At 35.1% G+C, this 135144-nt stretch overlaps 2 protein-coding genes across 2 annotated transcripts; both read left to right on the top strand.

Moving 5' to 3' along the window:
- Positions 1-1617: 1617 nt before the first annotated feature.
- Positions 1618-10015, top strand: LOC132563053 (serine-rich adhesin for platelets-like; the record flags this gene model as incomplete). Its single annotated transcript, XM_060227812.1, has 3 exons — positions 1618-4266; positions 4565-4609; positions 8298-10015. Coding segments are annotated over 3 exons (2727 nt in total), but the record flags the coding sequence as incomplete, so codon positions are not given.
- A 5574-nt stretch (positions 10016-15589) lies between these two features.
- LOC132563054 (serine/threonine-protein kinase BRSK2-like) lies at positions 15590-108815 on the top strand. Its single transcript, XM_060227814.1, has 20 exons — positions 15590-16018; positions 65622-65716; positions 81510-81595; positions 83913-84053; positions 85913-86029; positions 89682-89715; positions 93980-94048; positions 94454-94600; positions 95752-95786; positions 97826-97877; positions 100178-100290; positions 100947-101047; positions 101895-101946; positions 102696-102764; positions 103396-103646; positions 106116-106164; positions 106617-106740; positions 107266-107446; positions 107764-107942; positions 108630-108815. The coding sequence occupies exons 1-20, from the start codon at positions 15916-15918 to the stop codon at positions 108744-108746; spliced, it is 2115 nt and encodes a 704-aa protein (XP_060083797.1). The 5' UTR covers positions 15590-15915; the 3' UTR covers positions 108747-108815.
- The last annotated feature ends 26329 nt before the right edge of the window (positions 108816-135144 follow it).

Here is a 135144-nt window from a genome sequence, read left to right as displayed (position 1 = left end):
CAAACATGCAGTTCCACTGAATCTAATGCTAGGAAATGTTTCATAGAAAAATCACAACACCTTTCTTCATGTCACTTCTTGTGCTTCACATTTTTAGGTCATCTGACCCGAAGGGTCCGATGACCTATAGTCATCATGCTTCGTCCGTCGTCGTCCGCCGTCCGTAAACTTTTCATTCAAACGACTTCTTCTCAATAATTGGAAGGCCCAGGCAACTAATATTTGGCCTGTAGCTTGCTTTGATGAAGCCCTACCAAGTTTGTTAAAAAGAATGACCTTGACCTTCATTCAAGGTCACTGGGGTCAAATGTCTTAAAATCTTCAAACGACTTCTTCTCAATAACTGGAGGGCCCAGGCAACTAATATTTAGCCTGTAGCTTGCTTTGATGAAACCCTACCAAGTTTGTTCAAATGAATGACCTTGACCTTCATTCAAGGTCACAGGGGTCAAATGTCTTTAAATCTTCAAAGGACTTCTTCTCAGTAATCAAAAGGCCCAGGCAACTAAAATAAGGCCTGTAGCATGCTGGGATGAAGGACTACCAAGTTTGTTCAAATGAATGACCTTGACCCACTTTAAAGGTCACAGGGGTCAAATATGTTAAAATCTTTAAACAACTTCTTCTCAATAACCAAAAGGCTCAGATTGCTGATATTGTGCCTGTGGCATGCTGGGATGAAGGGCTATCAAGTTTGTTTAAATGAATGACCTTGAACAACTTTCAAGGTCACAGGGGTCAAATATGTCAAAATCTTTAAATAACTTCTTCTCAAATACTAGAAGGCCTAGGGGGCTAATACTTGGCCCATAGCATGCTGGCATGGAGCCCTACAAAGTTTGTTCAAATGAATGACCTTGGCCCACTTTCAAGGTCACAGGGGTCAAATATGTTAAAATATACAAAGGACTTCATCTCAATAAGCAAAAGTCTATGAGTGCCGATATTGGGTCTGTAGCATGCTGGGAGGAAAGGCTACCAAGTTTATTTAAATGAATGACCTTGAACAACTTTCAAGGTCGCAGGGGTCAAATATGTCAAAATCTTTAAATAACTTCTTCTCAAATACTAGAAGGCCTAGGGGGCTAATACTTGGCCCATAGCATGCTGGCATGGAGCCCTACAAAGTTGTTCAAATGAATGACCTTGGCCCACTTTCAAGGTCACAGGGGTCAAATATGTTAAAATATACAAAGGACTTCATCTCAATAAGCAAAAGTCTATGAGTGCCGATATTGGGTCTGTAGCATGCTGGGAGGAAAGGCTACCAAGTTTATTCAAATGAATGACCTCAACCCACTTGATATACGGTCAGAAACATTCTGATAAGAGATTTGAGATATTGTGTGTAAATGAGAAAGTCTTCCAACAAATCCAGGATAAATTCTTCAGATCTGCTTAAAATCATTTTACTGATGATATGATATCTGTGAAGGAAACAGAGGAATAGGTAGGCCAATGTGGGAGTAACTGAAACAATATTGGACCAGAAAAATTATTCAATGTTGATTTGACCCAGTGAATATTGGGTCTGTAACAGCTATCACTTTTCAAAGATTAAATTGGATCAAGATTGATATTTTGAAATCAGTTAAATCTATTTTCTCTCATTTTCAGTATAACTCCGATGAAGATTCTGACAGAAGTCAGAGCCCAAAACCATACAGAGATAAGATTGTTCGCCTCGATCCTCCAACACCAACAAAATCATCGCGTTTAATTCCGGAGTTATCCCCTAATATAGACGAGATAGGTTGGAGTGGAGAACAGAAAACAATACGACAGATCAACAAAGTAGGGAACCCTGAGTGGAATATCGATGGCAATGTGGTATCGTTTAATGGCAAGAAATTATTGTACAACTTTAGCAAGCAAAACAGGCAGACTTCTGCTACATCACTTTCACTGTTGGATGCTAAGAAATATTCACCATACTCAAATAAACACGAGACATCATCGAGTTCATCCACAGAAAAAATGGAATTGAAAGATACCGCTTTTCATCAAGGACAGAAGTTTGTATTTCAAGTGAAAAGAAAGCCGGGAAAGCCAAATGTATCAGGGACTTCTCTTTTAAATGACAATTCGTTGTTGTCCCCCAAAAGGCCTTTATCACCCAAAGGACCTGGTGTCTCTAATAGTCAAATGAAGCAGCTAGGGCCTGCAGGGATGGGACAGGTTAGGCAGTTAAATGTAGGTCCTGTGGGAGTGTCCAAGGTGAGACAAATGTCCCAAGCTGGTCAGCCACAGATGATTGCCAAGCATGGACAAAGTGGTGGCACAGTGAAGATAGGTACCACGCCCACATCAACAGGAAGTCCCAGGCTTCCGATGGCAGTTAACAGTGTGTCACCAACAGGACAACGAATCATCAAAATAGTGGCCGCCCCTGGGCAACAGCCCCTTCAACCTGGTCAAGTGATCAACTTGGCTGAACTTGGCCTTGTAGGTGGGGCTAATAAGGCTATTAAGATTAGTGGAAATGTATTACAAGTCAAAGGACAGAGTACAGGCTTCCCCTTGTCAGGCAAAACTCGTATTATATACCAGGGCAGTACAAGTGCATCTAAGATTGCAGCTGTGTCCAGCACAGCAACTTCAGTAACACCAACAGAATCTCAAACACTCCTAGCTGGCAGTATTAGTGCTACTGGGACAGAACAACAGAAACAAGCTATCATTACTCTGGGGCCATCCTCAGGTTTGTCTCCCTTGTCACCAAATACTTCGGTACAAGTAGATGGAAAGTCTGCACAAGAGGGCATCATTAAAAGATCTGTGGAATCAAGTGTCTTGCAGGCTGCACAAGAAAAATCTTTTGTGGGGTCAAATAATATGCAGGCTCCATTGGAAAATAGTAAAAGCCTGTCTGGAAGTTTGACACCTGAGAGTAAAAATATCGCGAGTGACTCTCCTGTCAAGACAGTATTACCAGTCAAGACAAATGTACCCAATACGTCGTCTGTGATAACCAGTGGTGATCGTTCTCCAGGATCTGACCGCTCAAATTCAAGTGATGAAGATATACCAGAACTGTTTCCCATGAATCCTCCACAGCAACCTCCAAAGAAACGTAAAGTCTCTGATGGCTCCAGCACTTCTCTCTCACCGTCCAAAGTGTTCATTCAAGGAGTCAGCTCCAGTCCCCCTAGTGTTAAAAGTCACAGTCCACCGAAATCACCAGTAGCTAGTCATTCCCCAAAATCACAAGTGGCTAGCCATTCCCTAAACTCACCAATGGTAAGCCATTCTGCAAAATTACCATTGGCAGGTTTGTCAAAAATGAATAGTCCTCCAAAGTTAACACCCCAATCATTACTTGGTCCTCCTAAACTGACTTGTCCACCAAGGATACGTAGCCCTCCAAAATCTTCAGGGCCACCAAAGCTGACCCCAGTCATACCACTGGATAGCAGCAATGGTACACATTCAGAATGGAAGCAAAATACTAACAGTAAATTCCCACCATATACACCACATCAAACCAACGGTCCTAGTGAGAGTCGAAAAAGTGTTTTTGATGCATTTGATATGGATGATTCGCCCATGCAAGACACTGGCTCCGAACATTCTGCAAAGCAGGAAACAAATTCTGGAAATGTTACAAAGCTTATATGTGATTCTGATGATAAAACAGAAGACAGTGTTACTATGGATGACATGTTAAATGATACCGAGCTATCTAGAACTTCTTCCCTCGCTGTACATAATTCTGACAGTGTTTCCCATTCTACGGAGAATCGATTACAGGAACATGAATTAGAATCTAAAGTGGACACTGGTAAAAAATCACCAGATAAAGGCAATCTCTTTGATAATTTTGCGACGTTTCTGCACACACCGCCTACGATACCATCACAACCAACATCCCAGCCAACGGATCACAATTTATTCAACAGTCAGAGCACATCATTGTCTACATCTCACTCATCTTCATCACAGTCCTCATCTTCATTATCATCATTGTCATCACCTTTTGCAACCTCGCAGACTTCATCATCTCATTACTCAGGTAGATCAATATTTGACAGTATTAGTCCTGTTAGCAATGCCTCACACCAGAACAACACTCACCCTGTAAACATCAGCCAATCAGAAGTGATAGGAGGTCAGAAGCAGAGTCTTACACAGAATATGATGGATAAAGTCTCAGCGTTTGCTGCTAACCTCCACACAGGGTCTCTTGCCAGTCGTCTAGGAAACCTCTCCCCATCTAAGTCATTGCCAATGGCGACAAGTTTACACCAGTCATCACCAGTTACACAGGTGAGATTAGAACCATGGATGTAATTGTTAATTGGAATGTGTCTGTGGAAAAAAAACACATATGGTTGGAAAATACAGGCAGATAGGTATATAATTTTATAAAAAAAACATTGTGATTGTTTTTGGATTTCTTCTGATTTTACTGAGGGTAAATTTTTGTGACATTACACGTTTCCTATCAATTGATAGTTTGTACAAAAGTCATTATCTTTTTTTATCTCTTTGGTACAGGTGAATGATTAACTTTGACGGAGAAGATTGTTGTATTAATTTGATAACTTTGTCATGATTGTTACAGGGAACAGTTAACAGAGAACACATATCCAGTCCAGTTGTCCAACAGGTATATTTGTTTCTGTAGCTGTATCTATTGTTGTAACCCTAATAATTTATTATTAATTAGCATGCAGTATGTTAGAGTCACTGGAGCATGTTTTAGTGGAGCAGCTTTGGGTAGAGTCACTGCATTTATTTCATGTATCTAGCTTTTTTTCGTTTAAAGTTACAAGTTTTATTTAACCAGCCCAAAAAATAACTAAATAATGATAAATTACTACCACAAGAAAATCATAATCTATCCTTGGCGAACAATGGTTGACCAAGCACAGGACCTTGGAGTACCTGACCTTGAGGTTTAAAACGGATTCATCAAGTGCATTTTCAATTTCAACTTTTCTAGGAAATTGATTGTCAAAATTTGATCATATATAGTAAAATTCAAGAGTGGTATTATAATCTATATTTGTAGAAAGATGCAAACTGCTGGCTTATCTCTCAATGGCCACAGTATGGCCCAAATTGACACCTCTCTTTTGAAAGCAATTTTCAATTCTGCTTTGTATGCCAAATGTAAATTTGATTACATTTGTATCATTTATTCAAAGAAATGGTGCAATTGTCTTTAAAAAAATCTTCATTAACTTTGCAGACAACATTGAAAACTTGCGAGTGGATACTTAAACAAAAGAATCCATAATTCTCCTGTGACTCAGTTAGGGAAATCTGGACAAAGAATGACAAAACTTTTTATTTTGATTGATTTTAAGATTTGATATTTCATTGATCATATTTTGTAACTTAGAAATGAATGTCTCAAGAAATTAGCGTCTTGACTTGGAGAAAAGGCAAATTGAAATAAACTCAACAGCATTTGAAAAATTGTTAAATTTTAAAAAAGAAAAAAGAATTAAAAAATACTGGGTCACAGCTATTTTCACTTTTTCTACTTAATGTACACTTTAAACCCTCATAAACACTTGCATGATTTTTCATTTTAAGTTGTTGTAATTCTTACTAAGAGCAATGTAACAAGAGTCATTGATTTGTTCTGATTTCACACTGTCGAAATAACATGTGTCAGTGATGGTGGCTTTTATAAAAAAAATTATTACTGAAATAGATGACACAGTCGTCAGAGTAATATGAATTGTTATTATTTTGACTTTAGTGAAGTTTTCAGTAATCACTACAATAATATGTCATATTTAAATTCATCTTACCATCCATTTTACAGGACTTCAAAAAGTTTTTTTTATAATTTGGAGTGTTGGAAGACAAAAATAAATGAAAAAGTTGAAAATTGAAACAATAACTACAAATGCCTGAAAATGGATGTTTATTTTGCCAATTCTGTAATTAGTCAACTGTCCAGGTGAAAAATTTATACCATGACAAAGGTGTTAATCTAAACTGAACCAACTTTAAAATGTAATTGTACAAATATGTACTGCAATTTGATAAGTAATAAAAAAAATGAAATAAAAACCAATGTTTTTTGGACTAACTTACCTGCTGTTATAGGCCTGTTGATGGGATAATTGGTTCCATCACAACATGTCATGAACATGTTTGGAATTAAATTGTAGTTGTGAAATCAGAAATCATGCTGCTTATTAGATTAGATAGTGTATCTGCTTGATGTAGTCTTTATGTACTATATATTATTTACATTACAGTACCGCATAATGGGTGATCACCCCAGGGGCCCACATCCCAGCCCACAAGGCAGGGTGTACCATCCCCAACAGGGTGCGTTCTCACCCATGCCCCCGGGGTACTATCAACGACCAACGGTTATCATGTCCACTGAGCCGCGGCAGTTCTATAGCTATGGGCAGTATGGCTTACAGTATTACACCATAGTAGGTCATACAGACTGTTCTTGTTATCAATCATGTCTCTGTCTCATAAATAAGTCATCAGGTGCACAAGTTTTGTAGGTACTGGTTACCTCTCTTTAAGGAACTCTCTACCCTTATTATCTCCATTTACTCCAGGCTTTGGGTATGAGAACATGGAGTGAAGAATGATTATTCACTCTGTATAACCTCTGATCTGACAGAGTAAAGTTTTTTAAAGTATTTCTCTTAAAGTATTTTGTTAGATCATTAGTGGCTTCCAGCAGGAAAAGTGTAATAAAAAATAAATCTGTGTGATTTAAGTTTGCAATCTCAATAAAAAAAATGGTCGTATATTGCCATCTGTGTTCACGTCAATGTGATATCAGCTTTACAGATTTACCTGTATTAAAAATTATGGAAGGAGGTTAAATTCAAGTTAATACCAATAAGACGAATGGAACATGGTCTGAAGTTTTTTAAAGTAGGTAGGATATCAAAATATAGGTTACAGTAAGAAAATCTTCAAACCTCTCCAGAGATTCAATATATATCAAACTGCAGTATGAAATAAATATCTTCTCTGAGTTTTCTGCTCAGTTCTGGCAGGTTCTGAGAATGATTTTGCAGAAATAAAAGAAATATTGTATGGGAATCTGGATCTTGAGTGGCAGAACAGTCAAATAAAAAATATCTGTTTTCTTTTTGGATGTGGAATTCACATTTGGACAGCAGAAAGCCTTGGTTAAATATGTATGGGTAAAAGAATACATCTTCAATATGACAGACAGAAACATGATTGGTACTGACAAGATTGTTAGGATTTGCAATTATGTGTCGTTTTAAAATTTAAATTGTTAAAAAAATGAACACATGTATGTTATTTGATATTGTTTCTATAGCTAAATTAATGATAAATTTTGTGGAAATGATGTAAGAAATTGTGAAAATTGGTTGAATATTGTTTTCATTCTCACAAAATGACATTAAATGCTTAACTTAAACTGGATGGAAGTGAAACCTTTTCATATCTTCTGCTAACTTAGTGTCTGCATGCTTCACTTGGGTTTCACTTTTGCAGTGTGTGTCTTTTTGCATGGACTTATCTCTTCAATAATCATTAATTTTTATTTGATATGAATGAATGTTCAGCATGGACAATTTTCAAATGTCTTTTAAATGTACTGTAGTATGTTTTCATGTTTCCAGTACATAGGAAGTGTAAAAGTCTTGCGAAACATTTCAATACAGACTAAGAACCACTGTTGTTGACACTATTGTATGCAGTCTTCATGAATGGGAAAATAAACTACACTTAAAACAACTGAGTTTGGTTTTGTAACAATACATACAGCATCAGTTTGAATAATAAATTGTATAAATAACCTTACATATATGTCTGTAATCATCAGCACACTGTAACAAGACGGTAACAATGATTTTAATGTTATATTTCGATCACTATATATTATTGATACTCTCTGATATGTCAATTCTACTCTCCTTCCTTTCATTTCTTCCTTCAGAAAAAAAGCATATTAAATCATTTCTAGTGGTGTTTTGTGATGAAATTCTAAATGTGATGCATTATTAAATTGATCCTGAATTGAAGCAGTATTGAATCGGTTATATGAATTATATCTGTTCTCGTTTGTTCTTGTCTTTTCAGCAGACTGCTAATCATTCTCGCTGGACTGTTTGACATGTTTTATATCTGTTTCTTGTGTTGCCTGTATTTTTGTATCAGACTCATTTTGAATGACAATATTTTCAGTGTTTTCTGAACAAGAGAGAGCACCAGGTGATAAGTTCATCAGACCCAAATCTGTTAAAAATCGGCTTGAAGAATCACTAATAATGATTTTAGACTACATGTATAATGAAACATTTACATATAAATACTTACTCTTTTAGGATCCTGACCAAGCAGGCCAAGAGGATACCTGATGACATGAAAATGTAGCCAATCAGGAGGACAGTAATGAATCATTGAACAAAATCAACAGACCAATCAGAATTATCAACACACCATTAACCAATCAGAATTATCAAAACATTATTAACCAATCAAAAAGCTGCTAAATTGATCTTTACTTTTGCAACAGACCAATCAGAATTATCAACACACTATTAACCAATCAGAATTATCTAAACATTATTAATCAATCAAAAACCTGCTAAATTGATCTTTACTTTTGCAATGGATATTTTATTGAAATCATAATCTTTCATAATATGAATGAGCTTTATTTTAGAAAAATCTGAAGTTGTGGGAATATCCATCCTTGATAGTTAATGTTGTTGGAAACCAGGAAAGGAGCTTTTTCTGTTCTCCTAATGATTCATGGAAGCATGTTTTTGATGATATATGAAACAGTGAGACAAAGGGGAAATTAGACTGAAGTGGCAAAAGCTTAAGTGATTTTGTTTTTCTTGTAAAACATTTTTGAAGGACCAGAAAAAGAGAAATTTTATGGTGAAATTGTGAATCAAATCAGAGAGGTTTTTATGTTTGTAGACTTGAATATTCTAATTGATGTATACCAGAATTGTAGACCAAAGGCTGATCTTTTGACAACACAAGGTATAATCCTTTACCTTCAAAGTATTTGTCAATGATGAAATGTATGTCCTTTGTTGTATTATTATCAGTCTTATATTTTATTTTTTAGAGACAGTAAATTATTTTAAGGATGTATGCTACCTTACACACAATGTATTTCTTGTACAAGAGTTGTTTCCCTTAGCACTAATTTTTCATGTCAGATTTAACAGAGTTTTGGCAGAAATCTTCATTTTGTTATTGTTATGAACTATATAAAGTCATGTTTCTTTCCAATGAACCTTAACCTAACAGGTCAATAATAATTAGTAACTCTTATAGCAGGTACAAATTACAGGAAAGTAGCATACATCCTTAAAGAAAGATATTGATTGTTCATTGATGTCTTGCCATGACTTGAACAATATGATTAAAGCTTCATTTGCTGTGTTTTTTTATTAACTTTGACTTATGTTAGGAACATTTTTCAAGAAAATGTGATATTAAGAGAGAACCAACCTGATAATGAGCAGACGTGTTGTCCGTAAGATTTTACATTCATGACGGGAGACAAACTATTATTTCTGTTTGTGTTCTATTATTAAGAATTCATATTAAGAAGGAAACAACTTTATTGTATTTAAGTTTATCTGTTGTAGTAAGTTCAAAATTTGGATGAAAAAAGACTGAGTCACTTTAAAATTTTAGATAGTTGTCTAGTTGGAGATATGCCATGTCATTGGTCAAAATAGATTGCAAATTATATAATTTTTTCTATCAGGAGCAGAAAGTTTATTGAGAAGTAGGTGAATGATGTGGCAATTGTCTCAATTGATTCTCTGCTGTGTTAAAAGAAGTATGCACCATTTCATAGATGTTGTGATACAAGGAAGAAATTATGTTGGATTTTGTTGTAATAGTATAGGCCTGTATGATAAGAATTTGTAGGTTTAATTAATAAACATGTTTCTGAATTATTTATTATTTTTCATTTTATTACTGAATACTGTTTTAATCAGTACATACTAAATATTTAAGATGAACAATGAGTGTGTATTAAGAGTGAATTTTTGTCAATTTTTTAAGTTAATTGATGTTAAAATATATGTAAAACACTTCAAGAATCTGAAGATGTACTCTTAAAAATATTTAAGAACAAATATTTTGCATCAAATTTAACAAAATATTTTCAACATTAACTACACTTGAAATCGATTTTTAGTACAGAATTGATAATACTCATGTTGTGCAAATCCACACCATAGTGGTTCAGTATAGCATTAGATTATTACAGTATGGTAAAACTTAACTGACACCTTTTAGAGCCGATGGTCAGATAAGGCAGGCTATTGGAATACACAGGACTTTTGTTGTTTCTCACAATACATACATGTTTGAATAACACTTGTTAAATAGAACTTCACTGTTTTGTTTATATTTAAGGCTTAATTTTCACAAATGTTCAATATTTTTCCGAGTAATAGCTAATTTTTTTGAGTTGACAAACATTATATGAGTAAATGTCAGTGAGGAAGAGCTTTTATGTTATAACTGAAAAATAGTAGACCACCCCATTTTCTAACATGAAGAAAAAGTCAGAGAATCATGATGTTGTAATTTTACACAAGATGTTTGCTGTAATGTCACAGGACACTCGATCTCATTCATACAGATAGTATAGATAGTGATCAATGTGGCTTCTGTCGTGACAGTGTCTCTGGAGACCTGCCCCAAGTTCCTCCAAGCTTGGTTAGAGTTAATCAGTGGTTAAAAGAAACTTTCAGAATGAATTAAACAAAAACGGGAACATTCTCTATCATTTATCTGCCGTAGATTAGTTGAAACAAGACAGCTTGATGTCTTTTGAGTGTCAAATTTGCTTTGAAAGTCCTTTTTTTCAGTAGCAACAATCAAATTTTTCAATGACTGCTGTTTAACTCTAACCAAGGCTTTCAGCAACTAGGGCCTGTAGTACAAATAGTATTTACAGTTAAGGAAATCCTGTTTCCTTGGGTTGATAACACAAAATGACATCCCCTGTACGGCACGGTGATATATGTAGTGATGAACATAATTATTACCTACTACATGTACAAAATTTTTAAAATAAACCTAATATAACACAGGAAATATTGTAATTTAGAATTGTTTTCTGTATAAAATGAAATCATTAGTTATTGTGTTACTTTTCATATGGGATAAAAGAATGAATTGCTCCACAGCTTGTGTTGGATTTAACGTTTTTGTATGCATGTTCTGTGGTAAAATGGTATTCTGTTGATAGAAGTAAAATGAAATAAATTTATAACATTTCTATTGTGACTGTAGAAGAATTTGACCTGTTTACAAGAACACGGAAGCTCCCTTTTTCTTCACTGCAAATTTGCTCATTTGACGTAGTTATTCTAAATAATTCTTGGTAGTTAACTTCGAGTGAAGATGTCCAGTTATTTGGTTGTGTTGGATTGCCGATGGACAAAGGGACATAACTCATCATATGCACAAAAGTTCTACAATTTGTTATTGTTTGCACATTATCATGAATCATTATATGCTTTGTTGAGATAATTTTTCTCATCAATTGTACATTTGAATGAATTGTTTGTACAAATAAATATATATGTGACAGAATTCTAATTTCTAGTTGTTTTTGTTTTTCTTATTTGTGAAGAAAGCTTGAACGAGTTTCCTCCTATTTTCAGATAAGATAAAAATCTCCAAGTTACAGTATAAAGATGTATAAAAAGTGGATTATTTACAGAATTTTGTACATTTTTCTTTTCTTTTTAGTATCATTAGAAATAAAATATTACACCAAGAAAATCCTAGAGCTAAAAAAAAATTCTAAAAATAATACGCTCTCAAATTTCTAGATACAGAAATATACCTGTGTGGGTTAGATTTTTTCTGGATATGAAGGGACTGGTAAACACTACAAGAAAATGGTATGTTTGGTGTATTATCATTGATGTGAATCCTAAAGGAAATTGTAACAACTGGGAAAGTTGCTTAAGATGACTAGACTGCACAACAGGAGAGGGATAACACTCTACAAACACCCAAAAGCAGACTGGTTACATTGTTGCTTTTCCAGAACTTGCTACTGTAAGCATAAATCCTAATATGGAATCAACTTTGCTTGTTAGTATTTTGAGGAGAAAAATCCTATTATGCTAACATTTCATTCTTATAACTTTGTGTATCAGCAATGAACAGGCATTGTTATTGTGAGGCAGGATCTCTTTGGAATTTGTGGCTTTCTCACTGAACAAAGCAAGAGAGACCCATTTAATGCCCTCTAGAGCAATAAGAGTAAAGTGGCTTGCTTATGGACATACTCAGCACGGACCAATACTGAGAAATACAGTCACAGGTTGGACCAATCCTGAGAAATACACAGCCACAGGTTGGACCAATCCTGAGAAATACACAGCCACAGGTTGGACCAATCCTGAGAAATACACAGCCACAGGTTGGGAACATAGAATCACATACCTTGGATTGTCAGCTGACCTTACCTAGTCCAACACTCTGGGACCCCTTCATGATAACAAGCACATCACTGTTAAAACACATGTGTGGGGAACAGAGGGACCAATCACCTAACAATGGTTACAAATAATTACACTACATCATGTCTTTGGGCCTACTCTGTCAAAACTGACATACTCCAGAATAAGTGTATTCGACCAAAAAGGGTTATTAGAATCAAAGTTCAGCATCTCATTCTGGGCAGGCTATGGGAACACAAATCATAAGAAAATTTCAATTGTATTTATATTTTTTATTACAAGCCATGATACATTAGTTAATACAGTTTAAATTTACCACTGCCTTGTCTTCAGAATCTAGAATCGTTATGGTTCCTTACAATGTCCAGAGTTTTAGCGTATATAACTACATTTCTAACTTCCTGTAACATGGAAGTCACAAGGTTATATACAAATTAGCACCTCCCTTTACTATATTAAGTTGGGTCTACGTGTGACCAGATATATCACATAGACATCGTGGCAGGAACTGGAGACATACACTGTCAGTCTCATGTTTGTCAGTTATATCTAAATATATATATATAGATTGTGTGGATCATTTGTACTAATTTTCAATCTGGTCATAGGAACTCTACCCTTTCAAGTTCAGATTTATATTAATACATACTTTTCAACAACATTGCTTGAAATTATCTTAACTTACTGAAAATGTATTATGTATGTAAGTAGGAGGAATCAGGTTATCTCAAAAAAAATTGCAGCACTTTCTTCATTTAAAAACAATTTAAACACAGATAGAAATTCATTTGAAATTAAATGTTCTACTTAAGTGGATGCATAAATATTCCAAACTTTTGATTTGTTAATTACGATTGCAATGTATCTTGAAATTTGGTTTAGGATAACGAATTAAATTTAAAAAGTCATTATAATTTGTTTTTGAAGAAGATAACACTAATTGATTAAATTGAAGTATTTGGAGATAATAAGTTAGATCTGTTTATATTTGGAGGGGGAAAAGTACATTTCTATCACGGAGCAAATTGAATAATCTCCGTCTCCTTCTTAACCGGCAAAAATCAATAAAAAATCTCTCGTTCTAAAAGGGCACTATTGTATTGTATGTCGGTACACCATACCGAAATGTATTAAGCGCAGCTAAAATTGAGGTAATGGTAGATTAAAAATCTACCCTAAATTTTAATTTCAACTCGTGAAGGTACACATTTCTTTCTAGAATAACTGACTAGGCTGGACGTCATGTAACATACATGTGTCCTAGATTCACTGAGATATCCAATTAATTCTCTAAGACAAATAAAACGATTTTACTGAGATATCCAATTAATTCTCTAAGACGAATAAACTGAGATATCCAATTAATTCTCTGAGACGAATAAACTGATATATCCAATTAATTCTCTAATGAGATTCGTATTTCTGACAAGGATCTCACTAACTTTTGATACATAAACTTCATGCATTATGATATTAATCACACCAACATGATATGTTCTGCTACATTCTCTTGTATTTCTGTTCATCATAATTTGTCAATTTTCAGTAAGCGATTCTTTATTTTTCGTGTCGTATATTCTGTGGTGATTTTAGAAATAATTATTCCAGAATTAATTAGTAAATAAGACACCTACATCGACACCTCCTTCACTATATACCTGTTGGACCGAACGCTGGTGAAGGTAGGACTTGTCTGCTGACTGTTGTATTGTGATTTTGTCTCTGTCCGCCTTATCTTTCATTTTGTGATGTTTCTTTTTTCTTTCACAATATTTTATTGTCATGGTGGTATTGACAGTAGGAATTGTGATGTTTCCCTGGTATATTACTCGGATTGACGTTCAGTAGCTCCTAGATGATTACTTGGTTTCTTCAGAAGCGATCATATTTACATCAAAACTGATTCCAACTCAACATTGAGTAAGTTTAATGTCCCAGGGACGTACATTTTAAACGTTGGTGTTAAATAGATAAATATCTAAGTCATTGAGAGAGACAACAGAGATAGCACTTTTGTCCCCAGCGAAACACTATTTTCAACGACGAAAACAAGGCGAAATGTATCTGATGACGAAACAGTTACGTCGTGTTTTCTTCTGCTTGCACGATCGATCTGTTATATATGATGCAACAAAATTGCTAGTCCAGGAAAATACCAACAAAATGGCTCATAACAGTCATGATGTTATAGTGGGGGTCATTGCCAAGCTGTCGAGGGACATCATCTCATAAGGCCTTAATACATGCAAAGTCAAAGCTGAGATTTTTTTAAAATGATATAACAGTATAGCTATTCGGATGGAGGAGAGTGGAAATGACAATCGATCGGTATAAGTGAACTAATATCATATGTTATTTCACTTTGTTTTAATTTTAAATTTAGTAGGGAAGTATCAGGAGGTGAAATAAGAAATGTGATTTTAGTTAGGTTGTTACTCATAACAAAGTATATCTCCAACACGTTAATCAAAAGCCTTGCCGACGTTCTCCGTCACGTTTTCTATTCGGTGTTAATGCAGTTGGACATGTCATCGACAATCTTACATATCTGATTGCAAATGAGGAATTAAGGTGAAATAAACATTTCAGAAGTAATTGGAGGTCGGACACGTACCATTTCCTAAAACCAGCGCTGGTAAGTAGTAAGAGTTCGGGGTTTCGGATTTCACCGTTCGTACGGACTTCAAAAGAATTAATTAAATTTGAATATTAATTAAAGTAACATTACATATTGAGTATAAGTTTCTTTAAAGTAATTTCATTTCATGTAGAGCATTATATTTATTGATAATATTCCGCGCGGTTGTACATTTCAGACTTTCAAACATAATAACTTCTTTATACAACCATCTGTGTATTTATTGCTGCGGATAAGTGTACAACAATGTACATTCATTTTTGACGCAATGTTCAATCGGATAACTCATTAATTGATACCAATTAACGTAACCAATTACTACAATTTCTTTTTTACTCGTTATAACAATAAAAATGGAACAATGTTGGCCTCTAACTGATAAATAGTACCTATTATACGATGTTGTGTATTGAGTTGTGTATTGGCGAGTTGCTTCCCTTGTCTCCATCGCTGAAGCACAACAGATGGCGTTGATGTATGCTGGATGCTGAGTGATTCATTTCGTCGGTAACATGCAAACAAACAGGGACAGCGGATTTGCGGACCTGTGTAAATTCTACTAATTGAAAGCTCTACTTTTGGAAATCGTTTATACTTTGGATTTGGCATTATCTCTAAAAGATGATAATGTTTTGAGTACCTGCGTAAGAGGAGGAGAAAACGGCGGTCCGCAATATGATGTTATGTACGCTATCTGCATAGTGCTCATGCATAGCTAGCCGGTTATCGATTTCTATGTTAATGACGACAATTCCTTTTGGAAAATTTATGTGTTGTTTTTGGATTGATGTTGGGTTGTGCTAGGAGTGTGGCCTGACTGCCGAGCCCACACCCACCATCATGTCCCGACCCCAGGGCCGAAGCCTGCATGGGTCGCATCACAAGGAAGAGCAGTATGTTGGGCCATATAAACTTGAGAAAACGCTGGGCAAGGGACAGACAGGTTAGCCATATTATTCAGAACCTTTGTCTTTTTACTCAACAGTTATCTTAGTTAATTTGTAATTAAGATTAAAAAAAAATTTTGGCAATTGATGATGACATTTTTTTTCCTGTGAGAATAATCCAAAGTGAAAGTTGTTGTGATGGGAAAAAAAACCAACATTGCATTATGAAATGTCACTAGTCTTTTATGCATTAATGACATAACACACAGATACCAGTCTCAAGGCAATCACCTTGTCTCTATGTATTAAATCTTTGACATAATACGAATTCACAGATACCAGTCTCAAGACAGTCACCTTGTCTCTATGTATTAAATCTTTGACAGATTATGAATACAAATGTATGTATGAAAAAATAAATTTAGCAATAGTGAAAGCATTTTTTTTTTCAATTTGAGTCATATCAATTTTTTTGCAAAAGTTTTCCTTTTTTCAGAAACAGATGATATTTTGTGTGAAGTAATTTGTATTGTTCTTAATTTATAATTGTACTACCATACAGTACTACATCTTCTACTGGTACAGTATACTGGAGTGAGTGCATGCTTCGTGATCAATTATTCATTTTTCCTGAAAGATAAACACAGTAGTATTGTATTGTGTTGACATGCTAGCTGTATTCTAATTATCAGAACAGAGGTAAAGTATTATCCAGGCTAGCGTATATATATTACCCTGCTTGTTAATGACGTTATATAATACATATTTTGATATAACTAAACTTATGGATTAAGGTTAATTTTCAATCCTACTACAACTTGACTGAGCAAGTTGACACATCCTAAAGTGGCCAACAAGTCTTTAGGGGTCAACAGGTTCATCCTACTGGAGGCAAAAAGGTTTATATTACATGTAATGTCATGCCAACAGGTTCATATTGAATACAAGTGTCTATCTGACTGAGAGTTTGAAGGTATTCTGTCTTTAACTGGAGATTATCAAGATTGTTGCAGTATGCGGAGGTCATCCTGTTCAACATGAAAATTGTGGCCAACAAGTATATAGACTTGGTCCAGTTCATGAATATTGTGGTCAACATATATGCAGAGGTCATTTTTTCTTGAATTTTAAGGTCAACAATTATACAAAAGTTGTCCTGTTCATCATGAATGTTAAGGTCAACAAGTATACAGAGGTCATCCTGTTCATCATGAATATTGTGGTCAACAAGTTTACAGACTTGGTCCATTTCATGAATATTGAGGTCAACAAATATACAGAGGTCATCGTGGTCACGAATATTGTGGTCACTTGTGGTCAAGAATTAAAAAGTGGTCAATTTGTTCATGAATACTGTAGTCAGAAACTATACAGAGGTCAACCTGTTTATGAATTTGTGGTCAACAAGCTCAGACATTAGGGCCAACATGATTATCTTGATATTTGGTTTCATTCTGATATTTGGTTGATGATCAGTCTTACTATTTTTGAATTAGGAAGGGCAGGTCCATCCTGGTAATTGGGTTGACAGTTTCATGTAAATATTGAAGTAGTCAGGTTCATCCTCATGTTGGAGTTGTCAAGTTCATCTTAATGTTGGGGTTGTCGGGTCCATCCTAATATTGGGGTTGTCGGGTCCATCCTAAAATTGGGTTTGTCGGGTCCATCCTAATATTGGGTGTGTCAGGTTCATCCTAATATTGGGTTTTTCAGGTCCATCGTAATATTGGATTTGTCAGGTCCATCCTAATATTGGGTTGGTCAGGTCCATCTTAATATTGGGTTGGTCAGGTCCATCCTAATGTTGAGGTTGTCAGGTCCATCTTAATATTGGGGTTGTCAGATCCATCCTAATATTGGGTTGGTCAGGTCCATCCTAATATTGGGGTTGTCAGGTCCATCCTCATATTGGGGTTGTCAGGTTCATCCTAATATTGGGGTTGTCAGGTCCATCGTGATATTGGGGTTGTCAGGTTCATTGGTATGTCATTGTATGCTACATATACCTGATATATGTGACAGGGTTTAAAGGTGGACTGGTCCTGCTGTTGAAAGTGAGTTAACAGCTGGAAACCAGTTGAACTTACCTCATAACATGGACATACTTGAACCTCAATTTTCCAACACAAATTGTTTTTTATAATTGAATAAGGAGAAAAATAATTGTTCTCCAAATCATTTAATAAGATTTAAATAGCTATAAATTTTCATGTAGAAATTCAATTTATACATTTGTAAGCCAATTTGTTTACTTAATGATTTTAAATACATGTACCTTAAACTTATTTAGTATCAACATTTTGTGATGGTCTGAAATTTAAAGAAAACTGTTTTGAGATCCATTCCAAAGTTTTTTTTTCTGTATCAAAGTAAAATGAGTTGATTTTGAAAGAAAGTGATACAAGGATTTGTGTTTTAAAATTTGAAATGTACATCTACAGGGTGCAGAATTCCTACTGGCCTGGACTATCAAGATTTTTATGTTGGGTCTTTAAATAGTGAAGATTTCCAATATTTTCTTTGGAATTATGTTACATATATATTGTACATGAGGGATCTTTAAAGATACTATATGAAGATCTGTACAGTACACATGTGCTTCACAAAATCAGAAATAATTGTATTTATTATTGTCAAGTACACTGCTTCAGCATACAAGTTTGTTAACAGCATGAATTTATTCCTGAGATATAAAAAGGAATTGATTGAATTTCAAATATATATGTCAGCTGTATCATGGTTTAGTATAGTTTTTGGCTGCTTTACATCCCATTATCAGCCAGGGTCATTTAAGAACATGCCAGGCATTGGTGGTGAAGGAAAACTGGAGTAAAAACACCAAACTGTGGCCAGGACTAGGCATCTTGCCCATAGAGGCCTTGAATTCATGACCCAGAGATAGAGTAGCTGACATGGATGGTCAAACACTTTGACCGCTTGGGGGCCCCAATATCATGGATTCAGACTGTTAAAAAGGACTTTGTATAGTTTTAACCTTTCAAATTCGGAAATCCTTTTATTAAACTCTCAATCATTGCTCCAACAGTGGATAGCAATATGAGGACATTGCAACAAATCGTCATGGTCACCTAGATACTTTATCACTTACGCAAACAACAAGAGAATTGTTGAATGAGATTAGTATCTACTGAGATTGTCCGCAAGAATAAACTAAAAAAAACAACACATTATATACTAGTTCGGAACACAATAAATACAAGATTCAAGAAAGGAAGAGTTCCACATGGCTTTGTCATAATTTAGATCAAATTGATGACAGCATAAATAAAAAATAATTTAGATATTTTAGAGTGCCATGTCCTGGACTCCACCATTTTGATTCAGCAGCAATGTTTATTTGTTTCATTCGACCAGCCGTTTGATCACTTCATAATGTTCATTAACAGGATTGAGATTCAAGACCTTTTTCTGCTAAAGAAATAGAAATGTGAAAGTCATTTTTTTTATTTTATTGACCATTGAATATAGAATATTGTAGTCATTTAATTAGTTAATTGATGTAACCAACCAATACTTGACAAAGTAGATTAATCGTAACATCACTACCTCAGAGCATTACTTGGGGCTTCAAAACTCAATATATTTTCACTTTCTGGCACCAAAATAAATAGACTGTGATCCCAGAAATATCTCATTTCAAAGTCAAATAACTTTTCTACTTTTTCTGTTTTAAATGAAATTTAAAATATTGGCACTCAACCTGAGTCAACAGAATGTTGGTTAATACCAGTTATGTCAAAAAAATCCCAGAGTTGTTGATTTTTCAGCTGGAGATCATGTTTACAGGTGGAAAGTTCTTATTTATTGTAATACTACCATATTTTCCCAGTTATGAGCAGCACTTTTTTCCTTGTGAGTTGTGAGTCAGGCATGCAGCTTATATATGGGTGCGGCTTTATGTGGATGAAAAAAAAAATCAGTATGATGATGAAATAACAGTACAGGAAGCGTACCAGTACACCACTACAAGACGGTACTGAAGGTTTTTTCGAGTACCTGCCTGTCACGTGTTTGTGACTGAAACAGATCGACTAGAACCATCATTTGCATTCATATACAGGATTATTTGGAGATGAAATAAAGATAACATTCTCGCGGATTTGATTAATCATACATTTCAATATGAATCACAATAATATCTTCTGGACTTTCACAGTTACTTCAAAGCCATAGCAGAAGTTTACTATAGCCTTTTGTATCCTGGGATGGATAGGTCAAATTCTATAACAACTGCCATGCTTGTTTACGATATAAATAGTTTCGTGTAACTTACAAGAAGAAATAATATGGACTATAAAAATTTTGTTAGCATGCTAGAGACTTCACTAATATTTGACTCTATAGACTGTAAGCTGTACGTAATGTCAGGCCCTGTATCTGTGCGTAGACAACCTGTGAAGGTACCCAAACCAAATGAGATATTTGCTATTTTGTGTTTTTTGAAATACGTCGATAAAGTACAATTTTGTGCTTTTTGAAATACGTCAATAAAGTAAAGGATTATCTGTGTATGATTCATTCACAAACTTTATTAAATGTTTCAATGACAATCTTGATAAATTTCCATGCATTGTCTGTTACATCAATGAACTTTGGTCAACATAACAGTTACCACTTTGAAAGAAAGGGTGCGGCTTATATTCCAGTACGGCTAATATTTGGATCAAATTGAAAAAAAAGCAGTAGCAATCGGCACTCTGGCTTATTTTGTGTGTAACCATCTCTATCAGTGGCCCTTCACCTGTGGATCATGAGTTTGATGTCTACATGGAGCAGTCGTCAGGTACTGGCTATGGGTTTGTGGTTTTTCTTGCGGAGATTCAACTTTTCTTAACCCTTTAAACCTAGCATGTCCTTAACTGACCCTGGGTTGATGGGATGTAAAGCAACAATAAGCAGAAAGCCAACAAATACAATAATTTGAGTGTCCTGTAATAAGCCCACTCCCTACTTACTATCAGAGATAATGAACGCTTGACCTATTTAATCATAAAACATCTGTATCTATAGTGGAATTGAACCCTGTATAGCCAGAAGTGTGTGTAAACCATCACCATTTTACTATAGTATTGATTGTTAAATCATACAGATCAATTCTTGAAAGTCCATATCAACCTTGAAAACTTTTGTAACCTTACCCAAAAGTTAATGTAGATTTATTTAATTGTATGAAATTGTTACGAACTTTTTTGAGGATTATTTTGCATTAATTTTATCATATGATATAGCAACTGTGTATTGCCTATCACCCAGCAGGTAAGTCCCATTGTACCTAATGTCAGAGTTTAGATATATATAGTGGGTTGTATAATCCATTAGTAATCTCGAGAAAATGAAATTTTACGATAAAAGTCTATTTATGTAAAGTTTTAATCTGTTAAAAATCTGTAAAGATGAAAAATGAAGCTGTGACAGTGGAATATACTTCACCCATTACTTTCTATCTGTGCCTGGCAATCAGATTTTTATCCTGTCAAACAGTTCATACTTCACGTATATACATCTGGTTGATGCAGAGAGGATCATGGAAATCGTAAGAGACTGATGAAGATGCAACAGTTGCTGATGTAGGGCAATGTGATGTTGCAGCTGAAAAACTGCGTCTGTGATTCATATATCTGTGAATCGTACCTTAGCCTCCTACTGAGATCACTTTCACTGCACCACATGTAGGTATCATCTGCTCTGGTGTCAGAAACCTAAGTATGTAGGCTATTAGGCCATCCAAGTCAAGTGCAATCAGAAAAACTACATCAAAAGTTTCAACATATTTTTTTCATTATTTTTTTTTCATTTAATTTTACAAATGATTTCATTGCCAATCCAAGTATGTAGAATTAACACCAAGACTTGGTAGAGCACCTGCGGGAAAGTTAGCAGTAATGATTTTATCATATATATAATGATCAGCCCATACGTGGTTATATACCTACCTATCTCTATTGCTATCTACTGGAATTAAAACAAATGCTATCTCACTGTCTCTAAATAAGCCCAGTCCCTGACTAAGGGTCAAAATTTGCATGTTAGCACCTTGGGCTTATTACACTGGCAAATAAGATAATGAATACAAAGAGTTCCAGTTCTATTGTGATTATTCAGTAGTTCAAGGATCCACGGATAAGACAGAAAACTATTGGTCATAGCATCAATTCGAAAAGTTACTATTGTGATAGATCTGGACCAAAAGCTTAAAAGGTCATAAGGTCACATGAGTGAAGATGAAAGCACATTTGGGACGGCTCTAAAGAAATGAAGCTACCCTTCTTTTATTTATAATGAATTGACAATGATTATTAATTCTTTCTAATAATTAAGGAGAATGTGAGTTTGGAGGGTTTCAGCAAAAGAAAACATAAAATGGAACAAAGAGTCGATTCACAATGTTTATTACAACAAGATTGTGACCTGTACAGAACATATAAAGGTGTGGTTTAATATTTGTAGATTGGCTGTCGAACTGCAAGCGACGTAGAACATTAATTCTCCAAGGGATTTTTCATTTCACAAGAGAAATACATAGCAGAACATCATAGACTTGCAATGAATATTGACAAATGCATTGTGTTAAAATATTTAACAGACGATATCCGATATTTCACGTTGCATTAATTGTGGAGCTTTTTGTCAGGCAGTCCTGCTAGTGTATGTTGATATATGGAATGTTTTTTATTTTGTGCTTATATTTGACCTCTTTGACAGTTTGTATGGCGAGCTGTTCAAATTGCGTTTTGTCCTTGGTCCTGATCGTTTCAAATTTTATGTGGTGGTGCTATTTCTATTTTATGATTGATTGAGAAAAAGAAAGTGCAGTCTTATTATCAGTCAGTTGGTTATCATTCCAAAAGTACTGGTTGAAATGCTACTCGCATTTCTTTTAAATTTTTCATTTAATCCCTGTGGTTCAATTATTGGACTTAATTGAAAACAGATTGTGTAAATCTTGCATGTGATCATTCTTCATTTAGGCAGTTCAGTAAAGATGAGACCTTTAGTTTAGACACTAAAGCAAACCTGAAACAAATGGTTGTTGGGTGGCCATCTTGGAATTTATGAAGATTCTTATCATCATTTCCTCTTAAAGAATAAGATAAAACTTTATGAAATTTGGTATGTAAGTTTGCCTTGTTGGATGACATTACCAGATAATTTCTTTATCTGTCAATATACAACATGTAAACAATGTAAGAGCTAAGAACAGTAAAGAAAACAAGAGAAAAGGAGAGAAAAGATCAAACAACAGAAGTGATCTGATAAAGATCTCATGTTGGAAGCCTTGGGCACCAAGATCCCTCTGGGATCTCTTATATATATTTCTGAACAATTTTGGGGTGGTGTCAGATGTTTAGTGTGATGGTAGATGTAAATGCCAGGCTAGATCAATACTTTCCCATTTATTGTAAGTGCAGAAAGCATGAAATTGTACACAGCTACTGGCATGCACTTCCATCATCCCGCCCGGTAGAAAACTGATAGATACATGCATACAGAGGACATTGTACACCAAGCGATTCCCTCTCTGTTACTGGTCCCATTGGAGATAACTTATCCTGTGGGAAAAATGTTGCCAGCCTAATACATGGAAAGGACACGATGGCATTCACATTATAAAGTCAATGTGAATAGACAATTTTTACAGGAGACAATTTTTACAGGAGACAATTTTTTGTACAAGAGAGAATACGGAAACCATCTGATGAATGGTTTGGTACTTAAAGGTCAATTGTAAGTAACTTCCTGGTATGGATGACTTCTGAAAGCTAGGAAATAAATTGAATTATGAAAATTTGATTTTTTTTTTAGTGAATTTCTTCAGAGAAATGAGCAAACTAGCAAATGCTGCAAACAATTGAATTCTGCAGGGAAATTAAATTTTTCATTTTAACTTAGAAATAAATTCCAAAGAATAAAATGAGAGTTTAAGTGACTTATAAAAAGTCTTTACATGGTATACAAGCACATTATAGCTTGGGAATCAACTCCTGGATAATGTTTGGAGCAGTCCTTAAGAGTGTTGATGCTACAAAATACAGAGCAATATCTCTTCCTAGAATTACAAAACACCTATGGGCTAGTGAAAGGTTGTTGAGACGGTTATATGTGCAGGAAATCCCCAGGAGTTTTGTTTGTGGATATAACTTGCCATGAATTTGTTGATGAACGCTGGGATAAAGATTGACTCTGTGATGTGTTACCATGTATTACATAAAACTGCAGCCAGAAGCCTGGTCAGGGAGAATCTTACTGAATATTATATGAATAATATTGATGTTTGCTATAAACTGAGATTAGAGAAACTTACTCAATGGGAATCTTAGGATGAGTATAATGTTTTAAGGGTCTCTTGTGACCATGTTGTAAGTCTAACGCATGTGTCATCATGTATGTGAGTATTTCAGACATGTTTAGATAGATGTGGGGTTGTGGATCAGTGAATGGATGTATTAATGTCTCCGACATTTGTAGGTTGTTGAGGGGTTGTATTACAGATTTTGACCTTTGTGGATTGGTGAGTGGTTGTATTACAGATTTTGACCTTTGTGGATTGGTGAGTGGTTGTATTACAGATTTTGACCTTTGTGGATTGGTGAGTGGTTGTATTACAGATTTTGACCTTTGTGGATTGGTGAGTGGTTGTATTACAGATTTTGACCTTTGTGGATTGGTGAGTGGTTGTATTACAGATTTTGACCTTTGTGGATTGGTGAGTGGTTGTATTACAGATTTTGACCTTTGTAGATTGGTGAGTGGTTGTATTACAGATTTTGACCTTTGTGGATTGGTGAGTGGTTGTATTACAGATTTTGACCTTTGTAGATTGGTGAGTGGTTGTATTACAGATTTTGACCTTTGTGGATTGGTGAGTGGTTGTATTACAGATTTTGACCTTTGTAGATTGGTGAGTGGTTGTATTACAGATTTTGACCTTTGTGGATTGGTGAGTGGTTGTACCTTTGAGGATTGGTGACTGATTGTGCATTAGAGGATTGGTGAGTGGTTGTACCTTTATGGATTGGCAAGTGGTTATACCTTTGTGGATTGGCGAGTGGTTGTGCATTGTGGATTGGAGAGTGGTTGTACATTTGTGGATTAGAGAGTGGTTGTACAATGTGGATTGGTGAGTGGTTGTACAATGTGGATTGGAGAGTGGTTGTACAATGTGGATTGGTGAGTGGTTGTACATTTGAGGATTGGAGAGTGGTTGTACAATGTGGATTGATGAGTGGTTGTACGTTGTGGACTGGAGAGTGGTTGTACAATGTGGATTGGTGAGTGGTTGTACATTTGAGGATTGGAGAGTGGTTGAGCTGATGTTCCAGACATATGTATAAAGTTACATGCTTTAAAGACAATTTTGAATATAAACTATACATAAATCACCTTTTCTTTAAAATGTCAATTTCTTTAAAAACTTGGTGAAGCTTCCAAGAACGATTATCTCAAGGTCGGTACATATTCCTTTGATGTATTATGGGTGTTTTGTGTATGGAATTCCACTCAGCATGCTGTACGTGTGTGGATTCTGCTTTCAAATCATCAGCATGAATTTCTCATAAGGATTTTAAATTTTTTTAGTTTAGAAATATTTCAAGAACAGCCATTGTAATGTATTCGCTACGCAAATTATTCTGAAAGAGAATTGAAGAAAAAAATTACAAATTTGGAATTGGCTATGCTGCCATCATAATAAAGCCTGAGGGATTTGGAAACATCAGGGCTTCATTTACCCGACAAACTCGTCAAAATTTTATCTTTTGTGGTTTTAAAAGCCAACTAATACAAACTAAACAGCATGGTGTGGAGGAGTAATTCTGAACATTGAAAGGCAGAGATCAATACTGATTATTATCATTTCAAAATCAATAAATATTATATCCAGGCAGAAATTCCATTTGGATAGAAACATGTTGGTTGATCTGTAATAGACATTACAGAAAAGCATAAATCAATATTATAGACAGATATTGAACACTGTTTTATACCAGTGTCTTACTGGTCACATGATCCATCTAAATCCTTTTACTTGTGTCGCTGACAAACCTTTTTGAGGGAAAATTATGAAAACATCTCATAAGTGTTAATTTCATTTTACACTGTAAGAAAATACAGACAGAAGTGAGGATGTTTTTTATTTTTTGCGTGAATGATAATTTCATACCAGCTGGTATTTAAGCAATTTGTAAAATTCAAGGTTTGTGAGTTTGATCTGAAAGGTGAACCGTTTTTCTGCCTCATAACTCGATAACATTCTTATTTTTGTTCCGTGAATAATAATGTGATTGCTTATGTTTTTGTGAAAATTTTTATTTGAATGAAGAAAACACAACATGATTGTTGTTTACAAATCATGGTTTCTATAGTATCCACTGATCAAATAACCTTGACCTCACGACAGATAAATCAGTGTTTATGTTCACAATTAGGTAGTGTGTGAAATTAATTCCCAACCGTAGTTTATTTTAATTAAGGATGTCAAGGTTGGAAGTTATTTTAGCCAAAGACAAAATGGAAATGTTTTTAGCCTTAGTTAATTATCTTCTCCTTGTTTTTGTTTTTTCTTTTTTGTCTTAAATTATAAAGATTCCAAACTCTGATTTGAAAATTGGTTGAAGATAGTTATGGAAATTCCTTTTAGGTGCTGGAATTGGGAGAGAATTTAATAGAAATTATTTGTCTGTAATGCTTTAGTTAGCAACAGGATAATCGATAGCGTGAGAAGAATAATGATACACAAATACTTTTTTAATTGGGTGATCTTTTATAGAAAGCATTGAGATTAGATTCTTAAATTTAGTAATAGCTCAGATTTTTTTGTGTTTTTTATTGTTGGTGTAATTTTCATTTTACCATGGTTTAACAGCAGTTTTGAATTTAGCAATGTCCAGTGTTTTTATTTATTTCTCATTTGATCATTATCAACAAGCTCAAGTTTTCATACCTAGTAAAATTTTCATATTTGCATCAGCAGTAATTTGTTTACATTTTCCACTAACTATGTTCAACAGGCTATAAGACGGAAATGTAAAGCAAATAAATCTTTTTTTTTTGTAAAATTTTTACATACTCATAAAGCCTAGCATCAGAAAAACACTTGAGAAATTATTTTGAAGTAAATTAACGCCTTTATATAAATTATATATTAGGGTATAGAGAAAACACTTTCAATATAACATGATATTAACCAGAATGATATTAAACAGGGTTTTATATCACAGAAAGTGACACTAAGAGTAATATATTGTACAATTCTAGCATAGAGATTTTGGATTTTTTCTTAGAATTTCCTTTTCAACAAAATAGAAAGATTACTGTTGATATGATTTCAATGTATCTGGCCAAATATTTAGCTGTAGCAATATAACAATCTTAGGAATATGATCGGTATACCTTTCCTTACTTATCATGATAATAAGAGGAATGCTTCAGGCGATGTGGAATGATAAATGCGACACATTCAATTACAATATGGCAACTTAATATGATAAATTACTTGATTAAGTCAACTAAATTACCTTAATTTTGATGTAATTATCACTAATTAAGAGATGGAAGGAATACGCCATCATATGTCACATGTACATTATTTAGTTATATCGAAAGTATCCTTGATAAAATTTGCATATACATGTATATTTACATGAAGTTACGTGGCAAACAATGTTACTGCAGTTGTGATAAAAATTCAAATTGAATCAATACCCCTATGCCCGGTGCTGGAATTTATCCGAGGAGTTTCTTGAACAAATTACACGTTACACAAATTACAAATTACACAAATACCAAGAGGAATCAGAAATAAACAACACCGCATATTTATAAATGGAAAGTTTTCAGGATCACTGAAGAATTCACTGGCTACGTTGTCTGTTGTCCGAGGAAAGTCTGAGATGCTGTCACTGACCAGATCAATATGTTCCTTACATTGCGTGCAGATGACCTAACAATGAAGGCTCATTTAGTGTGATGCTAGACATTTTAACACATTTATCAGTGTATTTGCTTCATCCTTACAGGAAGATATGTAGGGAAGTAATGGGGGTGGAAGGGGGGGGGGGTACATATTGTGTTTACCACTTGTTTTCCATGTTGCCTTTGCAGTTAAAATTTTTGATTTCAAATATTCTGCATTATTCTTAAGTGAAATTTTGTGTCCCATCTTCCTAATACAAAGTGATATCAAACATAAAACCAAGGAAAAGCCTTTAATATTTTTACCTGAATTACAAGTTTTTAAGATAAAAAAATAGTGATCATCCTACTTCTACTTTGTTAACATTCAGCTGAAATTATTTATAAAGCATTGAATTAGTTTGCTTTGTATACTATGTGCTTGGTATTGACCTTGTGAAATAGACACCAGATTAGAGGAAGTGATCAGAATATATTTACATATTTTGGTGTAGAAGTCAAAGAGATTAAAAGGAAATATATCAGCACAGTCTGCATTTTTTTTTTCTAGTGTGGTACAGGATACATAAACATCACCAATAACGGGGAAATTATGGATATATTCTGGTGGAGATATAGAGTTTTAATTCGTAGATAACCTTATTATGATATGTCCTAAGATTCATGGAGAAATTGATACCAGTAGGACAGACACGTACAATTATATAAGGCTGGATCATGTATACTGAACACTGCAACTACCGACAAAGTACGACAAAAACTCTCGGAGGACTTTCAAATCAATATCACTTTGGGCTACGTATGAAGGTTACGTTGCTGAAGGGATGCTGTGCTTACTTACCGACAAGGAAGCCTCTCATTTCCATTCTGGTCGCATCAATGGATGGGATCAGTCTTACGGGGGTTTTCAACACAAAAGCATTCTAGTGCTTTTGTCAATAAATGGCCGAGCCTATTTTGTTTTAGCTCAGTCTCGTGCATGTATCCTCACACAACCAAATCAATGAGATAATTTTATTGCGACTGCTCGACTGTTATGCCTGAAGAATAAAATGCCTGTCCTAGGTCTTATTTCAATGTGAGAGTTTTCTGTCCCTAGTTTTTACCCCTTGACAAGAAACATGTTATTCAATTCAACAATTACTTTTAATGATTTAACTCCATGACCTATTTCTCCTTTCCATGGACGTTTACGGCTGTTCATGCCAGGAGTTCATTGGTGCCATGAATTCTATAGTGACGTTCATGGATTTTCTCACATTTTCCTGGTGGATCATTCATGCTGCTTGTATCAATGCATGGGGAGTAGATTTTCATGTGTAAGATGCTTGCATGTGTATGCTATAATACAACTCAAAAATCAACATCAGATAGTAACCATGGAAACTTGTCTCTAGGTTTTCAGTTGAAATTGATTGTATTGGATCCCAATGTTGAATTGGATATGCCTGTGATCGGAGTCCATTGAGGTACTAGCTCACAGCGACCGATTGCATGAGGTATTGAAATCTTGTTAAAACAGCAGAGGAAGGTAAAAGGTTGTAATTGTGTTTGCTATGGAGTTTACTTTAGATATTACTGGTCTAAAACAACATAGATCTATTGACTAATGATCTGCAGGATAAAGAGTCAAGTTTGCCCTGACAACCCTATGTAAACAAAGTAGACTTGCTTGGACATTTATCTAGACCTGTTCACTGTAATCAATAGGGATGTAGAATTTTTTTTTTGTATAATACCACTTCCTCCCTATATAAACGGAGAAGATTTTTCCTTCACTGGCTAATATGTTAAACTTCTTTATTGCTGTGAGAGACAAAGATGGGTCTTTTGTGTATACTGAGCCTATACATTGTGAACAGAATATGAGTCCTCTTTGAAACAACATACTCATATATATGTTAATTCTGAAACTGTTCGGGAGGCTAAAACAGAAACTGAACATTATCCATCTCCACATAATAGTTAAAAAGGTTGATGTAGCTAAACATTGTGTTGAATATTCAGTTTCTCTGTTTGGCTCAGGTGGTAGAGACATGGATTATAATGCCACAGACTTCGGTTCATGCAGTTCTTGTGAGGATGCTTGGCAGGATTGTGTTTTTCTTTCACAGAGTAAAATATTGTATACTTTAGTAAGCATTACATGAATAAAATCCACTAAACTTTTTCAGTTATGATTCTTGTCTGAATTTTAGTGAAGGATGTGGGATCATTGAGGGATTTTACAAATATAGACCACATCTCCTAAACCCTTTAGGGGAGAGAGAGAATATGCTTGTCTGGTCCTTTTGGGGTAGGATTAAATCAGCTGATTTGCAAATTTGGCTCTTGTCAGACCATGGAAGATTAAGGGGTAGAATTCAAGATAATTAGCAAAAGTACAGTGTCAATCTTGTCAAAAGAAGAAGGTAATGCAGTGAAGTTGACAAATGTGGATTTTGACTAACCCTTTTTGGGGTAGAAGGGAATCAAAGAAAGTCTTATAATCGTGGGTTATCTGATAGGATAATGCAAAGAGTCCTGTTATATAGCTTCGTAGATTTTCTGGAGATAAAATTAGGATTAGTTCATTTTAAAATTTTCCATCAGTGATGAAAAAAAATCATCAAAAGAGATATTTTGTATTTGAAACCATATCTGAACCATAAGATAAAATAACAAGTCAGCATAAAGAAACTGAAACTCTTCTTTGTAGGAGATACAAAACAGAGTGCATGACTCTCTATACCTTAAGCAGTTTTAACAGCTCCCATATACACATTTTCAACATGAAACATTTTCAATGTGTCGTTCAGTATAAACCAATATCACTAGTTCAAACATGCCATGTTTGAAATGTGATATATCATGTACGATTATTTTCATACATAAAGTAGATTGGACCTATAAATAGCATATATACATGGTTATAAGTCTATTTGTATTGTTTTCTTTCAAAGTTGATAGAGAATAGCTTGTCAGCAATATGATCAAAGACTTACATGATAGGCTCTCATACCGAGCATTAGAATCTGAATGTGTTCGTCATGCGCTGATTGATGTTGCGTGCTTTACACTGATTTCAGGGAACTCCAGATGTGTTTCTGTATATCTTTAGACAACCAGTGGCAAGGTTAACAGTTTTGATTTGTCGTCCAGACATGCAATCGATATCCAATTTTATATATTTGACCTTAATCTGTCTTCTTTTGACTGTTTCATGCAAAAGTGAGTATGTGGAGTAAGTATGTTCAACAAGATTCACTCCTCATATCTGTTCTGTAGAAAGCCCAGGAAGCCAATACTGCAGACACAAAGCAAGTTACAAAGTAAAGGGATGGGCTTATTACAGGAACCAACCTGTCTTGGTGTATACTGGGTGGTTATCTTTACTGATGATAGATATGATAAATCATGTTGAATTTTAAGGCTTAGTCATTGAATTAATACACTAAAGGAATTTTTATAAATGAATGGTCTGTAGACACAAATAGTAACAGCATTGACCTTGGCTAATTACGCCTGCTTACGTATTTTGTTTTAGTTGGAGGTATTGATTTTAAAGAACCGTGATTGTCTGATGAGTATTCCAGATTTGTTTCTGTGTTGATTATTCTAGCTATTAATTCAGACAATACATAATCACATTAGATACTCACATACAGGGATCTATGTCCATGGTAACGTCTTGTAGAACAATGTGACAAATGATTAAGATCTGATACTTCATTGTCCTGTAATAAGCCCATCCTATGACTTTGAGTCAGAAGTGATGTGTTGGCCCCCTGAGGTCCTGTAATAAGTCCACCCTATGACTTTAAGTCAGAAGTGATGTGTTGGCCCCCTGAGGTCTTGTAATAAGCCCACCCTCCTGACTTTGGGTAAGAAGTGATGTGTTGGCCCCCTGAGGTCTTGTAATAAACCCATCCTATGACTTTGAGTCAGAAGTGATGTGTTGGCCCCCTGAGGTCTTGTAATAAGCCCACCCTCCTGACTTTGGGTAAGAAGTGATGTGTTGGCCCCCTGAGGTCTTGTAATAAGCCCATCCTATGACTTTGAGTCAGAAGTGATGTGTTGGCCCCCTGAGGTCCTGTAATAAGTCCACCCTATGACTTTGAGTCAGAAGTGATGTGTTGGCCCCCTGAGGTCCTGTAATAAGCATATATTCCTGTTTGACTATAATACATTATATACATATGGTGACGATTCTATTATTCAATGTCATTTATACTGGGAAACATTTTAGTTATCAACACTGTGATTGGAAAATAGGTCAGTTGACAAGACTTTGGTTGGAGGATAGTTTAGTTATCAAGACTGTGATTGGAGGATAGTTTAGTTATCAAGACTGTGATTGGAGGATACCGGGCACTTTAGTTATCAAGACTGTGATTGGAGGATACCGGGCACTTCAGTTACCAAGACTCTGAATGAAGGACAGTTTAGTAACATGTACCAAGGCTGTGATTAAATGCCATTTCTTGAAGACTGTGAATAGAGGACATTCTAATAGTCAAGACTCTGATTTTTTTCTTATCAAGACTATAGTGGAAAAATCAGGTATTACGATCCTGATTGGAGAACATTGCATTTATTCAGATCCTAATTGGAAGATGTAATGTTATCAGTATTTTGATTGGAAGATTCTTTTCTGTCATTGAGTCTGATTGGAGAATACTTTAAAGTACATAGATTCTGGGAGAAAGATAATTGATTAATGGTGAAACTGACTGTCTGATATCTATACTAAAGTAATGGGAATTGATTGGTTAGCTATCCGACTGACCTTTAGGTGTGGGCATTGTTTGTAATGAAGGTGATGAGTTGCATGTAATTGTTGGAAAGATAACAAGCTCATCAACAGGTGAGGTCTGTCAGACTTAGGTACAACAGCTGGAAGATAATTCAGTTAGCTGGTTACCATCAGTAAAGCTTGTGGATCATGTTTATCACTCAGTCTATACACAGTAACCACTGTAGTGCAAGAGTACTGTTGTAGGTACAATATCTATAAAACAATTACTGTATTACCGTATTTGTTCTGTAGAAACACCACAAATACCAAGTCGGTTAATTAGTAGACAAATACAAAAGTAATGTTTGACATATTAAGTAGTTCTTGTCAGGTCTTTACTGTAATTATCCAGCAATAAGTCCATGTCTGTTATCAAACCTGCTCGTATCTATAATTGCTTGGTAGAATTTCAAACAAATGTTACTTCATTGTCTTGTTTTATTTCCCCCTCCCCACCTCTCCCTCTTAATTTTGAGCTACAGGTGGACAAGGTAAATTTAAGTTGTGAATATCACTTTCTTTAGAGTTCTTATATTACTCGTTTTTATGAAGCGTAGTCTACTGGGTTTTTGGTGGTGAAATACGGTAAATAATCTACCTTTCCCATAGGAATTAACGTAACTGATGAGCTGAGATACAGGTGAAAACTCAGTAGGTAATAAGAAATATAACGAGGAAAGGTCGTTGTCTGTGGCATCTCACTGACAATGTAAGGACATTGCATACAACAAACAATTAGTATATTACTGCTAGCTAGCATACAAATACAATTACTGCCAGGATAAAATGGTTTTATGTAAGTAAGCAAGTCGTGGTTACACTAGTCATTGATTTATTGCCAAGGCATGGTACTCTCCTGTCTGTCATTTCTGCTGATATTGGCACTGTATATAGATTTTGAATCTATTCCTATAAAAACAAGATATTGTAATTTATCATATTTATAGTAAATTTAGGTAGCAGGTGTTGTATGTCATATTCCATTATGAACGTGACATTGGTATGTGCACAGAGTGAAGTTAGTGTAACAGACCATTTAATTTTGAAGTATCTTCTTGACAATAATGTCATGCTTTAAATGAATATGTCATTATATCATATAGAATTCAGAGAATCTGAGCCTTCCATAAGTGCTACCATAGAGAAATGTCCATTGTATATATTCTGTAAAATTGATTACACCTTTATAAAAGGTTTCCCAAACCTTCAACACACATTTCTAATCCTTAATTACGCTTGGAGTTTTCATAAACACACATAATTAACTTCAAAGTATTAACCTAAACCATCGATTTCAAGTACTGTATTGACAAAAGAAACATAGGGCACCTGATCAATATAGTAACTTTAAGGTAGATGATGTTCTAGTTTAGGATGCAGTAAATATCAGAATATTATATTTATTTGACAAGAAGTTAATGATCCAGTAACAACCCATACCGTTCAGTAAAATTATCAATCAATGCTTTTTTATCGTCAAATAATAAGCTTAGGCCTTCATATTAGGTATTTTTGAAGGACTCTATTTTCATGGTTTTTTTTTTTTTTTTTTCAAATAACTATTCTGTGGATGCTTGATTTCAAGGATATATATAGAACAATTAATCTGGTTATACTAATTTTAACAGTTCATGGACATATGAATTTGCAGACTAAGAGTACCAAAGAAATGAACATCACTGCCATATTCCTATATTTTTCAGGAAATTTGTCGCTGATAAATGTAGAGATTGCAAATATTTCTTTAATACTGCTTTTAGCTTCTTTATTAAGCAGGTTAGAGAATTCTTAAGTCTTTAACAGCATCAGCAGCCACCAGAAAATGATTCAGTGCATCACTTTATCACCTGTATGGACACCTTGCAAGGCAGTGCAACAGGATATTGGCCTTTTAGGTGCCCATTCAGATGATGGTGATGAGCTATGCAGAAGAAATGTTAGTATAAATGCCTTTGAATGAAATGATTTTAATTTGTAAAACTCTTATAGTTTGCCTCAAAACTAGCAAAAAACTCCTATATTTGTTGAAAAATATTCCTATATTCCTCCTATATTTTGAAGAAGACTTGGTCGACAACCTGTATATACAATCTGGTGTAACATTTCATAAGACTATTTAATGATTTGGTATTTTTTAAAGCTCTGTGAATTGGTAACAAAAGCTTCTTGGTGATTGACTTTTAGGATAAACTTTTCACCTAGATTTTTGTTTCATTTAGCAGGAAATGATGGCTTGGGATTGACATTTAACAAGTGGTAAATGTAACATGAAAATAATGAAGGTTTATGTTTGTTTGGCATGTACATTGTTAAGTTTGTGTTGGAGGAGAAGATCCCAATCTGTTGACTAAATACTGGAGTGTAACCGTGGATCAGTCTAGATCTACTATCTCTGTACTGTTGGTGCACAAGTTAATCTTGGAAAACATCACCAACCACAGCCCAGTACATGCAGATTACCAATCCAGCTAAATGTAAGAGGAGTTTTTTCTCCTGTAAATGAAAAGTGTTTTTTTTTCCAGCTGTCATGACGGTTTCGTTGTTTCTAGCATAATGAAAAACTGTCGGTCAATTAGTTATCGCACTGTAAGTCTAGCAGGAAATGTATTTAATTCACCTTCAGTAGGTAATTATACCGTTTCAATATTGGCTATGTTTCTTTTGTAAGATTGTGATGCATTTTGATCAGGTAAAAAAATCAGCATTTTAAATGAAACACTTTGAGGCTCAGATTGAAATTGTCTTTAATGATATTACCCGTCAACAGAGGAGCCTAGCTCAAATCTTAATACCAGAACTGTAAGTGATCGATGAAATAACATTGTTTCAAATTATGTCATCCTTTCATTAATTATCACAAAAAATACACATGTTCTAAAGTTCTCATTAGTGTTTTAGGGATTAAGGTGAGGTGTATGTTTCAGCATCTGGTGAAAGCTACGTCACACAAGTAGGTTTTTTTCTCAGGCCTCTATATCCAGAGGAAAAACATATATATAGGCTGTGTGTGAACACTTCATTGATCTGCTGGAGGAGCAGATTGGCTTAAAATACCAAGTGGTGCAGTCAATATCTTGGATACAGGATTAATTTGGATAGTACAACAATACAACAGGGGGAGAAAATAAGAGGGAAAAAAAGGTAAATGTGATGTTCTTTGTTCCCAGGAGAAGGGAGGCGGACTGTTGGGGAAGAATCGTAACAGCTATTTGAGATATATGCATTTTCCTCAATTTGTCCATCTAAGGGCTTTCTTTCTTATTAGATTTTCTGTAAGAACTTGATGTGTATCCATGGCAACAGGCAGTCCTCCCTGACAACACCTACTAGGTTAGTCCTGTCAGCCTCATTTTCAGCATTTTGCTGTTCCAGATGTTTGATCAGGGTTAGTCCATTATAGAAATAAGGGGTTTGAGATGTTCAAATTATCTTCTCAGGCAGGAACTTGGATTGACCAATATATATATAATCATATTGGCTTATGTTGTAAATGGAGCCTGATATTTATAATGGATCATTGACTGAATGATGGACTGTCCAGAATACAATCTACACCACACGCAGCTTAAACATTCATTCTGGGTATTTTTCATCGCTTTAACAGAGCCTTCATTGGGAATCGTACCTCAAAGACTTCTGTCTGTGTTTATATCCCGGACTGTTGTTCAGAATTTAAAACAGAAATGAAAGCTTTTTTTATATCACAATGAAAGAAGTACTAAATATGAAAATACTTAAATCATAAAAATTAAGTGTTAGTTTCTGCATCTTTCCAGATTAAAAAAAAACAACTTCTTACACCAAAATTCTCCTGGCCTCTGATTTCACTCCCTTAACCTGTCCTGGCCTCTGATTTCACTCCCTTAACCTGTCCTGGCCTCTGATTTCACTCCCTTAACCTGTCCTGGCCTCTGATTTCACTCCCTTAACCTGTCCTGGCCTCTGATTTCACTCCCTTAACCTGTCCTGGCCTCTGATTTCACTCCCTCCTGTCCTGGCCTCTGATTTCACTCCCTTAACCTGTCCTGGCCTCTGATTTCACTCCCTTAACCTGTCCTGGCCTCTGATTTCACTCCCTTAACCTGTCCTGGCCTCTGATTTCACTCCCTTAACCAGTCCTGGCCTCTGATTTCACTCCCTTAACCAGTCCTGGCCTCTGATTTCACTCCCTTAACCTGTCCTGGCCTCTGATTTCACTCCCTTAACCTGTCCTGGCCTCTGATTTCACTCCCTTAACCTGTCCTGGCCTCTGATTTCACTCCCTTAACCTGTCCTGGCCTCTGATTTCACTCCCTTAACCTGTCTGATTTCACTCCCTTAACCTGTCCTGGCCTCTGATTTCACTCCCTTAACCAGTCCTGGCCTCTGATTTCACTCCCTTAACCAGTCCTGGCCTCTGATTTCACCTGGCCTCCTAACCAGTCCTGGCCTCTGATTTCACTCCCTTAACCTGTCCTGGCCTCTGTCCTGTCCTATGATTTCACTCTCCTAACCAGTCCTGTCCTTGATTTCACCCCTCCTTTAACCACCAGTCCTGTCCTGTCCTATGATTTCACCCTCCTAACCAGTCCTGTCCTATGATTTCACCCTCCTAACCAGTCCTGTCCTATGATTTCATCTTCCTAACCAGTCCTGTCCTATGATTTCACCCTCCTAACCAGTCCTGTCCTATGATATCACCCTCCTAACCAGTCCTGTCCTATGATTTCATCTTCCTAACCAGTCCTGTCCTATGATTTCACCACACTAACCAGTCCTGTCCTATGATTTCACCCTCCTAACCAGTCCTGTCATATGATTTCAATCCTTTAACCAGTCCTGTCCTATGATTTCACCCTCCTAACCAGTCCTGTCCTGTGATTTCACCCTCCTAACCTGTTCTGCCCTATGATATCACCCTTCTAACCAGTCCTGTCCTATGTTTTCACCCACCTAACCAGTCTTGTCCTATTATTTTACTCTTCTAACCAGTCCTGTCCTATGATATCACCCTCCTAACCAGTCCTGTCTAACTAACCAGTCCTGTCCTATGATATCACCCTCCTAACCAGTCCTGTCCTATGATTTCACCCCCCTAACCAGTCCTGTCCTATGATATCACCCTCCTAACCAGTCCTGTCCTATGATATCACCCTCCTAACCAGTCCTGGTCTATGATTTCACCCTCCTAACCAGTCCTGTCCTATGATATCACCCTCCTAACCAGTCCTGTCCTATGATATCACCCTCCTAACCAGTCCTGGTCTATGATTTCACCCTCCTAACCAGTCCTGGTCTATGATTTCACCCTCCTAACCAGTCCTGTCCTATGATTTCACCCTCCTAACCAGTCCTGTCCTATGATATCACCCTCCTAACCAGTGCTGGTCTATGATTTCACCCTCCTAACCTGTTCTGGCCTATGATATCACCCTCCTAACCAGTCCTGTCCTATGATATCACCCTCCTAACCAGTCCTGTCCTATGATTTCACCCTCCTAACCAGTCCTGTCCTATGATTTCACCCTCCTAACCAGTCCTGTCCTATGATTTCACCCTCCTAACCAGTGCTGGTCTATGATTTCACCCTCCTAACCAGTCCTGTCCTATGATTTCACCGCCCTAACCAGTCCTGTCCTATGATATCACCCTCCTAACCAGTCCTGTCCTATGATATCATCCTCCTAACCAGTCCTGTCCTATGATATCACCCTCCTAACCAGTGCTGGTCTATGATATCACCCTCCTAACCAGTCCTGTCCTATGATTTCACCCTCCTAACCAGTCCTGTCCTATGATATCACCCTCCTAACCAGTCCTGGTCTATGATTTCACCCTTCTAACCAGTCCTGGTCTATGATTTCACCCTCCTAACCAGTCCTGTCCTATGATATCACCCTCCTAACCAGTCCTGGTCTATGATTTCACCCTCATAACCTGTTGTGGCCTACATCTGTGTGGAATGTAGATATTGTTGGTGCCTTGGAGAGAAGATATTATGGTACTATCTATTGTATCTATCTTTCCTTAACATGATTACTTTTCCAAACACACAGGTAACCCTGACAGTTGGAGAGGAAGTTAACGAAGGGGAACAAGTTATTTTTGTTATCTACGCCTCTTTCATCTGAACATTTACACGATTCAACTTTCTGTTGTTGGGATGATGATGTTTTTTTATCTCAACATCTTGATTTTTGCACAGTCATCGTAGAAGATGGTTAAGCCATACAGATTCCTCGAGAAATATTAGTTTTTGCTCATTTCAAATATTGGAAAAAATGTTTTTTACCATTAAAGCAGTTGTATTTTTGCTAGTTTTCTTCACCAGTAAAATAAACATCCCAGTGTTTACAGTGAAATGTGTTTGTTAAATCGTTGATAGCTTTGTTGCTCTGAACATAGAGCTAGGGTTATTTTGAGATGGAGTCGCTTTCCAAGGTGGCTACTTCAATGAACCCCATGTGGGAGATTTGTTGCATATATGCTATCCTAATCAGTTTAGATAATTTGGTATAGTTAATTGTTGCTGTACATCCTGTAAACAGCCTGGGTCATTGAAGGACATGCCAGGTTTGGGTGGTGGAGGAAAGTCGAAGTTCCTGAAGAAATACCACTGACCTGTGGTCAGTACCTAGCAACTGCTCTATGTAGGCCTCGAACCAACAACCCAGAGGTAAAGTGTCTTACGCAAGACATTACTAAGAAAACATGCATTGGTCCAAGATCATGACTTTCTGAAGAACACCAACGACCTTGTGTAGCTATTGAACCTTGACCTTACACCTCACTTCAGGTTGCTGCTTCTGTTGTGTCAGTTAATACTCTATTTTTTTCAAAACATTTTCTTCAGGCTGGTGATGTCAGTAGAGAGGAGATTGTAGTGTTCAAGTCTATACAGAATCTACCAACTTTTTTAGGCTAAACGTACTCCGTACGAATAGCCTATTGCTACGGCCTTTCAGACAAAATCTACCGATCCTTGCCATCTCATTGGCTGAAATATCAAAAAGAGTTAGAGCCCTCTGGCGGCAATTTTCTGCGTAAATAATGCTGCGATCTTTCAAATCGCTATTTTAAAAGCATCCACAATTAGTTTATTTTTTAAAATAACAATACGATTACTATATTTTGTTTGTACAATCCTATGTACACTAAGGTGAAAAAAAATATGATAAGATGGTAAACAGGTTGTAGACAAAATGTATACGACATGGAAACAAAGCACAGTAATCCTTTCGTCTGTGTTTTGTTTAACAATTGGTCTACCTAAAATACATGGGATTATAGCACAGCCAAAAGAGTTGGTCATTTTAGTACCATTTCATAAACTCCAGATGTTAGTCCTAATACAAAGGTCATGATGAAGGTGACAGTGTTGTCATGGAAACATCACACTTAAATCTTCTACTGGTTGTGTTATAAAAAGAAGGTGACAGTGTTGTCATGGAAATATCACACTTAGATAATGTTGTGTTATAAGAACATCTTTTCTGATATTCTTTATAATCACATATACCACTAAACATACCTATCAGAGATCCGACTTTGGTTTATGAATTAAACATCTAGTGATTGAATCCTCATGACAGCTGCCTAGCTGTAGAAACAAGTCAAAGACATTTAGATCACATTAAGATGATACCTGTTCTTGTATTCTGAAAAGTATTTATTTCCACATGAAATGCACTGAAAGTATGACTGTCATGATGTATATAACCAAGTGTAAACATAGGATCACTTTACCCTAGAACTGGTGGTAGGAGATGATGTCTGTTGGCACCTTGGTTTTCCCTTGTAGGTTTTCCTCCAACATCTCAAACAACATTAGTTTCCTTAGCTGTGTAATAATAAAAACTCTGCAGAGCTTATATTGATTGTTGAACTTGTGAATGCCATTAAATAATGTTTCATTTTCATTTCTTTTTTAATTTCATATTCATTTCCATATAAATTTCAGTTGTAACTAAATTTTGCTGAAATTTAATGTGTCAAAACTGGTAAAATAATTTGTTAATAAAATTATATACTTATACTTAAGTTGAGGAATTTAAATTTGCCTCATATTTTGTATTGTAAAAATATGTTCTCTTATTTTACAGATGTAAGGTATTGCTGAAACATGTGTACATATACTTAAGTGAAGCTGACAATAACTATCTTCTCTTGACAGGATAAGAATTAATCAACTGTTGCATTTTCTCTAGGCAAAGGCAAATGTTAAACTGGTAAAAAATATGTTGATAAAGTTGAATTTTGATGAAAAGTGTCTTTAACCTACAACTCTTACCTTAGGGGAGCTCTTGTTTTCTACCAAATGGAAGATTCTCAAAGGTGTATCAATTTTACAGGAACTTTTTATTTGATAGTTATCAGGCAAATCAGATTGTTGGGAGTGAAACGAAAGCAAGACAGTGAGAACATCTGATATCTGGGGCTAAGTTTCGGAGGAAAATGTGATAGAGAAGAAAGTTCAGAAAAATCAAAATTATTACACTGATGTTCCAAATGTAGCTACCATGAAAGAGAAAATGGTATCTTTATGTGCTGTTTTTTTTGTTTTTTTTGTTTTGTTTTTTTTTTCATAGGTCAGTAGATTTGATGATGTGCAATTTCATTCATTATCAAAGGAACTTTCTTCAAAGAAATTGTAGTAAGGGGGTTGAGATATGGAGATTCGATTTTAAAAGTCACCTGTTCCCTTGAAAGATTTTGTTACCAAAGTTCACTGAGGTCACATTTATGTTCATCAGTTGTTTCTATGCCAACAAACTAAACTAAAGTATGATGAAATAGCTGCTGCCAAATTATCTCCCCTTGTTGATCTATGAGTTGTTGTATCGTAGAATCAATTTGTTTTTTCTGAACTATACACAGGTTTTTGTGTCTCCTTAAGTTCAAATCATATCTCAAATATCATGGAATAAGAAACAAAATCCTTTTAAGTTTAGTAAGTATATAATTACTTTGGAATTTATTAAAACTTTTTTAAAATGTAAACTGTTAGCTAGATCATTCATAAAAAGATGGATTTTTTTTGTGTATAACACAATAGATCAATATTATACAGCATAGTATTTCCTGTATATGCTGAAGGCTAAATATTTTAACAAAATGTAAGTGAGTGTTAGAAAATGGGATGAAGTGTAAAGACCTTTTATACTGAGTTAAGCTTTTGCAAAACTAACCACTTTACTACTCCAGAAAAACCCAATTGACATTTTCTTTTGGGTTCTCTGCATGTCACATTTTGTAACAGAGTGTCCAACTTATACAGAGTTGTTGGCCATCTTCACTAATCAATTATCATACAGAGGAATTTTAAGCTCTCAATATTTCTCCAGTATTCTCTAGTAGATCCTAGTTGTCTACCATTATTGCAAGTATTGTTTATATGTATTGAAGGAGATTATAGAATGTGAAGTTGTGAATAAAAACTGCACTGTTTACAGAGTTATAGCCCTTTGTTTTTTTCTATATAAAGTTTTGACCAGAAAAAGCTAGGCTGGAGTTTCTGACAATAATTTATTTTGTTTATGAGAGTTATAGCCCTTTGTTTTTTCTATATAAAATTTTGACCAGAAAAAGCTAGGCTGGAGTTTCTGACAATAATTCAGTTTGTTTATATTATTCATTTGATGACTTTTTCATGCCTTTTGAAATGTTTCTGGTCATCGAATATGTCTTTGATATGTTACATAATATGAATATATATTAATATTTTAAAACAATTTAATAAGTAAAACATTTCCTGTGAATCGAAATTTAAGATGAGATTTAAGGATTAAAATATGGTTTTGTCATTTGAAATCTGCATAGATGTACTCTAGTTATTATCTTGTTACAGTTTTGATAAAGTTTTATACCATATAGTGAAAAAATAATCAGGTGTGATAATTTTGATAATATCAAGGAATTGAAAAATAATAAAAAGAAAAAAAGTTGGAATTTGTTTAAGAACACTGTGGGATATCTTTTAAAAGAATTTTTATGAAAATGATGTGAAAAAAATCCATTTCCATGTGCCACTGGAAAGTTTTAATTACCTAGAAGGTAAAAAAGGATTTGCAGGTGCATTAGAAAAAGTTGGAAATGATGAGTAATATCTAGGATAGTCTAGACTGATCTGGAAACCAGGGTATATGTATCTCTGATGTAGAGAAAGTTGGGGATGTTGAAGATGTGTTATCGTGGTTGTAGAGAGAGCAGCCTTTCTAGGTGTAAGATAGCAGATACTGCTGTGAAGCACGGTTTCAGTACAAGATAACTAGACTCACTACTAAATTCATTGATAGAAACCACATGCTGTCGCTTTCTCCCTAGTATTTAAATGTTTATAATCTGTCTATCAGAATATCTGTAGATGGAGAATCTTGTTGTGAAGACATGTACTATACAAGAATATAGGTATTATTTCAAATATACAAAGTTTTGATTTCTCCCCGACAACAATTTTTATTAGTGTTTTATGTGGAGAGGTCTGTCCCTCAGCTGATGATTACTGGATAGCTTGTCAAAGATAAATAACAAATAATACATTTGATTGGTTCAAAGTTCCTTGTCAGAGGTATGTCTGAAATACTGAGTTTTGATTGGTTGTTCATGAGAAATGTACTTTTATTGATTTATCTGATTGTTTTCCCATCAAAATTACACAAATTTGAGTGGTTCTCTATCAGTTGTGTATCTCAAAAAATCATTTTTAGTTTTTATTGTAGATTCTAATCAAAGATGTACCTTAAATCAAGCCCAAATTCTGAATTTTCCAAACATTCAAGCCAAAAGTAATCGGTTTCTAAATTTTTGGCTTTGTCAGATGTGAAACATATGCCAAATTTTCCAGCAGGGGACAAAAATATGTACAGGAAGAAACCCACATAATGATGAAAACACTGAAGGAAAAGTTCAATATTGACATGAAACGTTCAGTCGACAGAGAACCTCGGATGAATGTTAAATTACACTGGGTATAGCAAAAAATTAAATCTACTGAATTTACTTTTGTCTCCGAAATATTTACATTTTACAAGGTATTGAAATTGTAAGTGTAACTGTGTTGTATCAGCACCCAACATTTTGAGAACAATTGTACAAATATCCTTCAGTATTCCTCCATAACACTGCTCAATGTCAAGGAATCAATCATTGGTCAATGACTTCACGGCTGATCGAATCCACTGATAAGTTGTTTAGTCTGTGCGTACACCTACGTTACAATGGGTGTTTAATTAATGTAATCAGAGTATTATTCACTTTTAAAAGATTTTTCAACACCGCTTAAAACTATTTCATACCATTTTCATTCGGAGATCCTCTGATTTTATCATTTAGTTGATGATGATCTTGGGTTGTGAAGCTTATCTGCATACAGAGATAAAAATGAAGTTGGGAATTCCCAGAAAGGTGTTATAGATTAGAAGTCAGGAATCTGATTATGGAGTACTTTTTGCAAAAGGCTTCATATTGTACTCATTATTTCTCCATTAAAAGTTCCCATTCATAGAATGAGTAAATAACAGTACAAGACACATTCATCCTGGGGTAAAATCCACATGTCTGGACTGTAGGAGAAGGTGTTACAAGTTAGAATGTTATTTATTGACTTTGAATGATATACATCAATGAAGAAGTATGTGATACCATTGCTAATTAATGTAAGTAAATACGGCATGTCATGTCTATGGGCCTAATGGTTGGTATTGCTTAAGGAAGGCCGTAAATACATCATTTCGTAGGAATAAAAAAATCATTGAAATGCCAAACATGTTGTACTGCTAAAATCTTGTTTGATAGAAGGCAGCAATATGTTGAAGTTTTGCTGTACATTTCAATATCAGCTCTGAAGTCTGTATTTTTAAATTACATGGTGGTGATGTATATATTAAGTTATTAAAAACTTCACAATGTATTAAAAGAATTTCAAGATCTTTCACAAAATATAGCATTTGATTTTGAAAAATTCAGAAAGCTAAATGTAATTTGTATTGAACAGAAATCTTGATTTTAAAATTAGTCAGAAGTGTGGTGGTACCTACAAACAAGGTGTCTATGTACTTTGTCAGAACTAAAATTATGGATTAAGTACTTCTTTGTCACCTGTATATTAGCACAACAGAGAAACAGGTTATACTGAAAACAAGGTCTTAAAATAGCATCATTGGTGTTTAGGAAATATTGATGTGCTTCTAGTCAAACAAAGTCGTGACCATATTCAGATTTCATTCAAGAAAAATATGGATTGGTTTGATAAATAATTCATCTTTTGTCCATAAAGCCTTAAAAGCTTGCTACACATAGCACTGAGCCATTTTTTGTCAATATTAATGTTATGATCAATCATTACATCCCTTGTATATTTATCAGCTGAATTAGATTTTCAAAATGGCAGTCTTATTGAAGTAGTGTTTGTATCTGTAATGTTCTCATTACATTGAAATGACAGATGCAACAAAATAAGATTAATCAAGTTTGAAATCTACGTAGTGAAGCACAAATTGTGTCTGGGTTCCTCCTCCACTGACCAGCCATATATGGCTAATAAATACCGTATTTATTGTACAATAAGCCCAGGGGATCAGCACATCGTTACCTCAGATTCAAAGTCTGGGGTCTGGCCTTTACAAGACAACGGTACTGAATAGCATTTGATATTGATGGGTATATAACCTGGTGAGGGCTTGTTGTCAGAAAACACTGTAGTATTTTGTCTGCAATTTGAAAGGTTGTGGTGATGGGTATGGCACAGATTTCAGATGATTTTGGTGACAAACTTTCCACATTTGCCTGTTATTTTATTAAGACAGATTGTCTTTGATTCTTAACTTACACACTGTTCCTTCATACATGTGTTTGATCTGGACACCTTTTTTAAGGCCCAGCATTGTCAGGGTTTCTCATTAAGCCTTAATTCCTACAGCACTGACTGGTATTTAATGATGATTTTGATCTGATTTTGATAGTTTTAGTACTTTGACATTTCTGTAAACATCGTTTTAAGTAAATGTGTGCAATTATCATACATGCACAATCTCTCTTTTTCCTATTTGAATATTTATTCTCTGAATGCAAAAGTGTTGCTTCAGTATTGATGTATTGCAAAAAGAAGTTTCAACATAAATGGAAGTACAACTGTGGTTCAAAGAAGTCAAAATAAATCTGTCACCACAGAATCCTGTATAAAATCTTGTTCTGTCAGAAAGATTTTGGATCAATATCCCTTTTAACAAAATATTTCATAAGTTGTAGAAATTCATCAACTTTCTTGGAATGTGAGAAAATGGGGTTTCTACAAAGCTTCCTTCAGACAATGGATAAGTTGTTGAGCTTCTCTGCTTTCATGAATGACACATGCATAAGCTGTATACATCACAATCAATACTTTTAATATAAATCTCTGGAATCACATAATTCATAACATTTGTTTCACTCTTGTTACTTGTTTTCTGAAAATGTGTTTGTCAGGCAGACATAGAGGGCATGAGATTGCCATTTTCTGGTTGACTCACTCTGAATGGGTCAGAAGTTGTCAGTTGGACACAGGAGGACACAAGATCACCATTTCCTGGTTGACCCACTTTGAATGGATCACATGACAATGGTTGAGTCCATGCCATCAGACAAATCAATAACAGCCAGGTAGTAAAGATGCTGTGAATATGAGTTTTAAAAATATAATGGTTTAGAGGCATGTCTGGTGAAACAGTCAGTCTACGGAATATTTTTGTGTTTTTCTCCCCAGCTTTCAACAGGTTCTTCTTGATGGGTTTTTTCAGGGGGTTGGGAGAGGGGGATTTGGGTTGTGTGAATCATCTATGTGAAATAAAATAAACAGAATAAAGCGACGAAATGTAAACGAAAATGTCCTAGTATTGATAATTGATAATTGATAATTAAGCATCTATTGTGTGAAGTTGTTTGATTTAAAATTGTAATGATAACAATGATCAAATGAATATTAATCTGTGATAGAAAGCATGAAAAGAAAACATGTTAATGTTAGCGATCAAACCAGGCAGGATTAGAGTTAGGCAAACCTTCGCACACCTTAACATAAATTCTTTCCGGTCAAACTTTATAGACCTGTGAATGAATTTGAAGCTATGTGTAAGGAATTGAATGGACATCCTGTACAAATTATAATAAGAAAGGAAAATGCAGCATATGGCCAATTTAAACCCCAGACCTCAAAAGTGTTAGACATGGTAAAGGAAAACCCGCCTGTGTGACAATATTTGTTTATGTTGGGGCTGACCAAGGGCCTCAACCCTGTCAGATCTCTCTTAATTCACATTGAGGTTATTGGAGTCAACCTCTCCCCACTTAAAAATTCCTGTTAGACAGACACCAATTGAGCTATTGGTATCATGACATTACTTACGTCATCTACAAAAATGATGGCCTTGCTGTATTGTATGTATATTTGACCAAACACAGGAAGGAAATCTTGGTGTAGCATTGCTGATAGATAAATCCCTGATCTTTATGTACCTATCATGTACAATGTAAATAGTATCAATCTCCTATATTGACTTTCAACATGGTACATATAAGGGTATTGTACTGACGATGGATTAAAATTAGTGATATACCATTTTGTCTGTTAAGTCACTTTATTCTATTGTATTACTGAATGGCGACACGATGTCTGTACTGAAGACATTTATACATTGTCAGAGCTGTATCTGATAAATGGTTTTATAGACATGGTGGTATATAGACTGCAACATTTTCACCAATAATTGTTCACTTGTAGATACACATGTTTTTATTCATGCAAAATTGAAATTTATTGATGTGAAATCAACAGAATTGTTTATCTAGTTTAAAAAGTAGCTTTCAAGAGCATCAAGTTGAAACATTTGTTGTTTATTTATATATATGTATATGTTTACATATAATTGAACATAGAATTATTTGATTTAAATTCATTTTTAAAAAACTTTGGCTAACGTACAATATAGGAATACAATTATACAGAAACGCAGAACAATTTGAACATGTAGCAGTCGTAGCATTAGACAGTTAGAGGATAAAAGAAAACAGGGGAAATTTACCAACTGGTTTTAATATAAACATGTTTTGTTCGTGTATTCACATTTTATAGCATTAATTCTTTCCATGTTTTCAATAGAGAATTGGTATGTTACCATGACAACACAAATTGCATTATTTTATCATTGGTCTGTGATGATCTGAATCACCATGGAAACGATGCGAGTTTATTGTTGTACTGCCTGATCAGAGACCTGTAGTGTTTACTGCTATTCTCTATGTTAATATTATCTATTTATTGTTGTTTTCAGCCAAATCTGTTATTGATTCTTCAAAGAGGATCCTGTACAAGTGTTGATGTACTAAGAAAGTTATTGAGCAAGTTTGATAATTTGGTATCTCACAAACTGCCAAAAAAAAGGTTTATCAAATTAATAAGTTAAAGAATTAAGGATTGGGAATCAAATTATTTCCAAAAATTAAAAATTCATAATATTCAACAAAAATACACAAGTGTTGAAATTCTTTATCAAGTTGGAATCATGGGAAAATTATTCAAAACCTTGTTTCTTGATTGAAGATGTCATTTGTTAGTAATTGTAGGTTATTATAAATTCTTCATACACACTATTTATGACATGGGAACTTCAGGTTATGGCAGAAATCCATAATTCTTCTGAATGATATGCCTTTATTTTAAAATTCCCATCTCAACCAAAGTGTATTGAGTACATTTTAATCACGGAAACTGTTATTATTTGTACTTTAATAGACTTAAGTTTCCTCATGATGGATGGCTAGTAAATGTGCAGTGAAGTGTGACATACGCAATAATTCTCATAATGTTTCTAATATTGATCACAAATGGCTAGTTATTGGTGGGTGGATGACCAGAACAGCTGATAATAAGATCTAAAGAGATAAACATCAATGATTATTGGATTAGGTTACAGCACTAGATATCACTGTTACAGTCTGATAATGTTCAGGTAGAATTAGGCTTACAGGTCTGCTTTGTAAACTGACAATCCTAACTGAAGCCTTGTGTCCATGTGAGAACTCTCTCAATGATTTTTTCAAAGTCATGGGACTTGTTGATGAAGTGAGATTTTTTCAAATTTTGTTTTAACCATCTGACAGTCATTGCTTTCTTGATGAAACTGTTGAATGTTGTGAAACTTTGGCTATAACAATCAATTTGATTTTCATTAGAACATATTTCTACCCTGTTAAGCACATCTGTAATTCTACAATAAGTGATTGTTTAACTGTTCAGAATGAAGGGATGTTTTAGGACCATTTAAGTGATCAGATCTGTTTTTTGTTTGGGATTCATTGTATATTAGTATACTGTAACAGATGTAAATGTTTTTGGTGAGCCATCCTATTCCAATAGATTTGTTCACATAAAGTTATGCTATAGGCACAATGTTTGCAGTACAGTGGAACCCTCGTAATGTTGTCACGTCTGTTGATATCACTTCCTGTGTAATATCACATTTTTCCCTATATATTCTGTGTCATCAAACATCTGATAATATTTATCTGGCAATATTTTAGTGTCTGTGGCAAGCTTGACTGGTAAGGTCAGTCTCAGAGATTTTGATTACTGAAATCTTGGTCTAGTAAATCTTTATGCTGTCTCAAAAAAGCTTGGAAAAGTTAGCAATAGGCATTCTACTTACATTTCAGTTGTAGACAATGCAGGAAGGCAACTTACATGGGTTTTTTTATGAATTTTTGGGATTTCATGGAATGTTATATTGTAAAAGTCAAAGATATAAAGGTAAAGCATCTATAAGATATAAACCAATGTATCATTATGAAAAAGATGGGTTTGAGATTAAGCAGAGTGGGGCATACATATGTGTTTCAAGGTAATGAGTTAAGATAAAAGGACTGCAGGCATCTGTGATGGAATTCACAGGAGAAAACTTTTTAAGGGCTGCCACCTGCTGAATGTCACAGCAAAGGGGAAGCTGAACCAGTTTCATGGACTGTTTGGGAGTAATTGGCCTGTGGGTTATACATGTAATTACCAACGGCACTTTCAGGAGCTCTGCCTTGGAAATTATTACAACAAATTATCATCTTTGGCAACTTCACATAACCTTTAGTCTTCACAGTGTCAAAATGTTTCACAGGTGTGTAGATTCTTTACTACAAATCTGGAATGTATCCATTTCATTTAAAAAGTGAAATAATCAACACCTTCAGGCTCCAATGCTGCTTAAAGATCATCAAAACAAAGTGCCACATTCTCCCATGGAGCCAATTACTGTTTTTCACTCCATTAGTTTAAAGCCTCTTAATATCACAATACTGTTGAAGTAATTGGTTACAAGTGTGCAGTTGATATAGATCATTTTAGCTTTTTAGGATCCCTGTGGATTCAAACACACAAGGTTGTTTGCTATCTAAGTGGTAAACAATGCCTTGATGTACATCATTATTTGTTTAAAATTTCAGAGGAAAATAAACTAGCTCTGTCAACAGATGATTAGGATATATGTCTTTCTTGTAAAATATCCTGACTTTTTACCAAAAAACTTGGTATTCAAAGGACTTTAAATTTTATATTTGTGATATTCTAAAAGTGTTGTCTTCTTTATTAAGATAAATTTTAGGCCACTTATTTGATATGTAAGGTTAAGTAAGATGATTGGTTAGTGTAAACGTTGAAGTATACAATTTCAGCAGTTAAGCCTTTTCATGCTGAAAGTGTTGGGTTTAATTTTGATGTGTTGTATTTTGGTCTCAGATGTTAATTTGCAGCTCACTAAGATTGATGAGGTATGATAATTCACTTTCTACTTCTTCTTCACTAAAATTTGGGTCTGCCAAAAAAATCATTTTAACAGTTTATGTTGTGCAAATTTAATACTCTAATGAAAAAAAGCAAAATATCGAGTGTTTGAAGTTAAGCTGCAGAAGTTTTGCTAGACACTAGACATATATTGTAGATATACATGTATAACAGCTAAAATCCTTGTAGGCAGAACATGTAATCAGAGAATACCTAAAACATGTTTAGTTTCTTGTGATCAGTTAGCAATGAATATGTTGGTGATTATTACTATATTCTATGGTGATTTCTCTGTCCAGGTGCTCAGTACATTAAAACACAAATGCCAAGCTTTCACAATTTGTATGTGTTGTTTTTGCAGTTTTTGATAATTTTACATAAGGAATCATCAATGAGTCAGATTTTATTGTTGTGAAGTAAAGGTATATAAATTTTGATCAAATTTATTAAGTTTGTCATTGATTTAAATAATTGTTGAAATATTCAAGAGGATGTTTTAGATATCGATTCAAATCATACAGAATGTAAAAAACTTAAATGATTGAAGGATATTTTTTTTATGAACTCTGAGTCAGATTTACGTCATGTTTATACCATAGTGTCACTCTAACAATGCCTACATGTATATTGATTTTGGTTGCTATTAGTCAGGCTTAAAGGTCAAAGGTGACCATTGATCTTTCTTTAATAAACACCACATCTACAAGCTGTCTGTTGAACCCTTTCCTAGTTTTACTTCATATTGAAACAGTAACTCCATCCCATTAAGGTCTATGCCTGATTAGATTCTAGTGGTCATAGGTCGAGGTTAAAGGTTAAAAATCCCACTTGCCCTTTTTTATTAAAAAGCCTGTGTAAGAGATATCTCATAAACTCCTCAAAATTTCAGTTCATATTCACACAATAGCTTCACAGGATCAAGTTTCATTATACCAGATCATATTTTGTTGATCATTGTTCAAGGTTATAGGTCAAAGGTCACTGATTGGCCACATTTGAAAGAAAAGGCCTTTGTAAAAGATATTTCATTACTCCTTGATAGATTAACCCTGTGATAGATCACATCAGAAGGAAGTGAGTCCCTGTTTACTTAGATCATATATATATATATATACATATACTGAATTTCAAGGTTGTTTATGATACTAAATTTCAATGTTGTTTATGGTACTAAATTTCAAGGTTGTTGTAATCTCCTGAAACCTTGTCATAATATTTTTTTTAATTAATAACCCATAGATAACTAATGAAATCCTGTTTGCTTTTATTTTCAAATGTAAATTTTGAAGCTCAAGGGATAAATAAATGCTATCAGAATTTTGAGTTATATGCCGCACATTGTAACAAGTTTGTTTACAGTGGAAACTAGCGCTGTAATCAATGGCTCATGTAATGTTCCATCAACTTCTATATTTAACACATACAGAATGCATGTTTCTGATAAACTTACTCACCACCACCTCAGAGAGATCGTAGCGGGTCAGTGCTACCAAAGAACATGATTCGTGAATCTTGTACGCTTTTAAGCTATTATCTCTTCAAATGGTTTTGTGCATGAAATATAAAGAAATGATTGGATTGATGGATGTCGTACTCTCTTCTGGTTCATTACCGAGCCAACAAAATACTTTCATTTCATTATTACCTTTTCATGGATCATGTATTGTTTGCAAGGAAGCATTTGATTGGCTGTTTCTATTTGTAAGCCTGTTATCTTATCAGAGATCAGCTGTAAGGGAGGTTTTGATTGGTCAAAGAAGACTATTTTCAGTGTCTGTTTGTGCATTGGTATAAATACATTGAATCAGGATGAATTGCAAATCAATTGGTGAGAAAAGTTAATAAGTAAAAAACATAGTGAAATTCTTCACTTTACCATGTCCCCACCCTACCCTAAATTTCCCCAACCATTGTTATTTTTCAGTTTTATCATGTATTGAGGAACATAATTAAGTAAACTGATAATTGAAAACAAAATATAAAGTGACTTCACTTTACCGTGGAGGTGGGGGGAGGGGGGCATGGCCCACACCAACCCTATTTTTTGTTATTTATGTGTTTCTATGAATGAATCAGGATGAATTGCAAAACTATTTGTGACAAAAAGTTAATTAGTATGAAAATAGTGTAATGCTTTACTTTACCATGGCCATGGTGAATTGAACTCCCCCCCCCCCCCAGTTGCCCCACCATAAGTTTCCCCACCCCCCAGACCTATTATTGTTATATATGTGTTGATATGATTGAATCAGGATGAAATGCAAAACAATTGGTGAAAAATGAAAAAAAGTTAATTAGTAAGAAAATAGTCATGGCCATGGTGAAGTGATCTCCCCTGACCCCCCTCCGCCCACCCTAAATTTCCCCATCCTGTTTTTTTTTTGTTTTATTATGTATTGAGGAACATAATTAAGTAAACTGATAAAAAAATTTAATGAAGAAACAGCAGTTGAAAACAAATATATAAAGTGGCTTCACTTTACCATGGAGTGGGGGAGGGGTTTAATTCACCGTAATGGTGAAATGAACTGTGGTTCACTTTACGATGGGCTTCACTTTACCATACTACACCAGGTGTTTTGAAGCAAACTTATACAACATCAGAACACAAAAACAATAACATTATAACATCAGTAATATGGTTCGCAAATGATAGAATGGTTGACTAAATTAAATTAAGTATTTAAGGTTAGATAATGACTATCTGTACCACAAAATGTGGTAAGTTATCTTACTGGCAGGATTCAAATCCTAATTCAGACCTACATAATGAATCTTCGTTCAATGCCCACATAATCCCATCATTTTCAGATACTTAAATATAGTATAAGATTAAAGCTGCTTTTGCATTCCCAAAGTGGCTACTAGCGTATATCATCAACATTCAGTTATAATTAACTTTACCTAAAGTTCAACTACACTAATTTACTTTCAAGATCTCCATAGTGCAATAAAGTTGTGTTGACATTTTGTAAACATCTTCTTAAACATAGAGATCTAGATTCATGGAATTTATATCCAATCAAAATCCATTATACCTTGGTATACTGGTCTCCATGCAGCTGAGGGAGCAATGAAATTTGTTGCATGCATCTGTTACAACTGTATGTACAAGTTCCTGTAATTATTGGACACAATCTTTCAGTTCCTGATGTTGTAGCCTATCTATCTAGTAACTTACAAGCTTATAGAGATTTTTGTAGGCATCCGAAGAGTTGCCGACCGACTGCGTATTTGTACATTGCACATGTTTCTAAAGCATTTCGTGACTTAGAGTTGGTGTATTTGACAACTACTGATATGTTTTTACAAAATGCCTTTCAATCTGATGGATATCCTTCAGAATGTCCTGTTTTAGACGGGACGTGTAAGATTATATAGGAGATGGAGAAATCAATAATAATGTCATATTTCACATATCTGGGAGATGTCAAGTTTGTGATGGGTATGTAGTGGGGAAGAGGATACAAGGTTCAATATTGTTTGAGATGGGTCTCTGATGTCTAGAGAGGGCTAATTCTCACAATCTTTTCATCAACTCTAGGCCTCTTCTGATTAGTTTGGATAAGATGATGAAAATGAAAAAGTACAATTCCATGCTTAATCTACTTGTATAGAAATATTATTTATCACAAACCTGGTCTTTTGTGTTATGTCATACAACCATGTCATAAATAGAGTAAAACACATATGTAATAAAACACTATTCTGACATAGTAATAATAATGATAATAAATAATATACAATATTTATATACCACCCTATATAATTTCACAAGTTACTTTAAGGTACTTTACAGTGCATGTAAAATTTCAGTCATGGTATCAATAACACATTTTATATCTACATATATGTATGATATGCTGATCATGGTGTCCACATGATCACCAGAAAAACACCACATGTATGTACCTGTAGCAAAAATTACTAGTCTAAGAAAAAGCACACCTGAACAGATGGGTCACTTTTTGAAATTGGCGAGTGTTGTTGCTTTCCTGGTTTGTGATGTTTGGTTATTCCAAAGTGTGGCGGCAACCTTCCCAAAAGATCGGCCACCATAAGTCACAGTACGCGACTCAGGCACACATAGCAGGGACTCAGCCTCTGACTGTAAGGTTAAGGTTAAGGCTGGTAGGAAGTGACAAGCTCTGTTAGATAACCAGGAGCTGTTCCATTGAATGCTTTGTAGGTGTGCATCAGAATCTTGTACTGTGACCTATAATGCACAGGTAACCAATGTAAGGAATGTAGCACTGGTGTTATGTGCTCATGTTTTCTAGTACTGGAAAGCAGACGCGCAGCAATGTTCTGGACTTTCTGCAGGCGCCTAGTTGCCGAGTCAGAGATTCCATATAAAAGGGCGTTCCCATAGTCCAGACGCGAAGTCACAAGTGAATGTAAAAGTGTCTTGCATGCACCCAAAGTGATGAACTGCGAATACGTCCAATATTCCGAAGTTGGTAGTAACAGCTTTTTGCAATAACATTCACCTGCTTTTCCATGGTCATTGAACTGTCGAAGTGTACGCCCAGGTTTTTAACAACTGCAGCTGCCTTAATGATTTTTGTACCAACTTTAAGCTTGATATCGTGTGTCTGTTGATGCTTTGGTGCGAAAACAATGAGTTCCGTCTTATCCTGGTTAAGCTTAAGCATATTGGCGTTCATAAATAAGTCATCTCATGACATCGCATGATTTTTCTCTGTGGTAAAAATGTACTGTCCAAATTAAAGTTAGTCTGTCATTAGGGAAATCAATTATTTTTGAAAAATACAGGTTATATGATTAAAAGCATCTTACACTTGTACCAATAAAATGTGGATTTCTTAAACTCTCTAAGTAATTTGATATGTTACTCACATTTAGGCACCTGTCATATCAAATTATTGTCCTCTTCTAATATTGTGAAACAAACCAGCAGAGGATTTGTTTTCGTCACATGATCATTTATGATCACCACAGATTAAAGTGTAATACAGATTGTATGGGGATATGTAAGTAAAACGTCCCACAGAGTTTTAGGTATTAGTCAACAATTACTAGGTTTTTGTTTTCAGTTGAAGATCACCTGCATTTAGTCTACATTTTCTCTGCACTGGAATACCTGTTGGTGTAAATTAAATAATGTGTAAAAAAACTATAGAATTGCTATGTTTATATAACAATAAACCTTTGCCTGGTAACAAGCACACCCATATCTAATGCTGTTCTGTAATAAGCCCACCCTAGACTTTGAACAAGGGTTTGTGTGTTGGCTCCCTCGGTGATTATTGTATCATTAATCTTTAGGAGGTGACTGTTTTTAGATATATCATGGTGAGTGAGGACTTGTAACAGAATTTGTATTTGAGATTTTCAGAGCATATTGAACCCTGTTTTCATTGATTTCTGATAAAAAATGTCAGAGTTGCAATACTTCTTTCTGTCTGCTGGAGTCTAGCAAGGTCATATTTCTAAACAGAGTCTATTTCACAAAAAAAAAAAAAAAAAAAATGGGGGATGGGGTATCATTAAAATGAAGCATGATTTAAAATCAGTCAAGATTGGACATTTGTACACCACACAAGCCTGATACCTACAATGTATACACATATTTACATCAGTTTGTGACCTTCAAAGTGCAAGTAAAAGTACAAATTCCCTACATTAAATGTATAAGTGTTTGCAATTAGACAGACATAAAATTCAGCAGCAGAAAAACCACCTGACTGGTCCTTATTTACATTCTGCTCGATTTTTGTGAGCTGGATAGTTTTCATGCATCAGTGTTAAAGATAGCATGAGGCAAATCAAATGTAATAACACTATATTTCAAACATACTCTGCTGTTACCTGAAAACACAAGCACATTGTTGTTTATAAACTAATTTTCTGGTGTAGTTGATATTAATTGTGTATCCAGTTGACAAGTAGTTCTGTACAGACTGCGCTGCAATAGAGTTGTCTCCCCTGGAAGATCTAACTTTGGGATATGTATATGATACAAGTACCTGACTGACCATCTTTTCACAATTGTGGTTATTGTAAACTTTGGTTAAGATTTCTTCAGCAAAGTAAATTGTGGGTGGTTCCCTTCAAGAGAAGAAGATTTAGTTTCAGAGGCTTTCATATATAACTTTCTTATGTTCATATTTAGCAATTGTTCATCAATTTCATGCCTTTTTTCCCTCTTTTTTGACATGTCAGTGTTGTCTTCTTTGCTTTTTATTGCCTTAAAGTTTCAAACTTGGTGACTTTCTAGGTGATATTCTGTTATAATGATTGATTAATACTTCAGTCTAGACCTTGTTCACCTCTAACCTGACTTCTGCCTTGAAATATAAAAAAGGTCACTGTCTTTTGTTAACTTTACCAGACATAAGTTCAGAAATGTCACATACTTAGACTACAAACACGTGAGTGTACTTCTATATATGTACAACGAACCCTTGTATGTGTGTATGGGCTGGGGACTTACACAGTCAATATTGTCTAGGACCTGAGGACCGAATTATTCATGAGAGGTATATGGTCTAGCACAGATGGCATGGACATTGGTCAAACAGAACTGGCTTTCACTATCAAGACTGTAACTGACATCTCAGCTCTTACTCAAAGACTGTCGGCCATATGGTCATTGTCTTGTGTGCAATGAAGGTTTTGAGTGTTTTTGTGAACTGGAGTGAGAAATGACAAATGAACACTATTGCAATATATTTCAAATTAATTTGGCTTTTTTACAGTAACTTTCTTGATATAACTAAATTAGAAATTTTAAGTTAAAATTTTGTTTTCCATGGTATTGAATATGTTGATTTTATCATGTCTTTCTCTGAAGGATTGAGTTTTATATCCTGATTTCTTTATTGATCTGAAAAACTGCATTATCTCCCTTCCCACCTCTCCCTAAAAAAGAACAAAATGAGAAAAATGACATCAGATATAACATAATAAAATTCTTCATTAGAATAATGAAATAAAGAATGAATTATACTTGTGCTATTTCATTATTGAGATATTCTTATGACATGGGCTGATGATCACCCCAATACTTACAATATATCAGTGCTTCAATAAACCTTGGGCCCAACACATCATTTTTGTCTCAAAGTCAGGGGACAGACCGGACAGTTACATGTCATGGGTAGGCATTTTGGCAGGCGTGGGTTTAATATGGGACAATACAGTAGGTACATTTGTCAATGTATACCATTTGTTTATACTTTTTGAGAATGCCAAGGCAATATGCTATAATTTGAAATATTTTTTAAAAAAGCTCAAAGATCGAACAACTTATTACAGGAGAATAAAGGAAGTTTATTGGTGCATGTAGTTGCAGAACAGCAATATATATAGTCGGGCTCATTACAAGACAAAAGCATACAATTTGGTAGTTCTACTGAAGAGTATTATAATATGGATAGGCTTATTACCAGGCATGGGTTTATTGACACAAAAGATACGGTAATTGAATTCTGAGACACTATTGGTGCTTGCAATCATATTACATGTATAGTGAAGCATGCTCCATTCTGTAACTTTGTGCTATATCCTTCAGTCTGAAGAGGTTATGTATCAATAGTGTTTTATACAGCCAGATTAAATCAACTTACATCAGCGTTTTATGGTTAGAATTGTGACGTGTAATGTGATGAGATACCGCTGCTTTATTGCTGACTTGTAGGGTGAGAATGAATGTATTGGTATTTTATTGGGCACGTTGTGATGTTAATTACCACATGTAAAGTTCCCTGACAGCATATTGAAGCTGAGATCTAAGAAACTCTGAGCAATCATTATTCTAAGGATTCTGCAAGATTATTTTTACTGATATTGAAAACTGAAAACAAAGTATTGATAAAATTGGCAATTGTTTTAAATAAGCTATTGAAAACATATTACCTTTGGAATAGCTATGTATTAACAAACACTACAGGTTAAATTGGATTGTACCTAAAACGCTTTGGTGTTGTTGATGTATTGGAATTGACTTTCAGAATCTGAGTGAGGTTGTTCTACTGAGAAAATGTGACATTATCAGCTGGCTTACATAGCTTCACATTCCAACGATTATTGATGGTTTAGAAATTTCTGATGAGTTAACATATCCAAGATCACTAATAATACAAAATTTTGTAAAGAATTTATGAAAAGGACCTGAACTGGGAAGGTTTTTTAGATAAGTAAACACGTATTATACAAGAAAACCGACTCTGGCTGATGTTCTTTCTTTAGAATGATCATTTGTGTCACTTTTGTGTATTTATTTATTGGTAATTACGGTATTTTTTATTGTATATATTGTATTAGGCCTAATTGGCAAGCAGCCTTAATGAGTGGTTTAGAGTATTGAGCATCATTAATTATTCATAAAGCTATCTAGCTTCTGCTATTTGACATTAATAAGGTTTTATTACACTGGCTAATTAATCAGACAACTTTTATGTAATTAATGTAACAGTATATTAATATCATTTTCCATATGATGGGTTCATTACATTGCTGTGTGCCGCGTTCATGTTATTGTAAACCTTGTTAATGATAGATCATCATCGTTCACAACAGAACTTTCAGTCTTATGGGTGGTATCAACATTTAGGAACAAAATCACATGTAAATGTCAAAATATTTATCCTTATTTCAAGGGGGAGTAACTTACTGTTGTCACAAAGCTAAGGTGTCACGCCACTAAATAGTTATAAGTTAGGTTTGTTGTTCAATTTTTAACAGATTTTTTGAAAAATTGGATGTATTATTATAAAGATCTAGAAAGTGATATTATAATATGGATGATAGTCAAATCTTTTTTGTGTTTTTTTTTTTTTTTTTTTTTAATCTGCTTTACCAAATGATTCCTGAAACAGGAACACTGTTAAGTTAAAATCTTTTTAATGTTTTTTTTTAAATCCATTTTTGTCAATGATCCTGTAATGTTTTTTTCAATCTGTTTTATCAAATGAACCCTGAAAGGAGAACGCCATTAAGTTCAGACTGTTTTGCTGTTACTTTGATTTGTGTGTTATTTTATGATATGAGATTTTTGTGTTTAATTCATTTTCAAAAGATAATTTTGAATAAATCGCAATATTTAAATGTCTGTAACAAAATTACATGGTTGTTAAAAGATGGTGGTATCCAAGAAGGAAACATCAAAATGTCAAAATTTGGACCAATCAAATTATAAAATTTTGATTAAACTTTGATAGGAATATTTTTTAGTTTCATGGAGATTAAATGAATGCATTATGCATATTCCTATCAAAACCAGTAATTTATTTCTTAGATTGGTTTAAAAAACAACAATAACACATAAAGGTATAAATTTGATAATATAATGAAGGATTGTTATTTTATAACAAATCACAATGCACAACAGCTTGCATGACATGATGTGACACCATTCATAGCTAATTCTCAACATTTACAGTCATTAAAAATTCATTTATTGATGGAGCCATCATGGAAATGTGTAAAAATATAAAATGATATATTTTTCTCCTAATAAATCCGTTATTATTTGAATTTTTTATGATGTCGAAGTTTTTTTTACACCATTGAATGACAGCGATCCACACAGCAGTCGAGTGTGTATACAGATATTCCATTCATACAAAAAAGAAGCTCCAGAAGACCTGCCACAAGGTGGTATGTTGCCATTGACTCCTCAAATCATTAGCAAGTGAGCGGAGCAGGATTTTTTTTGTTTTTTCATCAAGAAATGAAAAGAAAAATTGACAAATCAGAAAGCTTTTTGCCAACAAACAACCAGATATTAAGAATTAATTTTGATCATTTTGAAAAAAAGAAGATGCATTTTGCAATGGTTGAAATGTGAAAAAAGAGAAAGTATTAAAAAAAAAAAGATAAAAAAAAAATCTTCAAAAGTTGTGAAAAGGTTAAATTTGCTAAAAGTACAAAGTAGAAATTTTATTTTAACATTGAAATTTATTTCGGTTTTTTTTTTCTGTTGCAAGAGATGATATTAAAATTGATTGGTTTTGGTCTATTTTTAGAAGCTGACATTCTATTAGTGACTTGAGTGAATGTCATTGATTTAAGCATGACATTTGAAAGGGAGACTTCCTTTGCTGTGTAACTGATGACGTAAAGATATTAAAAAAACAATTGAACAGTTTCAGTTCTGAAATATCTTTAAGTCACCTAAGTCTGTGTTGTACGATTACATAATAAACACTTTTTCATCGGAGGATACTACACATGATGTAATATATCTGACTGCGTTGGAGACTAATTAACACAGTTTATTGATCAGAGACCTGTATCTGTGCGACTGAGAGCTTGACGATTGATACAGCACAATTGTTTGGAGAGGGAGGGAGATGGAAGACCTTACCAAAGTTACTGTAAATATAGTGATATATATGTCTGTTGTAGGGAGAATGTTTTCATTGGTGTAATATAGGCGATAATATACCATTAGTTATGATATATAGGTCAAATGTATTAGAATATCTGTCTTTAGAGAAAAAAAACTCATTTTGTCTTCCATCAGGAAGTAGTATCTTCTAGTAATGGGAAATAAGTTAAAATCCATAATTGATTATTGGTTAAAATTGATGATTGATGATTACATGATCAATTGACTGTGTAGTCAATATTTATAGAAAGAGAAACCATTTTCTGTTCCAGTAATATTTTATCTCAAGTACCTCACTTGGCATAAGAATGGTTATTATTGACCTTTGGTGTCTCTATTATGAAGAGTATGAATTTTGTTTTAATTAAAATGCAAGAAAATACTGAGGTACCAGTTATGGATTACGAAAAATTACAAGTGATCATCATATCAGATGATGTAAAATAACCAATCTTGTCCCATCACTGGTATCTTCCACACTCAAACACAAAAAGGGTAACATAGTGAGATATATTTATAGGGAGATTCCACTGCTTTTAGCAAAAGTCGTCAATATTTTCCCAGAAGTAGCCATGTTTTCTCAGGAAATGAGAAAAATCTTGTGAATCGTTGATTAATAGATCCGTTCTTTTTTCTCTGTAGTTGCTTTCGGTACTACCTATATTTGGAAATCTGGGTTCGTAGTTTTTTGTACGGAAAAGACTAAGTGATAGTTGTTTTGTCTGTTACATATTGAGTGCATTCTTTGTTTATATCACTAGCTGTTAAACAGGAAAGGAGTGCCTTTGCTAGGGATCAAACTCATGACCTCAGGTTTACTGCTGGGCGGCTCTACCAATCAAGCTAAAGGGAAATTCCCTCTAACACAAAGTGGTGACCATATTTCCATGTCCAACTAAAACATATTCGCCTGAAACACAACATAAATCCAGCCAGATTCTCTAAAGCTCCAACAAAGCCTCTCAATTTCCTGCGACTTGCACTTGGATTGGTCTAAGAGCTAAATGTTGCAGAAAAGGAGTAGTGAGCCAGTCTGCTGAGAGACAAACCCCTTATCCCTAGATAACCTTCTATGTACAATTAAACCCCGCCCTACCTGTGTTGATGTGAGGTGTATACTTTCATCGAAGTGTATGCAGTATGCAGGTGTATGTTCATTGTAGAAAATAATTTTGTTCTGTGTATTAATTAAACACTTATTTACTTAATAAAATGAAATGGTTTATGTTATAGAGTTATGCCCCTTTGATGATTTTCATTTACACTCCATTTTGTTAACCGTAATGAGTACTTTTAATAAAATTCTGAACTGATTCTGATAACACTTTGTACACGTCATAATCATACCAGTAATCTGTGTGTCTTTGGTGAAGTTTTTATTCTGTCTATTATGATAACCTCTGTGTAAAATTTATTGACCTTCACTGTTTATTATTTATTTTGTCTTGGTTAATGTTGCTGAGCTTGGACACATACAAACAAACCTTGTCATTTGAAGTTAAAGGGATCATGGAAAAGGCCAGACTGGATAAACAGTTCCAGTAAAATACAATCTTCAGTATTCCAGAGTTCCAGATAACAAAGTCAGATGAAATATTACTTAGATTTTTGTGTACAGCTGAAATCCATCTGTAACAAATTGATTTGAATCCAGCTTGTTCATTATATATTTTGTACCAGGAAATGTATGTTAGTACACATGTACTTGTTATCTGCAGTTTTTAATGGCTTCAAACTATTATGTTTATGAATATTTCATAGTCCGTAGCTGTCAGCTAGTGGATACCTAAACTTATTGTGTATATTGTAAAATCAATATTCTGTGTACTTTGATTTATTTTCTGTCACACCGCCTAATGATTTTATTGAATTTTTTCCCAAATTATGTTTGGATAATTTTCTATATGGGCATAAATTTTAAAAAAGACTAAACTATTTTACATATGATTTAATAAAAATCATGACCAAAGTGTTACAATATTTGTGTCAAAAATCTGTCATTAAGGATAAATGATAGTCTAAAACAGTCTTACACAAATGTCACTTAAATGTTTGCTTCTTATATTAGGCGATCTCAGCGTGAGTTGGGAAGAAAAGTGTTCAAAAGACACAGATTCATTATGATGATGAAATACTTTACAGTACTAGTACTGTTTATATGAATGGAATTGCTATGTAAGTGTCAAATCAGGATATTTTACATTATGGAGAGTTCCCCATGACTAGTAGTCAATATTTGTCACCTAATCTTTGAGAGTTGTGTGTTACTGATTAATACTATGATATTCATACTTAATGTTTACAAGGCAGTGTTCCAGCTGTCGCCTGTTGACCACACAATTACCAGGTGACCATGGCAAACAAATTTATTGTGTTAAAACTGTAGTTGTTTGACAGCTCTGCATATAATATGACAGAGCAATTGTAGCAATAAAACTAACCAAGTTGAACATATGGCTCGTTACTATGGCAACTTGTAGAATATAAGATAATTTCTAATACAATACATTTTCATACCAAAAGAGATGTATTGTTTACAACTCTGGTAACTACTGTTGACATAAATAGTTCATACATAATTTGAATTTTTATTCTTGATCTGTGGTTTTTGTTTCACAGAAGCTGAGATTAACAGACCAATCTGGGTTGTCGTGGTTGTGTCCTTGTACAACTGACTGTGCTGTGCTGTCATGGTTGTGTACATGTACAACAGATCAATCTGTATTGTTGTGGTTGTGTCCTTGTACAACAAACCAATCCGTGTTGTCATGGTTGTGTGTTGTTGTGGTTGTATCCTTGTACAACAGACCAATCTGTGTTGTCATGGTTCTGTGTTCTAGTGGTCGTAGCCTTGTACAACAGACCAATCTGTGTTCTAGTGATCGTGGCCTTGTACAACAGACCAATCTGTGTTTTAGTGGTCGTGGCCTTGTACAACAGACCAAGCTATGTTGTCATGGTTCTGTCCTTGTACAGCAGACAAATCTGTGTTGTCATGGTTGTGTCCTTGTACAACAGACCAATCTGTGTTCTAGTGATCGTGGCCTTGTACAACAGACCAAGCTATGTTGTCATGGTTGTGTCCTTGTACAACAGACCCATCTGTGTTGTCATGGTTGTGTCCTTGTACAACAGACCAGTCTGTGTTCTAGTGATCGTGGCCTTGTACAACAGATCAATCTGTGTTTTAGTGGTCGTGGCCTTGTACAACAGACCAATCTGTGTTTAAGTGATCGTGGCCTTGTACAAGACACTTTAAAAACCCTAATTGCTCAGGATAGCATGCAATGGGCCTCGTGTATCTTTTTTATTCAGGTAGTCACCAATTACTACAGGGGCCCCGACTCAAAATGACCCAGGCTGTTCACAAGAAATATACCCATCAAGCTTATTTCTGATCTTTTTTACTTACAAAGGAAGAAACAGTAGTAAAAATAAGACTCTCAATATTTTGAAAAAACAAATTATCAATGAAACAATTTTTATACATAGTTTTAACTTACAGAAATTGGACCTTGAGATGTGATATTGGTTTGTAAGTAATTTGTGACACCACAGTGAAACTGATTTGTTTTTATAGGCATTCCTACCTAGATGACAAAATCAAAGGACCATACTACAAATATTTTATGTTATTTATGTCAAACTGCACTGTCGTCGTATTTACAGTATCATTTCCAAAGACTACAGTCATGCTGTATTGTGTTGAAAGATATTTGTTCTAAATCACAAGATGTATATTATAATATATTCATAACATAGTTGTTTTATAGGCTAGTTACAGTCATCAATCATATCAAAACATACCATATTTACCCTGTAATATGCCCACAGAACCAACACATAACTTCTTACTTACAGTCAGGGATGGGTACATTACAGCACAATGTAGTGTTTATTTAAATGATTAATTTTTTCTTTACTAAATAACAATATGTATATGGACGGGCTTTTAAAGAAACATTGAAATGTATATTTGAGTAATGTTTTAAAAAAATTAAAGAACTATACTTTTTACCAGACAAGGGCTTGTTGTTGGAAGAATACGGTAGTTTAAGGTATATATATATATATTGAATAGAAACCAGCAGTTGTATTTAATAGACATTCCCAGGAATAGATAATTGAAAATCAATAAACAGTTGATGCAATGCCCAGAGGTACTATTTTTCTGAATGAGATATTGGCAGTCTCCTGCTTCTTAGTTGTGGAAGCTTTATCATTGTAAAGGACACTAACAAAGTGTAAGGTCACTTAACAAAGGGCAAGGTCACTGATGTTGTCACACCATGAAAAATGTCATCCACCCAATAAAGCCTATATTACCTACATATAAATTTTCTCTAACATGGATATTTTTCAATATTTCCATTGATTTTTTTTTGCAGACTTACGGTAATTATTCAGTAACATAACTGGTTTGACGATTAAATGTTAACATTTATAGATACACAAAGAGTCCACCTAACAAACCTTAAGTAAGATTTAAATAAAAGACGTCAGTTTTTAGTTAGAAATACATGTGTATCAGTCATATGGTACAATGCTTGATTAAGCTGACCAGCCATCGGTGCTTTACTGACCAGTCAGACCAGACTGGACATCAGTAAAGCACAGACTTATTACAGGCATATCATGAATCATCATCAGACCATCAAACTGTTGCATGGCAATTGCTTTATCAGAAGGTAATGTAATATCTCACTCATGATTACTGCTGACATCATCTACTTGACCTGTGGTCAACCAACTTCGTGAAGCATAGATGGAATGATTGATGCCACTGGTATTGTAAAACAACTTTTTTTTATATTCCAGGTCTGGTTAAACTTGGCGTCCACTGTATCTCTGGCAAGAGAGTGGCCATCAAAATTGTCAACAGGGAAAAGCTGAGTGAGTCGGTTCTGATGAAGGTAGGTAAAGTAGTCATTAGGGCCTTTCGCAGATGTCTGAGGCTGTTTTAATTGTTATGGTTCAAAACTAAGGCCATATAGAGAAATGTTGGGTAGTGACTCATTAATGTTCTCCAAGCCTGCCTGATTCACTTGTGTCAGGTTTTACTGAGGATTTTCAGATAATTGTCATGGTATCAGTTTTCTGTAATATATTTCCAGGGACCATGTAAAGAGCTGTAAGGTTTTGCATCATGACATTTGTTCCATAACTTGTTGGAGAAAAAATTGAAAAATTACCATGACATGTATTCACTGGAATAAGATAAAGAATCTTCTTCTAATGAACCATAAAGCCTCAATTAGTGGTAGACTATGTGATATTTGTTTAGGACATTGGATGAACGGTATAGTGACCTTGCCCAATTCTAAGACCACACAGGTAAAATCATTCTTTAAAACCTGGAATTTTTAAGGAGAAATGAGACCAGAATTTTACATAAATATGACTGCATGATGATAAGAGTTTTTAACAACAGCAATATAAACTAGTTGAAAAATGCAGTTGGATAATTCTTCACAAAAATGAGGCGCTGATTGTCTTGACGACATTAAAGATCCTAAAGCATAGATGTTTGTTGTTGGTGTTTAGCTTAACCAGGTCATGTTCATTATTGCTTGGATGTAATCTAATATAACAACAATGTAACTGTGTAGAGGTTCAGAGTACATGTGCCCTTACTAGCCTTAGTAAGTGGGGATTCCCCTTCAGCCAAACAGTACAGTCTCCACCCAGAGACAGAAAGGTTGCTGGTTTGAATATAGATTTACCTCCACTAGTAGAGACTTTCAGAGATTGAGATGCTTTCTTGGGATTAAAAAATCTGGAATGTTATCTTCAAAGTCAAAGATTTTTGTGAAGAAGGGAGCAATATAGAAGTTGAGAGTTCAGGTCACCTCACTAGGTCTTAACTAGTGGGAATTTCCCTTTAGTCAAGTTGTAGAGTATCCTGCTAAAAGACTAAAGGGTCACTATTTCAAACTCCAGTGAGGATATTTTGAAATGTTCAATAATTAAGGTGGCCATGAAATGACAGGCATTATAGAGAGAGAGTGACCATGAAGTGTGTTTTATGTCAAAAGTGCAAATGGCAGAATATGGACGGTTCTTTTATTTGTCTGAATGTCAAGTTAGTATAGTAAAAAGAATCATTTCTTTTATGATCCCATCTAGTCAGTCTGTACAGTATAAATCTCTACTGATTAAATACAGAAGGGCTTTTTGTATCCAGGAAGAACAAGACAATTTATTTGGATTGCTCAAATCTACTTAGCTGTATTAATGAGTACCAGATGTCTGTTGGGAAAGCTTTGTTGCTACAAATTTGCTTCTTTTCTCCCAAGACTCAATTAGAATATCATTTTCTACCACATCATAGAAAAGGGATGTGCCAGTAAGGTCCAAACACTATTAAGATATCTACATAAGGATGATCCTTTCATGAGTAAATGATACTTAATCTCTTAGTTTCCATGTAATAATAAAAAATGTATTTTATTAAAGTATTTTAATGCGCTTGTCTATGAAACGATATTTTATGTTAGAGCATATATCATTGTGTGTCTGGCTCGATGGCCGTCAGCAAATTTTTGTCTGGTTCATTACTTCCTTGTTTCTTCACCAAAGTTCAATAAACTTGCTATATGTGTATAAAGACGACTGTCCTCACTCTATACAGGGTTGTGCCTTATTGATGATTTAAATGACAGAGTTATGTTCCTTTTTTCATTTTTGATGCTATCACTTGTAACAACTTTCTTGATATTTCATGTATTTTTCATAAAAACTAGTGTATTTATGATTTTTTTGGTGAAGACCTTTCCTTTTTTGTTGTGGCACCTGGAAAAGACACTATCCAATGGTCACTATGTTTTAGTTACCTGACTTAGAATCTGTTCTCTGATGATAAAGGTTTCCATGGGATTGATTTTCCTTGATCCTGTCAAACTCAATTTTGAAGCCATGTTTTCTTATCAAAAGCTTTTCAGGTTTATTAAGGTCAACATTACTATAAACAGGAAAGTGATTTGTCTTCAGTAATTGGCCCAAGCATTCCTAGCATAAAACTTTTTGTGAAAGAAGGGAAGGTTAATCACATACTGCTTGATATTATTAAAATGAAAACATTTATTTCATTTTACTCAGTAACATAGAAAACTTGCTCCGTTCAATTGGACAAAAGAATGGAATATGTCAAGGAGCTTCTATTTAAAAAAAAAACCATTTTGTGGAAAATGTTCTATATCAGACCAAACAAATAATTAAATGAAGAAATTTGATAATTATGCATTAGTGCAATCTCTAGCTCTTAACTTTGTGATGTTTTTATACATTACATTATAATTTGCTATGTTAAACAAGAATTGTTCAAGCATGGAGCAGTGGTAAAAGGAGGCAGAGGTTTGTGGATTATAAACTGGTATTTTATATTCTAGTTTTTCATCAGGCATTATACGTTGATAGTTAACCAAATATTTCACATTTTACAGAATTTTGAAAAAAAAAAAATTTAAATTCACTGCATAAAGAAGAAACATGTAAAATATTTTATGCAAGAAATCTATTAATACTACTTAAAACAGACTAAAGTTAAACATTATGTATTTGTCTTTGAAGTCTGACTAACTGCTTGGTTAACCTTACAGGCTATTCACACCTTACACAAATCTGTGCTTTATCATTTTGCTTGCTAATCTTAATTTCTCATTCAAACATTTGATAAATGCTACTTTGAAACGTAACAGCCTTATTCACCTTGATTAGTTCATTTTGAATGTGAAATCAATAAAATCATCTCTTTAATTGTCAATAACATTCATAGGTGTAAATCAAGATCGTAGTTTAATTGTTCTCATCACAAAAATAGCATTTGTATGATTCTATTTAGTTTATTTGTTTAATTATTGATTTTTTATTGGTGTGTGTGTCTAAAGTTTCAATGCCTTCATAACATAAGGATATTACCAATGTAATACATGAACTGACATCATCAACGAAAAATTTCAAAAATAAATATAAATACAGTATTTAGATATAACTACTATACACAGTAAGGAAATTAAATGTCTACACACAGTATTTAGATCAAATTACTACACACAGTATTTAGATAAATTACTACACACAGTATTTAGATAAATTTCTACACATAGTATTTAGATCAAATTACTACACACAGTATTTAGATAAATTACTACACACAGAATTTAGATAAATTACTACACACAGTATTTAGATCAAATTACTACACACAGAATTTAGATCAAATTACTACACACAGTATTTAATAAATTACTACACACAGTATTTAGATAAATTACTACACACAGTATTTAGATAAATTACTACACACAGTATTTAGATAAATTATTACACACAGTACACACATCACACAGTATTTAGATAAATTACTACACACAGTATTTAGATCAAATTACTACACACAGAATTTAGATCAAATTACTACACACAGTATTTAGCTAAATTACTACACACAGTATTTAGATAAATTACTACACACAGTATTTAGATAAATTACTACACACAGTATTTAGATAAATTATTACACACAGTATCTAGATAAGGTTACACCACACATTTTTTAAAATAAGATTACATCACACAGTATTTAGATCAAATTACTCCACACAGTATTATGGTATGGTAGATGTACAGTATTATAGTACAGTATCTTAATATGGGGAGCCAAAAGGGAAATAAGACAATATTTTGTTTCAAAACGCTACTGTATTTTAATGATTGAAAGGATTTCAACCAAATTTGGTATGAAGTATCATTGAGAGTGGGGAATTATTTCTTGAATTCATAAACTTGATTTTACCTCTAGAGACTTGGTGATGGGGCCCCAAAAGGGGAAATTAGACAAGATTTTGCTTCAAAATGCTACTCTTTCTTCATGCTTCAATGGATTTAAACCAAATTTTATCTAAAACATTCAAAAACTTGATTCGACCCCTAGTCAATAAGAATGACCTTGATCCACTTTGAAAGTTCACAGGGATCAGATATGTTAAAATCTTTAAATGGCTTCTCAAAAGTCAAAAGGCCAAGGATAATGATATTAGGTCTGTAACATGATAAGGTGAAGGTCTATCAACTTTGTAAATATGAATGACATTGACCCACTTTGAAGGTAACAAGTATCAGATGTATTAAAATGTTAAATGACTTCTTCTCAATAACTAAAAGGCCCAAGGTGCTAATATTGACCAGCTCTCAAGGACACAGGGGTCAAATGTGTTGAAATGCTTAAGCAACTTCTTCTCAATAACCAAAAGGCCAGGGGTCTTGATATTGGGCCTGTAGCTTGCTTTTTCAACAAGCAATACATCCAGAGTAATGAAAATTGTGTAGTGCATGTATAAAGAATATGATTTCAAGTTCGCAGAAAATGTCTAGATGAACCAACAGTGTCTTCTGTGAAAGCTGTAGAGTAGTAGAGCAATTTATTTTAGGCCTATTTTGCCTCTTTCATATATAGGGCTTTATAGTCAGATGAATGTTTAAACCCATGGATTTCTTGTTAGTTGAAGTTTTTTTTTTTTTGTATTTCTATTTTGATGAAGTGAGATTCAACTCTAGAACTGAGCAAACCAGCATTCTGATCTTTAATCAATTTAAATTAAATATTTCCAACTGTTGGGAAATTTGAATTAACCATGGAGGTGTTTGCCAGCATTTATCAATGCCGTTTGACATCCTGTTTTAAAGATGGCACAGGATGTGATATTGTTGAAGATGTTAACATTTATTTGATAAAATCAGTTGCATATCTTCAGCTCATTAGGCTTTTTTGTCTACGTCATATGTTTTTTGGAAATTAAACTTAATGAACAGTTTACAGGTTCCACCATACTTTCAGAAACAATTGTTTAACATTTGACGTAATCTTGATAGGAGCTTTGTTCTATGATTTATAAAAACTGTAGGAGATATTGATTTAATCTTAGAGTACAGTTGAACCTTGCTATCAGAGATTTTAGTAGATAAGATTTCTTAATTCAAAGATGAGGTAGCTTTAGGAAAACACAACAGGAAACAGGCTCTATATTCTGAAATCAATAGCTATTATTAGTATCAACACAAGGTATAGACCACCTTTTATCACACATAAAGAAATTATATGTAATATCAAAATTAACACTTTATCACCTAGCCCCCTAATTCCAACATAGACCACCTACAGTATCACAAACCAATTAATGTACCTTACATCCATGTCATATTGGTCATAGGAATTTATTTCTTTGAACTGTGATGAAAACTGTGTTACCTGACAATTTATATCAGTAGAATACACTATCAATGAATTTCAGATCAGATTAAACAGGGATACTGAGAGAGTCAGATTAGACAGGATATGATATTGACAAGATCAGAGTAGATAGGGGATACTGAGAGGGTCAGATTAGACAGGAGATTAAATAGACAAGATCAGAGAAGATAGGGGATACTGAGAGGGTCAGATTAGACCGGGATACTGAGAGAGTCAGATTAGACAGTAGATGAAATAGACAAGATCAGAGTAGATAGGGGATACTGAGAGGGTCAGATTATACAGGAGATTGAATAGACAAGATCAGAGAAGATAGGGGATACTGAGAGGGTCAGATTAGACAGGAGATGAAATAGACAAGATCAGAGTAGATAGGGAATACAGAGAGGGTCAGATTAGACAGGAGATGAAATAGACAAGATCAGAGAAGATAGGGGATACTGAGAGGGTCAGATTAGACAGGATATGATATTGACAAGATCAGAGTAGATAGGGGATACTGAGAGGGTCAGATTAGACAGGATATGACATTGATAAGATCAGAGTAGATAGGGGATACTGAGAGGGTCAGATTAGACAGGATATGATATTGACAAGATCAGAGTAGATAGGGGATACTGAGAGGGTCAGATTAGACAGGAGATTAAATAGACAAGATCAGAGAAGAGAGGGGATACTGAGGGGGTCAGATTAGACAGGATATGATATTGACAAGATCAGAGAAGATAGGGGATACTGAGAGGGTCAGATTAGACAGGATATGATATTGACAAGATCAGAGAAGATAGGGGATACTGAGAGGGTCAGATTAGACAGGATATGATATTGACAAGATCAGAGTAGATAGGGGATACTGAGAGGGTCAGATTAGACAGGATATGATATTGACAAGATCAGAGTACATAGGGGATACTGAGAGGGTCAGATTAGACAGGAGATTAAATAGACAAGATCAGAGAAGAGAGGGGATACTGAGAGGGTCAGATTAGACAGGATATGATATTGACAAGATCAGAGAAGATAGGGGATACTGAGAGGGTCAGATTAGACAGGATATGATATTGACAAGATCAGAGAAGATAGGGGATACTGAGAGGGTCAGATTAGACAGGATATGATATTGACAAGATCAGAGAAGATAGGGGATACTGAGAGGGTCAGATTAGACAGGATATGATATTGACAAGATCAGAGAAGATAGGGGATACTGAGAGGGTCAGATTAGACAGGATATGACATTGACAAGATCAGAGTAGATAGGGGATACTGAGAGGGTCAGATTAGACAGGATATGATATTGACAAGATCAGAGTAGATAGGGGATACTGAGAGGGTCAGATTAGACAGGAGATTAAATAGACAAGATCAGAGAAGAGAGGGGATACTGAGGGGGTCAGATTAGACAGGATATGATATTGACAAGATCAGAGAAGATAGGGGATACTGAGAGGGTCAGATTAGACAGGATATGATATTGACAAGATCAGAGTAGATAGGGGATACTGAGAGGGTCAGATTAGACAGGATATGAGATTGACAAGATCAGAGTAGAGAGGGGATACTGAGAGGGTCAGATTAGACAGGATATGATATTGACAAGATCAGAGAAGATAGGGGATACTGAGAGGGTCAGATTAGACAGGATATGATATTGACAAGATCAGAGAAGATAGGGGATACTGAGAGGGTCAGATTAGACAGGATATGATATTGACAAGATCAGAGTAGATAGGGGATACTGAGAGGGTCAGATTAGACAGGATATGATATTGACAAGATCAGAGAAGATAGGGGATACTGAGAGGGTCAGATTAGACAGGATATGACATTGATAAGATCAGAGAAGATAGGGGATACTGAGAGGGTCAGATTAGACAGGATATGATATTGACAAGATCAGAGTAGATAGGGGATACTGAGAGGGTCAGATTAGACAGGAGATTAAATAGACAAGATCAGAGAAGAGAGGGGATACTGAGGGGGTCAGATTAGACAGGATATGATATTGACAAGATCAGAGAAGATAGGGGATACTGAGAGGGTCATATTAGACAGGATATGATATTGACAAGATCAGAGAAGATAGGGGATACTGAGAGGGTCAGATTAGACAGGATATGATATTGACAAGATCAGAGAAGATAGGGGATACTGAGAGGGTCAGATTAGACAGGATATGATAATGACAAGATCAGAGAAGATAGGGGATACTGAGAGGGTCAGATTATACAGGAAACCATTCTGAAAGGGTCAGATTAGACAGGAAATTGTACTGAACAGGTCAGATTAAACAGGAAACACTGAGGTGGTCAGATTAGACAGGGGATACTAAGAGAGTCAGATTAGACTGTAAATACTAAAAAGATGAGATTAGACAGGTTATACTGACAAGGTCAGATTAGACAGGAAATACTGAGTTGGTCATATTAGACAAGGAATCATACTGACAGAGTCAGGTTAGACAGGTCAGATACTGAGAGGGTCAGATTAGACAAGGAATGTAGGTAAACTGGAATTTTTTATGATCAGTTTACACATGAAATTTTAGTTTATAAAGGGACATTAGATCTATATCACATTGTCGATACATTTTGTATTCAATTCTTTTCAAGAGAAATCTGGTATCTTACAAAAATGAAACATTTTTATCTTCTTTAATTCCATAAAATGTTGAAATAAAGAATGACACAAATGAACTGTATGTTTGTGTAGTTGGGTTGTGGAACTTTTTCTGCAGCAATGTACATGTGTAGTCTTTCCAGTCTTTCCCAAAGGATTAAGGCCGAGGCCTCACTGCTGCTTTTTTCAATTTTCTCAGCGACTCACAAGCTTTGGTTTCATGCAATATTCATGCAATTCAAACTCAACTACGATTAGATGTTAAGTAACTTATACAACGATCTGAAAAAATTGTTTCGGTTTTAGAACTGATAGTGGTTGTATTTGTGGAAATGGGCACTTATTTTATAGAATATAACAAACATATCAAAACAAGGGACTCGAGGGAATTACAGTTTAGTGAATTCTATGTTGTAGTGAGGGTACTAAGTTAAATAATGTCAGCTTTTACATCATGTGGTATGTAATCTTCCCATCACTGAACAAGGCTTTCCTAAAATTTATGATACTCACATGCCTAGAAACTTTAAATGTAATTTGAAAACATGTGATGTTTTTCATAACAATTATTTGATTTTATGACAATTTACACTGACACAGCTTTCAATCATTCTTTGTTCGAGATCTGTAAAGTAGATACAATATTCAAACCAAAACATGTTGTGATCTCATCAGAATGTTCAGAACCATCAACAGGGTCTCAGAGTGACCTCATTAAAATGTACAGAACCACAACATGCTCTCAGAGTGATCTCACTAAAATGTTCAGAATTACCAAAATGTTCTCAGAGTAATCTCATTAAAATGTTCAGAACCACCAACATGTTCTCAGAGTGATTTCATTAAAATGTTTAGAACCACCAACAAGTTCTCAGAGTGATCTCATTAAAATGTTCAGAACCACCAACATGTCCTCAGAGTGATTTCATTAAAATGTCCAGAACCACCAACATGTCCTCAGAGTGATCTCATTAAAATGTCCAGAACCACCAGCATGTCCTCAGAGTGATTTCATTAAAATGTCCAGAACCACCAGCATGTCCTCAGAGTGATCTAATTAAATTGTTCAGAACCACCAACATGTCCTCAAAGAGTGGTTCCATTAAAATGTTCAGAACCACCAACAAGTTCTCAGAGTTATTTTGTTTAATTGTTTTGAAGCACCAACAAGTTCTATGAGTAATCTCATTAAGATGTCCAGAACCACCAACAAGTTCTCAGAGTTATTTTGTTTAATTGTTTTGAAGCACCAACAAGTTCTATGAGTAATCTCATTAAAATGTCCAGAACCACCAGCATGTCCTCAGAGTGATTTCATTAAAATGTCCAGAACCACCAGCATGTCCTCAGAGTGATTTCATTAAAATGTCCAGAACCACCAGCATGTCCTCAGAGTGATTTCATTAAGATGTCCAGAACCACCAGCATGTCCTCAGAGTGATCTAATTAAAATGTTCAGAACCACCAACAGGCTCGTAATGATCTTAGATATTCAGAATCCTTAAAAAGCTTGCAAAGCAAAGGAATCTTGGCAAAAAAAATTTGATGTTAAAAATAAGAAACATTCTGGTATTTATCAACTGCTACCTTCATTCAGTTTTCCTGTTTGGATGAAATCACTTGATGTTGTATCTTTTGTTAACAATGAGAGTGATTAGTGCAAGATATTGTCTGGAATTAGGCAAGAAATTTGGTAAATAGGTAAGTCATCCATGTTGATGATATTTCTGTCAGATATTTGTAAAAAATATCAGTAGTGTAAGAATTTCCAGTTGTTGGAAGATGCTTCCATAAAACTTGATTCTTTATGATGGTATTGCATGTTAAGGTGATATTGACTCACAGTAAAGCACTACAGACTTGTGAAATCTCCACTAATACCATCATCATGTGTTGCCCTTCTCCCAAGCATATTATTTAGATAGAAGTGAAGGTTGTGACTTACAGGGTAATGCTGCTGTAGTTGTGATAGGAGTAGTCCTCTCCAAACAGGTATCTCTCCATATCTCCAGGGGTGTATCAGTGCAGCCATTTTATGGACTTTTGATATCAGTAAGTTAATGATTAAGATAGGTCCTGGAAATTAATTATCAAAAGGGAAAGGCTAGACTAGAACACCTGGAGGGACCCGCATCATTGGCAGGAAAGCACCAGATGTCTACAGGTTTATTAGCCTGCCTGATACTTTACCCCCTCCCTTTCAGTACTTCCATTTTCCTCCTTGACACTTTGTTCTCCTTCATCATACTTCTCCCTCCCTTACAATATTTCCCCTCCCTCATGATAATCCTTTTCAATGCTATCCCTACCATTTGATACTCTCTCTTCCCTCCCTCCTGGTACTTTCCCCTACCTTCCTCCCTGGTACTTTCCCCTCCCTCCCTCCTGATACTCTCCCCTCCCTTCCTCTCTAGTACTACCCCTCCCTCCCTCCTGATATTCTCCCTTCCTCCCTGGTACTACCCCTCCCTCCCTCCTGATATTCTCCCTTCCTCCCTGGTACTACCCCTCCCTCCCTCCTGATACTCTCCCCTCCCTTTCTCCCTGGTACTACCGCTCCCTCCCTCCTGATACTCTCTCCTCCCTTCCTCCCTGGTACTACCCCTCCCTCCCTCCTGATACTCTCCCTTCCCTTCCTCCCTAGTACTACCCCTCCCTCCTGGTACTACCTCTCCTTCCCTCCTGATACTCTCCCCTCCCTTCCTCCCTGGTACTACCCCTCCCTCCCTCCTGATACTCTCCCATCTCTTCCTCCCTAGTACCTCCCCTCCCTCCTGGTAATACCTCTCTCTCCCTCCTGATACTCTCCCCTCCCTTCCTCCCTAGTACTACCCCTCCCTCCCTCCTGATACTCTCCCCTCCCTTTCTCCCTGGTACTACCGCTCCCTCCCTTCTGATACTCTCCCCTCCCTTCCTCCCTGGTACTACCCCTCCCTCCCTTCTGATACTCTCCCCTCCCTTCCTCCCTAGCACTACCCCTCCCTCCTGTTACTCTATCTTCCCTTCCTCCCTAGTGCTACCCCTCCCTCCTGGTACTACCCCTCCCTCCCTCCTGGTACTTTCCTCTCCCTCCCTCCTGGTACTTTCCCCTCCCTCCCTTCTGATATTCTCCCCTCCCTTCCTTCCTGGTACTGTCCCTTCCCTCCTTCCCCACCCTTCCTCACCCCTCCTCCCTGATACTACCCCCTCCCTCCTGCCACTTCTGACTATGCCCTCAGTTACTATAGTTAGCATGCCTTGGCATAACACAATCTGTAGTAAACAGAGATGTGTATTGAAATAAAGGCTGCATGGGTGAATACACTAGAATGGATGATATCATCACATCCTATCAGACTGGGGCAGTGTTTATGATGTTCACTAACATGCCTCGACACATGTGCTAGTGTAATGCAATGTCTTGTAACGAGTGTACAGTTATGATTATAAAGACACACAAGTTATGTAGGTATTAATTGATAAAAGAATTAGAATGTTGAACAATTATTCCATATTTTGGTAGGATTAATTTTGATACCTACAGAGTGGCTCCTTTGGAAATCAAATTTTCTGTGATTGTAATCAATTCATAGGAAAGCATTGTACCATCCTCAAGTGTTATTTACCATATAGGAAATTCCGAATTTCAGGGCAGAGGTTGCTATGGCAACTGTCTTTTCTGAGACTACTTATTGTAATTAATGTATTTCAAATATAGTTTTATTGATGCTTGATGAATTTATATAAAAATATATTGTTATTGACATGACACCCGGACTGTACTGTATGAATGTAAAAACAGAACTAATCTTATGTCATCATAAAGTTGGAAAATAGAAAGTACATTTTTCTCTTCAATGATGTATATACTTAAATTCTTATGAGGTCATAAGGGGTCATTTAGTCTGAACAATCTATCCACACATAAGGTCACACAAAAGACTTAACTACCCATCAACACAACAAGGTCATACAGGGTCACACAGCAGTCTTAATGGCCTATCACACACTAAGGTCATACAAGTCTTAACAGCCCATAGGAACACAGCTAGGTCTATACAGGGTCACACAGCTAGGTCTATACAGGGTCACACAGCTAGGTCTATACAGGGTCAAACAGCTAGGTCTATACAGGGTCAAACAGCTAGGTCTATACAGGGTCACACAGCTAGGTCTATACAGGGTCAAACAGCTTGGCCTATACAGGGTCACACAGCAAGGCCTATACAGGGTCACACAGCTTGGCCTATACAGGGTCACACAGAAGTCTTAACAACCCATAGGAACACAGCTAGGTCTATACAGGGTCACACAGCTAGACCTGTACAGGATTATTCAGTAGTCTAATACAGGGTCACACAGCTAGACCTGTACAGGGTCACACAGCTAGACCTGTACAGGATCACACAGCTAGACCTGTACAGGATCACACAGCTAGACCTGTGCAGGATCACACAGCTAGACCTATACAGCGTCACACAGCTAGACCTGTACAGGATCACACAGCTAGACCTATACAGGGTCACACAGCTAGACCAATGCAGGGTTATTCAGTAGTCTGATACAGGGTCACACAGCTAGACCTATACAGCGTCACACAGCTAGACCTGTACAGGATCACACAGCTAGACCTATACAGGGTCACACAGCTAGACCAATTATTCAGTAGTCAGGGTCACACAGCTATGTACAGGGTCACACAGCTAGACCTACAGGGTAGACCTGTACAGGATTATTCAGTAGTCTAATACAGGGTCACACAGCTAGACCTGTACAGGATCACACAGCTACACCTGTACAGGATCACACAGGTAGACCTATACAGCGTCACACAGCTAGACCTGTACAGGGTTATTCAGTAGTCTAATACAGGGTCACACAGCTAGACCTGTACAGGGTCACACAGCTCACACAGCTAGAGCTATACAGGGTCACACAGCTAGGCCTATACAGGGTCACACAGCTAGACCTATACATGGTCACAAGCTAGACCAATGCAGAGTTATTCAGTAGTCTAATACAGGGTCACAGGATTATTCAGTAGTCTAATACAGGGTCACACAGCTAGACCTATACAGGGTCACAAGCTAGACCAATGCAGGGTTATTCAGTAGTCTAATACAGGGTCACAGGATTATTCAGTAGTCGAATACAGGGTCATTCAGGAGAAAGTATCCCAATAAGGGACACACTGGTGCAGATGTAAATAGTTGTAGAAAACTGAAGGTAAAGGATTAGGGTAGGTAATATTATATGTTGATTGCTCTCACTGTTAAACCTAAAGTGGGAAGTACAAGGAATAACAGATTCAGATGGGCCTAATTACCGGTAACTCAAACAATAAATAGACGAGAATGAGGTACATATGCAATACCATACCAGAGATAGAAGAGAATCTTATTTATGAGAAACTGATGAAACTCACGAAAAATTCAAATTAGGATTTTACAAAATCAGTGTTGAGGTCATTAGACAGGACTGGGTTGTAGAAAAATGGTATACATTATGTCAATCATTAATGAAGTGAAATCCAATCGGTTTACAAAGAGAATGATTAATACCGTTCACAGACCTGTAGTGAACTGTTAACATTTTGTAATCACTATAAAACTGCAGCCATATTGCTTGTAACCTGTGACTAGATATTTGAAACAGTTGTATCAGATCAGGAACGCATGTCTGATTTTTTAAAGGTCTGGATGTAAAATCTGCACCGAATGCATGAGGTCAGAGTCTAAGACAGCCATAGACACTATCATAGATAGCGACTCCATTTTGCATATCCCTTGTAATAATATATCTTAGTAAAACATTTTATTTTAGTGTATTTCAAATAAACTTTTACCTTGAAATAGATTCTGTGGTTTTCAGTAATATTTCAGCAGCAGGGATGTTGTAAGTTTCACCTGTTTTTTTTTTTTTTTTTTTAGTTATTTATGATATGCACCAAGTGCTGTCATAAAACCTGCATTTAATGAAAAACTGAAGGTCTGGTTTTGAGTACTTTATAGCTGCATGTCTTCTGTTGATTTAGACAAAGTATTGCTAGAATATTGGTACAAGTTAGAATATTGGTACAAGCTTTGATATTAGTACAAGCCAAGATATTGGTACAAGCTAGGATATTGATACAAGCCAAGATATTGGTACAAGCTAAGATATTGGTACAAGCTAGGATATTGGTACAAGCTTGGATATTGGTACAAGCTAAGATATTGGTACAAGCTAGGATATTGATACAAGCCAAGATATTGGTACAAGCCAAGATATTGGTACAAGCTAGGATATTGGTACAAGCTTGGATATTGGTACAAGCTAAGATATTGGTACAAGCTAAGATATTGGTACAAGCTTGGATATTGGTACAAGCTAAGATATTGGTACAAGCTAGGATATTGGTACAAGCTTGGATATTGGTACAAGCTAAGATATTGATACAAGCCAAGATATTGGTACAAGCTAAGATATTAGTACAAGCTAAGATATTGGTACAAGCTAGGATATTGGTACAAGCTTGGATATTGGTACAAGCTAAGATATTGATACAAGCCAAGATATTGGTACAAGCTAAGATATTAGTACAAGCTAAGATATTGGTACAAGCTTGGATATTGGTACAAGCTTGGATATTGGTACAAGCTAAGATATTGGTACAAGCTAGGATATTGATACAAGCCAAGATATTGGTACAAGCTAGGATATTGGTACAAGCTTGGATATTGGTACAAGCTAAGATATTGGTACAAGCTAGGATATTGGTACAAGCTTGGATATTGGTACAAGCCAAGATATTGGTACAAGCTAGGATATTGATACAAGCCAAGATATTGGTACAAGCTAAGATATTGGTACAAGCTTGGATATTGGTACAAGCTAAGATATTGGTACAAGCTTGGATATTGGTACAAGCTTGGATATTGGTACAAGCCAAGATATTGGTACAAGCCAAGATATTGGTACAAGCCAAGATATTGGTACAAGCTTGGATATTGGTACAAGCTTGGATATTGGTACAAGCTTGGATATTGGTACAAGCTAAGATATTGGTACAAGCTTGGATATTGGTACAAGCTAGGATATTGGTACAAGCTAAGATATTGGTACAAGCTAAAATATTGGTACAAACTTGGATGTTGGTACAAGCTTGGAAATTGGTACAAGCTAAAATATTGGTACAAGCTTGGATATTGGTACAAGCTTGGATATTGGTACAAGCCTAGATATTGGTACAAACTTGGATATTGGTACAAGCTTGGAAATTGGTACAAGCTAAAATATTGGTACAAGCTAGGATATTGGTACAAGCTAAGATATTGGTACAAGCTAAGATATTGGTACAAACTTGGATATTGGTACAAGCTTGTATATATGTACAAGCCTAGATATTGGTACAAGCCAAGATATTGGTACAAGCCAAGATATTGGTACAAGCTAAAATATTTGTACAAGCTTGGATATTGGTACAAGCCAAGATATTGGTACAAGCTAAGATATTGGTACAAGCTAGGATATTGGTACCAGCCAAGATATTGGTACAAGCCAAGATATTAGTACAAGCCAAGATATTGGTACAAGCTTGGATATTATTACAAGCTAGGATATTGGTACAAGCTAAGATAGTGGTACAAGCTAAAATATTGGTACAAGCCAAGATATTGGTACAAGCTAAAATATTGGTACAAACTTGGATGTTGGTACAAGCTTGGAAATTGGTACAAGCTAAAATATTGGTACATCTTTGATTCCAGAAGAAAATTATATTTCTTAAAATCTTATGCAAAATTACCCTAAATAATGAAATCTTTAATGTATTTATGGACCTTTGAAAATTAAATATCTTGAATGTTGATATTTTTCAGGTGGAAAGGGAAATTGCAATAATGAAGCTGATAGAACATCCACATGTATTGGGCCTATATAACGTGTATGAAAACAAGAAATACTTGTAAGTATGCCACAGTTTACTCATTAGATTTTCAATACATGAAATTTGTTTTATTTATTCTTATATTTCTTGTTTCCAAACTTTGATTTAAATTGAAAAAAAAGTTTAATTTGTGTACTTTTAATTTCATCAATTAAGCAATTTCTTTCACAATAAAATTTTAAAACAGTTATTCTGCATATTCAAAAATATCAGAAAGAATCAGAAAAAACGATTATCATCAATCATTGGTTTGGTTAGAAGTTCACAAGGCACAGTTTGTAAAAATTAGGATCTTTGACAAGCAATTTGTAAAATAAAAAGAAACGTGTGATTGATGAAAAAGATGTAGTCAGTTTTGTACTCCATGCCAAAATTAGTCCTGTTCAAGTAGACATGCATTTATCAAGTGTGAGGTGAGTATATTGATGTGATAGAGCGAAGGTTGTTTTACATAAAATTTGGCTGCTGTGGTGGAGGTAGAGATAATTGTGGCTCCCTCAGAGATAGCCCTGTCAGCAAACATGCCCCAAAATTGAAAAGTTTCACTTTTAAATGCCATTCATCAACAGAGCTGTCAAGGTACTCACAGTAAAGTATAAATGGCTTCCAGCAGGTTGTAGATAATCACACTGAAGTACAGACAAGGATATATTTTAACTTTTTTTTTTTCAGAAAGATGTGATTACATGTAAATAGTGTAAATTTTGAGAAAGAATCAGTTTGCTGTGAGGTCTAAGGCAATCTGTCTGAATTAGAACTCAAGTTTAAGTAGACAAATATTCCACTTGTGACATTAGTGTAACTTGTGTCAAAATGGTTCCTATAATGAGTTTGTAAAATTTGTTCAATCTTGACAGCCCTTCATTTTTTTGTTTTGACTGTTCAAAATTAATCTTGTGTGATGTATTTGACAGAAACTTGAAGAGCTAATTTTTGAAAGTCATAAATATCATGAAAGAAAATCACTCTTAAAAAAATGATCTGTGATTAAAAAAAAATGTAATACAATTTTTTTTTTCGTGTTATAATGGTTTGTCTAATTTTCTATGATGTAAATTGCATAATCTAACCTTTCTGTTTGATTCAGAAAAAAACTTTAATGGTATTTTTCCCCAGTGCAAGGCAAAAACATTTATCCAGGAATTAAAATGTTAAATACATATATATCATAAATTGAAAAGATGAGATTAACCCATTCCATGTTTTTTAGCAATTAACTGTACAAAAGCTACACAGAGAGGTTTGAATTTCTCAGGAAGTCATTGATATATATATATGTAAAGAGAAAAAATATTTGGCAGGTAGCACAAAGCTGGATCTTCTCTTAGTTACGAAGATTACAAAATAATCTATATCCTTCTTTGATTGACAGTTTAGTAATAAAAAATTCCTATCTTCCCTTGGTCAGCTATTTGTTTTTTGTGTTTATCACAATTTGCTTCCATCATAGAAGACTTAGCAAGTTCTTCATGTAGAATTTCACTTCCTGTCAAGTTTATCAACTTTATATCTTTGTTTTGAACTTTCTTATTTGGGTAAAGAACAATGTAATCTCTGAAATGAATACAAAAGATGTATGTATGGAATGCCTTTAAAATTATGTTTTAATTAGAAAATTTTGTTAGGTAGGATTTCTCTTATTTAAATGAATAAAACTGGAAACCAAGCATGGATATTGAAACACAGAAAAGAGCCACAGGTTACGTTCATGTTCTAGAGTCAGAATTTTATCTTTTACACACTTTCATGCTGAATACTGAATTTTTCAATGATGATTCATACTTGCAGTTATCCTGTTTTCGTAAAGTTGTATCTCTCACTCCCACCCCCAATCCTGCTCCCCTTTTTTTCATTAAATCTGAGTACAATTTTTAGTGATATGATGTAAGAGTCCCAACAGGTTTTTATGACTTTAAGACTCTATGGATGAATCATATTAAGTGCCAATGCCTCCTTGTGTGCAATATACTTTTACATGAAACTCTTTAAAGATTCTTCCTCAAAGGGGGAGGGAGGACTTTTTTGTGAAAATGAAACTCAAATGATTCATGTATTTATCTTTATAATCAGGCTAGAATTTTAGTGTTCCTTAATGATCAACTGGAGTCTTAACTTTTTCTTTTAATTGTGATAAACAATTATTTGTTATGTACTTTCATTTTACATTTATTTTATTTGGGACCGCTAAATATATGTAGGTCTTAGTAGATCTCTACCATTATGCAGAAAATGTCTTTGAAAATGTTTTCAAAATTAGATATTTTGCACCTTCTTTGAAATTTTTTAATGATGCTTATAATAACATAGAGGAATTGTCCATGTTTTTATTTTACAGATATCTTATATTGGAGCATGTTTCTGGAGGAGAGCTGTTCGACTACCTCGTGAAGAAAGGCCGTCTCACACCAAAAGAGGCACGGCGTTTCTTCAGACAAATTATCTCAGCCCTAGACTTTTGCCATAGCCATAACATCTGGTAATGTTAATCATCTCATGAATTTTCTTTTTTATATTCAGTTTTCAAACTCCATTATTGATGTATTCATTCTTTTCTTTGTAAATATTTTTCATATGTGTACATTAATTAAAGAATCAATTCACTCTAATAGATAGGTTGTTTTTAGCTCACCTGGCCAAAAGGGTCAAGTGAGCTAGAGGGATACTGTGGTGTCTGTCATCCGCCATCGGTCCTCTGTCAACTTTTCCATATTAATTGCAGCTAATCATGAATGACTGAGCAGATTTCAATCAAATTTGGTTTGAATCATCCTTAGGGGAAGGGGAACCAATTTCATGTAAATGATTGGTCTCGAACCTCCTGGAGCCAGAGGAGCGGGGTCCAATAGGGAAATCTATCAGTTTCTTTAATATCTATTTTGTTCTTCATGAATTGCAGTATATTGTCCAAATTTGATTTGAAGCATGCTTGGTTGAAAGGAAATCATTTTGTGTAAATGATAGGCCTTTGGCCCCATGGGGCCAGAGGGGCGGGGCCAATAGGGAAATTCTATCAACATCTTTAAAAATCCATCTTTTTCTTTAAGAATTGCAGGATATTGTACAAAATTGGTCTGAAGCATGCTTGGGTGAAGAGAAATCAATTTTGTATAAATGGTGGATTATGGCTTCCTGGGACTAGAGGGGAGTGGCCCAGTAGGGAAAATAAAGTAAATTCTTTTAAAATCCTTCTTCTTCTGCAAGAATACCTGGATGTTGTCGAAATTTAGCCTAATGCATGCTTGGGAGAAGAGGTATTAATATTTTAGGAAGGATGGATCTGAGTCCTGTATAGTGGGAGTGATGGGGCCCAGTAGGGGAAGAAGGCAAATTCTTCAGGATCACTCTTATGAAGGAATGGCTTGATTCTGTCCCAATTTGATGTGGTGAGACATGCTTGGGAAAAGGAAATCAATTTTGTATGAGCAGTGGCCAATTGGGATCAGAGAGACAGGACTAAATAGTGGACATAGAGCAAATTCTTTAAAATCTTTACTATGTTGAGAACTTAGTTATTTTCAAACAGCTGCATCTAATCCCCTTTTGAAGGAGGGTGGAGTCTGATACAGGGAAATAGATACATGTGTTTTAAATACTTTTCCCTGAGTTAAAATAACTGTGTGATGAAAATCTTTTAAACATAATCACCATTGTCACAGAATATTAGAATGTTCATTGAGTCTGATGATGTAAAATGTCAGAATTACAGGTGGTCAGTTGAGGAATGGTTTCCCATATTCTCCATGGAAGAAACTCATAACTGTATTAAGTTACCATGGTGAACACAGCTTAAAGATACATAACCTCATTATGTGTGGGATGGAGATTGCATTACATATTTTGTGTGGGAGACTTCTGTCAGTATGGTGTGACAAGGTCAAATCAAGGTCGTCTCAAGGGATAAGAGGGATTAAATTCTGTTTATAGCAAATGGCCTGTGGGAGATTTCCTGTGTGCTAGACAAAATATCAAGTATAATAGGCAAAGAATAGAAATGTTTTGATGAAGATTTGCAAAGATTTGTTTCTAAGGCTTAATAACTGTCAGCTTTGTACAAAATCTGTAATCATTTAAAACGTAGCCAATCTTTTGTTAAAGTGCTGTGAATATTTGAACATTTTGTAATAGGTCCATGCTTGTTTCTAATTACCTTGTGTTTAATAGAAGTTCCTCAGAAATGCCAATTATAAGGATATACTGACATTAAAAAAGATGATAGATTTTTCTGGATTGGGAGAAATTTCTGGCCAGAGATTCAGATTTTGAGAAATTTGTTAGTTTGAAGTTGATGGGTGTATTTAAAAATGCTCTGATGAAATATTTGTGTTTGTTTGACAGTCACAGAGACCTGAAGCCGGAGAACCTGCTTTTAGATGACAAGAACAATATACGGGTAGCAGACTTCGGTATGGCCTCACTTCAGGTGGAGGGCTCCATGCTAGAGACAAGTTGTGGGTAGGTTTTTATAGTTGTGTTCAAGGTCATAGGCATCTGTATCAAGGTCAAATTATTACAACTGTTTCAAGGTCATTTTTTTCTTAATGATGCTGATGTAGAAAGTTAAATTACTTCTGCCTTTGGTAAATTTGATTGCTATCAGATATAAAATTCACTTCTTTTGCATAAAGTCTGCACCATTATCTAAATAATAATTTTTAGAAAAGATCATAATGATTCTAAGTATATTACAAACGTTAACATTACCAAGGTCACTACATTTAAAACTAAAATCGCTGATACAACTCTGATCCTGCTGACCTTTAGAATTTGTAATGCTATTTTAAGATGACGGGAAAAGAAATTTCCTAACCTGCAGGAAGTGGCTAGGATTCTAAAACGCGTACCAGAACTCAATCAATAAAATCAGCTGCATTATTGGGAGGAGTGCGGAAGGCAACAGACAAAATCAATACCGTATTTAACTGTATAAGCATAATGCTCTGCGATTACAAAAACACAATTGGTAAAATCTGGAAAAGAAATGATCACAAAGTCGCTTAATGAGTAATGTTTTCGAATTTGTATAGATATTTTGTGATTGGAATAAATGATTTATGAGAGATCTAACATGGAAACGCTAGCTTCAAAGGAAAATATGCTTTAGCAATTGATTTATTTGATAGAAATTATAGTGGAAAACTAGTTATAGTTGAAGGTGTAACTTCATATACACAAGACATAACGTCTTGAAAAGGATATCTGATTTGTTCTTGTCATGCATAGCATATCATGGAGCACTAGCTTAGTGTACATTCAATAAACCTTGGTGTAATCCATAGGGATGCTCCTTTTCTGTTATATTACTGTATCTATACTGTTGAAAGGTTATTCTTGTGGGTAATCCAGTAGATTGCAGGGATATATCCTTGTGTGTACACACAAATCTATAATGGCCACACAAGGGAACAGAGCAATTTTAGACAGGTGGCCTTTACATAGAGGTTACATTATTATCAGTCACAGTAAAATGAGACTGGAAACAAGCAGCCTTTATAGAGAGGTGCTTGTTATGTAGAGGTGACTTTCAAGGCAGGTTTTTCTTTACTTACAGATACAGGTATATAAGATACATTAAAAAGGACAGGTGTGTTTGATAGTCACCCGACCAGAATTAATAAGACAGGTGTGTAAACTGTCACCCTAAAAGGAACTAATAAAGGGGACTTTAGGTTTCTACTCCATCAGACTATCAGCTTTGCATGTGTCCAAAACTTCAATGAAGGATCTTCAGGGAGTCCATAAATTCATTCCAAAATATCCTGATTCTTTTGTGGGTTACCGGTTGTGTATTTAAGTACCATACATAGGAATAGCAGTGTGTCACTAGGTATCTTCCATACTGTTTTACCAAACATCAATAGATACAAGATGTACAAGTACGCTAAGACAGTGGAATGTCATTTATTAATGTTGAGTGACTTACCTGAAGGTAGAGTTGTGGCCCTTTGTTCACCATGTCACATACATTATCCAGGCTGATTTTGGTATCCCTACATCTCCAACACTTACAAAATTTTGTGTACAGGCACATTTTAGTATGATAGTTTGTGATTGTGAAATTAGACCATGTGCCTGTAGTATATACAGAGTTAAAGCCCTTGATTTGATTTTGATTCCAAAATGTACCTGGAGATGAAGGAATGTTTGATATTAAAGATATTCTACCTAATGTCAGGTAGAATGAAAGGTATGTAGATTCATACATAGGAAGGTTCAATCTATACATGGTGTTTGACTGAGCTTAGTCAAATTTTAGTTACTTATCAGAATGTTGTTGTTTCTTCGTCTTTTCTGTTATCTATTCATTCCCACTGGTTTATCAGGATGGGGCACTTCCCAGGAATAATTAATTTTGAGAATGAAACTTCTTAAAAATATTATCATTTTATTGCCAGAATCTCTGAGTGTGTTCTTTATTTTAGTTTTTTTTTTACTGGTTGTATTGAAACTTACGTATTAAAAGAATTTACATTCTTGGCAAAAACAAGGAAAAACTAGACCAGGTTGTTGAGAAGTTACTGATGTATTTTTGGCATGGATATTGAACTTGAGATACGATTGGTTCTGACTTGGAAGAAAGTCAATCTGCTGTAATATAAACACATAACAATATATTCTGAAACAACTTACTTGGTATTTAAATTATGTAAACATATTGGTAGGTCAATAAGGCATAAAATATAGAATTCAGAACCTTCTCAGTTATTTGCAGAATTCTGTTTATGTCCCGGTCATTTTCTTGGGGTTAGGGTTTTGGATAAAGTGTTACTCATGTCCATCTTGTCACATCCATTACACCCTGTTCATGAGTCAGGATGTTTGGAAAGTACCTTGATCCACTTTCAAGGTCAAAGCTAGGTTTCAGTTGGAGGAAAAACATGACAAATAGCTAAAACCCAATAGGAATATTAAATCTCAGGCCATTCATCTTGATGAAAATTGAGAGTTTGATTAACTAAACCGTATAATTATTAATTACTATAGGAAGTTGAATGTAACATAGAAACAAATAATGCATTGACAGTTGAAATATTCTATCTACATATCATGTGCATAAATTTATATGTGCATCATCATTAGCCTATTTATCATAATATGACTGATATTGATCATAGTGTAGTCTTTACGTATTTATCATCCTGTAGTCCTATATATCACAGTATAAATCGTTAGTCCTATCTATCCTAGAAGTATATGTATATACCCTTGGTATCTAGAAACCATCCTGTTTATGACTAAATTGACTGCATTGCCCAGGTTACTTGAACTTGCGTCTCATTATTCATTCTTTAGTTTTCAGTTGAATTGTCACCTTTTTCATTCCGTATCAAGGTCATTTTATGGGTCTTTTCAGGGTCAGTAAAAGGTATACCAAATCAAGGATATATAAAAAAAAGGCCAAGGTCATGTAAGCAAGGTCAACATCATGTATATTTGTCATACAAGTCAAAGCGTTGTTGTTTACCTGATCTGTGGTCATGTATACTAGGTGAAGGTCATGTACACAAGCTACCAGAGTTATGTGTAATATGTCAAGGACATGTTTACAATGTCAAGGTTATATCACTATGTAGTGGATCAAGCTTTGAATACAAGCAGTTGATATTCATGTATTTAATGCCATTGGGTCACAGCCTTATATACGGCCATAATATTCTGTTTGTAAATGTTATGAAATTACATGCTGATTCAAGGTCACATATTCATGCACTGTGTCAAGGTCACATATTCATGTAGTGTGTCAAGGTCAGGTATTTGTAAGAATGATCATGGCTATGACTCAATGTCTAACTCTGGTGTATAGCTATATAAATACATGTGATTATTCTGGCCATAATTTCTCAAAATCAATGTCGGAAGTTCAAAAAATGTCCTAACATATGTGTAAGTATTGTACAGAGTTAATTTTAAACAAAAAAAAAAAAAACCCAATAGTTTAGGACATTTTCCACTATCCTGTATTGCTTATGTATAGAAAATTTTAATTAAGGAATTTCCTGAAGTGAAGGTATGTTTGTGTAAATGGAGGTTGGAATATGTATGCAGATTCTCTAATAAATATAACCTTATATAGTGGAATATAATATCTTACTTTTACGATACGCAGGTCACCTCATTATGCATGTCCTGAAGTCATAAGGGTAAGAATAGCCAATGAGAATGCATGTTGTGGACATGTTTTGCTGTTACCCTTCCTTGTAATACACAGTTATATCAGTTTATTTGCACTTTCTATAGATTAGAAATATGAAAAACATTACAATTGGTTTGTAGAATGATCGGATGTCAATGTGATGAAGTGTCTGTCGCCAGCTTTCCATGTTGTGAAGTGACCAGTGGTCACTGTGTTTAAATCTGTGCTCAATGTTGTGTGTTCTGTTTATATTTATAGCATGTTTATCTAGTTAATTTTGACAGAACAACCATTGCGAGACAGGAGTCTTATTGAAGGTTCAACACCAGGACTCTCCATCATTCTGTTAATCTGTTTGATACTTTTTGTAAGGTTAAAATCTTTCATTTACAGCCACAGAATTGCACACATGGATGAATTTATCTAAGGATTTCAGTGTCATGATCTAAATTTGGTCTTGTATCTCTCATTATATAGAGTTAAGGTCTTTTGTTTACTGTGTCACACTCTATCTGAGATATATATTGTGTAGGACTATATCACACAACTGCAAATTTTGTGTACAGGTGTCTATTTCAGGTTGCAGAATGTTATAATTTGAAATAAGACTTAAGATGAAGAACAGGATATTTTTTAATTACCATAACTTAAAACAAATATCATGTAAAAGTTCACTGGTTCAAGTAAACTCAATGTTACAGCTGACTTAGTCAAGCTGAGGTCAGAAATCAACAACAAGGAGGGGTAGATTGAGACAGCCAAAGCAGAGGGGGACAGGGCTGGGATGTCTTTAGTCTAATGATGTCGCATGATAAATGTTGAATGTGGATAGAAAAATGGAGTCGAAATACTCACAACAACACAAAATATTATACCTACAGGATGTTAATCATAAAATGTGTTAAATATATTACAGAGTTATGTCCCTTAGTTCTTGATTTTTATACTCTCACAATTTTATGGTCATGGTAGAGAGGATGAAGCATTTGATAATGTCAGGCATGTGACTTTTTTCCCATTCTGTCCTGTCTCAGTTTAGTTCATTGTTATGTTAGCTGCATTTTAACAAATGTCAAGGATAAGAATATCTCAAACAGATCCTCATGTTCCAGAATATCTAGATCACTGTTACTATTTATAGACATTTATATCCAATTTAGTATCATTGCTATAGCATCTTTCCTTTCTTAATGGAAGTCTACAAAAGGTCAAACGGGAACTGGAAAAGCTTTGTATTTCAGTATAAAAGTACATAGTAACATATTTATTCTCTCATGAATATGTACAGAATAATAAAATGATATTCACAGGAATTAGTTCAGATGTTTTGGCTTCTGTGATTTAGTTATAGCTGATAGACCAAGATCATAATAGGCTTGATTTTCTCATTTCTGCTGTGTTAAGTATGGCATCAGGAAGGAATACATCAATTTATTTACCTTTTAAGTATGGTAACTTTAAAGAGGTAGAAGAATTGAAAGTAATCACCTCACACATTGAATCAGAGTGTGGATATCAAAGAGATTTTTTTCCTCTAATATATGGGTTTTGACAAGCCAATTTTTCTTCCAAGATAATTGTTTACTTGTACAAAAATAAATCTAAAGCATATTTTTCACAAAATTGTTTCTGTAACAGATATAATGCCAAGTTTTTGTCTGATTTTAAAAGCATGTTCATTATCAGTCAAACAGAAGGTATTTTTAGTTTTAAAGAGTTTGAGTAAACAACCAGTGAGCACTTGATGACCCCAACTTACACAGATGTTTCTTTGGCTAATTGACACGGAAACTGTAAGGAAATGAAGTTAAGGCAGATATTTAGAGTTCTATGAATGATTAAAGTTATCATCATTTTAATTTCAATTTTATATTTAAGATCAGTTTGGAAATAAGTTAAACTAAAGTGAATGTCATTTGTAGCTTTTTTGAAATATTTCCATCATCTTTAGATTCCAGACGAGATTAATTTGATTGTTTAAGGATTTGAAATGTAATCCACATCAGTTTCTCTGTGTGGAACATTAAGAAACATTTACCAATGAGCTTCAATACTCCTATAGTAATCATATTCTATGTGAAATAAGTCCATGGGGCACTACATAAATGATTGACTTAATGGAGGTTAGTGAGGTGGGTGTGGCAGGAGGGGGCTTACTACAGAACAACAATGACATGGCATAGAAAGTGCTAGTTTTACAATACTGTTTCACTGACTGAACAGTAACACATATGGGTGGGCTTATTACTATACCTGGATTTACTGCCTGATGATTAGGGTACATCATGCTACAGTGTGATGGATGTTTTTGCTTCTGTGTTGTAACTGTGGTTAGACAGTCCAATCAACTAGTTGTCTGTGTCTATAACATGTCTAAGATTATAACTATGATCTTACCATATCACCAGCAGGATGAGTAGATTAATCAAGTATGGTCATAACAGGTTTTTGTTTTCCATATTACAATTTCATTTCAGTGACAATTACCATAACTTTAGAATGCAAATATGGTACCTACAACCATCTTTGTATCCCAAAAATAAAAGATTCATAGAAACATAGAGTGATTTCTCGTCCTGTAAAAACCTTCATGGTCACAACAGGATTTTTGTTTTCCATGTTACAAATTCATATCGAGAGCAAAGGACTTGATATCAAGAACACAGGAATTTTTGCCCTCCTACCCATTACTTATTATTATTATTGTAGCACCCTAATACAGACAGCCTATGATATTAAAAAAATTCAAAAGGCCCTTGGGGCCTGTTGTTATAAGATTTTATTAAACTGTTCATCATAGGTGTATGACAGGGTTCACTGTTTTATCAAAACGATATTGGTGATATTCTTTCCTTTACAAGTTATGGACTCTTAACTCGTACCTGAATGTTTATGTAATAATAAAATAACGATACAATTGAAAAATATAAAATTCTAGTAATTTGAGGTAAGTTTTTGGCATCCACAATTGTAAGTGAAAACATATTGTTTGTCAGTGTGTTTTTCTTGTTTTCTTTTTCTTTTCATTGGGTGATTGTTGATTCTCCTGGTGTAGGGTGATTATTTCACCAGCAGAAAATGTGCTCTTTTGTCAACTAGACTGATATATTATGTGTAAATATATAATTCATTTTTACCACCAGCTTCTCTGCTGTATATGGGTAGGAAACTTGTTCCATAAAGCCAATCCTACATCCCAGTTTAAAATGTCCGTCATGCCTGGAGGTCTACTTTATTGATTGGTTGTTGTGTCTGATGCTTTGATTGGCCAGTCTGTTAACTTAGTGGCCTGCTCTGCATTTGTTTTGGATATGAAGATGCACTCCACATTGGCTGCCTATTTATTGGCTTCTGTAGTGATCAGTAGAATGTACCAATAATTACAGCAATAAAGGCAAACTTATCATCAGCAAAATCTAGGAAACTCACAAGTATTCATGTAGAAACTGTCCTCATATCCAAATTGTGTTTTACTGTGTGGAAAAAGGAATGGTTTACATTTTGTAGTTTTGTTGTTATGTTGTTGTACCAATATCCAAAACACACTGTAAGTCTTTAGTATAATAATCTCTAAATGTTTACGTCATTCATTTTACTTTCACAGTAAGTCGTGCTTGTTAATATAATGGAAATATTCCAACATTATTTTTTCCAAAATACAAGCTTTTTCATCAAATATTTTGAAATATTTCTCTTGAATATCTCAATCAGTGAATTGATATCAATGTCCATGAGAAAATTTATGATATCTAGTGTACTATAGATTATACTAAAAGCCACATATATTGGTGGCATTGGCGGAACAGACCTGGATTATCTCCCTTGTTTGGACTTCTCAATATAACTAATTACCAATTATTTTCTCTGCAAAGTTAATAAAACATTTGTTCTGCCACTAATGATGGTCTTCAGGCAAAATTTCTCTGAAAACCTAAATTATGCAATTGTTTTATGGTATCTGCAATTATAAAATACATTAATATTGTAAATTCATTCTGAAACAGACACCCACAAACCAATTCTTGTGTTTCTCTTTCCCAACATTGATCTCCCTTTTTAATGGCATCAGCATATATATAAACATATTATTTTTTCCCGAGGTTGATTAAAGGATTGATCACAAATCTGAAAAGGTATTCACTCTATGATATTGACGAAGTGGATAAAGTGTTTTTTTACTGTTTACTTCCTGTTAATGACATAAGCTGGACATATTGAATGTGACATAAACAGAAGAAGAGAATATAAATCTGTCTATATTTGATTTATAGGGCGAGAAGTATGATGGCAGGAAAGCTGACGTTTGGAGCTGTGGTGTTATACTATATGCGTTATTAGTTGTAAGTACACAGCACTAATCAGAAGTCTGGTCATTATTTTATCATAAGGATTTGTTATTCCTTCAGAATTTTTTATATTATAATTATATGATAATGAAACATTTTGCTTTTATTGTTCAATGTGCAAACTGGTTTGATTTTGTGATTTAGAAAAAGAACTTAAATTGTGTAAGGCTTTAAATATCATATCAAGTTGAGATTATTTCAAAATGAACAGAAAGGAAAAACATAGTTTTACTGCTGATTTATTAAGATGTGTAATATATTAACTTTTCAGTTAGATATAATATTGGTAAGCATTTCTTTGGAGTAAATCTGAATCCCTAATCAACAAGTCACAGTAACCATAGAAACCTATGGAACCCTTCTGTCTGTAAAAGTTAAATAAGTGATTTTATTTCCCAGGGTGCACTTCCATTTGATGATGACAATCTTAGGCAGCTTTTAGAAAAGGTTAAAAAAGGCGTGTTTCACATTCCACATTTTGTCCCACCTGATTGTCAAAACTTACTACGGGGAATGATCGAGGTGGACCCCCATAGAAGATTTACTGTGAGTATGGCATTATGTCTGGTTGTATAATGTCCTGTAATGTTATGTTGTACCAATGTAAGGCATTAATTGTCTAAAAACTGTACCAAATACTTAAATATATTGCTGCTATCAGTAAAGCTTACAGAAAGTTAGGAGCATTTTAATTGACTTCCGTATCAAATATTTGGGTGTTAATGTTGATTATATATCAGAGCTGTAGCTGGAAGCAAAGAATCTCTTGATTTGTGCAGAGATTCTGGAGATAGATATCGTCAGACTAATCCAGAGGGTTTTGGAATTTTTTTATTGTGTTACCACTTCAATAAAATGATCCCTAAGGCAGTGTTTCCTGATAGGAAATGATCAGTTATCTAGTTCAAGTTACAGAGGTTGCACTTAGTAAACTTCTAAACATGCCATGATTTAGGTACAAAGATATTAACATATTATGTATATACATGTAAAATGTGTGTGTCAGTTTTACCAACAGCATCTAGCACTTATGACAATAAACAGACAAGTTAATCAGCGATTTTTTTCCCTGAGCCATCGGAGGAAACATTATTGAAAATATATATATATATATGAAGGTCATATTGATCAGCAATGATATTAAAGCACAATATCGTGTAAAATTTGGAAATATTGAAGATACAAAATGAGTTTTGTAATTTTGTTAACGTTGGGTTATTTATCTGAGTATGGCCATTGTTTTGGTCCTCAGCATTAGTGGAGTTGTCATTTACTGCTCCTCTGTATACCTCTGTTGATTGATAAATCTTTATGACATCTTAATTTCAATTATTACAATTCAGCAGTTATCAAACTTAAGTTTAAATGTAGATACATCTTTAACATTACTATATAATCAAAAATAGGTCACCACATTTGTAGCCTCAGACTTTAATTTGACAGTTTAAATTTTATCTATATCAAAACAGTTTGATTGAGAAATAGTTTTCAAAATTAAGGCCCAAAGCATCCCCAAAAAGTCCCAAAAGGACAAAAGAGCAATATGATTCAGTTTAATTCAACATGTGGTTCAACTAGGTCTTTGAATTGAAAGGTGCTGTTACCACATGTGTTTTTTTGTACAATCTTTGGCACTTCTTATAGAAATTTAGGGAAAAATCAAAAGAATAAACTTCTCTTTTCTTTTTATGTTACAGCTTGAAGATATCCACCGCCATCCATGGGTCTTGACGTAAGTTCTTTGGCAGTTTGACCTACTTTCACTTTAGCATCATTTTACATTGTCAGAACAAATTGCAGTATACCTGATCAATAAAAGAAATACACTTCAAAGATTTGATGTATAAATGTCTGCTAATATTTGTTTAAACAATTATGCTTGTATTGAATACAATTTGAAAGGTAATTTCAATTGTAAAATATGATGTATGTATGGATTGCTTATAATACAAAAGAAATATTAGCTTAAAATTTTTAAAATCAAGGACATTTTCAGAATTTTTACAAATCTTTATAATAGTTTTGCTGTTGCAGAAGCCAAAACTGATCTCTACCATGTGTTATTTGTATTTTCATAATCAATTAAATGTTATCCTGTTTTTAGTCCACTATCATCAGAAGGTGACCTACCAAATGGTAGGCTATTCAAATCACTCTACATTAGTGGTCCATTTACCTCATCCGTCAGTAAACATTTTTTGTTATGGCTATGAAAAATACTGGATTGATCTTTTTTTTAAATATTTCATATGAAGCTTCTCCTTCCTCCCTAGTTGTGCGTGTTTGATTAAGAGACTGCTCTGGAAAACAAAATGGCCGACATTTGACCATTTTGGGGTTTTTACAATGAAAGTTTGTTATCACTATTTTTTGAGTAGTATTGGATGGATCTTTCTCAGATTGTATATGTAACTTCCTCTTTCTTCCTAATTGTGCCAGTTGGAGTTTAAGACTGATCAGGAAGAAAAAATGACCAAGAGACTGCCACCATGGATTTCAACAATGAAAGTCTATTATTGCTATTTCTTGAGAAAAATTGGAAGTAGAACTGACTGGAAAAACAAAACAGCCAACAGGCATTTAAAATGAAAGTTTGTTATTGATATTTCTTGAGAAGTACAGGATGAATCTTTCTCAAATTACATACATAGATTCCCCTTGGTACCTAGTTTTAACAAGGTCCCTCTGGGTTAGCTTGTGTGGTTATACATTACTTTGTACAAATAAATACAAAGATTGTGACAAGGGAGATAATCCCTCATTTTCCTATGGGTGACATCCCTTATGCTGCCCATGTTTTTACATTGGCTAGATATTTTTAACATGTTTAATTAATTTAAAGAACACATGTATCTAGAATAATTACAACTGGCATATGTTTCTGTATAAAATTTAGGAAAGTAACAGTACAGTGTATTTTGTACTTAAATGATACAATATTGATTGATATTTTAGGGGAACTAAACATGATTATGAACTAGAATTACCTGTGATGCAAGTTGTACAGGTAATATATGAATATGTGTTCAGGTATCCATATCAATGGATCCTGTTCATAACTTCAGATACAACATATTCATATGTACTGTCAGGCTATTGGAAACTGCATTTTAAAAAATGTTGCTTTTTCATCAAAAATGGTTGTTGTTTTGAACATTTTGGCAATCCTGAAAAAACATTGATGGATGTTTGTCTTCTGAAAGAATAGTTGAAACGAAGTTACTTTTTTTGAGAAAGATGGATGAAAGTATTCAGTGGATAAAAAACATGATTTCCAATAGCTATTAAACAGACTGTAGTACACAGGATTCTACCATGGCTTGTGGCAGCCATGTTGGATTCTTGTTTTTTACTTATTTTTGTACAAATTCAGTTGTTGAATTACTGTAAATGAGTCCATTTATTTAACTGTTGGAATGGTTTTATCCACAACTGGAGAAATTTACTTCATTCATAAAATCAAACGATGTATGGCAATCCCAATTCTCTCACTTCAAAAACTTTCAAAAACTTATATTTGATGTTGTATAATTACAAATAGGGCCAATTATTCATTTTATTTTCATTTGATCTTCCCCAATTTTACTCTGAAAAGCATATTGGGGTCTAAGATTTGACCTTTGAACTATCATATATATACAAACCATTCCAGCAGAGTTCCCTCCCTTGATGTCCACATCCGTGTGTTACTAGTTGGTCATCATAATCTCTATTTATATATATATATCTATATGTATATCGTTTTTGTTTTTATTTTTATTGAAATTTTAGCGATAGTCAGGGCCATTTAGAGTTAGAATTACCTGTCGCCCAAATTGTACAGGTAACTGTATACAATATACATTGTATATATTGATTAACAACAACCTGCATTTTTGAATGTTTTCAACCTTTTCTGCCAATTTGCTCTGTGCTTCTCTTCTTAAATGCTTTAGAACAGTTGAGATTCAATTAAAAAAAATTAGATTCTGCAACTAATTTGCTGTTTTATAGGGATGTTAGTGAAGAAACAGGAAGCTATGGTATCTGATTCCATATCAGAGCATGTATAATCTGTTTGCTTCTGGCTTAGTCTGTTTGTTTTCTGTGTACGTTAAACATGATTTAATGTTATCAAAATTTTGTGAAACAGAGAAGCCTGATATTTGAAATTATTATTTGAATCTCAGCTGTTGAAGACGATTTTCAAGTGGATCTCCTTAACTATTGCACTCCAAGTGAATATGATTAACACTGATAAAAGGGAAATAACTCCACTTTGGTATTTGGGGGTGGGGGGGGGGATGCCAATCCTGCTTAATGATATATTTTATTCTCAACTTGGTGATTTAAGTATTAGATACCAAAAAACACACAATCATCACTAAAATATTGCCTTTATTTTCTCTCAGAATATATACATGTATTTAACTATTCAGTCTGTGTTACATTTCTGAAGTAAAATTCAATTATTCTAGGTTGGCTTGAATTTTTTTCTGAGGACCTGTCACCAATAATGCACATTTCCAACAAAAGCATGTTTGTTTTTTCTTGTAATGTTTGTATTTGATTTTTAGTTTTTATATTTGCATGTCAAATCTTTGTTTCAATTTTGAAATGTTCAAATTGAATAGACATTTGAAACTAGAAGTGTTGTCATTTTTGATAATTTGAGTTTATACATCTGGGTAAATCATTGTGCCCCCATTATGACACACATACCTTCTGTATACTAAATCTACCCATCCTGTACTTCTGTAAGATGATATAAGATCACACCTCCCACCATTATATAACACAGACTTCTCACACCATCTAATCCCAACTCCTTTGTGTCACATTTGTTGACCCTCATTCCGTCCCAAGTTTCTTTCTGTTTCCCATTCATTGATGTGCGCTGATTGTTGTCCACTTTACAGTGCCCATGTTCTGATTCTTAATGTTCATCATTACCCACTTTTATTGTTTCCTACTTCACAATGCCCAATAATACCTGAGTGTTGCCCACTGCACATTACCATCTTTCTTCTTGTTCTCCATTCTAGAATGCCTTTAACATGACTGCCTGTTATGACTCAGTCCAGCTGTTCCATTTTTGCCTACTCCCTTACACAATGTCCTTTTTCCTTACTGCCCCAGTTCCAGTATGACCACTCCATGACTCTGCTGCTATTCTAACCTGCTTGATCCTTGTTACCTCCTAGCTGACTTCTCATTTTGCTTTGTTGAAGCCTTTCTATAAAGCCTATCATTCACCTATCAGTACATATCTCTATCTTGACAACAGCTCGACTGGCTCATTTCACCTATACATTGTTCTGTGTCCCTCTCCTCACTATCCTTAATGACATTCATCTTTACCCTTTTCATGTAGCCTCTTATTCAAATGGATCACCAATATTACAGCTCGACTGGCTCACTTCACCTATACATTGTTCTGTGTCCCTCTGCTCACTATCCTTAATGACATTCATCTTTACCCCTTCCATGTATCTATTCCATCCTTGGTTTCAACATTACAACAGTCTGGATGATTCCCCTTACCTTTTCACTGCACTGTCTTCGTGTCTTCTCCATCCCGTTTGACATTGACCTTAACCTTACCATTTAACACTCCTGTACAGCCTATTTCTAGGGTAACTGCTGCTATAGGCTGTTTCTGTGGCATGGTTCTCCTGTTAACTCTAAGGTGATCTCTTGTGATACTGTACATTTCTAATGTATTAAGTGATATATTTTAAGATCTTGATTTAGCTGATGCCTAATGTCATCCTTAAAATTATTTTCAATTTTTTTTATTTCAATGTTGTAAATCTTCCTGGAAATAGGATAGATATCTATATCTATATGTATTGTTTGGCATTATGTGAAATACACAAAACAACAATTTGTTAAAACTTTCTAAAAAATGGATATATATGAAAACAAGTTTAGTTGAAACTGAATTCCATTAAAAAAAATTCTCATACACATAACACTTCTTTGAAATGATCCATTATGTTGTATATGTACCGCGCTAGTCTATATTGTCTTGTCCAGATCAAAAATTTATTAGTGTACATGTTTATATTAATCTTAATGTATGACCTTGACCTCTAGATCATAGCATTTGTTGACCTTTTACCTGTGTATCTTTGGTTACAGACCTCCATAATTCCTACAATAGCTGACCTTGACCCTGATGTCCTTTCTACGATGAACTCACTTCAATGTTTTAAAGATAAAGATAAATTAGTGGAAGAATTGCTGAATTCTAAGTAAGTAACACACAGTTGTATTAATACAGAAGCTAAATGTTTGGAAACTTGGTCTTGGTCATTGCCATGTAGCCTCTCATTCACATCTCTTCACTTGGTTTCATCAATTACAACACCCTAGAAGGCAGACACCTCACTTATACACTGTTCTATCTTCCTCTCCTTGCCATCCTTATCAACAAAGTGTTATCAGTAATGGAGAACACTATTTTGACTTTAAGATGTATTTTCACCCAACTCAAATTTTAATACCGGAAACCTTTCATCAAGTGACAGCAATAAAAAGACAAAATCATTTTGTTTTTTTTTATTTTTCTGATGGCTAATTTTTTTTTTCTGATAAGCAAGACCATACATAGAATTAAGATATATTCTTCACCAAAATTATGAGACAGACAATATTTTTCTCCATTATATTGTCATTTTGTCTATTTAACATAGTTTTTTGTTTCTTTCATCCTTGGAGCGAGCATACAATAAAACAAGAAATTTTTACCGAAATAAAAACAGCGATGTCATTTGAAATCTGATATTGACTATAAGGTTGCAGTATCTCTATTAAGGGTAGACAACTTGCACATTTTCTCCATTTTTGTATTTGCATAGAAACAAATCAGAGGAAATATTCTATTATCAATTGTTTTCTTCTTTTTCAGACATAATACAGAAAAGGTTGTGTATTTTTTGCTATTAGATAGAAAATTACGAAACCCTAGTGTAGAGGATGAGTTGGATATACGAACACGGTCCGAGTCCGGTAAGTTAGCTGGTAAGTGACCGACTGTTTTTACTTCTCATTTTAAGATGATGATTCAACAGGTAAGGCATCACAAGAATCTTTTGAATGAGTAGTAAAAATGGTAAGTACTTCGTGAACTTAACAAAATCCTGCACTATGCCAGCAAAGCTATGCTGTCGTCAGAAAATATTGAGGTTATAAATAAAAATTATAATTTGATTCCTGATTTTTGTGTTTCATCAGGAGAAATTAATAAGTATGCTGTAAGATGTGTAATTTTGTGAGGTTTTATTGATAAATATTTGCTCTAAGGGGCTTTCTTAAAATGGAATCTTAGTATTTAAAAACATTTCCATTGCCTGTCATGATGAAATTTCGATTAGTTAAATATTCAAAAATTTGGTCGGAAGTCAGAGTACCATATACCAATACTCAAAAAAATTGTTATTATGAAAATAACAACTCGAAAATTTACTAACTGAAAGTAACAGCCTAAAAAACAAAGTGCTTATTATCATTTGTACTTGTATCGTAGATGAACTAAGCTACCAATTAAAATGGTTTCTTCTATTAAGGTTGTATGCTACTATAAAACAGGCAATACTTACATGAATAATCTCCCTTAGATTTTCTTAAGATGATGAAATATCAGTGATGAAATAGATAATGAAATAACTTCATGAGAGAAATGTCAGTGATCTTTTAAACAATCAATTTCTTTCCATAATTATATATTCAGCAGTGTTGTGCCACTCTCTAGTAATGAAGGTATATATTTGTGGAAAATAGCATACAGCCTTAATGCATTCTATAGAAGATGAAACATCTCTCTTGCAATGAGCTACACCTGTATCTTTTTTTATAGCCGATCCTCCGAGGAAACGAGTGGACGCTGTCCAGCTGAACGGCCAACCAAGGTAGGTATCCGGTATATTTCATGTTTTATAACATCCCTTTGAGGGGTCCTAGATGTCTTCACCAATATAGGGTAGAATCTACAGTTCCTTTGCAAAGTATTACTGAAATTCGAAATATTGTTTGAATGAATATGATAATTGAATAAAGGTGATATTTTTTTATACTCTAGAGCAGGACAAGGTATTTATCTGTAAACTAATGATTGACACCTACTACTAACATACTAATTATGTAAAATAGGTATGTACGTCTATTAGTTGTTTTTTTTTTTTTTTTTTGTTGCATTTATACATTGAGAAAGTGAAATATTATGATGCTATTTACGTGGTTTGGCCTAACAGAAAAGTGATTGAGAAATCTTCCTAGAAATTTACAGGAAGGATATCTCTACTGTAATGTTAAATCTATTATGAGAAACATCAGTGTAGTTTGTAAAAAAATCCCAATGTTGGTCATATCATGGAGAGCTCAGGTACACTATCTCTATCTGAACTTTTGTTAGAATGGACATCATGTACTGTATTGTTGTATCGGTAAGGATCAATTATCAAACAGTGGTTCTTAGCTTGAAGCAACCATCACTTGATGTTTCTTAACCTGAAATAGGAAATTACAAACACATGAAATCACAAAGCAACAAACATTATTAAGTAATTATCTAACTGGTTAAGTAGTTATTTAACTAGTTCAGTAGTTATCTAGCTGTTTACTAACATACTAACCATACTAACCATGCTTGCTTTAGCAGGTTATCCCTTGGAAGTATTAGTGAAGGGTCGCCAGTAGCATCTCGTAGAGCCCTGGCTGTTCAACAAGTGTAAGTTACCATGGTGACAAATTTGGAATAAAGAAACTTGTCATGACTGGTTCTATTGTTTTGTCTTCTATTTCAGTATTTCGATATGATCTTGTCAAACCTCCAAAAAAACCTATTCAGCGATGTATATATACTTTTTCTGGTTAAAGTGTTGTTTAATGATTCTGTACTGATTTTTTCCTTTCATCTGATTATGGTTTCATTTTATAATTTTAGAATTAATTTTACCAGTTTCCTACTTTACAAATCATTAAAACCATATATATGACTAAAAATGGTAAATGAAAATATTGAACCATAGTTACGAATTCATTTCTATTTCATTTTAGATGTAAGTTATTGTGAACATAGAAATTCCCTAAAGCTCAAATTATTTCCATCGGAGTTATGATTTCCATCTTTTCCAAAACAGTCACCATCTTTTCTACCGTTTGCATTTTACTGGAAATAAAAAGATTTACAATGATGCTTTTTCCTTTAAACTGTACAAGGATTTGGTGCGGTAGATTTCTGCTACTTTGAAATTTCTAAGTGTTTTTTACAAACGTTACAAAATGTACTGGTACATGATTTTGTAAGGATAATCATGTGTAATATTGTTTACATAATTTACCTGTTTTTTAAATTTCAGACGGAAAGCGAGTCTGACAGGCAGTCCAAGTTCCTCACCCATCCTGAGTCCCCGCCTCCCCGTGAGGGGTACCCCCTCCCACAGTCCTTCAGCCACACCCCCTGGTTCCCCTAGTATACAGTCTACAGCCTGGAAGTCTCGCTTACACACGATCAAAAACAGCTTTCTCGGCTCACCACGCTTTCACAGGCGAAAATTACAAGGTATTGCCTACACCAATGGTATAATTCTGGAGATGGATTACTTGGCAGGTGAATTTTGTTAAATATACTTGGCACAACCTGTCACATGGTGTTGTGTGCATTGGCTGATTGGTTAGTTGACTGGCTGGCATGGCAACCATTGGTATGGAGCGGTAAAAAAATCTTCTTTGTTCCTTTACCTACCGACCACTGAAAGCAAATTGTTTTATCATTTTATAGATTGCATTTTAGATTTGTCTCCCTTTGTACACAACATAGAAGTACTGTATTTTCACTTGTACTAGAATTTTTCTGAACATGGACATTTCGCTGCTTTATACGATGAACTAACTGCAGAGTGAAAATACAAGAAAACAAATTAACTATTAAACTTGCATTCTCATTATCTTGTTATTACCTCCCTTGGCTAGGAATTCTTCAATAGGTTCAGCCTATAACACAGATGTTAAATAAATATAGTCATGTTTATCAACAAAGCATCCTTGTCTGCAAGGATAATCATTGAACAACCATTTTGTTTTGAGCTATCTAGGATTACTAACTTGTTTTGTAAGATTAATCCTCCTTTGAACTTTTCTAATGATTGAACTAATCCTAGTTTGACTATACAATATATACTTGGTAGTTTGTTTCTTCTCTATAAATGTGGCATTTGACTAATTCTAGTGTGAATATTCTATATTCTATACTAAAAATCTGTTTTATCGTTATAAGATTTAGTATTTGACTAATTCCTTTGTCCATATTTAAGGATTAACTTTAATTATTTTCTCCGAGTACACTCTTCTTCCATTATGGATCATTACAATTAAGAATAATTAAAGTTAATCCTTATGATTTAATTAGATTGCAATATTTTTTGACATCCATAATAGACTTTTTTCCTTGGTAATTTCTTACACCACTGCAGTAGCCAATTAAACCTGATATTTAGAAATGACATCATTGTGTCAAGGATTAAATTGTAATATAATCTACAGTTTTTTTCTTCTTAAAGTGTATTACATATTTGACAAATTTCAGTTAGTGTATGATGTACTCGATAGCCTTTTTCATATTCATTATAGCTGGTATTTGACAAATTCTAATGTGAAATACTTAAACCCCTTGTGTACTACTAGTTTCCTGTAAGTCTAGTTAATATCAGCCCTAACAGAACCTCTCTAGCTATTGTCTGATCATGTGTCTAGTAAGTCTGAGATCCCAGTTTTGATCCCTAGAGAGGGAATTGAAATGAATAATGACCTTGGCACCCCTATAGGGATTCAGAAATAAGATTGTCCCACAAATATCCCTCTAACCTCTGGGAACTTGAGGATAAATTCTTACTTGGAGTGGGAGTATATATAAAATTGGTAAATACCAGCCACAATATATTTCTTGGCTAGAGGACATCTCCATAGCTCAATTTGTCAATCATAAGATTATTATACTAGAAGTCCAAGGTTTGATCTGTCACGGAAGGAAATAAATAATGACCTTGTTACTATGGTTCCCATATAGGGACATGGGAATAAGAATTGTCCCACAGACATACTTGTAACCCCTGGAAACAAAGGGACAAATTCTTTCTTCAGAAGGTTTTTTTATAACCTTGGTTACTATAAGCCATACTATTCAACCTTAGATTAGTATGTCAGATGTCAAAGGTTTGATCCCTCAAGGATCTGTTACATTCAAAATGAAAAAATTTAAGATTTTCATATCTGAAATTTCCTAAAATTTTACATTTTCAGCTGTTCATTTATACTCAGATTGTTGAATGTTGAATGTCCTGCTTAGTTTAGTTGGATATCCAACTGAAAGAATTGCCAATGAAAAATGTTTGGTATTTAAAAGCACCAGAGTAATATTTAATATTATTGTTAGTGGGTGCAAGAAGAGATCTAATGCTACATCACAATTATTGTAATTTAAAACAGCGTCATAGAAAGCATTCAGGGATTGCAACCATGATATATCATGTAGCCAAGTGAAAAACTGTGTCGTAATCTGTATCCTGAAAGAGAGAAGCATTCTGTGACTTATGGAAACTCTGTAACTGACATATCATAGGTTCTTCAGAAATTAATTACCAAAATTAAGGAAAACATTTTAATAAATATAGTCTTTAAATTCTGTAATGTCTTCCTGTGAATGATGTAATTGAATGCATTTCCTCAAGTTTACGAATGAAACTTCAGGGGCCAAGTGTTAAAGATAAAGAGTCATTCTCAAACAAGAGTACATGTACATGTTTTTAAAGACAAAGTTTAAAATCCAGAAAAATTAACTGAATAAATTGCCATAACAGAATCCATTGTTCTGTCATTCAGACAAAACTTATCCTGACAAAATTGCTCCTAAAATGCTTTTGAATGGCCTTGAAGGCTAAATAAAACAAAAAAAAGGAGGTATTTTAGTTTTTGCATGATTGTTTTTTTATGTATGTATTAACCTATTGGTATTACTTATATTGACCTATTGACCTTTGGTGAGTATGTCCACTTATTCCTGCCTTGTTCTGTATGCTTGCAGTGCCTACAGAAGAAAGTACATTGTCTATGACTCCTGACTCTTCTCCAGAGTAAGTAACCTTCACCTTTTTGTCATTTGACCTTGGCTATTTAACCTAGTTTGATTTTCTGCTGTTGTACTCATTACTTTATTATACGTTTATACTAAGTGTGACACATGAATTATAAATATAGTTTTATAATCAGCTTCACCCCAAGGCAAAGAGACAAGTTAAACATCAAGTTGAATCTTGGCCCGAGATGCTTGGATTCAAGGATAGTAGAATTGCTTTATTTCACCTGTAATATAATGTTAATTTCTTCTGCCTATTCCATGACACATTTTTTTGTTATATTCTTACTTCCTATTCACAATTTGCCTTTCGATTCTGTCTCAATAAAACTTATCTGTGTGTCTGTTAATATGATACTACGTGATAGATCGCTATTTTGTATTGAATAATACTTGAAATGTGCTCATTTGGAGTTATGTAATGACCTTGGTGTGACCTTGACTTTTTAGGATGACAAAGAAGTCCTGGTTTGGGGCCCTGATGGGTGCTGATCGTGAGGAACATCACTTTATCATGGCTCAAGATAAACAGTTGAGTCAGGTCAAGGCCGACCTCATACATGCATTCCTCTCAGTAAGTGTGATCAAAATTCTATATCTTGGTACATAAAAAGTGTAGTATGAATCTAAAATTAGGTAATCCATCACCACTTATTCAGCCAGTATTTTTTTAAAAGTTTCTCAGCAAGACCGAGCTTCATTGAACAATTTTGATAGGTTGAAATCTCAAGTGTGTTTTTCCCTTTGATCTTTTTCGATTCTCCAAATATCTAGGCTAATTACAACCAATATGTATCCATAGTGACGTTACAGGCCTAGTAAGTTCTGAATGGAAATGGGATGTGGGGAAAGAAAGTGGTGTAGATTTGGACATTTATACAAATTACCTAGACGCCAACTGAGCTGTCAGGTGATTTTAAGGAACATCTTTATAAAGTATCTGGTAATTTTGAAAAAAGAACTCTTTCTTGTCTATAAGTGGAACCAATAGAAGGGAACTTGTAATAGAGTGTTCAGGATTGGAATATTGGAATTATCTAACTGTTCAGCCATGTTTAGATGAAAATTAAGACTAACAAAGCTGCAATATGATTCGCAGACAGCAGACTTATCTCACAATGTGGTATCCACGACAACTTTCCGAGCAGAATACCGGCGGTCAGGAAGTTCTTCCATGTTCTCAAGAAACGTCAGATTTCAGGTGGATATCACGCCTGCCACTCACGGCGGTGGACCATCCGAATGTAACATGTTCTGTCTTACTTTCACCTTAATATCAGGTCAGTAGTCCAAGGTCATAGTAGGTACTATGATGGAGCAAGGGAAATGTAAAGGTTTAATATTATTTGAACACGATTTGTATATTTGAAGGTTCAGGTCTATTTTAAATTTTTTGACGGTGCAATCTTTATAAATCAGGTTTAAAGTTTTTGCTCCGACCAAGGTAGTGATCTTGAATTTTTTTTCACTATTTACAGTGGTGTATTGAAAAAAAAATAAAGCTGATTCTTTGAAATCTATTCCAAACTGTAACTAATTGATGTTAGTACCATGCTGATGTAGCATTAAAACATTAAATAAAATTTACTCACTATAGGACCATCACGGAGATTCCGACGAGTGAGCGAGCATCTTCAGAATCTGATGTTAGGGCCAAGAGGTGATGCACTTAATCAACGTAAAGTCAGTACAGACAGTACGTCGTCATATACATCAGAGACAGGAATGTCCCCCACCCATAGCTGTTCAGCCAAGGAAAATGGGGATGACCAAGAGGTAGGAATATCGTGGGAGAGTGATGTTTTATATTTACTGCCAAAATAAGAAAGTTGTCAACAGGTTGATATACAATATTTGTGCAATATGATTTTATTTTTTAATCAGTATTACGTTAATGCATAATTGCTAAATATGAGACTTATCAGCAAACATCCATGTTGCCATCTTGTCTAACTTTATACACCCATCTAGGACAGATTGTATTATACTGCAGAAGTTCCATCCCCAAAGTCTAGATCACTGTAACTGGTATTAGAATCACCTTGTCTCTATCCCATTGTGAGACTTATAGAATCTTCTCCAGTTAAGTAGATCAGGTAGTTCAAACCCGAGAATTCAAACCATCTCTGAAGCAAATCCAAGACTCACAGATTTTCTCCGGTGATTTAAAAGAAAGACTTGAAAAGTAATTTCAGTGGCATTGAAATAACAGAATATTATTATCTTGTGTTAACATCCCCTTTTATCATTTTGTTTATTCACAATCACCATGGTAGTTTCTTGTAAAATCACCATGGAGATCCTGGCCTGTTGTGAATTATTTCACTCTATGATGATGTACCAATATTTTGCACTTTATGCTTACTAACAAATATTTCAGAGTTGTATTTGATTATTAAATGGTAACCATTAAAATCTGTCTCAATAGACAAAATGGATGTTTTTTATGATTTTCTGTTTCAGGTGTTTGACAGAAGAATATCGAAAACCCCAACCCCTACCCGACGGGAAGTTCCACGAGTTATCACTAATGGCAAGCGGGTGTTAGTTGACCATAATGTACGCAAAGACAAAGTCTGACCATGATTTCACTTGATAGAATGTACATACATTATGTCTGTGGCCATACAGATCCTAGTATAATATGTAAAGGGCAAAGATCATTTACTGTCAAGTGCATGTCTATTCAAAGGAAAGTCTTAACGGTGGTGGGAACTGTCATCCAAAAATCAAAATGATGTTTGTGTTCTAACCTTTGTCCAAAGTGTTGTGTGGCAGAGGACATGGCGTTAATTTTATGCAAGGTTGACGATGCAAGGGCAAGGTCAAATTTTCAATGTACTGGTCAGGTATTTGACCAATCACTGATACAAAGGTACTGCAATGATACCTTGAAGTCAAGTTTAAGTTGAGAAATTGACAAAAGAAATGTATTTGAATGGATGAATGGGAAAATCCTGGCTAGGAAGAACATATTTATCACATGTGAACAAACTTACATGAACTGATGTTCCAGGTCATTAGTCACATAGTCGATAGACGATTGAGGTCTTTAGACACAAAGTCGACAGATGTTCCGGGTGATTAGACACATAGTTAACAGATGTTCCAGGTCATTGGACATTTAATGAGCTTACGTGACTGTCTGTAAGTGGACCAATCATAGCTCTCAGGACTCATCTTTACATAAATTATTCATTATTGATAATGATCGGCATTGTGAAGGGTGTTTCACAGTCAGATTAGAAGTAATCTACTCTCACCAAGTATGTGTGCTTGTGGTCTACACAACGCTCTGGGGGAGGGACAATTCATCTGCAGGGAATAATGAGAGTTGGGTTAGGATTCTAGGAGTTGGGAGAGAGGGGCATTAAAGATATAGTCTATGACCAGGAGTCATTTAGAGGTTATCTCTAGTCCACCATCATCAGATAGTAGACTGTTCAAATTGCTCTATATCTATGGTCTGTTGTCTGTCTATTCGTATTCGACAAATCTTTCTCAAATTTCATATGGAGGTTCCCCATAATTCCTAGTTTTGGCCATTCAATTTTTTGACTGATCAGGAAAACAATGGCCAACAGGAAGACATTTTGGATTTCATATATAGGTTCTCTTTATGTCCCTAATTGTGCCCATTTTATCTTGGATTTAGAGGTTATGAATAATTGTTTCTATCTCTGCAAAGGAATGTTCCAATTTCATATTGTTAGGAGTGAAATCAATGGTGAGAAAAGAAAGGAAAATTTCCAGCCTTCAAAGAACTAATAAAGATCAAACAATGGTGGGCTCCAAGCTCCCTCTTGGATCTCTTGGCCTTTTTTTACATTGTTGTGGGTTGTGGGTTAACAGCCAGGTTCATTTGAGGATGTGCCAGGTTTGAGTGGTGGAAGAGTAGGAAATCCCAGAGAATAACCATCGACCTGCTGTCATTATCTGGCAACTGCCCCATGTAGGCCACAACCGAGAGATAGAGGGCTTGTGATAAAGACGGTCAGATGCCTTAACCAGTTGACTGTGACAGCCCACTTGAAGGGTGGGAGGCTTAAAAGTAAAGTAAATGGTATGAGAAAGAGGAAACATAAATGAATTTGGTTGGGAAAGGCAAACTAAATGAAGGATAATGAAATGAGGGATGGGACACTTAAATGAAGGAAAGGGTCTGGGAGAAAGACTGATAATGAAGAGAGAATGATAGTACTGCAGGCAAGGGCTTATGTATTACTTTGATTTTAGAGCAGTATCTGACATTAGAAGATGGATTGGTAAGGACAGAAGGAGGACCATAGGAAGCACCAAGCATGTTGTCATAGAAGTGATCATTGGAGGGGCTCTGTCTCTATCACAAGGGAGGGGCTCTGTCTCTATCACAAGGGAGGGGCTCTGTCTTTATCAGTAGGGAGGGGCTCTGTCTCTATCACAAGGGAGAGGCTCTGTCTTTATCAATAGGGAGGGGCTCTGTCTTTATCAATAGGGAGGGGCTCTGTCTTTATCAGTAGGGAGGGGCTCTGTCTCTATCACAAGGGAGAGGCTCTGTCTTTATCAATAGGGAGGGGCTCTGTCTTTATCAATAGGGAGGGGCTCTGTCTCTATCACGAGGGAGGGGCTCTGTCTTTATCAATAGGGAGGGGCTCTGTCTCTATCACAAGGGAGGGGCTCTGTCTCTATCACGAGGGAGGGGCTCTGTCTTTATCAATAGGGAGGGGCTCTGTCTTTATCACGAGGGAGGGGCACTGTCTCTATCACTAGGGAGGGGCTCTGTCTCTATCACAAGGGAGAGGCTCTGTCTTTATCAATAGGGAGAGGCTCTGTCTTTATCAATAGGGAGGGGCTCTGTCTTTATCAATAGGGAGAGGCTCTGTCTCTATCACTAGGGAGGGGCTCTGTCTCTATCACAAGGGAGAGGCTCTGTCTCTATCAATAGGGAGAGGCTCTGTCTTTATCAATAGGGAGGGGCTCTGTCTTTATCAATAGGGAGGGGCTCTGTCTCTATCACAAGGGAGGGGCTCTGTCTCTATCACGAGGGAGAGGATCTGTCTTTATCACTAGGGAGAGGATCTGTCTTTATCACTAGGGAGAGGATCTGTCTATCACGAGGGAGGGTCTCTGTCTCTATCACGAGGGAGGGGATCTGTCTTTATCAATAGGGAGGGGCTCTGTCTCTATCACGAGGGAGGGGCTCTGTCTCTATCACAAGGGAGGGGCTCTGTCTCTATCACAAGGGAGAGGCTCTGTCTTTATCAATAGGGAGGGGCTCTGTCTTTATCACGAGGGAGGGGCTCTGTCTCTATCACTAGGGAGGGGCTCTGTCTCTATCACGAGGGAGAGGCTCTGTCTTTATCAATAGGGAGGGACTCTGTCTTTATCAATAGGGAGGGGCTCTGTCTTTATCACATGGGAGGGGCTCTGTCTCTATCACTAGGGAGGGGCTCTGTCTCTATCACGAGGGAGAGGCTCTGTCTTTATCAATAGGGAGAGGCTCTGTCTTTATCACATGGGAGGGGCTCTGTCTCTATCACAAGGGAGGGGCTCTGTCTCTATCACGAGGGAGGGTCTCTGTCTCTATCACAAGGGAGAGGCTCTGTCTTTATCAATAGGGAGGGGCTCTGTCTCTATCACAAGGGAGGGGCTCTGTCTCTATCACAAGGAAGAGGCTCTGTCTTTATCAATAGGGAGGGTCTCTGTCTCTATCACAAGGGAGGGGCTCTGTCTCTATCACAAGGGAGAGGCTCTGTCTTTATCAATAGGGAGGGGCTCTGTCTCTATCACGAGGGAGGGGCTCTGTCTCTATCACGAGGGAGGGGCTCTGTCTCTATCACATGGGAGGGACTCTGTCTTTATCACTTGGGAGGGGATCTGTATCACGATGGAGGGACTCTGTCTTTATTACTTGGGAGGGGCTCTGTCTTTATCACAAGGGAGGGGCACTGTCTTTATCACGATGGAGGGGCATGCATGAGGGTTTGATCTGGTTATCAGGAAGGACAAGAAAGGGAGATAATTTTCTTATCATTAATAGGACAAAGATTTTAGGATCTGATTTTGTGTATGTCCTGTTACTGGAGATAAACCTTTTGTGAGGTTGAGGCTGATTGGGGAGGGGATTTTTCAGTAAGGCTTTCTGTTCAGGATGTTCATGCTGAGGGTGGGGAAATTAAGGCAAGGCTATTGATGCCGGGGGATGGGGTTAAGAAAAAGATCTGTGTAGTGAGATATCAGTGGGTCCATTGTATGTTCTCTAAGTTAGAATGTGTATAAGTATTTATATGATTGTGATTGGCTAGTTCATTCTGGTTTTCATTGTACATACCATTCTGAGTGTGGTGAAGGCACAATATATATAGACAGGTGTACGACTTGTGATAAAGGTAGATAAAGCTACAGTTGTTTTGTATGAGATTAAAACCACAGTTTGGAATTATATCTTCTGTGGTATTACAACTTGTTTTTGTATGTAATTCTGGTTGAATGTAAATTATCAGTATTGTATACTGTACACAAGGATGTTTTCATCCTAGGGTATTTTCACTCTTGTATGATTTTACATGAATTCACAAGTTTGCCCTGTGAGGGTTATATAAATAGGTTATATACACATAACAAATTTTCACCCTCATCATAGATTTGCCTCCTGTTTATGGACAAAAAGGGTGAAAATTTACTGGTATTCAGTACATATATAAAGAGCTGATAGATGCAGCTCTGTGATTTAGAGAAATATAGACTAATTTTTAAAGTTTTAAAGATTTCCCGTGGTATGTTGTATGATGCTTTAGCACAGATTTAGGGAGTAACATAAATCTTTTCAACTTTACAAAAGCAAATTTAGCATTTTAACTTGTGGAGAAAAATTATGATAAAAATTAGGGTTTGTGCAATACACAAAGTATTATGATTTCTTGTTGCTAAATATGCAATTTTTATAAATGAATGTGAGAGAATCTGTATGTGAAGGTGTTTTGAAGGAATTGTATCTTGCATAGCTTTTACATGACATGTTTGTGAGTGAATTGAAGAAATTTAAATATTGTAAATTAATGTTTAGTGTAAGTTGTATGCAGGACATTCTGTGTTGTACTAAAAACTCTAAATCAGACCTTCAGCTACACCGAACCGTTAGTACGTATGTACCTAACCTCAAACTGATGTAATGTGTAACCCTGTATAATCAAGAGTTCTAGCTAGATCCCATTGTATACATATCTGACTGAACCTGTGTAATATAAGTCCATCTTTATAAGCCTGTAGCATGTATACCCACATAAACCTGACCTCAGCTTGACCCCTTTCTATACATTTCTGTGTAGACTGAACCTGTGTATTCTGTCCTTAACTTGTGGATTCTGTCCTTAACCTGAGTATTCTGCCTGTGTATTCTGTCCTAAACCTGTGTATTTTGTCCTTAACCTGTGTATTCTGTCCTTAACGTGTGGATTCTGTCCTTAACCTGTGTATCATGTCCTTAACCTAAGTATTCTGTCCTTAACCTGTGTATTCTGTCCTTAACCTGTGTATTCTGTCATAAACCTGTGTATTCTGTCCTTAACCTGTGAATTCTGTCTGAATGTGTGTGTTTCATCAACATATGTTATAGAAATATTAATATATTGGAAGTCTTGGTTACCAAAGCAAATGCAAGGTGTATATGTGATAAGTAGGGCAAGCTGAGGTAACTATTCAAAAGTGATGTGGTACTTAAAAATCAGGAAAGCAGCTTGACTAACAAATAGGTGTATGGGTATAATTAATAAATAACATAGGAAATGAATATAAGGACAAGAGCAGGCTTTACAAATAAGTAACAGGATTTTATAAAACTAGAAAAAGTTCAGGAATAAGTGGTTAATTTAATGACAAAGTACAGATTGGGAAATGAAAATGTTTGTCTGATGACAATTTAGAGATGAGTTTGGGAATGTGATGAGGAAGACAATAAGATAATCTATGAAGATTTCTAGGAAAATGTCTTTTGAATTTTTTTTTTTTTTTTTTCAAAATCAGGAATTCCATTATGCATTTTCCATGTAAAACTTAGGTGAGAAATCTTATTATGTTAGGGAACAACTAAAACTACGGTCAGTCATTTTGTACAGTTTCCTTAAACAAAATACAAGTTGCCAAGTTAAAGTTAAAAGTCTGTTTAAATATGCTATTGTGAATGTTGTAATGCCTTACCCAACATTAATATCATGTCAAATGGTATGATATAACATATTTATTCCTATCACGTGCTTTGCAAAATAACTCTTCTGAAAATTTGTAGTTTACTATCTGCCATAATCCATGCTCCCCAATATAACCTATATACACTGGGTATGTTGTCTGAGTTTGTCAAAAGTGAAGGAACACTTCAGTATTTACATAGAGGTAGAACAATAACATGTCCTGTCTTTTAAGTACACATTTTGCAAATTGGATTTGAATCTCAAAGTTAGATGTCACTAAAAGATGTGTGTTATTAGTGAGAAGTGCTTGAATGTCTGCATGGTTATAAATGAAATTTCAGATTGCTTTGGAAAGTACTGATAAACTAGATTATGTGGAGATCATTATTTCATGTTTCTAGACATTGATTTATGATTAATAGACCTTTCACTGTGTGTCTGGATAATAGAATATTTGCTGATTATAATGAGGATATGGAACTGTTGAAGATATGAAATTGATGAATATATGGAGCAAGTTTAGTCTGTGAGGCGGTTTGGTATTTTATATATTTAAACTATATTTATCCGGCAATAAGCCCATGCTTGGAAATAACCCCACCCACATCTATTGTAGTTTCAAGAGAATTGTATGTGGTATAATAGGCCCACCTCCCCACTTTGAACAAGTCTCTCCGGGCATGATGAAGGATAAAAATGAAATGTGGTTTGTGTGTTCAAGTACGGATTGTCTGTGATGCACTTCTATCATTAGACATAACATGTCCGAAGGTAATGTACATGTATGTGTCAATCTCATCATAGAATGTGATCTCTTCATTTATTATTCGCATCATCATTTTTATGACAAAGTCACATGTTCTGGCAGAAGATGGCAGTTGTCTTGCTGAATTTGAAAGTTGTAGAATCTCAGGCTGTGTTAATTGTTGCAGAAAGAGTAGTGATGGATATAGGTTGCCAAAAATTACAATTTTCAAACTTTCCCTATTATAAACCTCAAAAGTTACTTTCCAACTTTCCCTGATATAAACCTGGTGTTTTAGGGCAGTCGCTATACGTGTTGGTATTTGGTTTTATGAATTTTGTCATCAATATAACTTAAGAAATTAAAATGAAAATGTTTATTTAAATTAATCAGTAATTCAATTTTCACAAAATTTCAAACAGGTTTTTCTCATGGTTCACTTTATTTTAATTGGGCTGAAATCTCAAAATCCAAGTCGTGATTACAAAATAAGTGTTGTTTGTTGACTGACATTGTTTTATTTCTGCTATCACACATATTTTGCATCTTTTCAAGGTATGTTCTCAACAAGACTCGTCACATGGAACTTTAATCTATATTTGAGTTCACCTAACTAATTATATATTTTTTTTAAATGGACAAAAACTTTTTATTACTTTGTTTAAAAGAATGAATTCTTATTTCTTCATTAAATTTCAAATAAGTTGGAAGATTCATTGTAAGTTGAAAAAAGAAAACATTACACATTTTGATATCATATAAAGAATCTGACCAAGTTGTTAAAATTTTGTAAATAAAATTGAAACATTTTCCACATCCTTTATATCAAATTACTAATGACCAGAAGTTTTTATATCTTCATCATCACCATTTTCTGTTATACATTTGATTTATAGTGATGTCACGGAATCATATGACATCAATGTCGCACAATCAAGGATATTACACCAGTAATAGGTAGAAATATGGACAATTCTATATAAACCATTGTAGACCTGCCCTCTACTACTACTGTAATAAAAAAGTATTTTACATGACTGGTGATTTAACACACTTCCTTTTTTATGTGTCCCATGATATACAGGTTTCATAGATGACTTTTCCGGCTGTGCTTAGGGGCTTGTTACATTGATAAGGCCATATCCTCTAATACTGATAACACTGTGTCTAGCCCCTGTGATGTATCATAACATATAACTACAAATTAAATATATTGCAATTCATTATGTTTGCATGTGTTGTGTTTTTCATGTACTGTGACATGCCGGAAGTCTTGCACGAACCAGTTTTCCCCTTGGAATTTTATATCAATTTACTAATTTTCCATTACATTTGGGTGACTACATTTTCCATTCCATTTTAAGATCTTGTACATGGATTAGAAATATTAAAACAATCATTTCTTGACCTATTCAGTCATGATAAAATCTTTCACCAAAGTATTTTTCACTGCAGAATATAATTGTTTGGATGAAGGAATAGAGAAGGCGATATATTGATGTAGCCATAGAAATTTCAAAAACTCATAAAATATTTTTTATCATAAGATCTACATCATGGGATAAATTTCAGTTTGAAAATGTGTCGGAGGAAAAAACCTGAAAATAATTAAAAAAAATCCAATGGGGAAAGAAAGATTTCTGACACACCACTGTATATATTCTGATATATAAGTACTGTATGATTGTCATATTTACTGTTCTCAAACTACACTTCATAAACAGGTGTAGCGAGCTATACCGATAGTAGTCATGTATATTACAAAGATGAAAGTAAGTGGTTAAATGAAAGTTATTTAATTTAAAGCAATCTTTGTGTTTAAAAGACATTTTCTCATATACATTGTGTGATATGGTACTTTACACTTGTAGAATGTATGGCTTGTGATGTGCCCCACAAATAGGGGATCACGATTTTTGTGTAAATGTTGGATTTGAGTCATGTGAATATTTTGATATATGGACAAGAGCTTGCTCTTTAATCACATATTTGATTGCAATTTGTATCATTAATTTACTGATTGTAGCCTAAATCATTCATGAGAGTCAGTCATTTCTGATCCTGAAATAAAAAAGTAATTCACAATTATGTTGTCTTTTTGTCTTCACAACAATCAACAAGGAAACAGACACTTGACAGAATGCTGGGTGGTACTACATTCTGTATATTGTTTTGACACAGGCTGGAAAATGCTCATGAGATCAAACTAGAAATAAATTTCAGGTTTAAGATTCATTAAATTGCACGAAACAAATATTGTGTTAAGATATTAGAGGTAGTTTTATTCAGTTGTCATCAGATGGTTGGTTGTTCAAATTATCTTTCATCCCTTAGTCTGTCTGTCCTTCCATCCCTCCATCCTATAATGAATTTTCATGTTATAACTTTGTCTCCGGGACTACAGGAGAGATATATGGAATTTGGGATAAGCGCAATGTGAAACCTAGTTATGCATGCCACATTTTAATCCTCAAATTATCAAGAAGGTCAGAAACAGATTTTCTGTCTTTTGATATATAAAGTTTGCTCATGCTGAATCTGAAGAGTTAAGCTCAGTATATAACTTGGTTCTATTTGTAACATTTCAAACTTTATTAGGTATGTAATGACCAATAGTCATTTTGAATTTTAGCATTTAAAGTTTGTAACAGCTGTTTCTGAACAAATTAACGTAAAAACATTTTGAACTTCAATATGGCTGCCAGTGGCCATTTTGATATTTCAAGTTTGTTGCAATGTATATAATGTTTTGTATACATCTCTGGAGGAATATCTTTTCAAAACTCTACAAATATTCAAAACACTACAAATAATATTTATGAAGGTCCATGTTTTGCATGCGACATTTTAATTGTTTTTAGATGTTCTAGGGGACTGTCAACTGCTTTGATTTTAGATGTATTGGATACTCAATTGTATGTAGAAGATAATAAATTGGGGATGTTTTTACTCATCACTGGCCTCCAAATAGGACAATCACCGCCAAAATTGTAGATTCCCAGGGATGTATAATACATACCAAATTCCCTGGAACATACAGTTACCATGTAGTACTACAACAATTACACATGTGTTGGGATTCGGGTACACTTCTAACCTGGATTGTGCAGACAGTCGATCAACAACGGACAACAGGACATCACTAGATTTAAAACAAGCTTACAACCTTTGTCTAGATGATGTTGATTTTTAAATGATCTTAATAACATCGAAAAGTAGAAGTAAGATAAAGTGAAAAAGTCACTAACACGGTGTGAGAAAAAATATTGACAATAACCAGGAGTCATTAGTAGATCCCTAAGGTGTTCTTTTGCTTTCTTAAGGTTAAGTACAGAAAAACAGCGGAAGGGGTGTGTCCAGCGACATTGCTTTATAGTAGCTGTTAGCTTTTAATTCATGCCAGCATTGGCAAAATAACTAAATTTTCAGAAAACCCTTTGTTTTAGCATGTATTTATTAAGTAGGAGAACATTTTCGACAAGACAAGTGTATCTAATACCATAACAAATGTTTCTTAAAGAATTTTGATTGTTGATTTTAGGATTTGACATTGTAGATATTAAAAAGTTTTCCCTCAATTTTCAAATTGTTACTGCTTTAGCAGCAAGCACTAGGTTTTTTCATCCACCATTTTTATTGTATAAGAATTGTAAATGTGTAGTTGTAACTCACTTGATATGCATAATTGATCCTTAATCCAGGTTCTACCTTATTCATACGTAATATCATTCTCTATGACAACAATTTTTTCAGAGTTTATCCATCTTAAGCTTAAAACACATCACTCACGGAAATTAGCAGTAAAATATTCTCAATATTTATATACAGTGTATTTTAAAAATATGTTTAAGCTCTTGCATTTTGAACCATGAGGAATTGTGTCATTACTGCGGTATGTTGTGCGATGATTCTATTACATATATTATTTGTCACTGCTATAGAAATATTGATATTTGAGATGAATTAAGGTGTCACTTATTTAATAAGTTGGGCATAAATTTCATGATGTGGTTGAATAATTTGTCAGACTTTGACTTAGCAAATACTTTTTGGCGGGTACTTTTAGCTGTGAAATGTTAAAAAAAGATTTGGAATATTTCAGACTTGTAAATTTAAGATTTCTGTATCAAATATTTAAAACTTCTTAATTACACTATTATGATTTGCTTTGGACATTTATACAACTCTTCTTTATAAATGCTGATTGTGTTTTAATTGTATTTATTCTTTTTATGTAATCTTGGAGGACACAAAAGGAATAATAATAACTTAATAATAATATAGAAATGAAATCATTCTTTTGATTTGATGTAGCTGAAGCTATCTAAAAATTTAGAATTTGTGTATAATGGTTTTTTTTTTTTTGCTTTTTTTTTCTGCTTAAAATACATAGCTTCAAGCTGATATCCTTTTGTATCTTACGTGTGAATGACTTTGATTGATGAAGGTTTTACAGATTGTACATATTTCTGTTTGTGAAACCCATTTCAATACTTTCAAAATGTTAATTTGCTGAAAATACGACGTTCACAACAACATTTAAATCAATATTTATAATAATTATATACGTAATACATGTGTAAGTTGCTGAGAAGTAACAATTTTGACACAGACCTTATCCACAGAGGCAGCTCGTCCGGACATTTTTCGCTAATGAAAAATTCGCCCAATTTTTTCACTGCGGCAAAACGTGCGGTTTTTATATGTATCTGATTGGCTGTCCCTAGATACGAACGATTTCATTGGTCATTGTGATAAAATGACCAAGATATTCCTACTCGGTATATAGATATATCATATACGTTTGTGTATATAACAAAGGAATGGACACGGGTTTAAATTCTGGACACAATATAGTTCCTTATATTAAGCAATATATTTGGCTGAATATGCGATACCAATATAATCTATATATATGGTGAAAACAAAGAGATAGTTACAGAGTACATGTTTGAAACTAAAAGAACACAAAGACTTCAAATTGTAATCCGCACTATATGTATTACATATGTGTGTGTGAGAGTGTGCTTGGAGAAATTATGAGTAGATGTCACCGATTTTCACTAATCGTCACAGTTACATGTTATATGTGTGGTATACACAACATGTCGACTGAAACATTTTAAAATCTAGTTTCAACCTCGTCGTGCTTCTTTCAATTTGGTATGTCTCTAAAGAATCCATAGCGGGAAATACTTGTCCTTTGAGATATATACAGAGTTACTGTTCTTGGCGAGTGAACAGTTTCTTGTGCATGAAAGCCCGAGTTTGTCGAGTTTTCCGTCCGTTGTTCGCTATCGATGAAAAATTAACTATTACTTTCGGCGAATTATAGTTGAAGTATTCATGAAAATCTACAATTAATTTCTAATTTAAAAGCAAACGGAATTTCACCGTCAAAAAAGGTAATCGTGAAGTTAGGAGAGTACGCCTTGCAGGGGTTCCCCTGGTTTCGCGTTTATAACTTTTCTTTTTCTCAGCCAATCGCATATTACTTTTAAAATGACGTAGGATGATTATCCATCATCTTATTATACCAACCAATGAAATCGCTTGAATAAAGCAAATGTCGTCATTTCGATCTGATTTAGAGTCGGGAAATTCCACCCCGGTATTTGTCACGACAAATCCAGAGCTTTGCATGCTAAAATATGAGGGCATATGAGTTTTTAATAATTTCTTGATATAAAAACAGTACACTTACTACACAATAAACGAGAAAGAACTTACGAATAACATGAAACTGTGTCTCCGTCCGGGCGACGAATTCGGCTGTTGTAGTCAAGAACGACAACTCAATACCGCTTCAAGTTCGCGGGAGTGTTAATATTTCACGATATGGTCTACACATCTTTCCCAGTCCGTCAGCGAGTCTTGTTTGTACATAACAAAATAACTATGATTTATCAATCTACATTGTAGATTAATAATTTGAATAAGTCATTATAAAGCATACTGCACTGAAGTCAGATTGGTATAATAACCGATCCCCACCCCACTCCAACCCTAACCCTGCCCCATCCCTCTCCTCACTCCTCCTATGACACTTAGCTAATCATTATATATTTAATTATCATGTCTAATAAGCCACTAATCACTGTTTGGTTAGATATATATTTTATGACGCATTATTATACATTAAAAAGATACATGTATATTCTATAATGTCTTTGGATATCTTTAACATTACGATTTCTGTGTGTTCATGATATATAAATACGATAGGTTATGGAAAGGATATATATATATCTAATATATTTAAATGTTGGAATTCTATGTGATTGTAGTTTGATTGAATCATTCTTAACAAAAACCGTTTTCATTTTCTAGTTTTCCAAAAAAATTTCAGACGACCTTTCCAGTAGATGGCATTCGGTGACGATTTACACGTATCGAGAAAATTTGAGAAGTTTGTCGACTAATACATTTAAATCAGTGATATAAGACTCCGATTTGTAACAAATATCATCGAAATGTTGTATGCATTCCCAAGTACATGTGGCGTTTTATAGTTACTGTAACTGGTAAAAAAATGCCGACAGTTGTTTGAATCGCCACACAATCTGTCATTAGAGAGCGTGCCAGCAGGAAGCTTCAGATGAAATATATCTCCAACCGATATTCTCTTTCTCCTCCTTCACTCCCTTGTTCCCATCATTTTTCCTCCCTTTTCCCGTTGTTTGGTTCGATTGTACCGGTAACGATTTATACATAGCTAAAAAATTGTACAACGTCTCTGTCGCCGATACAATTTGTATACAACACGTCGTACGAATCATGCTTTACTCAGAACACCTGCCAGAATTCAGCACGTGCACAGTAACACACCTGTCATACTTGTCCAATATCCACCACGTGCTTCTCAGCAGATACGTACGCTTGTTACATACATCTCTGTTCTCAGCAAAGCGCTCTGTATGTAATAATAGCTGAGGATAAAACCATGGAAAAATGGATTTCTAATGCGGTATCACTTTCCTTCCCTTCATCCATCCGTCTGTCCCATTTCTAGAACAGGTCTTGCTTTCAGTGCAACAACGGAGATGGGGGCATCAATCGTGCCCCCGATATTCCATATTCAAATCTATCGGATCTACAGTGGTGATAAGGACCGTGAAAGTCCGGTCATTTTTGGCAAGAGGGTCAGAATATCAACGTTCATGAAGGAGATGTATGACTCTAAAAACGGAAATTTCTTCAGAGTACGTAGAAAAGGGGAACTGGGGTCATAATCACTTCACAATATTTTCAAATACAATGCAATTACCATATTAGGAACTACAGAGAAAAGAACAGGAGTATGTTATAAGTTTATATGCATGTGACGATGAAAAGATGATGATGTCGAACTGCTGATACCCAGTATGAACGTAAAAAACATAGTAACACAATAACAGTTATGGCTGCAAGAAAGCAGAAAAGAAGATTTGAAAATTGTATTGTGAAGACGTGTATATGCAAAATAAACCGAAACGTGTACTGAGTGAAATAACATCAGCCATGAAAAGTACTGGGAATTATAACCAAAAGGATTGGAAGGGGGCAAATAAAAGTTGAAGACAGGCGTTATTGGGTGTCTGGAGGATTATTATGAAATTGTTGACCCAACCAATCCTTCTTGCTACCCATTTACTATTTAACATTTGATGTTAGATCAATTACTGATTAAATTACTTCAAAATCCGGATATATACTATTTTGAAATTTGTATTTTGTTTATTCTTACTTATAGGTACATGTATTTTATATAGAAAGATAACTTGATAGCAGTGAGCCTTTTTTGTAACTCTTCCCCATAAAGCGATATATACGTTCCCGCTATTTTTTCCCGCCAAGAAATACAGCATCTAAGAAAATGGCAAAGAGGTACCGAATAGGAAATTACCCATGACTCCTAGACAGTCAGACGGTTTATGGTGAAGTGATAGTCCATGATACGTATTATAAGGAATTTTCCATGTCTGGCCTCATTTTGTTCAGATTTACACCAGGATCACGAAAATATACCATATGTAATTGTGGGGAACTAGAAAATTCCCCACAAACTGAACGAACCCCATAACGTTGGTCCTAAGACTGCTGAGAGTTCCCTACAACGTGGCATATGCTAACCCTCTCTCTCTCTCTCTCTCTCTCTCTCTCTCTCTCTCTCTCTCTCTCTCTCTCTCTCGTTGTAAGAGAGTTGCGAAGTTGCGAAAATTTGTGTACAATTCTTTTGTTAATATCTATTTGCATTAAAGTATATTGATAACTTGCACCTTTCTGACCTTCACACACGCTAAACAAAGGCCATATCTGTGTTAGGAAACCATTCTTTTAAAGCAACATTATAATAAGCGGAAAACGACATTGTTGAACCACTACATGAAATTGTTTTAAAAGTAAAATATATACAAAACACAATCCAAGATTTAGCATATTTATAGTTGTTTTATTTACAAGATAAAACAACTAGCTGTACAATATATAAAGATAAAAATAAACATGTGTTTATCATAATGAATAGTTGATCTGTAGAATCTAGTGAACCGAAAAATCACAATTTCTCGATTCCTAACTCATTTGTTTAAGTGGATAATATTCCTTCAATTTTAATGTCAGTAAAGTTGCACATTTTATCATCACATAGGAAAATTGACTGAAGTACCGTGTCAACTATAAAAAATAACTTTAATACAATAGACTTTTAATGTTATGTAATCTACATTTCTTTGTAACACCATACATGGTTATGATAGTTTTTTTATTGTGTTTCTTTGCTGCAGTTTCCATGTAAACTTGTGCTAAAGTAGGTGATTTTGATTTCCTTATTAACAAATAATGAAAAAATTGTTGTATTTTTCACACGACCTTTTCTTAATACCACATATAACCATATTATCTATCCATTAACATGACTACTTATCCATTGTAGACGTAGGTGAGTTTTGAAAATGTAAACGTTCTAGCATGGAGATGCCCTATGGTTGAAATGACGTGGAAGTCGATGTCGGATGATTCGGATATTGACTAACATTAAACACGAGTTATCTCTCTTAGGCTTAGGTCATTTACAAATAAATCTGACGAGGAAACGAGAACTCAGTCGGTTAGATGTTTGACCTTCCGACACACAAAAAGCTGTCTGTGCTGATATGGTTGTGTTAATAGACAAGATACTATACCCTTATTTCTCTGGATGACATGAAATCAGCCTAGTTATCCAGTGAGCAAGCCATCCGCTACTAAAAGGAGATCGCCTCAAAACGAATGTTCATCGGGCTATGAACCCGTCAAACTATATCTTTATCTCGATATACCCACTTGTTTACAATTCATTATCCCGAGTATGATTTCACACCGAACTTCAGTGACGTCTCATGTTTTTTCCTTTACGAGCGCAATAAAGTTGAAACATCCTCACTCGTTTTAAGAAGTTGTTATTACATAAGGGAGACTCTATCGAGAATAGTTTCCCCCTGCCTTTTTAAAGCTCCTTAACAATATATAACATGTATCAATCTAAATTGATTTCCCGACCATTTTCATCAAAACGACAACACGTGCAAATACTTTGATTAATTTTAGGTACAAAGCCTGCCAAGCGCGTGGGAACATCAAGTGTTAAACTAGCTGGGATTCAACTTTAAACTTACAAGAACACCTTTATGTTTAAAGTTTCAACCTTGTACATATTGCACCGTATGTGGTAGGGCTTTCATATTTGGCATGCGTGTTCTTTATAACAAGACCTATCCGGCGGTGTCACACCATGTGACCTTGACCGTGACCTTTGACCTACATTTGAAAAATTTTAACATTGGTCATAACTATAATATTATAACAGGTACCTACTATAGCGACCCTAATTGTGCAGCATGTAGACACAATATTTAGGTGATGTTTATTTGTAATGAAGTAATAAAACATAACTACAATGAAGACATATATGTTTCACAAAGTGTGATGCAATTAGCATATCTTATACAGTACATTTTGATATTCCATTACAAAATTCTATTGCGACCGTGGGCATAGTTTTTCATAAGCATATCTTGTTCTTACTGAATTATGAATTATTGTATCAAGTATATCACTTTATGAATAATATTTTCGCTGAAATATGCACATCAATGATTATAAAATGTAAACTCCTTTCTGTTGATCAACAGTCTGGAAATGTGATTTTTGCGTCATTTATGATAACGCATGCGCACACCGTAGGCTGTAAACAACAATGACTCTCGCCCGAATAGGCTGGATATTAATGATTCTTATTTTTCTTATAATTCTGAAATGACTTAATGTTATCAAATAACATTTGTAGCACCCGTAACAAAATCCGGTTCAGAAAACTCGATTTTACTGGCTGACACTACTGTCGTTGTCATTTCTGCCAAAGAAGTGACCAAGCTGGACAGTGGAAGTCGACTGTGAATAAATACCAACAACGACATTACTTTTCCCCCATGATGTCCCTTTAAATTATTATACGTGTGCACATGTAAAAATGGCGCATGTTTTTGAAATGAAAAATAAGAGATAATTTGTCAAATTCGTCCATCATAAATCGTTGTGGATTTCTGTTAACACGTGTAAATGGCATTCCATTTCACAAAGGACTCTGGAAACACTTCCGTTTGGAATTTATGACAGTAAATCCACACAAATTTTCATTGTAACGAGGTATTGTGTGAAGACGTTCTAACACATTTACCATAACCATGTAAAGGTGCACAAAAGTCAACCATCTGACCGAGATGCAAACTAGTCATAAACCCTCTCCTCCCGATTACACTATTTAATATAAAATTCCCCTATTCCGTTTTTCTTGGGACGACTTATCCAGTGGGCGCATTAGCAGTGACGGGCTGAGGGGTAAGGAGATGTCCCCACCGTTTTGTAAAGCATCTAAAGCAATTATACGATTAAAGAATAAAATTAGAGACTAAGATATCTTTCATTGTATTTAACCGATAAAAGTGACATTTGAATGGATGTAGATTCCTGAGAAAGGGAGGACTGAAGGTATCGATCATGTTGACAGAATCCTACATCAAACACAAATTCGACAAAACAAAATATTAACAAAAGAAAGATTTACACGGAGATTCATGAAAAAGTACGAGGAGAATAAGACCAGGTGTTAAGGAAAAATAAGCGTCTTCTGCTTTATCGACGCAGCCGCCATGTAAAACTTGATTAATCCAAGCATGTCATGCCACGTTTCCACATGAGAACATGATAAACAACAACGGGACCAACAGACAAACTAATGAGCATTAAATGATTTTTGTAATATCAAGATCGTCTTCTACAGACTTTTAGTCTACGTTCAAGCAGAAAAGATCAGTGGAGATAATAAGTATCCAAGTATACGGCCTTTCAGCTTTCGCTTCGGTTTTGCGTCTTTTTAGTAATATATATATTATTCAAATCGCCCTGCGGCCGTGGTCTGTCCATGATCCGTCCGTCCGTAAACAATTCTTGTTACCGCTATTTCTGGAAAAGCACTGGATGGATCTTTCTCAAATTGCATATGCAGGTTCCCCTTGGTCTCTAGTTGTACATTGTTCCTTTTTTGTCTTGGAGTTTGAAAGTAAAAGTTTGTTACCGCTATTTCTGGGAAAGTACTGGATGGATCTATCTCAAATTTCACATGCAGTTTCCCCTTGGTCCCTAATTGTGCATTATACCTTTTTGGACTGATCCGAATTTAAGATTTACAACAGACGGCCATCTTTTATTTTGAAAGTAAAAGTTTGTTACCACTATTTCTGAGAAAGTACTGGATGGATCTTTGTCAAATTTCATATAGAGCTTCCCCTTGGTCCCTAGTTGTGCATTGTACCTTTTTTGGACTGATTCGAAATTCAAGATGGCCCACAGACGGCCATCTTGGATTTTGAAAGTAAAAGTTTGTTATCGCTATTTCTTGGAAAATACTTGATGGATCGTTCTCAAATTTCATATGCAGGTTCCCCTTGGTCCTTAGTTGTGCATTGTTCCTTTTTTGTCTTGGAGTTTGAAAGTAAAAGTTTGTTACCACTATTTCTGAGAAAGTACTGGATGGATCATTGTCAAATTTCATATAGAGCTTCCCCTTGGTCCCTAGTTGTGCATTGTACCATTTTTTGACTGATTCGAAATTCAAAATGGCCCACAGACGGCCATCTTGGATTTTGAAAGTAAAAAGTTTGTTATCGCTATTTCTTGGAAAATACTTGAGGGATCGTTCTCAAATTTCATATGCAGGTTCCCCTTGGTCCCTAGATGTGCATTGTACCTTTTTTGGACTGATCAGAAATCAAGATGGCTGACAGGCAGGCATCTTGGATTTTGAGTGTAAAATCTTGTTACCGCTATTTCTGACTGGATGGATCCTTCTGATATTTCATAGGTATTGGGTTCCCTTTGTCCCTAGTTGTGCATTGTACCTTTTTGGACAGATTTGAAATCAAGGTGACCCACAGGCAACCATCTTGGATGTCGACAGTAATACAGTAGTTTGTTATCGCTGTGACAGGATCCCTCTCAAATTTCATATTTAGCTTCCTCTTGGTACCTAGTTAAGCATTGTCCCATATTTAAAATGATCCGAAAAACAAAATGGCCTATAGCTCTCCATCTTGGATTTGAACAGCGAGTAATTGTTTTATGGCTATTTCTTACCTACATGAGCAGTCATTCTCAAGTTTCAGATTTCTAAATTAAGTAAACATTGATTAGGGTATGTATACTAAATCATCCAATGAATTGAGTTAATGGCATATGGGTTGAGACATGAGAAGTTACAGAAGAATTAATTTATTAAAAATGTCAACAATTCCTAATATTTAAGTGTTGGTGTTACAAAAACATTAATGTAATATAATAAACTTTAAAATTTGAAAAAAAAATAGTTTTAAAAAACTTTTATTATACATGTGCATCATTTCATCATCATCATCATCATCATCATCATCATCATCATCATCATCATCATCATCATCATCATCATCATCATCATCATCATCATCCATTTTGAATTTAATAAGTATACAACTTACTAAATGGTGTTCATTTTATCACTATATCCCTATAAAATATCTTGTGCCATCATTGAGTACATTCAATGAAGACCAGTTCATGAACATTTACAACACCTGTAACAACAAAAAATAAAAAAAAATAAACAAACCTTCTAGAACTGAAAACAGATCCTCAAATGGTGGGCGCCAAGATCCCACTGGGATCTCTTGTTATCAATGATCAATGGTTTAGCGGATTTTCGTGTCTTTATTTTGGTACTGTGGTGGGGTTTTGTGCTGTTATTTTGGTACTGTGGTGGGGTTTTGTGCTATTATTTTGGTACTGTGGTGGGGTTTTGTGCTGTCATTTTGGTACTGTGGTGGGGTTTTGTGCTGTCATTTTGGTACTGTGGTGGGGTTTTGTGCTGTTATTTTGGTACTGTGGTGGGGTTTTGTGCTGTTATTTTGGTACTGTTGTGGGGTTTTGTGCTGTTATTTTGGTACTGTGGTGGGGTTTTGTGCTGTCATTTTGGTACTGTGGTGGGGTTTTGTGCTGTCATTTTGGTACTGTGGTGGGGTTTTGTGCTGTTATTTTGGTACTGTGGTGGGGTTTTGTGTTGTTATTTTGGTACTGTGGTGGGGTTTTGTGCTGTTATTTTGGTACTGTGGTGGGGTTTTGTGCTGTTATTTTGGTACTGTGGTGGGGTTTTGTGTTGTTATTTTGGTACTGTGGTGGGGTTTTGTGCTGTTATTTTGGTACTGTGGTGGGGTTTTGTGCTGTTATTTTGGTACTGTGGTGGGGTTTTGTGCTGTTATTTTGGTACTGTGGTGGGGTTTTGTGCTGTTATTTTGGTACTGTGGTGGGGTTTTGTGCTGTTATTTTGGTACTGTGGTGGGGTTTTGTGTTATTATTTTGGTACTGTGGTGGGGTTTTGTGCTGTTATTTTGGTACTGTGGTGGGGTTTTGTGCTGTTATTTTGGTACTGTGGTGGGGTTTTGTGCTGTTATTTTGGTACTGTGGTGGGGTTTTGTGCTGTTATTTTGGTACTGTGGTGGGGTTTTGTGCTGTTATTTTGGTACTGTGGTGGGGTTTTGTGCTGTTATTTTGGTACTGTGGTGGGGTTTTGTGCTGTTATTTTGGTACTGTGGTGGGGTTTTGTGCTGTTATTTTGGTGTGGTGGGGTTTTGTGCTGTTATTTTGGTACTGTGGTGGGGTTTTGTGCTGTTATTTTGGTACTGTGGTGGGGTTTTGTGCTGTTATTTTGGTACTGTGGTGGGGTTTTGTGTTATTATTTTGGTAGTGTGGTGGGGTTTTGTGCTGTTATTTTGGTACTGTGGTGGGGTTTTGTGTTATTATTTTGGTACTGTGGTGGGGTTTTGTGCTGTTATTTTGGTACTGTGGTGTGATTTTGTGTTATTATTTTGGTACTGTGGTGGGGTTTTGTGTTATTATTTTGGTACTGTGGTGGGGTTTTGTGTTATTATTTTGGTACTGTGGTGGGGTTTTGGTACTGTGGTGGGGTTTTGTGTTATTATTTTGGTATTGTGGTGGGGTTTTGTGTTATTATTTTGGTACTGTGGTGGGGTTTTGTGTTATTATTTTGGTATGTGGTTTTGGTACTGTGGTGGGGTTTTGTGCTGTTATTTTGGTACTGTGGTGGGGTTTTGTGTTATTATTTTGGTACTGTGGTGGGGTTTTGTGCTGTTATTTTGGTACTGTGGTGGGGTTTTGTGTTATTATTTTGGTAGTGTGGTGGGGTTTTGTGTTATTATTTTGGTACTGTGGTGGGGTTTTGTGTTATTATTTTGGTACTGTGGTGGGGTTTTGTGTTATTATTTTGGTACTGTGGTGGGGTTTTGTGTTATTTATTTTGGTACTGTGGTGGGGTTTTGTGTTATTATTTTGGTACTGTGGTGGGGTTTTGTGTTATTATTTTGGTACTGTGGTGGGGTTTTGTGTTGTTATTTTGGTACTGTGGTGGGGTTTTGTGTTATTATTTTGGTACTGTGGTGGGGTTTTGTGTTATTATTTTGGTACTGTGGTGGGGTTTTGTGTTATTATTTTGGTACTGTGGTGGGGTTTTGTGTTATTATTTTGGTACTGTGGTGGGGTTTTGTGTTATTATTTTGGTACTGTGGTGGGGTTTTGTGTTATTATTTTGGTCCTGTGGTGGGGTTTTGTGTTATTATTTTGGTACTGTGGTGGGGTTTTGTGTTATTATTTTGGTCCTGTGGTGGGGTTTTGTGTTATTATTTTGGTACTGTGGTGGGGTTTTGTGCTGTTATTTTGGTACTGTGTGGGGTTTTGTGGGGTATGTGGTGGGGTTTTGTGTTATTATTTTGGTACTGTGGTGGGGTTTTGTGCAGATATTATTTTGGTACTTGGTGGGGTTTTGTGCTGTTATTTTGGTACTGTGGTGGGGTTTTGTGTTATTATTTTGGTACTGTGGTGGGGTTTTGTGTTATTATTTTGGTCCTGTGGTGGGGTTTTGTGTTATTATTTTGGTCCTGTGGTGGGGTTTTGTGTTATTATTTTGGTAGTGTGGTGGGGTTTTGTGTAATTTATTTTGGTACTGTGGTGGGGTTTTGTGTTATTATTTTGGTAGTGTGGTGGGGTTTTGTGTTATTATTTTGGTACTGTGGTGGGGTTTTGTGAGAATATTTTGGTACAGTGGGGGGGTTTTGTGTTATTATTTTGGTACTGTGGTGGGGTTTTGTGTTATTATTTTGGTACTGTGGTGGGGTTTTGTGTTGTGGTGGGGTTTTGTGTTATTATTTTGGTACTGTGGTGGGGTTTTGTGCTGTTATTTTGGTACTGTGGTGGGGTTTTGTGTTATTATTTTGGTACTGTGGTGGGGTTTTGTGTTATTATTTTGGTACTGTGGTGGGGGTTGTGCTGTTATTTTGGTACTGTGGTGGGGTTTTGTGCTGTTATTATTTTGGTACTGTGGTGGGGTTTTGTGTTATTATTTTGGTACTGTGGTGGGGTTTTGTGTTATTATTTTGGTACTGTGGTGGGGTTTTGTGTTATTATTTTGGTACTGTGGTGGGGTTTTGTGTTGTTATTTTGGTACTGTGGTGGGGTTTTGTGTAATTATTTTGGTACTGTGGTGGGGTTTTGTGGGTTTTTTTGTGTTTATTATTTTGTGGTACTGTTATTTTGGTGGGTGGGGTTTTGTGTTGTTATTTTGGTACTGTGGTGGGGTTTTGTGTTATTATTTTGGTACTGTGGTGGGGTTTTGTGTTGTTATTTTGGTACTGTGGTGGGGTTTTGTGTTATTATTTTGGTACTGTGGTGGGGTTTTGTGTTGTTATTTTGGTAGTGTTGTTGGGGTATTTTTTAATAAATTGTTACTGTGGTGGGGTTTTGTGCTGTTATTATTTTGGTACTGTGGTGGGGTTTTGTGTTATTATTTTGGTACTGTGGTGGGGTTTTGTGTTATTATTTTGGTACTGTGGTGGGGTTTTGTGCTGTTATTTTGGTACTGTGGTGGGGTTTTGTGCTGTTATTATTTTGGTACTGTGGTGGGGGTTGTGCTGTTATTTTGGTACTGTGGTGGGGTTTTGTGTTATTATTTTGGTACTGTGGTGGGGTTTTGTGTTATTATTTTGGTACTGTGGTGGGGTTTTGTGTTGTTATTTTGGTACTGTGGTGGGGTTTTGTGTAATTATTTTGGTACTGTGGTGGGGTTTTGTGTTATTATTTTGGTACTGTGGTGGGGTTTTGTGTTATTATTTTGGTACTGTGGTGGGGTTTTGTGTTGTTATTTTGGTACTGTGGTGGGGTTTTGTGTTATTATTTTGGTACTGTGGTGGGGTTTTGTGTTATTATTTTGGTACTGTGGTGGGGTTTTGTGTTATTATTTTGGTACTGTGTGGGGTACTGTGGTGGGGTTTTGTGTAATTATTTTGGTACTGTGGTGGGGTTTTGTGCTGTTATTTTGGTACTGTGGTGGGGTTTTGTGTTATTATTTTGGTACTGTGGTGGGGTTTTGTGTTATTATTTTGGTACTGTGGTGGGGTTTTGTGTTATTATTTTGGTACTGTGGTGGGGTTTTGTGTTATTATTTTGGTACTGTGGTGGGGGTTGTGCTGTTATTTTGGTACTGTGGTGTTGTTGTTATTTTGGTACTGTGGTGGGGTTTTGTGTTATTATTTTGGTACTGTGGTGGGGTTTTGTGTTGTTATTTTGGTACTGTGGTGGGGTTTTGTGTTATTATTTTGGTAGTGTGGTGGGGTTTTGTGTTGTTATTTTGGTAGTGTGGTGGGGTTTTGTGTTATTATTTTGGTACTGTGGTGGGGTTTTGTGTTATTATTTTGGTACTGTGGTGGGGTTTTGTGTTGTTATTTTGGTACTGTGGTGGGGTTTTGTGTTATTATTTTGGTACTGTGGTGGGGTTTTGTGTGTTATGTGGTGGGGTTTTGTGTTGTTATTTTGTGTTTGTGGTGGTGGTGGGGTTTTGTGTTATTATTTTGGTACTGTGGTGGGGTTTTGTGTTATTATTTTGGTACTGTGGTGGGGTTTTGTGTTATTATTTTGGTACTGTGGTGGGGTTTTGTGTTTATTTTGGTATGTGGTGGGGTTTTGTTTATTTTGGTACTGTGGTGGGGTTTTGTGTTATTATTTTGGTACTGTGGTGGGGTTTTGTGTTATTACTGTGGTGGGGTTTTGTGTTATTATTTTGGTACTGTGGTGGGGTTTTGTGGTATTATTTTGGTACTGTGGTGGGGTTTTGTGTTATTATTTTGGTACTGTGGTGGGGTTTTGTGTTATTATTTTGGTACTGTGGTGGGGTTTTGTGTTATTATTTTGGTAGTGTGGTGGGGTTTTGTGTAATTATTTTGGTACTGTGGTGGGGTTTTGTGTTATTATTTTGGTACTGTGGTGGGGTTTTGTGTTATTATTTTGGTACTGTGGTGGGGTTTTGTGTTATTATTTTGGTACTGTGGTGGGGTTTTGTGTTGTTATTTTGGTACTGTGGTGGGGTTTTGTGTTGTTATTTTGGTACTGTGGTGGGGTGGGGTTTTGTGTGTTATTATTTTGGTACTGTGGTGGGGTTTTGTGTTATTATTTTGGTACTGTGGTGGGGTTTTGTGTTATTATTTTGGTACTGTGGTGGGGTTTTGTGTTATTATTTTGGTATGTGGTGGGGTTTTGTGTTATTATTTTGGTACTGTGGTGGGGTTTTGTGTTATTATTTTGGTACTGTGGTGGGGTTTTGTGTTGTTATTTTGGTACTGTGGTGGGGTTTTGTGTTATTATTTTGGTAGTGTGGTGGGGTTTTGTGTTATTATTTTGGTACTGTGGTGGGGTTTTGTGTTATTATTTTGGTACTGTGGTGGGGTTTTGTGTTATTATTTTGGTACTGTGGTGGGGTTTTGTGTTATTATTTTGGTACTGTGGTGGGGTTTTGTGTAATTATTTTGGTACTGTGGTGGGGTTTTGTGTTATTATTTTGGTACTGTGGTGGGGTTTTGTGTTATTATTTTGGTACTGTGGTGGGGTTTTGTGTGTTATTATTTTGGTACTGTGGTGGGGTTTTGTGTTATTATTTTGGTACTGTGGTGGGGTTTTGTGTTATTATTTTGGTAGTGTGGTGGGGTTTTGTGTTATTATTTTGGTACTGTGGTGGGGTTTTGTGTTATTATTTTGGTACTGTGGTGGGGTTTTGTGTTGTTATTTTGGTACTGTGGTGGGGTTTTGTGTTATTTTGGTACTGTGGTGGGGTTTTGTGTTATTATTTTGGTACTGTGGTGGGGTTTTGTGTTATTATTTTGGTACTGTGGTGGGGTTTTGTGCTGTTATTTTGGTACTGTGGTGGGGTTTTGTGTTATTATTTTGGTACTGTGGTGGGGTTTTGTGCTTTTATTTTGGTACTGTGGTGGGGTTTTGTGTTATTATTTTGGTACTGTGGTGGGGTTTTGTGTTATTATTTTGGTACTGTGGTGGGGTTTTGTGTTATTATTTTGGTACTGTGGTGGGGTTTTGTGCTGTTATTTTGGTACTGTGGTGGGGTTTTGTGCTGTTATTTTGGTACTGTGGTGGGGTTTTGTGTTATTATTTTGGTACTTTTGTGTGTCATTTTGGTACTGTGGTGGGGTTTTGTGTTGTTATTTTGGTACTGTGGTGGGGTTTTGTGTTATTATTTTGGTATTTTGGTATTTTGGTACTGTGGTGGGGTGTTATTTTTGGTACTGTGGTGGGGTTTTGTGCTGTTATTTTGGTACTGTGGTGGGGTTTTGTGTTATTATTTTGGTACTGTGGTGGGGTTTTGTGCTGTTATTTTGGTAGTGTGGTGGGGTTTTGTGTTATTATTTTGGTACTGTGATGAGATTTTGTGTTGTTATTTTTAGGACTGTTGCTGGTATTTTGTGTTGATATTTTGGCGCTGTGTTATTGTTTTTAACGCTGCACCAGTTCTCAATGTTACATTTTGGTGATGAGTGAGTTTTCGTGTTTTTATTTTGATGTGATTGCGGGTTTTGGAAAAGACGACGTAATCCACTTATCAGCCATCATTCTAGGCAATACCAGCGTCAAATACTTCCGATCAAAACAACATCTTGGAGCCAGCCAGCAAGCTCGATAAAGAATTCCAAACGTTTCCGTCGGTTGTATACAGTTTCGACAAAACACACGTGGGCAATTTAGGTATTTAGGCACAATTTCTGACACTTAAGACTTATGAGCGTTGTTTATGTTAGGAAATTATCACCTTATATACATTCATTATACTAATTACCTTTTGTCATTTCGTTCAATACTTGATAGTATGGCACCTGTTAGAGCTTAAAAGCGACAAAGTCCCGCGTCACACGACAAAGATTCTGAACCAGACACTTACATATGTTCATTTTACACTGAAAAGTTTACAGACAATATTTATTTTCATTTGAATAATATATGATAATGTATTCACTTTTCACCCGGGCGACCTTGATCGGACATGGAAAAAGGAATGGGGACATACGTTCAACCAGATGGGATCCCTTCCGTTTCGTCCCATCGTCGCGCGCTACCGTCAGCTGTTGGAACTTGTCACAAATAAAATCACCCTCAATAACACGGACTTACATTC

This window comes from Ylistrum balloti, unplaced genomic scaffold (assembly GCF_031769215.1).
Source record: "Ylistrum balloti isolate Yb309-2 unplaced genomic scaffold, AGI_CSIRO_Ybal_v1 Utg371572, whole genome shotgun sequence".
NCBI lineage: Eukaryota > Metazoa > Mollusca > Bivalvia > Pectinida > Pectinidae > Ylistrum > Ylistrum balloti.
This window is presented reverse-complemented; position numbering and strand designations above follow the sequence as displayed.

Coding starts and splice junctions, on each gene's coding strand:
- LOC132563054 (XM_060227814.1), top strand. CDS start 15,916: ATGTCCCGACCCCAGGGCCGAAGCCTGCATGGGTCGCATCACAAGGAA. Junction 97,878..100,177: donor CTGTCGCCCAAATTGTACAG/GTAACTGTATAC, acceptor CTTTGGTTACAG/ACCTCCATAATTCCTACAAT. Junction 100,291..100,946: donor GAAGAATTGCTGAATTCTAA/GTAAGTAACACA, acceptor CTTCTTTTTCAG/ACATAATACAGAAAAGGTTG.